Source organism: Callorhinchus milii, unplaced genomic scaffold, assembly GCF_018977255.1.
Source record: "Callorhinchus milii isolate IMCB2004 unplaced genomic scaffold, IMCB_Cmil_1.0 Scaffold2, whole genome shotgun sequence".
NCBI lineage: Eukaryota > Metazoa > Chordata > Chondrichthyes > Chimaeriformes > Callorhinchidae > Callorhinchus > Callorhinchus milii.
Genome location: NW_024704743.1, coordinates 53,546,156 through 53,666,661, shown reverse-complemented (window position 1 = coordinate 53,666,661; position 120,506 = coordinate 53,546,156). Strand labels below are relative to the sequence as shown.

Here is a 120,506-nt window from a genome sequence, read left to right as displayed (position 1 = left end):
CTCCTGTTCCAGAGCCTACATGCTGACCTTTTTTGATTTGTTTTCAAATACTTTACTCACTCAGCTTTCATTGTGGCTCATTTGGTAGCACTCTAAGCTCTGAGTCAGAAGGTTGTGGGTCCAAGCACCACCCTGGGACTGGAACTCCAAGTCCTGGCTCACAACCTTGTACGCTATTGGAAGAGCCCACATTGTCATCCTTGCGGATGAGATATTAAACTAATTACTGTCTATGCCAACTGCCTGCTCGCTGGACTTTCCAACACTTTCCTCCACAAGCTGCAGGTTATTCAGAACTCTGCAGCTCGTGTCCTTTCCCGCACCAAGCTCCACGAACTAATCACCCCCACCCCTGTGGAGTCCTGTAGCTCAGTGGTTAGAGCACTCGCCTTGCAAGCGAGACACCTGGGTTCAATTCCAGGCAGGGTGAAACCTTGGGCAAGTTTCCTTACTCCACACGCCTAATAATAATCCCTCCAAAATAAAAAAAACAATAATAAATTGGTCATTTTCAATCCACGATTGTTTGTGGGACACTGCTGTGCGCAATTGGCTGCCTTGTTTCACCCTGTGAAGCGCTTTGAGATGTCGAGAAGACGTGAAAAGGGCTATATCAAACGCAAGGATTATTATTATTATGATATCCTTGCCCAGCTTCACTGGCTCCCCATCCCTCAGAGAATCGAATTCAAAACCCTTGTTCTCACCTTCAAAGCCCTCCGTGATTTTGTTCCATTCTACGTCCCCGACCTCCTAACCCCATATCAGCCACTCCGCTCCCTCTGCTCAGTGGACTCCAGCCTGCTTCAGGTCCCCCGCACTTCCCATCCCACCATTGGTGGTCGGGCGTTCAGCATCTGTGCCCCCACACTCAGGAACTCTATCCCGCAATCCCTCTGCCTCACCCCCTCCCTTGTTTCCTTCAAGCCCATCAAAAGACTTTCCTCTTCAACCGTGCCTTCAGCCACCTTCCCACCCCCAGCGCCCTGCCCTCCACCCCGCCTGACCCCCACTCCCAGCTCGGGTCCCAAACCCGAGTTCATTGTCCAGTGCACTGGGATGTCTTTCCAACGTGAAGGGCACTATACAAGTATAAGTTGTTGTTGTTGTAAACCAGTGCTTTCAAAAATAGAAGGTATTCCTTTCCAGCAATCCTACAAATTAATTAGTCATCCATGGCAGTTTGTCTATGGGACCTCACTGGTCCAAATTGCTGTCATGTTTTGCCTGTAAAAAAACTCTCCATACTTGACAGTAATCTATCAAACGCTTTGATGCATTTTGCAATAAGATCCCATAAAATGGGCCGGGGGGCTGGTATTGGAGGTAAGCATTGTCTCCTTGAATCAACCCCAGTGGTGGACGTAATCAGTTCCTGAGCCAAGCAGGTCGGCAGTACTCCAGGGTATAGCTGTTGACAGACCAGTCAGCCGGGTTCATCAGCAGGACTTGGTAGGGCTCACCACTGAGTTTGTATTAACTCTTTAAGTCAAAGCTCTTAAGGTTAGAGTGGTCTTGGCTGGACAAGCAGTGGGAAGCTTGCCAGACAGTGCTATCTGTGGCTAGCTATGCACTTTTAGTTGGTTACATTCCACTCCAGCAGTATCCCAGTGCACGCTGGTCTACAGTCCCCAATCCTTGGCTCTTGCCAACCTGTGCCTAATACTCTCTGGAATTAGATAAGTAGAGCCAGTACGCACTTCATTCCAGACACAGGAAATGTTCCATGTGTTGGAGGCATCCATATGTGGAATTCTCAGTCTGGTTTGGATAACTCCCAGTGGGAGCAATAGGCATGGTGCACTTGGAAAGTGCCAGCTGGAATTAGGCTAAGTCCTCACTTGTTCAGCAAGAGGAAATTCAATCTGGGTTCCTGTTCTTGTTCTCTGTCCAGAGACCTCAGTTCATAAGAGCCAGTGTGCATATGTGTGTATGTGTTTGTATGTGTGCAAGGTGAGCCACATCAGGTTGAACTGTGATGCTTCTCATGGACAAATATCCTGCTGAAACTCATTGTATTGGCTCCTATATGAACAATGTTTTGGACAAGGAACCAGGGGCTAACTGGTAAACTGGAAAACAGGGCGAAATCTTGGGCAAGTTTCCTTACCCCATACGCCTAATAATAATCCCTCAAAAACAAAACAATAATAATAAATTGGTCATTTTCAATCCACGACTGTTTGTGGGACACTGCTGTGTGCAATTGGCTGCCGCGTTCGCCCAAAATATACAGTCAATTCACTTTACAGCCTATTCTGTGAAGCGCTTTGACACATCTCAAAGACGTGAAAAGCACTATATCAAATGCAAGGGTTATTATTATTAAAAAAGTCAAAAACATTCAGAAGAGAGGAAGCCGAGAAAATTATCAATGTGCATATGGGCTGGTATTCGCTCCGCTTCTTTCATTTCCCTCTTTCTACACTCCACAGTAATTATGACTGAGGTTACTGTATATGTATATATATATATATACTTGATAGTTGGGGTATTACAATGCAACTGTGATTAATAGTTTGACGTCTATAAGGATGGCAAAATTCCTTTTTGGCCACTGACACATTCTGAAAAACCATCATCATGCTTTATGAGTATGCTGACCTGAGTGGGAGTCATATATATTAATAATAATAATCCTTGCATTTGATATAGCGCTTTTCACGTCGGGAGGACGTCCCAAAGCGCTTCACAGAACACACTGTAAAGTGAATTGACTGTATATTTTTGGGCGAACGCAGCAGCCAATTGAGCACAGCAATGTCCCACAAACAGTCGTAGATTGAAAATGACCAATTTATTATTGTTTTTGGAGGGATTATTATTAGGCGTGTGGAGTAAGGTTTCGCCCTCTGCCTGGAATTGAACTCAGGTCTCTCACTTGCAAAGCGAGTGCTCTAACCACTGAGCTACAGGACTCCACGCATATGGATATATGTTATCCAACCTACACATGAAAATTTCCTAGTTTCTGTAGAAGAATGCATTCTCTCTCCCAGCAAGGAGCCACCCTGCTTAATTAATTGTAGAGAATTGGTGAGAGTCCAGAGGACGATGCCGAAATGGGATTGGAAAATTTGCAATCCAACACAATATATAACTGAAAGTGAGCCTACAAACACCTTCACATTACATGCAGTTGTAAACCGCTCAACATGAGATCTGTACAATGTCAGTACATTTTACAAGGAATTCTTTTTTATCAATTGTCTGGGAGTGGTTGTTGGAGGAGCTGGTGTTTATAATCCTCTGGTCTCTCTTTGTCTGCAGATTTCTGCCAAGTTTTCTTGGTGCTGTTTGGATGTTTTGCTACTTTCCCTGTGAAAGATGTGACACAAAAAGCTGATGTTATGGCCAGAATTTCCCGATCAGCTCCAGGCTTTGGTGATTCTGAGTCACTGGCGCTGCAGATCCGGAGCACAGCGGCAGAGCTGCGGTTCCAACAGGTAAGAGGGACTGACTGACTCTCTGTGGCCTCTCACTGTAGGCTGTCTGTAGGCTCTCACTCACACCGCCAGCAGTTTGGCTGCTCACATGCGCTCATCCCCCACTTTGCCTTATAGTTGTGTGACTACTTCGCCCAGTGTGACGGTGACTGGAGCAAACTGCTGAGCAACCAGCTCCATCTGCCCCAAATACGGGCTGAAGACCGGTGTTCAAGGACCAATTACCACAAGGTAAGTGCCCCTGATAGTTATTGTTTGATTGTTTTAGAATATATTTCTTGTAATGCAATGGTCCAGGCATTGAATGAACCCATTCTTCAACCCTCAGAAAATAACTCTCTGCTGCCCCACTGTGCAATACATAGTGATTGCACTCCTGCCTTCACTACTGAGCTGTGTATTTCTAGCTCCGCCAGCCCTGTTAATAAATGTTGATTAGAACATGGAACAGGAGTAGGCCATTCAGCACTGCAAGCCTGTTCAACCATTCTATTAGATCATGGCTAATCTGTACCTCAACTCCAATTACCTGCCTTTGCCCCATATCCCTGGATACCTTTACCTAACAAAAATCTATCCATCTCAGTCTTGAAAATTTGAATGGATCCAGCATCCACAGCCTTTGGGGAAGAGAGTTCCAGATTTCCACAACCCTTTGCATGATGGCAGACTCACTGGGTCTGTCCCTCTTGTAAGGGATTAAGGCAAGGTCTCCCATTGTCACCCACCTTATTCTTTGTACTCATCAATGATGTACTGGATTACATTGAGGGAAACAGAATTGGTGTGTCTGTTTCAAGCATTCTGATAGAATTGTGATGTTTCTGCTTGCAAATAATTGTGTGCTGTCGGCTGACTCATCTGGGATCTTGTGCGCTGCACTCACCATCTTGAACACTGGCCGCTCAGTGGGACATGATGATGTGCCCCTAAGTGCATGGCTTGAGGGAGGGCCTTTTAGGTATTGATTGGAAGTTACGAGGGTTAGCTGTCCCAATTGTTGATTTTCATCTGGAGGTTGTGGTGGACACTGTCCTGTTGGGCCACACTGAGAAGAAGCTCAAGGCCTTCACGCTGGTCTCATTTTTCTTCAAAGACAACAATGTTTCAATGCAGTTCAAGTTGTGGTGCCCAATAATAATAATAATAATCCTTGCATTTGATGTAGCGCTTTTCACGTCGGGAGGACATCCCAAAGCGCTTCACAGAACACACTGCAAAGTGAATTGACTGTATATTTGTGGGCGAACGCGGCAGCCAATCTGTTCTCCTTCATGGTTCTGAGTTCTTGTTTATTATTATTATTTACCTGTATTAACTATTCCGTTGAAATTATGGTGTTAGTCTTTAAAAAGCTCCCCAAGGATACTGAAAAGTTTTTTTTCTCCTGTTCAGCAAACATGCCTGAGAACGATCGTCACTGGTCTCCTTAAGTACAAGTCGAGTTTGTCCATCGTGGAGAATTCCTTGGGGAGTTCACATAATGAAGTGGTGTGGATGAAATCCAGTGTCCAGCGTCTAGCTGAACTCATCACAAACCAGGTAGGCGCAAATGGAATTTTGCTTCAGAAACTATTGCACGTAGGTTTTCAAGAATGTGCCTTCAGATATCTTGTTATCTGCCCAGGACCATGAAATATGTAAACTTTGCTGAGCTCAAAAAGAAAAGAGGGAAAACAGTAGTTTCTGGCATGACAGCTGCTAGATCTACAGCTGCTCTGGAAGCCTGAGTTACTCATTATCCTGTTTTTTTGTTATTTCAGTTAACAACCGAGGTTGGCAGCACTCAGCTGGCTATGAGTGAGCAGGAGGTTTCCGCCGCAAATCTGACCTCTGGAGTAGAGTGGGATACCCAAGTGAAAGTCCACGTCATCCTTAGAGACTTTACTATATTCATGGAGAAAACATTCAGAGCCATTCGATTCTTCAAATCAGCACCAAAGTTGTGAACTAAGGCAACCAAACCATGTGGTTATGAACGTTTTAGTTCAACTTATGAAAGTAATCTGCTATTAAGGCAGATAATTGTTGTTCTGTAATGAAACCAGAGCTATAGTTTAAGTATAAAGCAGTGCACAAATCTCTGCTTTTACAGTTTGAAGCAATGTGACATTGCTTCCAACAGTAGAGTGAGCAGAGGAGCCAATGTGGATTTACATTTCCTGCTCTCAATTGTTCTTTGCAAGGCTGAGCAGAGGTCAGAGATGTGATGTGGTTAAGTGCATGTGTAGAGCTCTGATAACCAACATTAGTTGTTTAATGATAATGAAGAGCCAGAGTGTAACTGGCTCTTTAATAACGCTAATATTGCCTTTTGAAGGTTCCTAATCCATCGGTGGACTGCCCAAGAATTTTTAATAGACCATTGAGCAGGAACTGATGTACGTACAGTGCAGCAGCCTGAGTCAATGTCCAGCCAAAACCAGTGATCTCATTGCCAGGCTCCAGTGAGAATTGATTTAGAGATGATTTCTCTCACTTTATTTATTCTGAGGGTTTTGTGATTCAGCACTGTTTGGCACATTAAGTGCAATATAACCTTACAATTAAATCCTAGTAATTAAAAAAAATGATGTTGTATTTTTCTATTGCAAAAAGGTTTAAAACATGTTTTTTCAATATTGATTTATATTGTTTATTAGTGAGGCAAAATCACCTTTCGTAAAGTCATTAGAAAAGTGTTTGACTAGGCACAAAATTCCAGCTCATCTCAGCCTGTAAGATCATTTTGTCTTAAAATTCACGGTCATGCATATTATGGAAAATTCAGGAATTCAATCTTATTTTGGAAGCTTTTTTAAAAAAATTGCAGGAAACACACTTGCAAATTAAGCCTGAAATTTCTGAATTTTTCTGCAATTCGATGATATTAAAATGTTTAGACAAATGGTCTCACCAGCTAAAACTGGGTGGAATTTCAGGTCTGCTGTACTGAAACCCCCAAATTTGAATGACATTACCGTCACTAAAATATCACTGGGTAATTTATATCACTGGGTAATTTGTAAGGATTTCACAATGCCAAAACTACATCTCAGCCCTTCTAAAACAAATCTAGGTTTTATCCAAAAAGTAATCATGTCTCTTTAATATTAAGGATATAGTGTATTTATTACGTGTACATTGAAACTTATGGTAATGATAGATTACACTGGTATTTATTAGTGGATTCTACTGAATTAGAATAATAAGTTATATCTATGGAGCATAGTATATTTATTTCCTTTTATCCTGGTGGGTTGATAAAAACATTGTTTTTTTAACATTTTAGCTTGTGGTATTATAATATATGCTGTGACATTTATTTTAAAATCAAAAGTCATGATACTATTTGTATCAAAAACTATATAGCAATTAACAGCAAGAACTCTGTGACATCTGGAACATGGTTGATAGAACACTGTCTTCAAGCTTGTCATACTTGGGTGTGAACATGTTGAATGTTAAGATAATCAAAGTCAATGGCCAAGTTCTTTCTCACATGTACTTTAATAAGTTTTTTGAAGCCCCAACAAACTTCAATGACTCATTAAGATCAAAATGGGTTGGCCAGTGAGGTGCTGGGCTAGACAAGAAAGAGGTCACAACTACAGAAATTGTTTGTTTCGGTACCATGAAGAAAAAGTATTATTTTGTAAAACAGTTTGTTGGTAAAATCTTCTGTTTTATTATTGTAGTTCGTTTTGCATTTGGGATTAAAATCTTACTTTTTAATTGGAAAAAGAACTGGTGATTTAAAAGCAATTCCCGGTGTTTTATTATTGCCCTAGGTTAGTCTGCCCTCTTTCGTTTGCACCTACATAAACAGCAAACACCACAAAACAGAGTCAAAAGGAATGGAGCTGGGTGCAGCTGAAATTGATACTAGTGTCCAAGAAAACAACATTCTCTAAAGACAATCAAAATTTCTGACATGCAATTAATATTTATAAGTTTTTATTATAATGATTATGTTCAAAGTGCAGTGCCATATCAGACAAGTGCTACAACAAGTTCTAACAGATAGTTTTTTAAGGCTATTTAGTTCAATGAACATAAGATATTACTGGATAGTATCTATTACAGTGATGAATTTTGGATCGGCAATTCTTATTTAAAGTGTGGATAGTGCTGTGATGCCCAGCTGGGTTCAGCTTTCCTTCTAATTTATGTATGGAAACTTTAAATGTGTGGATCAGATGTTTCTGAATGTAATTCAAATAAAATGTTACTTTGTTTGCGATGCTTCTAAATAAGGTAATAGATTATTATATCAGTGCTCCCTGAAATATGTACATGAAGATCCAGAGGTTTCATAGACAATCATAAAAGTTATGAGCAATACCTAATCTGTTGTAGATTATTTATTTTACTTTTTAGCTTTGTTATATTGTCTTCAGCAAATATTTCAGCATGTAGGTAAACCCTTTGAAACCACTTGGAGAGATAGTATTGTGTTGGAGGGATGTTGTGGTGGGTTAGACAGGAGCAGACTGGCACAAGATAGTGGCCAATGAGGTAGGGAAGTATGAAATTGCAGAGACTGCTTTCAAACAGTTGATGACTGGCAAATTAAGTTCAATACAGATAAATGCAAGGTTCTACATATAGGAAATAAGAATAGGAAACACATGAATTCCATAGATGGGATAGAACTTGCCAAGGGGGAAGCTGAAAGAGACCTAGGGCTGTTTGTTTGGACTCATTGCTCACTATGTCAAAGCAGTGTGAGGAAGCAATATACAAGGCAAACAGAATTCTAGAATTCATTACCATATCAGTTGATTTCAGATTCCCAGAAATTATACTCAAACTATAAATCACTCTAGTTAGGCTGCAACTAGAATACTGCATTCACTCTGGTCACTGCAGTGTAAGGGTGCTGCCCCAGATCTAAAGTCAGTGCAGAGGAGAGCGACCAAGATGATCCCCAGTGTTAGAGCAATGAGCTAAAATGAGGAACGATTAGACAAGCCAGGGTGCTTCAATCTTGAAAAGAGATATCTCAGGACTATCTAGAAGTATATAAAATATTAAAAGATTGTAAAACTCAACCCAGAATAATACTTTTGGATGTATTAAAATAATAGAATAAGAGGACGTAAGTTTAAAGCTGCAAAGCGCAATTTATGGATACCAAGAAGTTTTTCTTGCGAGAAATAGAAGCTTTGCAAGTTAACAGGAGGAGTGGTTCAGGCCAGGAGACTGGATTTATTTAAAAACAGCTTGATGATGTAATGGGGCAGGAGGATGGGTATTTTGGAAAGAGAAGATCAAATAGGTTGAGAGCTTCCTTTATCCTTTATCTCTTGGGACCTTGAGCACATGTTATGCATTGGGCACTCCAATACTTTCATGGTTTCTGCATCAGAAGGTGTCCTAAGCAGTCTGGAGGAGCACAGTAATCTGATATATGGTGCCATCTCCTAAATGAGTAATGAAATGATGCACTATCTAGGGGACTATGGTCAGCCGTGGTGGATATGCTTAGCAGTGGTAACCTTAATCACGCAGGCTACTAACAGAATAAGATATGGTCAGACCATCTATCATCCATCTAAAAATAGCAATCGTTTTGTTATGTTTTTACAATGGGGATTCCCTTTTTATACACTGTTTCAGCAGGGGGGAGAATCTAGCAGAAATTAATGGGAACTTGCATCAGAACAATTCCCCTATATATTCTGCCGCATTTAAGTTACATGATTTGCAGTCTGAGAAAATTCTCACACCAAATTATTTTTAGAAACGATAATTTTAAAAATAGAAAGAAAAGTTTCACTTTGTTCTTTAACAGGAAGTCCTGTAGCTTAGTAGTTAGAGCAGTCATTTCGCAAGTGAGAGGACCTGGGATCAATTCCCAGGCAAGGTGAAATGTTGGGCAACAACAACAAAATTGCATTTGTATCGCGCCTTTCATGTTGTGAGGATGTCCGAAGGCGCTGGAGAATCAGCTTTTCAGACCCAAGCTGGGAGTCGGGACATAGTGGCTGAAGACCCGCCGGCCAATGGTGGGGCAGACAAAGCGGGGAACATGAAGCAGCCCGGAGCCCGCTAAGAGGAAGGAGCGGGCAAGTTGGTAGGGGATTAGGAGTTCGCAGATGTAGGGGGATCAAGGCCATGGAGAGCGTTGATTGGAAACATAATGCCGTTATTTAAGAAGGGCGGGAGAGATAAAATGGGGAACTATAAACCAATTAGCCTGACATTGGTGGTGGGGAAAATTCTAGAGTCTATAATTAGGAATGTCATCGTGAGACTTAGAAAATCATAATACGATTAGGCAGTGTCAACACTCTGGGTTTTATGAAAGGCTAATCATGTTTAACAAATCTTTTAGAGTCTTTTGAAGATGTAACTAGCAGGTTAGATAGGGGGATCCAGTAGATATAGTGTGCTTGGATTTTCAGAAGGCATTCAAGAAGGTGCCACATAAAAGCTTGTTACATAAGATTACGGCTCATGGAATTAAGGGTAATATATTAGCATGGATCAATGAATGGTTAACAGGCAGAAAACAGGGAGTAGGGATAAACAGGTTCTTCTCAGGTTGGCAGGTTGTAACCAGTGGAGTGTCTCAAGGATCAGTGCTTGGGCCTCAACTGTTTACAGTCTATATCAATAACTTAGATGAGGGAATAGAGCTTAATGTATCTAAATTCACAGATGATAGAAAGTTAGGTGGGAAAGTAAGCTGTGAGGAGAACACAAGGAGGATGCAAAGTGATATAGACAGGTTAAGTGAATGAGCAAAAAGGTGGCAGATGGAGTATAATGTGGGGAAGTGTGAAGTTATTCACCGAGGTAGAAGAAACAGAAAAGCAGATTATTTTCTACAGGGGGCGAGACTAGGTAGTGTTAGTATTCAGAGGGATTTAAGAACATAGAACACAAGAACATAAGAATTAAGAGCAGGAGTAGGCCATTCGGTCCCTCTAGCCTGCCCCGCCATTCAATAAGATCATATCTGATCTATTCTAACTCTACCTACCCGCCTTATCCCCATATCCCTTAATCCTTTTATCAACAAGAAATCTATCAATCTCAGTCTTGAATATGTTCAAGGACTGAGCATCTACAGCCCTTTGGGGTAGAGAATTCCATAAGTTCACTACCCTCTGAGTGAAGAAGTTTTTCCTCAACTCAGTGCGAAAGGGCTTACCCCAAATTTTAAGACTGTGACCCCGGTTATAGTTTCTCCAACCAGGGGAAAAAGGCTCCCACTATCTATTCTGTCGTGCCCCTTAATAATCTTATAGGTTTCTATATTCTTCTATATCCTAGAGAATATAGGCCTATATTGCTCAACCTATCCTCATACCTCATCCCCCTCATCCCTGGTACCAACCTAGTGAATCTACGTTATACCCCCTCCAAAGCGAGTACATCCTTTCTTAAATAAGGAGACCAAAACTGCACACAGTACTCTCGGTGCGGTCTCACCAGGGTCCTATACAGATGCAGCAAGACTTCCCTACTCTTATATTCTAACCCTTTTGTAACAAATGCCAACATACCGTTAGCTTTCCTAATTGCTTGCTGTACCTGCAAACTAACTTTTTGTGACTGGTGTACAAGGACACCCAAGTTCCTTTGAACGCTAACACTATCCAGTCTCTCACTTTCTAAAGAATAATCTGCTCTACTGTTTTTGTCACCTAGGTGGATGATTTCACACTTCCCTGCATTATACTTCATCTGCCACCTACTTGCCCACTCACCTGGCCTATCTATATCTCGTTGCATTTTTTTAAATGTCATCCACGGTGTTTACTCTCCCTCCTAGTTTAGTGTCATCCGCGAATTTGGATATATTAAGTTCAATGTCCTCATCTAGATCGTTGATGTAGATTGTAAATAGTTGAGGCCCAAGCACTGATCCTTGTGGCACTCCACTAGTCACATCCCACCAATCTGAGAAGGACCAGTTCATCCCTACTCTTTGTTTTCTTCCCGTTAGCCATTCTTCAATCCATGCTAATATATTCCCCTTAATTCCATGGGCCCTAATCTTGTGGATCAACCTTTTATGCGGCACTTTATCGAATGCCTTTTGGAAATCGAAATACACTACATCCACTGATTCCCCCCCATCCAATCTACTTGATATGTCCTCAAAAAAATCTAAAAGATTTGTTGAGCATGACTTCCCTTTTGTAAAGCCACGTTGACTCTGTCTGATCATATTGTGATCCTCTAAGTATCTTAATTAAGGATTCTAGAATTTTCCCTACCACCGATGTCAGACTGACTGGTCTACAGTCATTTTTTCTCTCCCACCCTTCTTAAATAGTGGTGTGACGTTTGCGATCTTCCAATCAATGGGAATCATTCCAGAATCCAAAGAATTTTGGAAGATCAGAAACAAGGCCTCCACTATCACATGAGCTACTCTTTTAAAATCCTAGGATGCAGACCATCAGGTCCAGGGGACTTGTCACTTTTTAGTGCCAACAATTTCCCTAGCACCAATTCTTTGTTAATGTAAATTTCCCTAAGTTTCTCCCTATCATTAGCCTCTTGGTTCATCTCTATTTCTGGTAAACTTCTTGTGTCTTCTAACGTGAAGACAGAAGCAAAGTATTTATTTAGGGACTCTGCCATATCCTTATTCCCATTATAATTCCTCCTGTCTCTGCCTGTAATGGACCCACATTTACTTTTGCTAGCCTATTCCTCTTAATGTATTTATAAAAACTCTTACAATCTGTCTTAATGTTCCTAGCTAGCTTGCCCTCATAATCCATTTTCTCACTCTTAATGAGCTTTTTGGTTTTCCTTTGTTGGTCCCTAAAACACTCCCAGTCCTCAGGTTTGCTACTCTTTTTGGCAGTTTTATAGGCCTTTTCTTTTAGTTTTATACTTTCTCTAACTGCTCTAGTTAGCCACGGATGAACTGCTTTCCCTGTGGTACTCTTATTCCTCAAGGGAATATGTGACCACTGAGAATTTTGCACTATATCTTTAAACGTTTTCCATTGTTGATCTATTGTCATATCCATTAATCTAATTCCCCAGTCTATTTCAGCTAATTCTTCCCTCGTACCTGCAAAGTTAGCTTTATTTAAATTTAAGACCCTTGCTTCGGATTTGACTACATGACTCTCCAACGTAATGCTAAATTCTATCATGTTATGATCACTCTGTCCTAGAGGAATCTTAATATCTATATTACCAACTAGCCCTGTTTCATTACACAAAAGAAAGGTCTAGGATGGCCTGTCCCCTAGTTGGTTCCTCAGCGTACTGCTCCAGAAAGCTATCTCTCATACACTCTATAAACTCCTCCTCTACCCTACTTTTGCCGATTTGGTTTTCCCAATCTATGTGAAGATTGAAATCACCCACTATTACCTTTGCTACACGCTCCTCTAATTTCTTGATTAATACCCTGCGCTATGCTGTGATCACTGTTTGGGAGTCTATAAACTACTCCCACTAATGTTTTCTGCCCCTTGTTATTTCGTAATTCTACCCATACCGTCTCTACATCCTGGTTATCTGATTTGAAATCTTTCCTCTCTACTGCTTTTATTCCATCCTTTATTAACAAGGCTACACCCCCACCTTGTTTTCCACATTGTCTATCCTTCCCATAATACAAGCTGAAAACCCTGGAATATTTAACTCCCACCCTTGACCTCCCATAACCATGTCTCAGTAATGGCTAATAGATCCTACCTATTTGTATCTATCTGTGCCTTTAATTCATCTACCTTATTCCAAATGCTTCATGCATTCAGATATAGGGATTTTAATTTCTTACCATTTCCCCTACTCTCTGATGCCCTATCTTCTTTACTGAGCTTCTTACCCCTCTTTGACCTATTCTGTTTATCTCTCTCGCTATTCTGTTCTGCCACCTTTAGTTTTCTTAATACTGCTGGCTTGCAATTATTTCTAATTGTATCCACCCTTTACTAGTTTAAAGCCTTATTTACCTCCCTATCTATTCGGTTTGCTAAGACATTTGTCCCAGCCCGATTTAAGTGGAGCCATTTAGATGTCCTTGTACACCAATCACAGAAAGTTAGTATGCAGGTACAGCAAGCAATTCAAAAGGCTAATAGCTTGTTAGTGTTTATTGCAAAGGGTTTAGAGTACAAGAGTAAGGAAGTCTTACTGTAATTGTATAGGGCCCTGGTGAGACTGTGCCTAGAATATTGTGTACAGTTTTGGTCTCCTTATCTAAGAAAGGATATACTCGCCTTAGGTACGGTCAGAGGCGGGCAATGTGGCAGAGATGGAAGAAAGTGGTCCTGGTCAGGGGGAGGAAGGATAGTTGGTAGTTGAACTGGATGCCTAGGTTGTGCACTCGTTTGGTGAGTCTGAGGGAGAGCCTAGGAAGGTTGACGACTTTAAATCCGCAGGAGTGAAAACATTAACAGGAGCCAAGGAGTATGACTTCCATCTTGTCCATATTCAGCTGCAGGAAGTTTACACTCATCCAGGCCTTGATGTCTGCCAGACAAGATGATAGAACATCAGCAGACCTGGAATTGGTACTGGAGAAGGCAAAGTAAATTTGTGTGTCATCCGCATACATGTGGAAGTTTACCCAATGTCTGCGGATGATATCGCCCAGAGGGAGCATATAGATAAGGAAAAGAAGAGGGACAAGGATAGAGTCCTGGGGTCCCCCGCAAGTGACCGGGAGGCGTGGGTGGAGAAACCATTTGCTGAGATGAACCGGAGACAGTTGGTTAAGCAGGACTCGAACCATGCAAGTGCAGTATAAGGTAGATGAGGGAGGAGAGCTGATGGAGGAGGATGGTGTGGTCGACTGTGTCGAATGCGGCAGAGAGATCCAGGAGGATGAGGAGGCAGAGGGAGCCCTGGTCACAGATAGAGAGAATGTCGTTTGTGACTTTGACAAGTACTGTCTTTGTGCTATGGGCAGAGCGAAAACCAGATTGTAGGGCCTCGAGGATGCAGTAGAGGGAGGGGTTTGACCGAAGTTGACCTGCAATAATGTTTTCCAGGACTTTGGCAAGGAAGGGTAGGTTGGACATGGGATGGCACTGTGAGAGATTAGAGGGATCGAGGGTGGTTTTTTTTAAGGAGGAGTGTGATGACAGCGGTTTTCAGGGGGAGTGGAACAAAGCCTGAGGAGAGAGACTGGTTGACTGTGTCGGCCAGCAGTGGGGAGAAGAGGGGGAGTTGAGTGACCAGCAGCTGGGTGTGGAGGGGGTCAGGGTAGCAGGTAGTGAACTTCATGCGGGCGGCAAAGGAGTGTAAGAAGAGGGGAATGGCAGGAGCCATGGCAGAGGGAGAAGGCGGTGTGGATGGTTTGGGTGGGGTGTAAGAGTCATGGGAGTGCAGGAGCAGTGGTGGATGATGCAGCCAAGCAGATGTAGCACTCAACAGCAGTAGCTGGCAAAGACCTGAGCATATGAAGCTTTGCACAGGTAAGGGTGTGGAAGGACATGTTTTGGATGAGATGGAGTTTGTGGATGGTAAATTCCCATTCCCATTATAAAGACGTAACAAAAAGATTGCTATATTTAGTAATCAGTAAGTTGGAGTGAGTTGGAGCAAGAGAGACCAGGAGAGATGCGAAAAAAGCAATAATTCAGAAGCAAGGAGGCAATGATGGAAGCTCAGGCTTCCACATTTTCCACATTGAGCTGCATAAGGTTAATGATCAATAGGACTTGATGTCTGGCACATTGGCAGTCCAAACATCCTACCCTGGAATTAAGGGTAGAAGTAATAATAGTAATAATCCTTGCATTTGACATAGCCTTATCACGTCATTGAGATGTATCAAAGTGCTTCACAGAACACACTACAAAGTGGATTGACCGCATTTTGTGGGTGAAACAAAATTAAAAATTAAAAAAAGCCACTTAGGAGTGAAATCAGGATGCATTATTTCACACAAAGGGTATTGGAAATCTGGAACTCTCTCACCCAAAAGGCTGTGGAAGCCAGATATCCATTCTCAAATTTTCAAGACTGAGGTAGATAGATTTCTGTTAGGTTAGGGTATCAAGGGACATGGGGCAAAGGCGGGTATGTTCAGCTAATGATCAGCCATGATCTTATAGGAGGGTGGAACAGGCTCAGGGGGCTGAATGACCTAATCCTATGTGCCTATGAAACTGTCTGTTTCAAGCTTCAGTTTTATGCTAAGGGTTGTGTGTGCAAGAGCCTTCATGATTTCTGATAAGGGGGCTATCACAGGGGGGAGGAGTGTGGGGGGAGTTCAATGCATGATTAGAATTCACAATTTGACAAATGACTAAATCTGTATGGTCCCTGACGTATTTAGCAACCAAGAGAAGAGGTTATTTTGGTGCAAGTTACTTTGCCAAAATCCATTGCATTTCTTCCTCACTGGGAGACGTTGTTGCTTGTTTAATCAACTCCTGTAGATTGGGTGACATCCATTCAGGCACTGTGCCATGTTTTATCAATTGTGTCAATGTGTCACACAGTCATTACAAACACTTTATCTCACTACATCCATTCATATCCAGTCATCAAATAATTCCCTTCCTACGCTGGTAGAGAATGAGCTCTGCAAAATAATGCAGAAAATAACTAGGTAAACAATCATGGGTTGACTTTATAGGATATACTATAAAATGTAGTGACTGTTGTGTAGTAACCCAGCGATCTAGAGGAGTTAGTTGACTCATCGCTCACCATGTTAAACCAGTGTGAGGCAGGAATAAACAAGGCAAACAGAATGCTGGACTTTTTTGCCAAATCGGTTCAGTTAAGTTCAGGTCCCCGGAAGTCACGCTCAAGCTAATAATAATAATAGTAATCCTTGCAGTTGATACAGCTTATCACATCTTTGAGACATCTCAAAGCGCTTCATAGAATATATTGTAAAGTGGATTGACTGTATTTTGTGGGTGAAACGCAGCAGCCAATTGCGCACATCAGTGTCTGACAAACAGTCGTGGATTGAAAGACTAAATGTTATTTTTAGGGATTATTACCCCCAGAAAGCGATCTGCCGATCGACTAAAAACTGGGTTCCAACTTACTGCTAGGTAAACAGAGATGTATGGAGTAAGGAAACTTGCCTGACGTTTCACCCCGGCTGGGAATCGATCTGGGTGCTTCTTGCTTGCTAACCATCTCCCTACAGGACACGTTACTGTCTTTAATGCTCTGGTCAGGCCACACCTAGAGTACTTCATACAGTTCTGGTTGTCGCAATATAAGATACCTGCCGACTAGAAGCAGTGTAGAGAAGAGCAACGAGGATGATCCCCAGTGTTGGAGGAAATGAGCCATGAGTATCAATTAAACAAGCAAGGGCTCTTCAGTCTTGAAAGGAAACATCATAATTTTTTAAATGGTATTGAAAAAGTAAACCTAGAACAATACCTTTGAAAGTTTCAAGGCAGTAGAACAAGGGGACACAGGTGTAGATTTGCAAAGGACAATTTCAGGACAGATACTAGGAAGTATTTCGTTATCCAGGATAATTTATGACTGGAACAGGTTGTCAGGAAGAGTGGTGAAGGCCAGAATACTGGACTCATTAAAAAACATTAAGACCCTAATGGGTAGATGGAAGATTAAGGATTCTAGAAGGATGAGATCAAATAGGCCAAAGGGCCTTCTTCCTCCAAACCAATCTTGTGACCAAAATATTTAACTTTGAATAAGAATCAACTGAAGGGAGAGAAATCGAATTGTAGTTGACTCATGTAACTTTACATGATTCCATTCCTTGAACTCAGCTTGTGCTGCAGTCAGTGATTGTCTGCCAATATAATTCACTCACAGTGTTTATTTTGTATTTGTTATGTCTGCTTTAATTCTTCATTGAACAGGGCAGAATCCTCGAACCTAGCTTTGAAGGGATAAAGCAGTTAGCATTTGATCTGCTTCTCCCCTGTGAAGTGAGCTAAGACTCCTCAAGGTGCACTTAACAGCTGGCTCCAGTGTGGTTTATAATAATAATAATAATAATCCTTGCATTTGATCTAGCGCTTTTCACAGAACACACTGTAAAGTGAATTGTGTATATTTGTGGGCGAACGCGACAGCCAATTGTGACAACATCAAGGATAATTAACACATGACGTAGTGCAGTTTTCATTTCAACCCCAATAACTGATTATCAACATCAGATTGAAGATACAAGAGAGATTTAATAATAATATTTCCCTTGTAGCCTAATCCAACTGGGACTTTCCAGCCTCTACTTATTACTATAAGGGACTTCTCTCTAAGATGCCCAGATCAAACAGCATTAAGCCACTGTCCACAGTGATTTGAATATTAAAAGTGCATTCATTGCCACTGATGCAAAATATCACAAATATAGAAGGGAGAAAACCTGCTTAAGACAGCAATGTTGAGACCCACTGTAGTTGTGTTGTTTCACTTAACATTGTCACCACTTTTCCCAGTAGTTACTATTATTATCCTAAATAGGGTGACAGTTGTGTATGTGACATTTTGTTCCTGCTGTTCTCCTCGGTCTCTCTGTAGCCTTTGACACTATCCTTCACCACCTCACCTGTCTGTTCCACCTTCCCGGTTCTGTCCTATACTGTTTCACTCTTACGTAGCCCACTGTCTCCACTTTGTCTCTTTAAAAGGCTTATCCTTCCACCCTGCACAGTCACGTGCAGTTTTCTTCAACGCTCTAGCCCCAGTCCTTTCTTCCACAATCTATATGCTCCCACTCTACAACATCATTCTCAGACATGGTGTTCACTTTCGCATATATGCAAATGACACCCAACTCTACCTCTGCCTCCACCCTTGACTCCAGGACCACTGCTGTCCTGATCGACTGCCTGTCAGAATAGCAGTGTTCCTGGATGAGACTTTCATCATTTGATTGTTGGCAAGACAGAGGGTCCCCTGCTTGGCTCCCATCAGCACCTTCTCACCTCAGGCGCTGACAGCATCAATCTAAGTGGATGCACACTCCATCTCGTGGAGCTGATGCAGAACCTTGGAGTCTTATTTTACTTCCAACTACCTTTCAAACCCGGATCTATGCTGTGACCTTCTCAGCTTTTCCCCATCTCCAAAATACTGCCCACCTCCACCACTACCTCCCCCTTGGACTGCTGAGACCCTCATTGATGCCTTTATCACTTATAAAGTGCGCAATTGGCTGCCGCGTTCGCCCACAAATATACAGTCAATTCACTTTACAGTGTGTTCTGTGAAGCGCTTTGGGACGTCCTCCTGACGTGAAAAGCGCTATATCAAATGCAAGGATTATTATTATTATTATTATTATTATTATTATTATAGGCTTGATTACCCCAACACTCTTGCTTGCCAGACTCCCGAGCTCTTCCTTACACAAGCTGCTGATCATCCAGATTGTGCAGGCCATGTCCTCTCCCCTACCAGGCTCTGTGAGCCGACAACCCCCATCCTCACTCGGCTCCATTGGCTCCCCGTCCCCCAGCAGAACAAATTCAAGATCTTGTTCTCATCTTTAAGCTCCTCCTTGGTCTTGCCACACTCTACTTTTGAGACTTCCTTTGATCTTACCAATCCAGCAGTTCCCTTTGCTCAGTGAACACCAGCCTGTTTCATGTCCCCCGCCCTATCTGTCCCACCTTTGTCAGGCAGCTTTCAATCATTCTGCCCCCGCTCTCTGGAACTCCACTCTATGTGACTCGCTTATGTCCTCCTTTCTTTCAAGACGCATCATCTTCACACAGCATCTTTCCCCTCCGACCTCACTTAGATCCCACCTCCAGTTCGGATGCTTACCCAGCACTCTAAATGTGCTTTGGAGCGATCTCCTGAAATGATGTGAATTGTATTGTATTGCCAATGTCCCAGTTAATGATTGCCGTGAGTGAACACCACTCCTCATCCCCAATCTGAAAGCCCCTTTTTTGCAGCCATTGAGTCAGCCAATAATATCTTTGAACTTATTGCAATCCCCAGCCTTTCAGTACCAGATCAGGGAATCTTGGCTTTGTTTGATTTCAAAATTGTCTCAAGTATTGAGAACTCCTTCAGGAACTTACAGAAAGATATCACCAATTATTAGGGCTGTGTGTGTTAAAAAAAAAAAAATTGCAACCCTTTGACACACACCACAACTTTTATAGTTACCACAACTTTTATTGACTAGTGAATACGTGCTCCCATTGGACCATCCACCGGTCCATCAACCCATCCTGCACTCTCATTCGACCATCCATCTGTCAGTAGGATGGTCCAATGGGAGCCCTCAGTCACTTTAGGTACATGAACTTGAACTGACTGCAACAAAACCACAACTTTAACAACAACAACAAAATTACATTTATAGAGCGCATTTCACATCAGGAGGATGTCCCAAAGCGCTGAACAGTCAGCTATCGGGGCCCGAGCATGGGGGAGGGGTGGTGTAGGGGTGAGGGAAGGCAGAGAGGTGGGAGGGCAACCAAAGGCACGGTCAAAGAGAAGGGTCTTGAGTCCGGCCTTGAAGGAGGCAAGGGAGGAAGCGAGGCGAAGGGACCGTGGGATGAAGTTCCATCAAGCTGTGGTGGCAACCTTTTAAAAAAATCTCAACTTTTTCACAGTCCTGATTGTACATTCATTACATGCTTCTTTGAGAAGAAAGTATACAACAATGAGGAATTGATGGGAGGGTGGGGGAGAGAAATGGTGCAATACTCAATATTAGCTCACTTCAAATCACTTTTAAATGTTTCTAAATGAGAGAGTGAGCATTTCAGCCTTATTCCTGTTCATTGGTTTCATGTTGCAAAACTGCAAAGTGCAGACGTTTTCTTATGTGTCATGCATTTTAGTGTGTGTCATTTAAAAAACAACTTGCATTCATTTGGTACCCTTCATGCAAGGGCAGTGGTCTTGGAAACAGATATTTTTTTTTTTGGTCAGCCAGGTATCTGACACATGTGGAAACCCATCATCATGCTTAAGAGTATCCAAACCAAACTGAGATTTCATGCATCCATGCATGAGTCCTGTAGCTCAGTAGTTAGAGCACTCGCTTTGCAAGCGAGAGACCTGAGTTCAATTCCAGGCAGGGAGAAACCTTGGGCAAGTTTCCTTACTCCACACGCTTAATAATAATCCCTCCAAAACCAAAAACAATAATAAAAAAATTGGTCATTTTCAATCTACGACTGTTTGTGAGACATTGCTGTGCGCAATTGGCTGCCGCGTTCGCCCACAAATATACAGTCAATTCACTTTACAGTGTATTCTGTGAAGCGCTTTGGGACGTCCTCCCGACGTGAAAAGCGCTATATCAAATCCAAGGATTATTATTATTATTATATTATTATCCCACCTACACATGGAAATCCCAGAGATAGATTGTTGGAATGGAATGCGCACTCTCTCCCTGAATGGAACACATCCTGCTTATCTAATTCTGGAAAGTATTAGGCGCAGGTTGGCAAGAGCCAAGGCTTGGGACCCCAGAGTGTGCGGTGAGGTACTGCTGGAGTCTAACCAGCTAAAAACGCGTAGTTTCCATTGATATTGCTGTCTGGCAAGCTTTCCCACTGATTGTCCACCTCGGATCACCCTACCCATTAGGGCTTTGGGTTGCAGGAGTTGAGTGGGATGAAACAGATAGATAGTGTTGGGTGTCCACATATAGGTGGAAGTTAATCCCATGCCTGTGGATAATATTACCGAGTGAAAGCATATATATATTATATTGACTTAACAGTCAATTTGCACACAGCCATGGAGTGAATGACCAATGTTAGTTGGAGGGATTGATGGCCATGATAATGAGAGAAACGCCTTTATCTTTTTGAAAGGTTTGGTGGGATCTTTAATGTTGAATTGAACAGGCAGATGGGACCTCAATTTCACATCTCATCCGAAGGATGGAAACGCCAACAATTTCGCATCTCAGAGTGCTGCACAGTGATAAGATTAGACACCAGACAAGGGAGAAGGAGAAGATGGAGGGGGAGATGACCATAGGCGTGATCAAAGGCGCGATCTGAAGGTGGGATTTAAAGATAGATAAAGAGGGGCGAGGTGGAGAGATTAAGGCAGGGAGTTTCAGAGTTTAAGGGTACAGTGACTGATGGCATGGCCATTGATGCTGGCCCAGATGGGTCGAGGATGCACAGCAGGCTAGTGTCTGCTGAACGATAGAGTAAGTATAGGAGTGAGGTATGAGCAGATCAGAGAGATAGCAGGTGCTAGGCTTGAAGAATATTTATGCATGAGGGTGAGGAACTTGAAATTTATCCTTTCAGAGACAGGGAACCAGTGGAGCCTGGCAAGAATTGGGTTATTGCGAAGTTTTGGTACAGGTGCCACAAATTGGGATTGCACAGTGCGATCCTGATTATAAGAGTACAGTAAGGAAATGTACTCAATATTCAGTACATTGAACCTAATATTTACTTCAAATTGAAGTATTTCCATCCCATAAAATAATCTAATCATCAGAGTTTTTATTAAAATAAATAAATCATTAGAATTTGAGTCTAAAGAAAGCACTGTGCATTGGGAGCGCTCAGCTGTCCTTGATGTTATCACAGATATTCTGTTCATTGTGCCTTTATTTTTATTGGGATTGTTAATCACTATTTTCAGAAACATATTTCTGATAGAGGTCATGGGCAGTTGATATTGATAAAATTGCTAAAATGTGGAGACCTTTGATTTTGAGTAACTGCCGGGATTCCAAGCTGAGATACTTTGGTCGCAGGTTCAAAGCACTGGGGATAAATTAAGATTCTGGCAGAGGAGTTTCTCAATCATGCTACACCTAACAGACACACATGGCCAAATCTTTAACTGATGTCCCATCTGCTTGTTCGGGTGTATGTTAAAGATCCCATTCCTCAAAGATGTATTGGATGACATTGAGGCAGATGGACTTGCTGTACATGTTCCAGGCACAAACTTAATTCAAAGAAGTATTGTTACAACAACAACAACTACAACTTGGATTTATATAGCGCCCTCCATGCCGGACGGCGTCTCAGAGCGCTTTACAGTCACGGATCCCGGGACCGAACCAGGGGGAGGGGGAGGAAGGTGACCAAAGGCGCGGTCGAAAAGAAAGATTCTTCAGCAGAGACCTGAAAATGGGAAGGGAGGGAGCGAGACGAAGGGAGTGAGGAAGGCAGTTCCAGAGCCTCGGGGCATAGTGGCTGAAGGAGGAGGCCAGACCCGGAGGAACGAAGGCAACGGGTACTGTTTTGAGGAGAGAGGAGGTCAGAGAGGTAGGGGGGTGCAGAGGAGTGCAGGGACCTGAATACAAGGGTGAGAATCTTGAAATATTGTTAGCAATATTATTATTGATAGCTTTGCCTTCTTGGGTCTTGACCAATATGGTTTCTTAAAACATCTCTCTCTCTTTGACTGGCGATTTCCCTTCCAATGTCTTTTGGATGAGATGTTAAACAATAGTCCCGTCTGCCTGTTCAGGTGGACATTAGAGACCCCTAGCACTATTCAAAAAGACAAGGGAGTTTCTCCCAGTATCCTAGCCAACAATTCCTCAAATAAAATTGATCATTCATTTCATGGCTGTTTGTGGGATATTGCTGTTCACAACTGTGCTGCCGCATTTGCCAGCAAATGCACAGTGAATTCATTTCACAGTGTATCCAGTGAAGTGCTTTGAGGCATCTTTCCGACTTGATAAGGCGCTATATCAAATGCAAGGATTATTATTATTTTTGTCCTCTTTGTATCTTGGGTATTTCTGCCTGTCAGTGTTCTTTATGGTTTGATGGGTAACTTGACTTTTGGTAACATTCTGTAATGTTTGTTCCGTTGAATAAAGTTTTTCAAAAGTCTTTATTCAGCAACTTCCCAACGTGAAAGGCAATTTGCAAATGTAATTTTGTTGCTGTTTTCTTCCTTTCGTAGCAGGATTGCCATAGAGATTTTGATTGTTGACATCTCTCTTTGTGAAACTCTGACCTCTCACCTTTCGAATCCCAGAATCTGAACTTTGAATATGCCACTCCAAATCTCTTAGCATTTATCCTGAATCAAAGCTTTAACATCCATTTCATATCTACTTTACTGAACCTGTTGGACTTTGCTTTATTATCCTTCCTTTGTGAGCGAAGAATGGCTGAAATGTTAACATTAAATTTCAATCAGTTGCCACCATCAGTTAATTCATGTCTTTATCTATTTTACTTCTCAATCAGACTGAGTCGTCCATCCTTGGGATGGGTGACTCCTTATGCAAGGACAAATTTAGACATATTCTCCCTGCTTGCTCCAAGTATCTGGGTGAGAAGTCCTACTTCAGTCACAAGACACTTTTTCCCACCTGCTATGTTGTTGCAAGAGCCAGCTATTGCCTTGGTATGGGTATCTCATGTTATTAGTTATTTCTATTTGGTTAGTTATGGTGGAGTCCTGCAGCTCAGTGGTTAGAGCACTCGCTTTGCAAGCGAGAGACCTGAGTTCAATTCCAGGCAGGGCGAAACCTTGGGCAAGTTTCCTTACTCCACACACCTAATAATAATCCCTCTAAAACCAAAAACAATAATAAATTGGTCATTTTCAATCTGCAGCCGTTTGTGGGACATTGCTGTGCGCAATTCGCTGCTGCGTTCACCCACAAATATAGTCAATTCACTTTACAGTGTGTTCTGTGAAGCGCTTTGGGACGTCCTCCTGACGTGAAAAGTGCTATATCAAATGCAAGGATTATTATTATTATTCTATTGGTAAAACAAAAGCTTAATATCCAACAACCCTTTTGTACAGCTTGAATTGAGCTCCTTTGGCCACATATTTAAGTGACATTTCCTACTTTAGCCTTTTATTTAAAGTGAAAAGGACAATTTCACTGTATTTCACTGCACTTGTAGCTCTGTACGTTTACTTACAATAAATGATTTGGAAATCGCACTTCCACTCTGTGGGGGATCTCGTCAGTTTCGATTGTGCAGTGGTTTGGGATTTTTCCTCTCTTGACACAATGCATGTCTCACACTTGGGGTTTCCACCGGGAAAGCCAGAGAGCAATGCTCGACAAAATAAATAGCCAGGATGCCCTGTGGAGACCAAACTCTTTCTTGGACACCATCAGAGACGGTCCTGAGACAGACAGACAGACAGACTACTTGCTAATTCTCAGCCATGCCCTCTTTACCATGTTAGTATTAACCACCAATGTCTAATCTTTACAGCCCAGCCTCTCTTTACATAAATTTGCCACTGACTGACTCTCCTTGTGTTTCTTTCCAGCCCTTTGCCAGATTGCCCTGGTGTTGATGCTGAGCCTGGGAACCTTCCTGCCTGGAGCCGCTGCTTCCCCCCTGCCTGACTCCTCAGAAGCAGCTGAAGACTATTCCGGATCCAACCCCTATATCACCAATTTGAATTTGGAGCCTTTAGTTCGGTTTCTCCGAAGTGCTGCCGTGGAACAGCTCAAACAGCAGGTAAAGCCAACACAGCTGAGTGGGGTGTGGGTCAGTGAGGCATTCACCTGCAGTGGCCGAGGGCTGAGACAAACTGTGTTATTTACACTTTACAATTTAATATTCATCCTTCATTTTGTAACTGGCTTTTCACACCGTCCAAAACGCCCCAGCACACTTCATAGGGATTCACTGTGCAGTATAGTGACTGGAAGGACTCCAGTGTGTGTAAGAGCAGTTTACCTATTACAATGCGTTTATAAGGTTGTGTTGTCCTTGTGATACGATTATTAACTGTTATTGGCCTCTGTCTTGTCTCTCTTGCCCTCCATTCCACCATCGGCGGCTGCGCTTTCAGCCACTACGCTCCCAAACTCTTCTTCTATCCCACCACCTTGCCCCCACCTTCCCCATCTTCAGGTCAGAACCAGAAGACCCTCCTCTTCAACCGTGCCTACGGTCACCTCCCCCCGGCTCAGCATCGTGCTCTGCCACTGTCAAGTGCTCTGAGGCACTATCCTGTGTGAGGGACACTATATAAATCCAAGTTGCTGTTGTCATTGTTGTGTCTTCAGCTCCTCTCTCGACTCTCTGCCCCCTCCTCGCTCCCTCCCTTCCCTCCCCTCACCCTGACCATTTCCCCCCTGCTCGGGTCCCAACCCAACTGTCCAGCGCCTTGGAATGTCCTCCCGACGTGAAAGCTGCTCTATAAATGTAATCTTGTTGTTGTTGTTGTTAATAGTGATATATTCGTTTGATTTCTTTCAGTTGTGTGAATACTTCTCCATGTGTGACGGGGATATGAGTTCGCTGCAAACATATACCATGGAGCTGCCTCAGATCAGAAAGGAAGATGGATGTTTCAGAAGGGGATTCCGAAAGGTAATTTTTTAAAAAATTCTTTCTTAAAGATTACAATTTTAATTACAATTCCATTGCAATTTTAAATTCTCTCCATTAATGTAATACGGATCAAGTGATTTCCATAGAATGAAGGATACCTGGGACTGATGTGATTTCAAAGTAGTACTGACAGTGCACTTTACAATCTATGGGTTAAGAGCAAACTTTAATTTTATATGAATACTACACCCCTAATCTTGGAAGTCCACGCCTCAATCCCTCCACCTCTCCCACTCTTTATTTAGCTTTAAATCCCATTTGAAGACTTAGCTCTTCAACTGCACCTATTGTCACTCCCCGTCCTCCTTCTCGCTCGGTGTCCAACCCAACCATGCTGAAGTGATCCTAGACTTTATCCTGTGTGAAGGGCGCGATATAAATAAGTTGTTTTTGTTGTGCTCAAATTAGACTGCTGTCTTGAAATCAGTTTAGTGCATTTTGAAAAATATACTATTATTTCTTAGGGTAATGTTATTAATGTTGATCCATCTTGGGAGAAGTCTACATTGTTAGTGGCACCTTCTGTGTACACTGAAAGATATGGCAACTGTGACATCAATTCTATAATAATCATTATATTTGACTCGACACCTTTCACATCAGGTTAATATGCCTCATAGGATTTCTTGTAAAATGTAGTGACTGCGTGTCTTAAAGGCAAACGCAGCAACCAATCTTGCGTATAGCAATATCCCACAAACATTAGGATAGTCCTAAAAGTTGATTGATAAATAATTTGTAACTAATTACAACACCAGGAAAAGAAAATATTCTTATTCAGTTTTAAATCTCTGGGTGTCTTGTTGACTAATCTCTTGTCAGTGGTTTTCATGCAGAAGTTTTCATACAAAAAATGCTATTTACGTTTTGAGGTAGTTTTTCCAAGCATCAAGGCACCAGAAATGTTACCATGTACCTGAGGGGCATTTTATAGACCTTGCTGAAGGTTTAGGAAGGTTCAAAGATGAGCTACTCTGGGACTGAGAACTCCAAGATATGAAGAGAGACTAACAAAGCTGAAATTATTCTCATTAGAAAAAAAGGTTGTAGGGAAACACAATTCAGGTCTTCAAAATTATAAGAAGCATATATGGTGTAGAATGATGCAACTAGGATAATTGGACCAGGAGGATAGAAGAAAAAATTAAAAGCCTAAAGGATTACAGTCAGAATAATTTCTCCATAGAGTCGTGGAATATGTAGAACAGACTCCCAGCAAAAGCAATTGATATCTTCAGAACACTATTCAATAGGATCTGCTTGAAATACAGTACGGAGGAGATAGATATAACTGCAGACTGAGATGAACAACAACAACATTGCATTTATAGAGCGCCTTTCACGTCGGGAGGACGTCCCAAGGCGCTGGACAGTTAGGTCGGGACCTGAGCAGGGGGGAAATGGTCAGGGGGAGGGAAGGGAGGGAGCGAGGAGGGGTTAGAGAGTCGAGAGGGGAGCTGAAGGCACGGTTGAAGAGAACAAAATGCCTAGTGGGATACAGTGATTTGTTGTTCTGGTGTGTGGAGGGAGTGGGCCTTATGTCCCAAATGATCGTTTCTTACTCTCTGCTTTCGAATTCATGTGCCAGTCTCAATAATCATATTTTTTATTGATTCTTGTAGGAAAAATGTTTGACAAGTATTGTCAGAGGTCTGAAAGGATACAGACGGCACCTGTTATTTGTGAATCAATTGATCGGGAATGGAAACCAGCAAGTGGGCGCAATATTGGGCAGCATTAGCAATTTGGTGGATTTACTGCTGCTCCAGGTAATAACCGCACACAGCATGCACTGACTGTGTGAACAAGTCACAATATTAATTAAGTGGTAAATGGTGGAGCAGTGGATTAAGCTAAAGCAATGAGCCCTCAGTCAATGAATGTGGAGTCCTGTAGCTCAGTGGTTAGAGCACTCGCCTTGCAAGCGAGAGACCTGGGCTCGATTCCCGGCAGTAAAAAACCATGGGCAAATTTCCTTACTCCACACGCCTGATAATAATCCCTCAACGAAAAAAAAATTGGTTGCTTCAAACCACGACTGTTTGTGGAACAATTGGCTGCCGCGATTCGCCCACAAAATATACAGTCAATTCACTTTACAGTGTATTCTGTGAAGCGCTTTGAGACATCTAGAAGACATGAAAAGCGCTATATCAAATGCAAGGATTATTATTATGAATGCAATTGCTGTACAGAGTAACATTTCCTGAGTCAGCATTTTGGCAACTGTAGTTAAGTTTTTTTCTTCTTCTTTGATCTCCTTATAACTGTAAATAAACTGATAGGTCAAAGGGCTGTTTGGTTTGGCTAATCCAGGCCTTTGTCATTCGGTACATTAACCAAGTTTATACATTGTATTGAGTTGTTCAAAACCATTAAAGAGAGTGGGATTTTTCCTACGTTTCTAAACATTAGATTTTTCTTTGTTACCTGATGTGCAATATAGCTGTAGACCATAAACTGCAGTCAATATTTTGTTACACCTTCGAATTGACATTTAGTTTAAAAATGAGTTGGTTTGTTAGTCTAAGACATACTGGAAAAAGATGTGACAAATTCAGTCGAGAAAAGAGAAGTCCTTCTAAACTATTATACAATTCAGGAAATGGGCGTGACAGAAAGTCTAAGTTCTGGTTGCATAAACTTTACAATTGGAAGAACCTTTGTTACTTAAGTCATTTTTTTTTGCTCTTGCAAAGTCGTTGAGCCTGTTCTGGACAAGTAGTCCTATGTATAAACTGGTGAAGCAATTGCTGGAGAGAAATGACAACTAGCAGTTAATCCAGAATCCTTGTAAACACAAGAAAGTGGGTGTCATGATAGGCAGTATCAGAAATCTGTCTAATTTGCTGCTGATCTTGTCTAGATGATATCACACCCTCTCTCACTCTAAGTTATTCCTTACCAGGAGCTCAAGACTGTGGAACTTCTTACTTCCATGCCTTGCCTTCCTCCTACTATTTACAGGTTTTAAACCCCAAATCGTACATCAACAAAGCACTTTGTTTTCTCTGTTATTTTTTTAAACCTAAATGATGAGCCTTCACGATTTCTCTTCAATTCTTCAATAAACAATCATCCTCAAATAACCTCTTGTCATTGCCAGTCTCAGAGGGTAATCATCCTAGTTACAAAGTCATCCTATTTTGTTATTCTAATGTATTCTTGGACTAGGAAATGAACCTAAATTCCTAAACTCAGTTTGTTTCCTCTTTTCTAGAGAAATGTAAAAGGGGACATTACACAACAGGATGAAAGTAACCAGGAGGCTTTGAACCCAGACATGTCTTCGCAAACAGAATGGGATAGGCAAGTGAGAGTTCACGTGATTCTCAGAAAATTTGCTTTCTTTATGGAGAGCACGGTCCGAGCCATTCGATTCATGAAATCGGTCCCTGGAGCTGTGTAATAATAACAGCAACAACTTCATTGTATGAACGTTTTAGTTCAAACATGTTCCTGGATAAAATCTGCTTCTGTGGTGGATGACAAAGTTGTTCTGTATTCAGAACCAAGAAAATTAGTTTTGGTTCAGTTTTGTGAGACTGGAAATAATAATGTGAAGATGGCTATTTATAATATGTTAAATTAATATTTATTTACTGGAACGACGAATCTGTACTTGTTGAGCTAAATACCGTTTTATAATTTTCTGCTAAGTATGCTGTGAATTACTTTGGTTTGTACTGAGATCAAAGTGGCTATTGGTACTGGCTGCAACAAAAGTCTCTAAACCTGAATGTCCACAGTGTGTGACATTTCTAGTGAAATAGCTATGCAACTTTTATTATTTATTGATAATAAATTATTAACTAGTATTTAATAAAATAATATGAAACTATTTTTATGTATAACAATATATATTTATTTATATACATACTATGAAGAAGATTTTTTTGCAATAAAAAGGAAAAATAAGAGATACTTGACTGAGCTCTGCAATTATCTGTCTTTTATTTTGCCCATGTCCGTGTTGCTCATGTAACATATAAAAGTAGAATTGGGGAACAAAAGGAGTTGCGCAACTAAATGTATCCAATTAGGTGTCAGCCTGGTACAGTTGACGGCACTTTTGCCAGCAGAAAGGCCAGAGGGAGCAGAGCAGATCCTCTCATGGGAAAGTGGACAGAGGAGCTTGACTCCAGTCCCCAACTCGGGTGCAAACCCTTCACTGTCCAGCGCTTTGGGACATCCTCCCGATGTGAAAGGCACTTGATAAATGCAATTTGTTCTTGTTGTTGGGCAGAGGTCATACATTTTATTTGGATGTTTGGGTTTTGTCAGGCGAGAGAGAGAATTGGTGAAGAAAGGAACTTTCAAGTTAATCTGACGTTTCACATCTTGATGAGCAAGAAATTCCACCCACAATAAAATATAATTTCATGGTTACTGGCAGTACAGTCCCTGTGATTGATACTGATGGTGTGGTACACTAATATTCCCACTTCATACTGTCCTCATTGATAATTTGGCTCCAGGCTAGAATGAACAGTGCCATCCTGATTTACTCTCACTTAAACCAACTTATTTATTGTATTTCTAACCACAGCCTCAGTTCTACCAGCTTTCTGTGACCTTCTGTTGACTTCCAGTCTTACAATCTGAAGAAATATGAAATAATAATATTAATCCTTGTGTTTGATGTAGTGCCTTTCACAACAGGAGGACATCTCAAAACGCTTCACAGGATTTACTGTGAAGTGTAGTAACCTTGCATTTTGTAGATGAATCCAATTTGTGCACAATAATGTCCCACAAGTTGCCATGAAGTGAATGCCCAATTTTAATTGGAGGATTGTTGCCGAACACACTGAGAGAAACTCCCTTCTCTTTTCGAAAAAAAGTTCAATGGGATCTTTAATGTTCGCTTGAACAGGCAAATAAGACCTCAGTTTAACATCTCATTCAAAGGACAGCACACTCACCTTTCCATTGCTCCCAGAGTATTGTGCTGGAGCGTCAGTCCAGACTATACAAGTTGAATGTCTCGAATTGGAGCTTAAAGTTGTGACAAAAGGAAATTATGCAATGCAACAATATGCAATTCGACAGATCTCACTTTCATTTATCAAACCTGGGTCCATCAAATGTAGATTGCAGGAAATAAAAAAAACATTAACACCTTTTTCAGCTGACCTGAAGCACAAGGGCCCAGTTTACACAGATCAGCTACGTTCCCTCAGGTGCGCGATATTCTCCCCACTTTCAAGCTGCAGTGACTATGTTTATTGATGCTCAAATATACATACAAATAGCAAACATACAACATTTATTTTTCTTAACTAAATGACTGTCCAACACTTTGGGAAGTCCTACCAACGCGAAAGGTACTATATTCAATGCAATTTGTTGTGGTTGTCTGAGTTTGTGAGATGTCTGTCAGAACTAGTAAATCATCACTATGCTGGGGATTCATGGCCAAATAAACCATTCTAGCTTCAGATGAGTTTCTCCCTCCACTCAGTGGGCTCCGTCCTGCTTCACGTCCCCCGCATCGCTTGCCCCACTATTGCTGGGTGGCCTTCTGCCACTCTGCCCCCACACTGTGAACAGGCAAATTCTCCATCCCGCAGACCCTCCATTTCACCCCCTCCCTTGCCTCCGTCAAAACCCATCTCAAGAACCTGCCTTCCACCCTCCCCGATTCCGCCCCCCAGCTTGGGTCTGAAACTCTGTTTGTCCAGCACCTTGGGACCCTAAGGTGACATGCTTGACAGCAGAATGTCAGAATTGAATCATTCTTCTGTGGCAGTCTAAGTACTCTGGTTCTTAAGCCAGGAAGGTCTGTTGTACTCCAGAGCACTGTTGATGATAGACCAGTTAGTCTGACTCATTAGCAGAACTTGGAGGAGCAGATTGGTTACTGGGAGCAGAATTCTTCCCATTCAGCTCTACAAGCCAAAGGCCAAACAGGAGGGGTGGTTGTAGCTGGACAAGCAACAGGAAGCTTGCCAGGCAATGCCCTCAATGACAAGCTTTAGCTGGTGAGACTTCAGCAGTACCCCAATTCCACAATGGGGCCTCCAAGACTTGGCTCTTACCAATACACAACAATAACAAATTACATTTGTAAAGCGACTTTCACATTGGGAGGAAGTTCCAAGGCGCTGGATAGTCAGGGATTTGGACTCTAGCAGGGGGTTGGGATCAGGGAGGGTGGAAGGCAAAGAAAGTAGGGGTAGGAGGTGTCCGAAGATGCCGTCGAAGCAGTGGGTCTTGAGACGTATCTTGGAGGAGGCAATGGAGGGAGCAAGGCAAAGTGACTGTGGGATGGAATGCACTCAAGAATAAGGCAAACAGGGTGTGTCCCTCCAGGGAAACAGTATGCATTCCATACACAGAATTGGCATACATACATGGAACTTTGTGTTTGGATGTTTGGATCCTGTGTTTGCATGGTGATGGGTTTCCCCCTGTATCCGCCAATCTGCAGATCAAATAAAAATCTTATTTAGAATAAATTATTGCATTTGATACAAGATCTTATCACTGAATTCTCTCAAAATGCATCAAACAATGAGTTATTGAGAAGCGTAGTGACTTATTATGTAGAAAACATAGTAGTTAGTCTATAGCAGCAATGTCCCACAAATAGCATTCAATAACTTTTCCAGCAATGACAAGTTAGTCTATTTTTTTGGTGAAGTTTCCAAGGAAAGTTTATTAGCAAGGATCTTGGGGACATTAAATATTATTTTACAATAACGCTATAGGAGCATTTACATCTACCTGAAACACCAGAACAAATGGATATAAACTTGCTTTAAAGTATCATCAAAAGGTTGAAACTTCCAATAGTGTTCTCTCAGGACTGCATTGTATACATCATGAGGTTAAACCTTCAACCTTCTAACTTGGATAGCTACCAACTTACCCCAAATTACATGGCCTCAGCAGAAACAGAAGATTTCTGCTTCATTAGACTAAGCTAAGGAGGGAGGGAGGAAGTTAATGAGAAACAAAATGTGTGTCAATCTTCTTGTTTAACGACAAGTTACAGGCCTGCATAAGAATGGAGAAAAGACAAAATAATAAATAAAATGTGATTTGGGTTTCAGCCTGTTAAAAGAGTGTACGATATCTTTAATGAAAAACATTCCTGATTGCCAAAAGCAATTGCTCTGTGTCAGAATTATATGCTGCGGGTTGCTCAGCGAAACTGGCACAGACTAGCAAAACTTGACAAATTGTTCCGGCCAGAGGAATGAATGAGTCAGAGTATTTTATTGGGTTCTAACAATATCTAAATAAAGGCGGGTTGTTGATGTAAGTTATTTTTTCTGCGCAGAACAAAGAACATTCTTTGAATTGTCCCATATCTATGCACTTCAGACAGTGGTTATCAATTAATAAATACTGAATTTCCTTCCAGTAACTGACTCACGACTGGGATAAATCTTCAGTCACAGGGAAAATGACCAGTAACCAAAACACAAGTGTGCTTTTGTCAGGAATAATCACAATTACTGTGACAAATGTCTTGTTGCAGCTTTCAACTAATGTTACGTTTCTATGCTTATAGTAGTAAATTTAGCCAACCATTTAAAGCCAATAAGCACCTAGAGAACTGCTTCATAGTCTGTTCAAGCTCCAGCATTGCATATGTATGTCACATGCACATGGGAATTTCCCTGTGTTTGGAATGTAATGCGCACCCCTAGAGAAATGCACTGGATTTCCTAATTCCGGAGAGAATTAGGCACATAGTTTAATTGGCAAGATTCGAGGTTGGCGTCCCTACAGTGTGTGTTGGGATACTGCGAAAGTTCTGGAGTTCAAACAAGTAAAACTATAAGTCTGCCATTGAAAGCACAGTCTAGCAAGCTCCGCTTGTTTGTCCAGCTGGAACCACCCTATTAGAACTTTGATATACAGAAGCCTCGGGGAAAGAATCAACATTAACAACAACTTGGATGCAACTTCACGCAGGGTAACGTCCTGGAACGCATATCCCTGCCCCCAGTAACCGGTCTGTCCCTCAAAGTCCTGGCAACTTCCTGGTCTGTCACCAGAAGTGCCTTGGTGTACTGCAGACCCAGCCCGCTGAGTGGAGGGAGCGGGCAGGATGGTAGGGGGTTAGGAGGTCTCAGAGGTAGGGGGGAGCAAGACCATGGAGGGCTTTGAAGGTGAGGACCAGGATCCTGAACTGTATCCTCTGTGTGATGGGAAGCTAGTGGAGTCGGGCAAGGACGGGGGTGATAGGTCACGGAGTCTGGTGCGGGAGAGGACATGGGCTGCAGAGTTCTGGATGATCTACAGCCTGTGGAGGGAGGAGTTGGGGAGGCCGACAAGCAGGGAGTTTGCATAGTCAAGCCTCGATGTAATGAAAGCGTATGAGGGTTTCGGCGGCCTGCGGTGTGAGGCAGTGGCAGAGCCGGGCGATGTTGCGGAGGTGAGGGAAGGCAGAGCGGGTCATGGCGCAGATGTAGGGTAGAAAGGATAGTTGAGGGTCAAACAAGATGCCAAGGTTCTGGACTGGCTTAGCAAGATGGAGTGTGTAACCATGGATGGTGATGCTGTCAGTGCATGAGGTGCGGAGGCGCTGGCGGGAGCCAATCAGGAGAGCCTCGGTCTTGTCGACGTTCAACTGAAGAAAGTGAGCTCTGATCCAGGACGATGTCTGACAGACATTCTGTCAGCACAGCAGTGGTCCTGGTGTCAAGGGTGGAGATAGAGAGGGAGAATTGGGTGTCATCCTCATACATGTGGAAGTTAACCCCATGTTTGTGGAGTATGTCACCAAGAGGGAGCATATAGATAATGAAGAGGTGGGGACCAAGAACAGAGCCCGGAGGAACGCACCACGAGCTAGAGGAGAGACCGTTTGTAGAGATGAAGTGGAGGTGGCGTGAGAGGTACGATCTGAAACAGATCCATGGAGGTTGAGGTGAGACGAAAGGTGTTGGATGAGGATAGAGTGGTCGACGGTGTGGAAAAGCAGCAGAGGTCAAGGAGGATGAGGAGGCAGAGGGATCCCTGGTCGCAGATGGACAGAATGTCATTTGTCACTTTGACCAGCACTGTTTCTGTCCTGTGGGTGGCATGAAAGCCCGAATGGAGGAGTTCAAGACAGGAGTGGCGGGAGAAGAAACAGTGAAGCTGAGAAGCAACAGTTCTTTCCAGGATCTTGGAGAGGAAGGGGAGGTTAGAGATGGGGAGGTAGTTAGGGAGTAGAGAAGGGTCCAGGGAGTGTTTTTTAAGGATAGGAGTAATGACAGCAGTTTTCAATGGGGCGGGAACAGTACCAGTGGACAGGGGGAGGTTTATGATGTCTGTGAGTAGAGGGGCAAGGAGGTGGAGCTGGGAGGTAATCAGAGGGGTAGTGATGGGGTCGAGGGAGTAGGTGGTTGGTTTCATGCCGGTTATAGTAGTGATGAGAGAGGAGTGTAAGACAGGTTCGAAGGTGTGGAAGGAGAGATGGGTAGGGGCCGAGAGGGAGATGGGGAGGGGGTAGTAGATGGAATGGCAGAGGCAGCTGAGCGGATTCCCTCAACTTTGGATTCAAGGTTGTCCTTAGCCTCCCAAGATTGTCTTAATAATAATACATTGTTCAATCAATCCACAACTGTTTGTGGGATGCTGCTGGCACAATTGACTTCCGCGTTTCACCCATAAAATATGCAGTCAATTCAATTTACAGTATAGTCTGTGATGCGCTTTGAGACGTCTAGGAGACGTGATAAGGCGCTATATCAAACGCAAGGATTATTATTATTATCTTTTCCAGTGTTAATACAGCAGATATGTCAAAATTAACCAAAACGTGGAACAGCAATAATTGAAAATACAGTGTGGTACTGTGTGTCAAACCATAAACAAGTGTTAAAAATTTCACACAAGATTTGTTTTACTTTTAAAACCTGGTTATTTTAAGTACTTTCCTGTTTTGACAAGAGATTTTAGCATAACAGCTCATAATACACGAGGAAGCAGAATACAGCTTGTGCTGATACAGTGGTATAGGATGGGGTGGTCCAACCTTTTGGCTACTCAGGGCTGGATGCCCCATTTGAGAAACCTCCATGGACCACATAAGCAATATTTTTGTGTTTCCCTTCCAGAAACATAACATTGATGGGTTATGGAGCGAGCAGGTTGGCCAGATGAAATAGAGGGGGCGCGGGGGCCATGATTTCATCGGACTACTCTGGTCAAGGATATTGGAAAATGGGATCAATCTACGCAACCTGATGTACAAAGTACTACAATTTAATGAGTAGCAGAGAAACATACACATGGATTGAGGTTGCAATGTAAACTATTAAACTGATTGATTTCCATTTTATACTTTCATCATAACCTTTGTCAAATCAAAGTTTGAAACATAACAATTTCCTAAAACCACATTCAGGTCTTAGAACAGTAATCTGTCAAAATGACACGTGCCTTTTTTTTAAACAAAAGGTTGTAATCTATTTAAATAACGTTAGAATCTTCAGAGGACGCGAGAATATAAAATGTGGTCCATAGTTTAAGGGTGTGTGTAAAATTTCTAAATCATAAGTCACAAATGTGCATGTGGTAAATCGCAACAGTAATTTTTAGACAGATACAGTTGTAAGAACGTTTCTTTGTTTTTGATTTCTTTTGAAACAGTTTGGTGTCCTCCCAGAAATAATGAATTTACATAACTTTGACAGGTTTACAGTTCAGTACAAGAGGCTCAGTAGGATTTCCCCTGAAACAGCTCGTGTTGAACAAGAGTAACATGGTGAACCTAGGCGTTTGATTTATCAATCAATTCCATTGATCTGTTCTTCCCAAATGGTGTTGCCAATCAGCAAGGGGTTTAGGTGTAGATTCTCTGCTGCATCTTGGGTTGATCCACCTTTCATCCCCACAACAAACTGTAAACAATAGAAAATAAACACAGTTAATCTGCATCGACCCCCACTACTCCATTTATTTCACTGTTTTCTACATGCTACAAGAACAGCCATCTTTACGGATTTCCATTTTCAAAAAAACTATGTAGAAATATAACTGAACAGTTTTTGAAGGCAAAGTCACTGTATAAAGCTTCCTTTAACTAATTTCTTTTTATACACTCTTATGATACGTGAAGTAGGGTTACATCTAGAAGACTGGCTCCTAAAAAGAGAATTTGTTTGATTGGTACCTCAGAATTGGTTTGATATTAATAGATAGGTATGAGAGGGGGGGGTGGGGGAGAGGAATGGACAAGTATTAAATTATCTACTTCATTATACTAAATAATTAATCCTCATCAAGTCAAAGCATCTCAAAGCACGTCACACAGGTTTTTCTGTAAAGTATAATGACTGTGTATTTGTAAGTTAATGCAGCAGTCAATTTGTGCAGAGCAATGTCCCACAAACAACTATGAAGTGAATGATCAATATTTTATCTGAGAAATTGTTACCCAGGGTTCTGAACTGTGTCATAGGATTTTTAATGTCCACCTCAACAGGCCAAGTAGACCCAAGTTTCATGTTTCATCTGAAGGATCGCACCTCAACAATGCAGCAGAGCGTCAGCCTAGACCTTAAGCTCAAAGTCCTGACGTGAGGATTCAAACCACAACCTTTGAATTCAAAGGCACAATTGCTACCAACTGAGCCAGGATGATACTTAATCAAAACAATTCATGAGTAAAACTAACATTGATAACACATGAAAGTCACATTGAATCAGTATTCAAGACTGACGATTAATCATTTTAATCATTAATCATTGTTGGTTTTCAGACCCTTCTCATCCTGCCTACCTCCCTACCTCTCTGACCTCAACCCGCAATCTATCACCCAGCGCCTCCGCTCAATTGGACCAGTCTTCTACATGTCGATTGCACCCTCTGCTCCACTATTGGAGATCGCGTATTCAGCCACTACCCCCCCAAAACTCTGGAACACTCTCCCTCAATCCATCTGCCTTGCCCCCTTTCTCCCCTTTTTCAAGTCCCGCCTGAAAACCTTCCTTTGCGACAGTGCTTACGGCCACCTCCCTGCTCCCCTCGGCTCGGAGTCAGGCAAGGTGGTCATCAGTCATCACAGATCTATGTTTTGATTGAATTTCATCACAGAAAATGTTTCCTCGCATATGTATGTTGATCCAAACAGCACAAGCTTCCTTCAGGCATGAGCCTTTATTTTTGGAAAGGTACATTCATTAAGAGAGGCGTAAAAACTGGGAAGTGGCACTGATTTGAATTGCTCTGTAAGCAATGGATCACCTTGCAGGTCAATAAGCTCGAGTTGGAGGTCAAATGGAGATTTGTCAACATCAAATGAGAAAGGTGAAGAGACAAAGACAGTTCATTTTCGATCAAATTGAAATCTTGGAATCAGCAAGAAAATTCGGCATGTAGGTCAAGTAGTGACGAAGTATACTTTTTAAGGCTTTGATCGCAAACAGTAATCTGCTGCAAAGTTGGAAAGTGGCCAAAGGCCTGTTTCCTATCTGACGCGATAAAATAAATAATTTCGTCATAAATGACTGCACACTGCAATACAAATCGTGCACAAAGGCCCCCTTCCTTTGCAATTTTGAATTCAGTTCATTCATGTGGCCCATGATATCAACGGCAAATGCGAAATCAGAGAGCCAATTCCCATCATTCAGCTGTGGGAAATCTGAATCTTTTTGTTTCATGTCCAAAAATAAATCAATTTCTATTCTCAGTTCCCACACTCGTTTCAAGACCTTTCCTAAACTAAGCAATTTTACATTCGTGCGATACAGAACATCCATGTGCTCAGATTCCAATTCCTCAAGCAGAGTTACAATTTGCCTGTGGTTTAATCCTCTTGCTCAAATGTAGTTGACCACTTTCGTAACTGTGTCCACGACAGAGACACTAGATAATGCAGTGTAGAAAAACAATATTCTGTTCTGCATTTGTTTCGTTGACTTGATCTTGAATTCTTTTCAGTAACCCAACATTTTTGCCTGTCAGATTTGGGCTTCCATCGGTGGTCACTTCCACCAATTTTTTCCACTCCACTCCTAATTTTAAGATACACTTATTTACTGGCTCCAAAAAGTCTTCTCCTGTTGTTGTATCTTTCATTGACTGCATTGATGCCAATTCTTCTGTGAACTCAAAATGTTTGGTGTGTCTTTGACATCACAACTCTCATCAAGTGCCAGTAAAAAACATGCAAAATTGCTTACTTTGTTTTGTAACTGCACACTGTTTTTATTTTCTTTATTCATTTTATTTTTTAATTTATTTTTATTTTATTTTCCACCCACACTGCTAAAAAAATCTCCAGAAGTCAATTCTTTGTTGAATATTCAGCTTTCAGCATCCAATTTCCGCTTCTTTGATAAACTCATTTCGAATTAACGTTCTCTTCAGTGAAAAGTATTGCCGCGGTTGCCGCACACTCGCGTTTGAAAATTTCGCGATCCGTACACTTCTGACGTCAGCCTGATTCAACACTTGCGCACAACTAAGCAGTGTGATTGGCTGATTTTCCCGGTCAGATTCAAATACGACTTTCTGGCACTGAACGAACTATAATTTTTTCTATTGCTAGACGCAATGACGGGCCAGATAGAATCATTTGGCGGGCTGGATATGGCCCGCGGGCCACCTTTTGCCCTCCCCTGTGCTAGGTGCACAGCAGTTTGTGGAGTAAGGAAATTTGCCCAACATTTCGCCCTGCCGGGAATCAAACCCAGTTCTCTTGCTTACGAGGCAAGTGCACTAACCATTGAGCTGCTGGACTCCATAATCTCTGGCTTTACTTTCCTATTTCTGAACACTGTCAGAGAAATGGTTTTCTTTATATTCACTAAGCTATTTGAACGGAATTGATGTGGATGCATTTATACAAACTGTCTAAATGTTATTGTTGTTTAGTTTCAGTGAATCTCACTGCATTTGGATCTCTGCCAGAACTAATGTCCATTGCTGTGTACTTCTGTAATAATTTCATCCCAGCAAATATTCAACTAATGTACAAGTAATGAGTTTAAAATCCAGGACTGTGGCAACAATTCAATTATACAAGTTTCAACAGGTTCCACGTGGAACCAACTGAAACACCCTAAATGTTAGCAAACAAAGAACTTGTATTTTTATAACACGTCCCACGTTGAAAAGTCTCAAACTACTTTAGAGTAATTATTATTGAATGTAGTGCCCATTTTGCTAGGGAAATGAAACATTCCACTTTAGGAAAAAGCAAATCTCATGACGTCGCTTCTGCTCTGTTTGACTGTACATTTTGATGAACCATCACACAGAAAATTAAGCAATGGTTAGAAAGTTTCATTGTAATTCAAATAAATTGCACTTGAACCTCTTTATTTTGTTGTGCAAAATTCAACACAGTAAAGTGCTGCAATATTGCCCAGCATTATTACTGTACCTGCAACTAGCATAATTTACAACGCAGCATTGATGTCATCTCAGATGGTACTGTTTCTTATTTGAAGTGGCACAATGTACAAATTCCACTTTATTGAATTCCTAGTAACACTGCAGAACTGACACTAACTTTACAGCTTCAAAGTGAAACACAACTGGTGTGACATTCAAAACAACTGTTCACACACTGAGTCATGTTTAATTAGTTGTCGCAAAAGAAATGCTGAACAACTTTCATATTTCTCTGCTCCAATTCCTCCCTGGCTCTGCTGAAGGTGCTGACTCATGATGCCATATGGCTCTGTGGAGGTTAAGCACCATCTGGCAGTGTACCTAGTGCCATTCTTCATGTGTGAAGCTAGACAGTGAAATGTAGGAAGACTGCACCACCAAAGCATATCACAGTCAGGTCAGTGCAATCTTTGCCCGACAGCCACAATACATATAACAAGAGTGCATACTGGATAGTAATCAGCATTGGAAATTCAGGCTAATATTCCTCATCCTAGCCAAGGGTCATTTGCTGCACACTTGCCATCATCCCTGATGATATCGGCTAATAGAAGTGGTATCTACCCTTATTTCTTTGCAATGGTCAGTGATTTCAATCTCACTATGTGCTATGGATATGATTTGCCTCCACTGGAACCAAGTCTCAGATGGGAGAGTTAGCAGAAGAGTCAGCTAATAATAATAATAATCCTTGCATTTGGGAAAGGAAATAACAAATAATTAAGAATAATAAATAAAAAGGGAAACAAAGCAAATAAATGGCAAACAAGAAAATGTTTCCCATGTCAGGCACTGGTGCTGTTCCCATTCTGCTTTTCTAGTAACAAACCCATAACATTCTATAGGATTATTTTATTCAGCGTGATCATCAAGAATTCTGTAAACTACAACTGAGGATATCATGGTCTTAATTCTTAAAACTAGTATTTTATGATTAAGATCATGTAGAATTTTGGAAGAATCTTAATTTCAGCCTTAACTGGGAAGTTGATTTTTTGGATAAGTATTGAAAAATCCCGGTTTTAAAAATTATGGTTGAACCTACGATTTCACAAATGTTACCCAATCTTAGATTTTAAGACAATGGTGTTAAGGTTGAAACTATGAGAATTTTGAGCCTAAAATATAACTGACTGGAGGGAAGTGTACAGTGGCGTCCCCCAGGGATCGGTATTAGGACCACTGATCTTCTTAATATATATAAATGATCTGGACTTGGGTATAGCAAGTACCATTTCCAAGTTTGCAGACGACACAAAGTTAGGTAGGGTAGTAGACAGTGAGAAGGATAGTAGCTAACTGCAGGAAGACATAGACAGAATGGTAAAATGGGCAGACACATAGCAGATGAATTTCAATGTGAGAAATGCGAGGTAATGCATTTTGGAAGAAAGAATGAGGGGAGGCAATATAGGCTAAATAATACGATCTTAAGGGGGGTGAAGGAACAGAGAGACCTGGGGGTTCAGGTAAATGAATCATTGAAGGTGGCAGGACAGGTAGATAAAGCTGTAAAAAGGGCATATGGGATACCAGGCTTTATAAATAGGGGCATAGAGTACAAGAGTCAGGAGGTTATGATTAACCTATATAAACACTGGTTAGAACACTGCGCCCAGTTCTGGGCACCACACTATAGGAAGGATGTTAAGGCATTGGAACGGGTGCAGAGGAGATTTACGAGGATGGTACCAGGAATGAGGGACCTTGATTATGAGGAAAGGCTAGAGAGGCCAGGATTATTCTCACTGGAGCAGAGAAGGTTACGAGGAGACCTAATAGAGGTCTTCAAAATCATGAGGGGATTTGATAGGTTAGAAAGGGAAAAACTGTTTCCACTGGTGGGTGTGTCAGTGAATCGAGGTCACGGATTTAAAATAGTTTCTAAAAGAAGCAGAGGGAAGGTGAGAAGAAATTTTTTCACGCAGCGAGTTGTTCAAATCTGGAATGCATTGCCTGAAAGGGTGGTGGAGGCCGATTCAATAACAACTTTTAAAAATGGGGTGGATGGGTCTTTGAGGAGGACGGGTTTGCAGGGTTATGGGGAAAGGGCTGCGGAGTGGGATTGACATTAATTGCTCTATTCAAAGAGCCGGCACAGACTCGATGGGCCGAATGGCCTCTTTTTGTGCTGTATGATTCTATGATTCTATGATAATAACGATTTGAAGCATTTATGAATAAAATTAGGGTATTTTCATCATTTTTAATACAATTTAATACAAGTGTGTTCATTGCATGTGAAGCATTTTGAAGATGCAATGATGTTTAACAATCGTATCTATGTTAAAAGATTGGTCGACAGTCTTCAGTAAAAATAAAAGGGAATACTAAAATTATATTAAAAATAATTATAATATGCCATCATATGAGATGTGCTGCATATTATCCGTTATAACTGATAGTAACTGCATCTATAACTTTGTTGATACAGTAAATAAGGGTAACTTGCTTAACACCTTCCCCAAACACAATTCAGTGATACAATTAATTGTAGAAACTTCTAAGAAACAGCTTGATGCTTAACTGGAAGATGGTTAGGTGGGGTTTTCTGAAGGATTCGATCAGATAAAGAGCAGAAGGACATTTCTTATTTGAAAAGTGTAGCTTTAAAACTGCACCCAAAGTGCAGTATTATGGAACCTCAAAGTTATTTTACTACATATCATTTGCAAAGTTCACTCGACTAATATATGAATTCTGCATTCTGCACATGTCATTAAATTAAGCAATTCTTGGCAATTTCAAGCATTTACCTCAGAAGACTGGGTTCTGGCATGCCTGGGTCCCCACCTCTTTTGAAACCTGCAAAAAAGTACAACAAAACTAAATAAGTAACATCAAACTACCCAAAAGGTTTTCAACGTCCAAGAAACTTGACAGTTCAGACTCATTTACTCGGAAGACGAGTGAACCGACTGTACCAATTTGCTCTCACATGAACACCTTGATCAGACTGCTGAATGGCAAGGACCGGGTTAAACAGCGGACTGTCCCTTCACCTCTCGGCTTCAATAGACATCCCCTTGTTATTATTGACATTATTATTCCAAACAGTGAGATTGCAGACAGAATCCAATGCTGGTTCAATAAATGCTCACAAAGTATATTCTGGGATCATCCTATGTAATCTGACCTCTAAGAGGTCAGATTACATAGGATGGTCATTTTCATTCTCATTCTCAGATTACATAGAGGTCATTTTCTGACCTCTAAGAGGTCAGAAAATGCTCTCTTGACTACAATGTACATAAGGAAGAGGAGCATGAGCGGATAAAGTCCAAGAATGGTAATAATATTACAACTACAGGATAAGGATTGTATATTGATTCCGTTAACATAACACTGAGTGAATCTGGTGAACACTCAGGGAGTACTTCTGAAATGCAATACTTTTGAAATAAATGCAGTAGTTATGAACATACAAGTTTAATACAGGACTAAATCGACATCTGCAAAGAAAACTGAAATTATATTATAAATGATACATCTGGTACTGTATTGAACTAGTTATTTATAAACACACTGGGACAAATTTGATTCTATTACTCTCGGCAGCTGGTACTGAGGTCACCATCCTCGCCAACAGATTCAGTTAGTGCAGTAATGTCCGCACCCTTGTCAACAAACAGTGTCCATTCACACACTGACAAAACCAACAATATAATACCAATAAAATAGAATTACATCACGGTTTCTTCCAGGATCAGCAACTTCAAATTACAATCTCCTTCATTTTCTCTTGTTTTCTAAACAAAAGCTGCAAGCTCTTGATTAATTTAATTAATTTAATTAATTTAATTAATTTAATTAATTTAATTAATTTAATTAATTTAATTAAACTCGCACATTAACAGCCTAACACTGCAGAAACGCCCTGAACATGATTTATGTGATTTAACTGGCATGTGAAACAATGGCTGGATAATAAGTGGCAATCTACGTATTAAGTTCCAACAGTTGAACAAACAAATGCACAACACTATTTTTAAGTACATTTGGCAAAAATTTTGGTAGCAAAGCATGCAATTTTAGCTAAAAAGTGAGTCACCATTAATGCAGTGATTTCCAGTTTACATTTGCCACAACTTAACACCTGGCCATTAGTTGATCTCAATGCCTGGACAAGGAAGGAGAGAAACTCAGCTCGTGTTCGTAATCCTGCTCACGATCCAGTGACCCCTTCTGGAACAGCGCCACCTTACGGAGATTGATAACCCAGCACACAGGAAGATCAATAAACCTACAACCTTCCAGACTTGCAACACTCCAGTTTCACTCCAGGGAGGGAGTGACATAACCAAATGAATCATCAGCTGAACAAACGTAGAATATGAAATCAAACTCACGTGTGGTGGTGAGCATGACCGCACACCCCACAAGATCAATGTGTTTCTTTTCCTAAACTTACATTCTCAGCATACAACAACAAAGTTACATTTGTCTAGTTCCTTTCACGCCAGGAGGACGTCCCAAGGTGCTGGACAGAGAGTTTCAGTATAACCTGAAAGACATTCAGCATCAAATCTCTGTTCTCTTTATAATAATCCTTGTATTTGAATATAGCTCCTTATGTCATCAGGATGTCTCAAAGTCCTATATCGCATATACTGTAAAGTGTTGCGACTGCTTGAACCCACAACTGTCTGCCTCAGAGGCGGGAGTGCTAACAACCGAGCCAGGTTGCCACTAAGCTTTCCTAAACTGTTGGAGGTTGCACCCAATCTCAAGGAGCGTTTACGCTCTGCTCTGTCTGTCATTGACCCAAGTTGTAAACTCCAGTAATTTGCATGAGTTATGGCCACAATTGGGCCACTGAAGGGCAACTATTTCTAAAACCAAGACGTCCATATTTTGACCGGAAATCAGACCTATGGAGGATCCCACAGCACTTTTTGAAAAGAAATTGGAGTTTCTCCTGGTGTCCTGGCCAACAATCCACCAAATAAAATTGGTTATTCGCTTGATGGCTGTTTGTGACAATGCTGTGTGCAAATTGGCTCCAATTTTACTAAAATATACAGTCATTACACTTTAAGGTGAATCTTGTGAAATGCTTTGTGACATCCTTGTGATGTGAAATGCCATAATTATTATATCTCCAGAGAAATTAAGTGCCAAAAACTTAATTTCAAATTAAGGCTGTATTTAAGAATTTTCCAAAAACCCAATCTAAATTGTCTAACAGATGCACAAAAAGTGCCCCTAATCCACGCTGCTGCTACTTAATGGAGATGGGGGAGGAATCTAAAATTACTTGATGGGGAAAAATATAGTGCAAGGTCAGCCGGTAGCTTCCACTTTTAAAACCCTCAAACCTAAACTTAGTTCCTTTTTAAATTTAGCAGTCCTCGGTATATACAGTCTAGCCTTTAATGGCCTCTCACATTTTATTAATAGCTGCCACCTTTCCCTTATTATTCCCTAAAATGAAGTTCCCCAATTATACTCTAAACCACTATCACAAGATAGTGTGGTGTTTATAACGCACAAGCGGGAATTATAGAGGATGTTGCACAAGGGGCTGCGTAAAATCTCATACTGGAGTCACAAAATGACACCGCTAACGAGGTCTGAATTTCCTACGAGTCTAAACCGATAACGCTCAAACGTAAAAATAGTAATTACCTTGCACAATAGATGGATTTTTCACTAAAATATTTTTAAACCCATGAAGAAAAAACTGAACTAAAATATTCACGATAAAAAGTTATTTCAATATGGCCGACAACCTTTGAGATGTCTCGAAGACGTGATAAGGTGCTATATCAAATGCAAGGATTATTATTATTCTGTTCTTCTCCACCGTCCCTCATCTTGTCCACCTTCTCAGTGCCATATTTTCTTGGGTCCTTACCTACCTGTCCAATGTCTTCACTATATCTCCTCTTATGGCTTCACCACGTTTACCCAGTTGCTCTATTCCAGAGTCCTCTCTTTTTCTTTATCTATAAACATTAGCCTTGCTCAGTTGGTAGTACTCTCACCTCCTGGTCAGAAGGCTTCAAGCCCAGAAAGAGACTTAAGATTCATACTTCATAATCTAGTTTGACATTCTAGTCCAATGCTGGGTACTACATTCTTGGAGGTACCGTCTTCCTATTCAGGAAGACATCAAGATCCCTTGACAAAATTATAGTACCTATCCTCTTCTCCTATCCAAAAGGAATATCCTCCTGGGACGGGAGAGGTGAGAGGGTCTCCTTGGAGCTGACATATTTGGTGACAAATGGGACAATGGAATGTCAAAATCAACTCAAACCTCTGTGGAGGTCTTGGGTCATCCACTTGCTGAGCCAGGTGGGTTTGTAGTACTCTGAAGCACTGCAGACAACAGACCAGTAAACGTGGTTTGTTGGCAGGACTAAAGAGAAGCAGAATTGGTCATTGGGGGCAGGGGGCCATTCTTTGCACTTAGCTGCTGTTAACCCGGCAAGCCAAAGCCTTAACGGGAGGGGTAGTCCTGGCTAGACTAGCAGTGGGAAAGCTTCAAAGACAGTGCTCGCAATGGCAAGCTGTATGTTTTTAAATGGTTAAACTCCAGCAGTACCCCAATGCACACATCGTGGTCCCCAAGCCTTGGCTATTTCCGACCTGCTCCCTCCAGGGAAACAGTGTGCATTTTGTTTCAGATGCAAGGAAATTTCCATGGGTGGGTGGCATACAATGTGAAAATTTGTCTGGTTTGGATATTCGCAAACATTGGTGTGGATACTCCCTTCAGCTGAACAACAACCAAACTGAAACCATCCTGTTTGGGAGTCCCCAGTGCCAACTGCATTCAACTTCAGTTGCTCACTCTGGAAATCCAAGCCAGTGTACGTGCACACGTTTGTGCTTGGAGATAAAATTTCCGAAATGCTTCCCTGGTCGTCCTCGCTAGCTCCAGCTCAACCAGAACTCTGCAGCCTGTATCCTTTCCCTCAACCCTCGATCTCATCCTGGCTCAGTTGATTGCGCTTTCACCTTTTAGTCATGTGGCCGCAGTCTCCACTTCAATAACACAATGTGCATTTATAAAGTGCCCTTCACACAGGGTACCATCTTGGAGCGCTTAATGGAAGCGGAACTCGATTTAAAATTCACTGATGTTCTGTCTGCTTGGCAATAGGACATCAAAACCTGAATGAGCCTCAATTTGATTCAGCTAAATATGGACCAGACGGAAGCCAACCACCTCGACTTCAAGCGAAGACTCCCCACTTCTAGCTCTGATCTCAACTTCCTGGCCTCTCTCTCAATCACTGAACTACTGTGCAACCTTAGTGTTCAATTTGGTACTCAGCTCTCTTTTCTTTCTCACAATCGCTCCCTGACCAAGACCACTTTTCATCACCTTCACCACTTTGTTCGCCTACACCCCCATCTTACACCAAATGCCACTGAACCGTCATTCACTCTTTTGTTACCTCTTGACTAAACTTTTCCAAAGCACTTTTTGCCAGTCTCCACTGTTCCATAATCTAGAGGTTTCAGCCGATCTCATCTAGAATCCTATTTGTTTGATTGAATTTACGGTCACCTCCTCTTCCCCCTCGCCCTAGCCTGATCCTGACCTGGAGAAGCATTCCAAGACAATGTCCTGCTTGAAGGGCACTATATAAATGCATATTATTGCTGTTGTAGTTTAGACAGTGCTGCATTGTCAAAGGTAGCTCTAATTTGGGAGACTTTGAAACATCAAATCTCATAGTGCTATGCTACTACCATGACTTATCAGTCTATAAATACAGTCTCTATACTTCTACATAAATCTTGTGCAGTGCTTTGAGATGCAAGGATTATTATTCTCTCTAAGATCCACGTGCCCCACCCACTTTAAAATCCTCTCCCTGACCTTGAAAAATCTCTTCATGCTCTTGTTCCATCCCCATCTCTGAAACCGTCTCCAGCTTCATTGTTCCAATCACACCCTTCACTCACAAGTTCATATCAGGCCTCTTCCTGCCTTCAAAGTCCATCTGGTGACCTTCACCAGTGATATCTGGCAACACTGTCTCTCTTTTCCTCTCCGTCTCTCCCAACGTGAAAGCTGGCTCAAAAAGTTGGGAGATGGAGATTACGGAAAGTTACCAGATTGCATTGAAAGTTGCAGTTTTGCATCTTGTTGCAGGAGAGCTTAAAAAATCTCCAACAGACTCAAGGGTAACTTTCAAAAGGGTATGTACTTGAAAAGGAAAGATTTTCAGGGCTCAGGGATAAGAGCGAGGAGACAAAATAGTCAATTCACTTTACAGTATATTCCGTGAAGCGCTTTGAGACGTCTCGAAGACGTGATAAGGCGCTGTATCAAATGCAAGGATTATTATTATTGATTGGTAGCTCTTTCAAAAAGCCGGCACAGGCGCGATGGGCCGAACGGCCTCCTTCTGCGCTGTAAGATCAATGATTCTAGACTTAAAAATTTGCGAGGTCCAACGACAAAACGGCTAAAATGGCCACAAGTAGTCTTGCAGCAATTTCCCGGCCCCCTTCTGGCATTTGAAATACATTTTTTCGCAATCCCGGCGTTGTAAATGACACTGAGCTGGAAAATCGCCGGACCGGATTTTCCCATCGGTCGAGCTCGCCGGGGGTTTATCTGCATTTCCTTTTTTTTCGTACGACAAACTAAGCGTTTTATCAGCGAACACGAGCCCTGCGGCTGCCGGTAACCGGGGCAACACGGTGAGGCCACACAAAATAACAGGTCTGTGCACCACTGGGTCAGCGGCTAAACTCGGGACATGGGCATCCCAGCAGATCCCAACCACACCACGTGCTGCTGCTCCCAGCAAACCCCCAGCAGCTCCCCCCCCAACACAGGCCCCGCCAACCCAGGCCCCGCCAACCCCCAACCCAGGCCCACGTCGGGGGGTGTACCCCGGGAGCGGCCCCGGTGGGGGGGGGGGGTGGGGGGGGCACTGACCCAGGTACAGGACGGTCGGGATGAATCCCCAGCGAATGGCCGTCTGTCCGCAGCGGAACAGCTGCTGCAGCCGCTGTTTGGTCTCCTTGGTCAGCGCCAGCATCGTCTGCAAACCCCGACACCGGCACAGGCCCGACACCGGCTCCACACCGCACCGACACCGACACCACCGGCTCCACACCGACACCGACACCACCGGCTCCACACCGCACCGACACCACCGGCTCCACACCAGCACCAGCAGCTCCTGCACCGACACCAGCAGCTCCTGCACCGACACCAGCAGCTCCTGCACCGACACCAGCAGCTCCTGCACCGACACCAGCAGCTCCTGCACCGACACCAGCAGCTCCTGCACCAGGCCCGGCACAGAGAGAGAGAGAGAGAGAGAGAGGCCCCGACTCCACCACCACCACCAGGTCCCGCACAGAGAGACTCTCACACACACACACAGCGCCCTCTACACCTCACACACACACACTGCACCTCACACACACAGCGCCCTCTACACCTCACACACACACACAGCGCCCTCTACACCTCACACACACACACTCACACACACACACACACAGCGCCCTCTACACCTCACACACACACACTCACACACACACACACACAGCGCCCTCTACACCTCACACACACACACTCACACACACACACACACAGCGCCCTCTACACCTCACACACACACACTCACACACACACACACACAGCGCCCTCTACACCTCACACACACACACAGCGCCCTCTACACCTCACACACACACACTGCACCTCACACACACAGCGCCCTCTACACCTCTCACACACACACACACTCACACACACACACACAGCGCCCTCTACACCTCTCACACACACACACAGCGCCCTCTACACCTCTCACTCACACACACACACACACAGCGCCCTCTACACCACACACACACACACACTCACACACACACACAGCGCCCTCTACACACAGCGCCCTCTACACCTCACACACACACACACAGCGCCCTCTACACAGTGCACCACACACACACACAGCGCCCTCTACACAGTGCACCACACACACACAGCGCCCTCTACACAGTGCACCTCACACACACACACGGCGCCCTCTACACCACACACACACACACACAGCGCCCTCTACACAGTGCACCTCACACACACACACAGCGCCCTCTACACCACACACACACACACACACAGCGCCCTCTACACAGTGCACCTCACACATACACACACAGCGCCCTCTACACAGTGCATCTCACGCACACACAGCGACCTCTAAACAGTGCACCACACACACAGCGCCCTCTACACACTGCACCTCACACACACACACAGTGCCCTCTACACATAACCTCACACACACACACACACACAGCGCCCTCTACACCTCTCACACACACACACACACAGCACCCTCTACACAGTGCACCACACACACACACAGCGACCTCTACACACTGCACCTCACACACACACACAGCGCCCTCTACACCACACACACACACACACAGCGCCCTCTACACAGTGCACCTCACACACACACACAGCGCCCTCTACACCACACACACACACACACAGCGCCCTCTACACAGTGCACCTCACACATACACACACAGCGCCCTCTACACAGTGCATCTCACGCACACACAGCGACCTCTAAACAGTGCACCACACACACAGCGCCCTCTACACACTGCACCTCACACACACACACAGCGCCCTCTACACCTCACACACACACACACACACAGCGCCCTCTACACCTCTCACACACACACACACACAGCGCCCTCTACACAGTGCACCACACACACACACAGCGACCTCTACAACAACAACAACAACAAGATTCCATTTATAAAGCGCCTTGCACCTCACACACACACACAGCGCCCTCTACACCTCACACACACACACACACACAGCGCCCTCTACACCTCACACACACACACACACAGCGCCCTCTACACCTCTCACACACACACACACACAGCGACCTCTACACAGTGCACCTCACACACACACACACAGCGCCCTCTACAGTGCACCTCACGCACACACACAGCGCCCTCTACACAGTGCACCACACACACACACAGCGCCCTCTACACACTACCTCACACACACACAGCGACCTCTACACCTCTCACACACACACACACACAGCACCTCACACACTGCACCTCACACACACACAGCGCCCTCTACACACTGCACCTCACACACCCTTTTTAAAAATAGGTATTGCATTAGACAGCCTCCAGGACTCTGCCAAAGCTCCTTACTGTAGAGTTATATATATATATAAACACACACACACACACACTAGAGCTTCAGCGTTCTCCTCCCTGGGTTCCCTAAGCATCCCTGGGTGCAGTCTGAGTCTGACATATGCCTCGTCTCTGTCGTGGGCCATTTCAGAAGATACTGGGAAGTTTATCTTTACTCAGAGAGTAATTAATGACTGGTACAGGTAGCCAGGAAGGGTGGTTGAGGCCAGGACACTGGACTCTTTTAAAAAGCTTTATGCTGTGATGGGAGGATGGTAGTGTGCGTAATCTTCAGAATGAGATCATCCAAACTAATCTTGTGTGATCTTTCAGCCATTCTGCCCCCACTCTCTGGAACTCCATCATAGAAACCCTCCAACTCCCTCCCTTCATTCAACAGCATGTTCCAAAACGTCCTTTATGACCACACTTTCAGACATCTTTATCCTCCCCATCTCCTTGTATCCCACCCCCAGCTCAGGTACCCTCCCAGCATTGAGACATCTTTGAGACATCCTCCCAACATGAAATGCACTATATAATGTAACTTGTATTGTGTCTTATAAAGAAATATATGGGTTTGGTAGGCAGTTTAAGGATGCAAACCTGATGGTATCTGGGTTGCTGCCTGTATTATCTGGGAATACAGAAAGAATGAGCAGGATAATTAACTTCAATGACTGGTTACGAAAATTGTGTGCGCTGAAGGAAAATGAGTTTGTCGACAATTGGGAATTTTTTCAAGAAGACAAATTGTTCATAGGCAGAATGCTCTTTTGCAATGCTGCTTCTCTTTTTGAATAGTTCCATGAGATATTTAACATTCACTTAACTAAATGATGAGCTAAACTGCTGGCACAAAACGTAAGAGAAGTAATTGGGTTTTATTTAAACTAGATTTAGAGGGAGAGGGGAATGCAATAGTAGATAATAAGGAATTCAGGCCCACTGATCATCACGAAGAGATGCGAAGGGTTGAACTTAAAATGAAAAAGAAAACAAAAAGAAACAAGGGTAAATATCTAAATCAGGAGCAATAAAATCACATAAAGCCCTAGATAGCAAGACCAGGCAGCCAGACAGGACGGTTAAGGGGTAATAAGTATAATTAGATACATACCCGTAAGTGCAAGGAGCATTTGAAATAAAAAGGTGGAACTTGAGGCATGGCTAATTGGTAATTATGATGTGGTAGGAATCACACATGCTTCCTTCTTTTTTCAAAGAGTGCCATGGGATCTTTAACATCCACCTGAACAAACAGACGGGACCTCAGTTTGATGTCTCATCCGATGGACGGCATTCCTCATCTCATGGAATGCAGCACAGACCCAGCACTGTATTGGACTGTTAGTCTGGACTGTGTGTTAAAAGGCCTAAAATGGGGCTTGAACTAGAGTCCCATGTTTTTCGCAAATGCAAAATAACCCCAAATAAAACAAAAAGCAATGGATAAACCCAAAATACAACAACCTCAACAACAACAAAATTACATTTGTATAGCGCCTTTCATGTTGGGAGGACGTCCCAAGGTACTGGACAGTCAGTGTTTTGGACCCGAGCTGGGGGTCAGGATTGGGGAGGGTGGAGGGTGGTGGGGTAAGCAGGAGATCGAAAGCGCAGGCAAAGAGGAGGGTCTCGAGATGGGTCTTGAAGGAGGCAAGGGAGGGGAAAAGGCAAAGGGATTGCGTAATGGGGTTCTAAAGGACAGGGATAGAGTGGCAGAAAGCCCGCCCACCAATCAATGGTGGGGTGGGCGAGGCGGGGGAAGTGAAGCAGAATGGACCCGCTAAGTGGAAGGAGTGGGTAGGATGGTAGGGGGTTAGGTGATCACAGAGGTAAAGGAGATCAAGACCATGGAGGGCTTTGAAGGTGAGGACCCGTATCTTGAACCGTATCCTGTGTGATGGGAAGCCAGTGGAGTTGGGCGAGGATGGAGGTTTTAGGGTCGTGGAGTCTGGTGTGGGAGAGCACACAGGCTGCAGAGTTCTGGATGATCTGCAACCTACAGAGGGTGGAGTTGGGGAGGCCGTCAAGCAGGGAGTTTGCATATTCAAGCCTCGATGTAATGAAAGCGTTGAAGGGTTTCGGCGACCTGTGATGTGAGACAGTGGCGGAGCAGGGTGATGTTGGGGAGGTGGGGAAAGGCAGAGAGGATGATGACAGAATTCAGATAGTTTGTGATTAGGAAATATTGGGGCTATATTTACTGAGTGCATCAATATGTTGTGCTGCATAAAAATGTGTGACTATAGGTTGGCGTTGATACAGATTTTAAGAATGTTCACACAAGTAACCTCGAAAACTAAACAACAACAACAACAAGATTTCATTTATAGAGCGCCTTTCACATCGGGAGGATGTCCCAAGGCGCTGGACAGTTGGGTCAGGACCCGAGCAAGGGGGAAATGGTCAGGGTGAGGGGAGGGAAGGGAGGGAGCGAGGATGGGTTAGAGAGTCGAGAGGGGAGCTGAAGGCACGGTTGAAGAGAAAGGTTTTGAGACCGGCCTTGAAGGAGGAAAGGGAGGAAGCGGCGAAGGCACTGGGGATAGAGTTCCAGAGCCTAGGGGCTGAGAGGCTGGAAGCCCGGCCACCGATGGTAGGGCGTTAGTGCGGGGGATGTGGAGCAGACCAGAGCCAGAGGAATGGAGGGTACGGGCAGGTAGGTAGGGGGATAGTAGGTCAGAGAGGTAGGAGGGAGCGAGGCCGTGAATGGCCTTGTAGATGAGGGTGAGGATCTTGAATTCGATCCTCTGGGGGATGGGGAGCCAGTGGAGGCGAGCGAGGGTGGGAGTGATGTGGTCGCGGTGTCTGGTGCGGGACAGTACACGAGCTGCAGAGTTCTGAATGACCTGCAGCTTGTGGAGGGAGGTGGCGGGAAGGCCGGCGAGGAGAGAGTTCCCATAGTCCAGCCTTGAGGTGATAAAGGCGTGGACCAGGGTTTCAGCAGCGTGAGGGGTGAGGTAGTGCCGTAGTCTGGCGATGTTCCGGAGGTGATGGAAGGCGGTATCAGTTGTGTCGCGGATATGAGGAAGAAAGGACAGCTCAGGATCGAACAGAACGCCGAGGTTCCTGACCGGCTTTGAGAGGTGGAGAGTGCAGCCTTGGATGCTAAAGCTTCAACTGTAATATTTTAATATACTGTATATAGTTTTTTTAAAGTGCATTTGCAAATTTTAGTCTCAGAAGGAAAACAGAGCCTCCACACAGAAGAGATACTAGGTTTTCTTTTAGACTTCTGTCCACATTAATTGAGAATCAGTTAATTGGAAATGTTTTGCGCTTTAACCACTTGATCAGTCAGTCACCAGTTGTGCCATGGAGTACTGTGGACCCACCTGGCACAGGAACCAGACTACCAAGGCTGCCAAAATCAACTCCAACATTTCAATGCCAGGCACATCACCTTGGAGCCAGCTATGTTTAGAAAAATAGCTTGTTAGAAGTAATTTCCTTGGAGCAGAGAATTCTCCTTGGAGCAGAGAAGGTTAAGAGGAGACTTAATAGAAGTTTTCAAAATTGTGAGGTGATTCGATAGGATGAACAAGGAGAAACTATTTCCACTGGCGGGTGGGACGGTAACCCAAGGGTACCGATTTAAATAGTTATTAAAAGAAACAGAGTGGAGGTGAGGAGAAATGTTTTCATACATCGAGTTGTTCGGATCGGGAATACATTGCTTGAAAGGGTGGTGGAAGCCGATTCGATAACAGCTTTTAAGAGAGAAGTAGATAATTTTTGGGAGGACAAGCTTGCAGGGCTATGGGGAGAGAACGGGGGAGTGGGATTGAATTGGATAGCTCTTTTCAAACAACCGGCACAGACACGATGGGCCAACTGTTATACTGAGAGAATACTGACAGAAAGTGATCCAGTCAAGAACCCAAGTAATGGAAGAGGTTTGACATTTAGTCACCATAAATTATTAGCTCCGTTATATTATTGGTAATTGATACATTTCTAAATTGGCTCATGCTGGTTTAGTTAAACATAACATATGTTTTAGTCATTTTACAAAAATCCATCAGGACTAACTTAACTGCAGAAAATCACAAATTGACAGTGTCAGAGCAAAAAGCAGTCAATTAATTCCTTTCAAAGAAGAGCTCCGACTGTGAGACTTTCTATTTAAAATTAACCTATAAATTATGCAGACAAAAATTGTAGCATTCAAGTGTCCTCTGTACAAAATATTTTGAAATAAAGGTCAATATACCAATGTTTTTTTTTAATGTGAAAACTACGAACCTTAGGATCTAAATTATACCAATTATAAACAATTGCATATCAGAAGAGCTTTCAAGTGGTTTCATTTCACAATGTGATAAAATCAGTCCACCAATTGAATATTTTTATGTTGTCCATTAATTGTGTGGATGATAATTGGTAACTAAATTTGGAGTCCTGTAGCTCAGTGGTTAGAGCACTCGCCTTTCAAGCGAAACACCTGTGTTCAATTCCAGGCAGAGCGAAACCTTGGGCAAGTTTCCTTACTCCACACACCTAATAATAATCCCTCCAAAAAACAAAACAATAATAAATTGGTCAATTTCAATCCACGACTGTTTGTGTGACACTGCTGTGCGCAATTGGCTGCTGCGTTTCACCCACAAATATACAGTTAATTCACTTTACAGCATATTCTGTGAAGCGTTTTGAGTCTTCTAGAAGATGTGAAAAGAGCTATATCAAATGCAAGGATTATTATTATTAATATAATTTAAAGTGCATGGTTGGAACGTATAACAAAAAAGTTGGGAGTTTTTTGGAAGCAGCATAGCTCAACTTCAGCGATTGACTTTTTAGATCTCCTTACAATTTATAAAACTTGTGCATACAGTAAATAGGTGTAATTAAATTATATTTCAAAATTTCAACCCTTTCACATGTCTTATCAAATGTAAACTGGTCAACAGCTTATTCCGAAGTTGGTAGGAAATAAGCAGAATAATGATGCATGTCTTGATTTTAAAAAATAGTTTTAAGCTTTCTGTAATAAAGTTATTACTTTGTATTACTCCCAAATCATCCATGGTTTTAAAAGGACAAAACTAGTTCACAATAATCGAATTAGTTAAATCATGAACAATAAATGCAAATTAAGTTACAGTACAATCAAGATGAAGATTATGCTTCTAATTCAATAAATCTTATTTAATTTCTCCATAAAGTTTGTTACTCTTAAACCAATATTGTACATAAGTTTGCTTTTTCTCTTTTATTTCTAGTCAAGATACGTATAACCAAATATAGAATTGGCAGTCAGAGCAGCAGACGGGTATCCATGTATTTGAAAAAAAACACAAAAAAAGTACCCATTAGTTATCTCAAATTAAAATGTCCTATGTACTTAAAGAATGCATATATGAAAAGCAATGTGGCCCTTCACAGATTACAATAAAAAACTTGCAGGGTTGTGGAATATTAAAGTTACATCATATTTTATCCAGAGTTGTTCAATTTATTTGTTGACTGCACATTATTCTCTTTATCTGGCTTTCTAGAACTTTTGTATCAACCTCTAAGGAATGAGTCTGAGTTAATAAAAGTGCATGTGAGACATCTTCACCTAAAAGATCAGAAGCATGAAACACATAGAATGTTTGGATAACTATCAAAACTGTTTAAATTAGTATATTAATATGTAAAATACATACAGATCAGAACTGTATAAATTGATTATTAAACAGGAATGTCATTCTTTTTTCAAATCTGTTCAAATGTTATCAAACAAATTATATGCACATTAGAAACATTGTTTAACCACTAGTGAGTAGTGGTGTGGAACAAGAAAATCCCACTTATATTTCCTGTTCTGCATCCCATTGGGGCAGTACTGATTTTGGAGTTTTGTACATGCATGCCTAAAACATCAACATTTTGTGTCTATCTTTTATTATTGTAAAGCCAGTTGCATGATCAAATGAACCACACATTTTTCAAGAGCACAGAAGATTGAACCCAATTTGATTCAAACCTGTCTCAATTACTTTGCAGTGGGTACAACTCACAATGCTGCTGCAACCTTTTTGATGAAGTAACGGAGAGGGTGGATGAAGTAGCGCAGTTGATGTAGTTTATATGGATTTTCAAAAGACGTGATAAAGTGCACATAAGAGGCTTGTAAGCAAAATAGAAGCCCACGGTATTAAAAGGAGTGGCAGCATAGATACAGAACTGGCTGGGAGACAGAAAGCAGAGTGGTGGTAAACAGTTGTTTTTCTGACTGGAGGGAAGTGTGTAGAAGTGTCCCTCAGGGATCAGTATTGGAACCACTGCTGTTTTTGATCTATATAAATGAACTGAACTTGTACAATGGGAGTACAATTTCCAAGTTTGCAGATGATACTAAGCTAGGAAAAGTAGTAAACAGTGAGGAGAATAGTAGCAGACTGCAAATGGACATAGACAGACTGGTAAAAAGGCAGACATGTGGCAGATGAAGTTAAATGTGGAGAAATGCAACTTGATGCATTTTGGGAGGAAGAATGAGGAGAGGCAATATAAACTAAATGGTACAATCTTAATGGGGGTGAAGGAACAGAGACCTGGGGGTTCATATAAGTAAATCTTTGAAGGTGGCGGGATCGGTAGATAAAGCTGTTAAAAAAGCACACGAGATACTAGGCTTTATAAATAGGGGCATAGAATACAAAGTCAGGAAGTTATGATGAACCTTTATAAAACACTGGGTAGACCTCAGCTAGAGACTGTGTTCAGTTCTGAGCATCACACTTTAGGAAGGATGTCAAGGCATTGGAGAGGGTGCAAAGGAGAAATACTAGGGTAGTACCAGGAATGAGGGACTTCAGTTATCAGGAGAGGCTAGAGAAGCTTGGATTAGTCTCCTTGGAGCAGAGAAGGTTAAGAGGAGACTTAATGGAAGTTTTCAAAATTGTGAGGTGATTCGATAGGATGAACAAGGAGAAACTATTTCCACTGGCGGGTGGGACGGTAACCCAAGGAAACTGATTTAAAATAGTTATTGAAAGAAACAGAGGGGAGGTGAGGAGACATTTTTTCATACAGCGAGTTGCTCGGATCTGGAATACATTGCCTGAAAGGGTGGTGGAAGCCAATTCAATAACAGCTTTTGAGAGAGTAGATAATTATTTGGGGAGAACAAGTTTGCATGGCTATGGGGAGAGAACGGGGGAGTGGGATTGAATTGGATAGCTCTTTTCAAAGAGCCGCTACAGACACGATGGGTCGAATGGTCTCCTGTGCTGTATGATTCTATCCTTCAGAAGCAAGACCACTACAATTCACAATGGCTTAACCCACATTTATACTGCATATTTGGTGTCAATTCACTGCCAAGATTGTGGCACAAATGTGTGTCGCTGCAATTTTGTGTGGATGTGCTTGTGGCTGGGAAACTAACACCGGTAGTTTAAAACAGAATTGAGAATTATATTACAATGTACAAATGCAACTTGCTATGTCAGAATGCTTCACACAATTTAAATTACATCACTTTAATGGGTGGCTACCTTTGCCCTTCCAATAACTATTGTGTTCCTTGCAGAATTTATCACTGAGAAAGAGGGATTTTAAAAATCCAGCTCTTTTTTCCTTTTACATAAAACGGACATGGGGGAGAAGGGCATAGACGAGTATAGGAGGAGACTAAGGCATGGGATTTGTTACGAGAATATAAAAAACACACAAGTAATTGGCCGAATGACCTGTTTCAGTACTGTAGCCTATGTGAAACAATACGCATAAAGGAAATTAATGAGTACACAAGTTTTATGTACTAAAATATTGTATTCTAATTAGACTTCTTCCAACAACATAATATGAACACATCTTAGCCATGCAATAGTTTCTAAACTCTAAATCAGGAACACAGTAATTTAGTACAAATAAGTTTAACATTCTATAAATGGCAGAAAAAACAAGTATTTCTGTACAAAGTGCTGAAGTGAAAGCTCAAACGGAAACTGATCTTTGTAATAACCGTACCAGTTACACTTACTTAGAATGGTTGTAGCTAGTATGTTAACATTACATGTGATCTACCTCTCACATTAGCCATTGCATAAAAACTGTTAGATACAAATTTGTATTTACATCTGTGTTGAAAAATGACTAGAGAAGTGACCATTAAGATATATATCCAACAGGATGAGTGATTCTAAACTACAAGATGCTTAGTCAAGTAGAGTTCCAATGATTATAGCTATATTGGCATAATTGCCTTGAGCTTACAGATTTTACACTGTTCACAAAATGATTTTTTTGCTTGAAACCGTTGAATAAAATTCGCCTATTTTGAATGTGGCAGAAATAATCAACACAATGCATACAAGTTCTCAATCAAACAAGTTACAGATCACACAACTTATAGAAAAGGAATTATACAAGGCTGTTTCTTTAGGTAAGAAACTAGGTGAGTTATTGGAGTATAGCAATTCATATTTTTAAAGACAGGAAAATGTATACATTTAAAAACTTAAGGAATTATGAAACAGTGAAGATGCATATTAATGTTTTTTTCCCCTAATAGTTTACTGTATAGAGGGCATTAAATCCATATATTGTTGGTAGTAAACATAGTCAGGCTTTGGATGAATATGGTTTACGATTAGCAAATAGGTTACATTTATCTCCTTCCCAACCTATGGTTGGTGCAAATCTAGCAATACTTTACTCCGTTAATGTTTGTTCAACCAACATGAGTTTTTGTAAATATAGGCATGGGACTAAATTCTAAAACTAGAAGCATGTTCACAATGCAATCTTGTTTGACAAAATACATCAAAATTATACAAAAAATACTGCAAACAGTTCGTTATAGATCATGTTTGAATGTTACATATCAGTGGAGAGATGAATATTACAGCTGGGTGAGCGTTGTTGCTTATGCTGTTGTACGGTGGAAATGTGAGAGTCTGCTCGATCAGACACAAGTGCAAGTTTGTCGTCTTGAAGGCTGCAAGCTGAGAATCTGTTCGAGTCACCAATATTCCCACTTATGGCACTAGCTGGACTATTTGCAGCAAGAACACCACCAACCTGTTCAAAGGATTTACTAAATACAGTTGTAACAGTGTTAGCCAAACTCTGGTTTCCTGGTTTAGGCAGTGACTGGCTACTAGTTAGGGTTAGCCTTTTGATAGACAGCAGCTCCAGATTCTCACTTGTAGCCCTCGGAGTTTGTTTACGCACAAGGTGTTCTCGACAGATCTCGGTTGTCATTTCTTTCTCCCTGCCAGATCTGCCACCTAGTGATTTCCTTTGACTTTTGCCAGCAGGTGTCTTATTACCACCACTACTAATTGCAATGTTTGTATTTGAAGCCCTTGAACAAAATCCTTCATCCACTTCAGAGATGTCCATTAGCTCCTCCTGGGGTTTTAATTCCGTTGCTTCTGGAAAAGAGACAAGGTAAATAGGTATTTATCAAACTTCATAGTTTCACAATATACATCAGGTTAGGTACCAAGATTTTTTTTACACCCACCATGTAGCATATTTGTTGCTGTTGGCTTCTTTATGTAAATTTGGCAAATTTATACTTGCGTGCTTATGTATATTTTCAGGCAGGAGAAACACTTCATTCACCCATTTCAAAATTTCCCACAGGATTCCTTCTACAGTACATAATCTATCTCGAAACCTAATAAACATGAATAGTTGTAGTTGACAGGAACGTTTCTGGTTGCTTGTTGAATTCTATAAACAAATGTTTCTTGTTTTATACCTGTGCTAGTATTGTAGTCTGTTCATCAGAAACTTGTTAAAAATAATCTGCACTTCCTATTTTGTTGTCCTTATTTTGAAGCTGTATCCCCTAGTTTTTGATTTTTGTTGACAACAGAAAAAAAATCCAAACACTTCGTATTCTCAAACGTTCTAACAAGTAACAAGTCTTTACTGTTTTAGAGCGAGAAATCCCAGGGCACTCAATCTTTTCTCATCGTGGTCCTATGAATTTTTTTTGAAATACAGAAACAAAAACTGCACAAGTAGATCAGATGTGGCCTTAAAAATGCCACATACATTTTTATAAATCTTTCGACTTCTACATTACACACGACATATCTGAACATTTTGGTCATTAACTTCCTGCAAAAACTATAGCATTATTTTTGTGATATCACCAAAATGTATCTCCAATTCTGATACCTTAAACATATTTCTGTTCAATACATATTCCATACAATCCTTTCTTCTGCAAAATCTTATTTAGATTATTTCACATTAAAGTGCACCCTACAACCTTCTGCCTAGTTTCTGCAGATATACAACACAATTTATATTTTTATAGCACTTTCATGTCAGGAGGATGTCTCAAAGCACAGAATTGTGTACATATATCTGACAGGCCAATGTGACAAGCATTGCAAGCACGTGTCTGAAGAAGTCTGCTCAAATGTGACAAAGTTGGTCTCTTAGGGCTGAGTAACCCTCCATGACAGATTCAAGTATTTATATTGTAAACTATGTATATTTAAAATGTCATTAAATATATCAAGTGCACAGGAAATAAGGTAATCAAATTTAACTGATGAGCATAACAGCACTGCAACAAGTTTGCTACACAGAGCACTCACAGCAGAATAAATTCACAGAACTACATTGTTCACTTTCTACTCCTGGATTATAGCAATGAGATGTGTTAAATGTTCTAGTGATAAAAAACAAATATTTTCTATTGAACTATAATTTCCTATCTAGGATTTAAAAAGCAGGTGCTCAGTTTTTGACCAATAGAATTTGTAATTGTTTCAAGCAAGCTAAATGAACTAGCATCCTCATTCATTTGACTTTGTATATTATTATTTCTCTGAAGGCATACAACTTAAACATAAAAACTATTGCAGAAGTTAAAGGGAAAAGTCATATTGGGTAAAGAACTACTGTAAAATAAAGTAAAATTACTCCATGCAATATATTCTTTCAGTGGGATCTATGTGGAATGGGTGGGTTGCTGGAGATTTAGTTCTAGAAATACTTTCTTTTAAAATCCTCCGCGCCCCCCCACCTCTCCGGGATTGAAGCACAATTAATTATTCATGAGAAAGCAGCTGTGTAGACCTCTTAGTAGCAGCGGACAAACCCTTCCGATATGTTTTCTTGCTCCCTTGTGTTCTGTGGCAGAGTGAAATGGGGCTTTACATCCCATCCAATACTTTGCGAGCTCCACTTGGCTTGTCTTCTTAAAGAGGCACAATATAGCTATTGAGAACAATTGGACAAATAAGAATTTCTCTCTGGAGTTGAGATAATTAAGAGGGAACCTGATAGAGGGGTTAAATATATGAATATGGATGGTAACAATTTCCACTTGTTGAATCCAAAATGAGGGGCACATGATAACTAGTTGCAGATCCAAAAGGAGGTTTAGGAGGAATATCTTTACTAGAGGATGGCGAGAATATGGAACTCACCGCTGCAAACTATGGTTGATGCAATAGCATCAACATATTTAAGAGGTAACTTGATGCCATAGGAAGGGTGGAGGCTAACAACAGCATGTGCTAGTTGGGCTGAATGGCCTACTTTCGTACCTTCTCATTCTTTGTAAAGCATAATTTTACTAACAAATGCGGTTACATGAACGTTTAATATATATACCATTGATCATATATAAGTTTTATGATGAAGTACCTTTGGCCATACTAAAAGTTGATATTGAAGAGAAACAAATTAGGTATATAGTTGCAGAGAGGATTAAGCATTGTACTTTATATAACAGTATTTCCTTTAACTTGAACAAGAGTGATTACAGATCTTGTTGTCAGTGATATTTCTCAGTCTTTACATAGTATAAATTGATTATGATCCACCAAAGCATATGAATAGTCTACAGCACAGCTGATTCAGCCAGTAATAATCATCCTATCATTTGATATTCAGGTGAACTATGTTCGTTACATTCACTTTGAACACTTCAGTACAATTTTCAAATGAAGCTGAAGCAAAACAATGTTTTATTCATCTAAAAAGTTTCTAAAAAAGTTAGTTTTACACTAGCTCAGATCATACTCAGTGGAGACATCTTCAGCCATATGTAAATACAGTTCATGTAAACACAGGCAAACATCAAAAGGTTTGGCATTTTATAATGTTTTCTATGACAGATGTGAAGCATGCAACAAACCAAAACGTGACAGAAATACAGAAAAAAAATCACTGAACCCAATATAATTGATAAATACGAAGTGCTCTTCTCAGAAGGTTCTCATCCTTAATTTGTTTGACCAAGTGCTGTGTCGCCATTTGTGTGAAAATAGCCAGCAAGTGTGGTGAGCACAGAAAGAGCAAAGCCATCACTAGACATAGGTGCTGCAAAATTCACTTGCAGTGTAAAGGTTAAGACAATATTATATCTATTTTAATTACTCCTTCCCCAAGTTAGCTTTCATCACTACACATCATAAGCCAAGCCCGCTAGGTTTTAGGATTGGTGTACTTTATTACTTAATACTATTAAATTTTACATGCACATGACCTAGGTTTCAAATCATTATAGAAATTAACAATTTCTGTGAAACTTCCAAAGACAATAATTATAATAACTTACATCATTTTATTTGATGATCTACTTTTTCTTAACTGAATGTTTCCTGATATCCCAAGACTTACTTTTATAATGCCTAATTTGCAGAATCTCTTAATAATGAATCCTTTTAGAATTCCCATTGACCCACAGGAATCTTGCTCCGGAAATAAATAATTTCTGAATAGATTTCCTGCAGTTCTGCGTGATATTTCTGGTTATCGTAAGGAGACCCCTGTTGGACAATTTGCATTTCTTGAGGAATCCAGTTAAGAAATAGCACTAATTAGATCCCATTATTGGGATCCCATTATCCTATTATAGGCAAACAATTATATTCCACCAATAATCAGTTTTTTAATTTCTAATACTGGAAATAAAATTGACCTTCACTTTGAATCCTACTTTAGATAAATACTCACATTTCTGTTTCTAATACTCCACTGAAAGATTTAATAATTTGATATCATATAATTCTGTAATGCCAAACATATTTACTCTAACAGATTGTATGGAAGAGGAATATTACACTAGACTGTACATTTTATGAGAAGACCTGTAAGGACTTCAAACTAATCTTTGTAATTTGAATCTTTGTAAGTTTATGAGTCAAAGCATAATGTCTGAAAATGTCTGAATAGACATTATCACCCAATCAGCATTCTTTAAGTAGCTACTGTATTTATATAGAAGACTAAGTAAGACTAAGTATACCACTACACATAGACAAAATGTGTGGTTATTGGTGCAGATGTCATATACATACATGCTTTATACCAGTAATTCAGAATTATAAATCATGCACAGCAGGCATAACACTGGTAGGGTGACTTTGTATTTTAGTTTGTTTTCAGTGTGGTAACATGCAGTTCTTAGCCTTGAGCTTCCAGATACCTTTGGGTGCCAATATACAGCACTCAGCTAGTATTGGATTCGGCTGGAGAAATTTACTCCATCCTCCAACTTTTTCCTGAGAGATTTCTGCCTCTTGATTTCTTTGCCACCTGCCTTAGGATCTGAAGTGGATTCCTGCACACCCTGAAAATGCTCAGCATCATTCTCTGTTTGTGTTTTGCTTCGCTCCCCAATACCACGTTTGTCTTCAGTCACATTTGTCAGGCTAGACTCGGGTAAGGGAAGGTTGCATGAATCGCCTGAGTCAGTTTGGTTGGTATCTAAATCTGGGATTGAAGATGACAACATGTATGACAGCTGAAACACAAAGGCAAAAACAAAACAAAACACAGCAGAACAATATAAAAAAAATGCATGACTGATAAATGATATTGTTTCAAGCCAGATTTTTTTTAAAGTCTAGTTTTAAACAAAGTACATTTCCACCAATGGAGAAAGAAAGTTGTACTTTTAAAGAAAAGTGTTCCATTCTTGAATAAAAGGTGTGACCCAATAACCGAGACTGAAAGGTGGCAAATATTCATTTTCCTTTCTTACCTCTGCAAAGAAGTAAGTTTATATAAAATATTAACATTTGACAATCGGATATTGAGTAACTGCAAAAGTTACTACAATGCTGGCTTACTAGCATATCCAAGACTAATGTCTTTAGAAATGCAGAAAAATGTTATTCCAAAATCAATGTATTTTTTTTTCACACACCGAATTGCATACGCATTGCTGTGCTTAAACGTATCCAAACCAAACTTCTGCAATGTCCACATATGAATGGAAATTTTCATTTGTCTGGAATGAAGCACTCAGAATTCCCAGAGGAATGCATTCTGCTCACCTAATTTCACAAAGACAAAAACCAAGGCGAGGGAAACCAAGATGCATTGGGATAATGCTGGAGTTTAACCAGATAATACCACACAGCTTGCCATTTATGAACATAAGTCACTTTGACCATACACATGGGAATTTCTGTTATAGTTGCTGAGACAGGTCAAAGTGTGTGCTATCATAATGCTTGATAAATACTTTGGACAAAATGTCTACAATAATAATCCTTCCATTTGATATAGCCTTATCATATCATTGAGACGTCTCAAAGCGCTTCACAGAATATACTGTAAAGTGTAGTGACTGTGTATTTTGTGGGGGAAACGCGGTAGCCAATTGCACACAGCAGTGTCCCACAAACAGTCGTTGATTGAACGACCAAATTATTATTATTATTATTTATATTTTGAAGGGATTATTACCCCTGCAAAGCGATCCACCAAACAACTAAGAAGCTTGTTTATACTTATTGCTACGTAAACAGAGACATGTGTGTCGAGTACAGAAATTTGCATAACGCTTCATTCCAATCGGGAATCAATCCCAGGTCCTCTCGCTTGAGAGGTGAGTGCTCTAACCACTACGATGTGGACTACACATGGAGGGGAAAGAATGGAGAGGAAGATTTAAGGCATGGATACGTGGAAAAGGCTTCCCAGGATGTGACTACCTCCCACTTGACCACCAGGATTTAATTGCCTTTCTCCCTGAGGAGGTAGGAGACATTGTAGAGCTTGCTCTCCAGGTGTTTGACCACCAACTCGTCACAGAGGATGGAGGGTCTTTACCCATTAGCATGTTTTCTGCAATCCACAGTGAAGGAATTTCATGGCCTATGAAAGCCTTTGTTAGGCCGAGTCCTTTGGCTGTCATTTTGCTGGGGAAAAGCGATCCGTCAATCAACTAACAACCGGGTTCCCACTTACTGCTAGGTAAACAGAGGTACATGGGAGTAAGGAAACTTGCCCAACACTTCGCCTTGCCTGGGAATCGACCCCAGGTCCTCTCGCTTGTGAGTCGAGTGCTCTAACCACTAAGCTACAGGACTCCTCCGTGTGTGTTAAATACTCGTTGACAAAAAAAATTGATAGGTTATTGACATTTTTGTTTTCCTAAGAAAGACATGATAAATTGAATACTAGTTTCTGAATTGTCTGTTCTGGGCTAGTTTGTTCTTTGTACCCAATGTTGTGCAGATTTGAGAGGAGCTGAAAGTAATAGTCCTCTTTGAAAGTAAGCAGGCTACGGTGGGCACTTGATAAAACCAAAATCAGACATATATACAAACCTGTGACAGCATGTATAGTGTCAATGAGCCCTTTTAACCGTTGGAAGAAATGAACGCAAGACTGAGATCTGCCAGCAAACAAAGAGATGATGATGTTCGTCAATGACCTAGACAATAATGCCTACCAAATAAATTAATAATAAATAATAATAATAGATGTAATGATTTTCAATCCGCAACACTGGTGTATTAACTAATTCCTTTATTCTCTCGCAACAATCCAATAATCCAACTGTGAACCCACGCCCTGGTTCCCTTCCCAGGATTCTTTTATACTTCTTACTTCTATTTCATTGTCTCTTTCCTAATTGCTTTTTACGTCATTTTCTTCTCTAGTCTTATTCCATGATTCTTTCTGGTTCTTTCTTCTATCTTTTTCTGCATTTTCCTTCTGATAACTTGCCCATTTTTCAAACTTTGCTCTTAAGTTCTTTACTCAACTTGTTTCAGTTTTATCCATTCATCATACACTGAAATCAAAACTTAAGGACTCTCATTGACTTTATCCTCTCCCATTTTTGTTCAAATTCTTTTGAACAAGATCCGTTTCATCCCTAGGAAATTTAGCATCTGTGAGGGTGAGATTCTTTTTATACTCTTCTATATCCTTTTTTACTATGGTAATCTCCTTTTTAAAATCTTCGTGCTTTTCTTCAACATTTTTCTGTTTCCTCAGTGTGGTTGCTTTGTCTTTCGATGTCTAAATCTTCCTTTTTGAGTTGCTTTTCCTGCTGTTTTTTTGTCTCCTTTAGCTCTTTTTTCCACTCTTCGTCATGTTTTTTCCAGTCATTGATCTTTTCTCCATTGCTGTCACTGCTCGAGATTGAAGGTAACCTCTCTGGCTTCGGTCTGCACTACCAAGGCTTTGTAGTCTCCCTCTCGATCACTGACTTCCTGCTTCTGCTTCACAGAGCCCAAATCTGATTCTTCCTCATCCTCATCCTCATCTTCTTCCTCTTCTATATTCTCTCTCTTTCCGAGTACCATCGCATCAATAAGGTACTAATCTTCCTGACCATTACTAGTTGATTCTGCCTCTGAGCTGCTCATTCCATATTGAATCTCCCCAGCACTTCCTCTTGCCTTGTTCTCACCTTGTCTATCCTAATTATCTGAGACTTGCTTGTCCTTTTGTAATCATTTTGTCTCATCATCCTTCTCCCTAGTGTTCTTTCTGGTGTTCCTCTACCATAGTTCCACTCAGCTTTTTGTTGTCTATTCTGGCAAACATAGAATTCCTTCCATTCTGCTGGACATCAACTTAAAGGGTGTACTAATTCACATTTCACATAAGTGTCTCCGTATCGGCCTGTAGCTTCATTGCACCACATATTCCTTTGCCAAGTCATTCCAGCTTCTTCCTGGAGTAGTTTATCTATTTCAATATCTATTTCTATATCTTCCTCAATTTCTCTCATGTACCTTCTTGACATTTCTTCTACACTTATAATCTGTAAAGCTGTTTGTAGCATTGACTTATTCTGTTTTAAGAGCTTGCTGCATAGTTTATTATCTTTTATTCCAAACACAATTTGGCCCTGATCATTTCTTCTCTTAAGGCACCTTAGTTAAAGGTTTTGCTTAATGATCATATCACAAAATATTGATGAAACTATTCTGTAGGTTCTTGCTTTCTTGTTCCAAACTTCCATCTATCTATGGTGATGTTATTTTGTCCACAATATTGCTCCCAAATAGTCATTTTATCATCCAATGGCATATCCAATTCACTTTCCAGAGTTGCAAAGTACTCTCTTGCTTCCTCATTTGTTATACTCAGGAACACAGCATAATTCTGTATTTGTGGTAATTCGTTCAAATTTGAGACTATCAAAGATTTGAAAATCCAGCTCAAATTGTGTCTCAAGTTGCCCACCAACTTCAATGGACACTGCATCTGCACATACCTTGGTATGACACCCAGTTCTCCTGTTCACAAATTCATTTTCTGTTGTTATTCAATCTAGTAGTAGTTTCCAGTCCAAGTTCAATTTTACTCCTGGCACCATGTGATGATTCTCAATACACAACACTGGTGTATCCAGTTACTGCTTTGTTCTCTGCTTCCAACACTCCAATCATAAACCCAAACTTGGTTCCCTTTCCAGGATCCTTTTATAATTCCTGCTTCTATATCATTGGCTCTTTCTTAATTGTCTTTTACTTCTTAAAAGGATATCCTACAATAGCCATTTGTGACTGAACAACAGGAATTTTCAAACCCCTCTCATCTCTATCTTTAAGATTAAAAGACTCAGAACAGCTGTTTTTATTCCAATTTTGCTCCAGACGTAAACTTTCCTCTGGAGGCAACTCATAATAAAAAACAGAAGGCTTTTTCATCACCGAACTTGGAAGATCTTTTTTTGGAGTGGGTTCTCCTATAGTCTCTGCATAAAGGAAATCTAACTCCATAAATCAAAAAGGTCTGTGCAGACGTATAAAGTTGTTGTGCTTGCCCAGACTTCTGATATCATTATAGTAAGTAAGAACACTGACTTCAGACATCTCATGCATGCTCGATATCATTAGATGTTCATTTGCACGATTCCTGCTACCCAAATAAGATAATTCACATTTACATAGCACCTTTCGTGTTTCGTGTCGGTAGGACGTCCCAAAGCACTTAGGACGTGTGGTAAATAATAGTGGTAGAAGCAGAAAAAACAAAAAACCTTTGAGACTCTTCAGCCCTTTTCAGAAGAGAAGATTGTGAAAATAAATTTCCAATGGTTTGTCATTTACCCAAGGCATCATTTATGCAATGATGTTAGACTTTCACCATGTACTGCTATCCTGCTGCAAGATACCCTGAACTATGAATACCATGCAATGTAAAAATAGCAGATGTTTGAAATGCTGTTGTTTTGCCCTGCATTACGAACCTCCAGAACCACAATACATAAGTTGATGATAAGAAGCATATACAAACTTTATGCTGCCCATTATTATGGAGACAATTCTGGGCAACAACTTTATGCAGGATCAAATAGGATTTAAATGATACAAAAAATATGTATTCGGAATAACATACTAAATTAAGAATTTTTACTGCTTTATATAAATATTTTCTTTTTTTATAACTGATATCTAATAATTTTACATGCAGTAAGCTGTTAGTCAACAGATGTTACTCAAACAGATTAGCTAATATCTACAATGAAACTAAATTTACCAGTAATCCTTGCTCTCCCAGATGGAACTTCTCCATCGAGACATACTCTTTATAATGTTAGTTGCCCACGGACAGCAAGTTTGTGTTCCATATGCAACACCCCTGCCCGAACACATGGTATCACTCGATATAAACTTTACAAAGCAGAAGTCGTGCAGTTCCTTTTCAACGACAAATTAAGGCTATCCTCAGTCCCTCAACCCAGCAGGATCATTCCTATATGTCTGAAGAACATTATCTGTAGGACAACAAAGATTATTGGTAAGTAATTAACTACTGATCTGCAGCTTTTCCATCTAAACATGATGTTATTTCCCACCTATTGGTAAATCACCAACCTTGGCGCCACATGCTTCTAATGGTGAAAACGGGAATGCTCCAATTATTGTAAAGGTTCTCACATTTAAAATGTTGTTCCCACTTAATTCAGGACAAGTTGGACAGGATTCAGTCACATAAAGCCTTGGCATTCTCCAAAACAAATATTGACTTGAACTCTGCTGATACAATACACATCTGATTTTTCAGTTACACCAATATGACAGGAGAGCAGGCCAGCACCCAAACCATGTACTTTTGGTGGTGTTTTTTCATGTGAACTGTACCGCTAGAGCTATTTGTAACCTCAGAGAATAGATACGTCCTTCAGCCTCCAGTTTGTCACTTGAGAAATGTGGATTGACAGAGGGGTCAATTTTATGAACACCATTGATGCAATTCCCACAGAATTTCCTTGAAACCAAGTAAAACAAAAACATAATATTCAAATCAGTTAGCTCCTGATAAAATTTAATTTTAAAAGCAAACATGCAAGAGACTCAACAACAATAAATCGTATTTATATAGCGCCTGTCAAGTAGGGATGACTTCACAAGGAGCTGGACACTCAAGGATTTGCATCCAAACTAGAGATTGGAATCAAGAAGGGTGGGAGGATCACCAAGGCACGGACAAAGAGGAAAGCCACAGTTAAAGAGGAAATGATCCACTGTAATTAAATATACAATACATAATATAACTACTAAATTAAATTAATATTGCTCAATTTAAAGTACATGAAATGTCTCAAAATGCTTCAAACTACTTTAAAAAGTACTTTGAACTGTAGTAAGTGTTGCGTATTCAAATGAGGAAGTTATTCTGCACCACCATTATTTCACAAACACCGAGATGAATGAATAATAGTTTGTTGAATTTGGATGAGAATGGAATATTATTTGGTTATATGGAATTCGTATCTTTTTCTTTTTGATCTTAGCCAACTGATAATACTCAGTTGGTAATACAATAGATTGAAGATGTCTCAATCTTCAAATACAAGAATCTGTCACCTGATCAAAATTCTGACTCACCACAGTGTGTTGAGAAGGTCAAATGGAGTAAGCATCGTTACAGATTTTGAACCAAACACACACATCATTAATCCAGAGAAATTGAAGACCAAATACACACCATTTTTTTGTGAATGCAAAAATATCAGAATATAATCTGTACTGATTCAAACAGATGGTTGATGACAAAAATGAAATATTGAGGATTGCAATCCCTAGATTCACTACACAGAGCTAATCGGACAAAAAGCTAAAATATTTTAATGTTTCCTTAAGATAGTGATGTCTCTCTTTAAGCCCACCAACTCCACCCCCACACATTAGCAATGACTAATTTCCAGGACAAGGCCTTTGTGTGTCTGTGAGACGAGCAGTCAAGGTTGACTCATCTTTCAATTTTACATCCCCTTTGTAATGAACAAATTAGACTAGACATTAAAATCAGTCCACCATGAATTTGAAATAGCACTCCTTGTGAAGGGACAAAATGATCAGGGTAAAGAAAGTGCATAGAGATTTTTTCTAATAAAGTGTTATAAATATTTTACTATTTTCTGTGAAGCCTCATTTCATACAGATTATATCTATGCAAATTGAATCACTCTGTTCCCATTCTCATTTTTCTTACCATTCCTCTTCCATCGATGTCCTCGTATTGATAGACTGGTGACTGCATTCCTTGATATTCTGGAGGAGGTTGGAGTTATCTCTACCTGTATACATCTCGGTGCTTCTTTAGAATACTTGACAGCATCAAAACATACAGAATTTTTGATTGCATTGCCAACCTGAATAAAAACATTAAATGCAGAACTATGAAACAAAATGAAATTAAGCCAAAATATATTATTTTATAGTTCGTAGAAAGATTTTTATTGAAAGGGTTTCATAAATACTACATGACACATCTCTCATACCATTTGCATCAGGTTGTATAGGTTTCATGGTTCAATATACTACAATATCATGTCAGTAAGAGGAGCCCAGATTGACTCATCTTTCAGTTTTACATGGGATTTCAGGGGACTAATATAAAATAAGAAAGCACATTACCTAGATGATTATTTCTTTGCAAATGGCAGCTGATGAGAACAAAGAACTAGGTGAACTATCTGGGTTTTATTAAAAATAAAAGGTGACCACTGATTAAAATAGAGACTACATGACACATTGTTACTGTTACTGTTTGTGCCTTCTCCGATTATCGCCATTGATCATTTACATGGTTTACATTTTATATTTAGATTTTAAAATGTACTGCACAATAATTTTCAATAAAAGACTGTTTTGCCATAAGTCACTTCTAAGCACCAAAAAACCCATAAATTTGGTGAATGGAGCCTAGTACCAAAATGGCTTGAGTGGTTAAAAAAAAATCCCTGTAGAGAGATATTTTAAGGTACAGTAAGCTATAGTTCTTTCATACAACATTCTACCAGAAGAGATATTTTTTCAAAATAACCATATTTTATCAATCTTTCTGTAATTTGATCATTTTGGCTCATCTTGGTCAAGAAGCTGGAACCCAAAATTATTTCCAAGATGATAGTTTTAACCATTTAATAAAGCATCACCCAGTAATTTTGAAATACTATGTTTATCTAAAAAAATGGTAAAATTAGAAACCTGCTTAATTACCCAAGTAAAGAGGACCAGATACCCACCAGTAAAGGTTCAGGAAACATTTCCAGCTGTGCTCTGTACAGTACGTCATCCAATGTTTTGCAGGCCAGGTCCCATTCTCCATTGTACCTAAGTAAGGTATAACGTTTAATTATAAAAATTGAATTCTGAGCACGATATCAAAGTAGCAAGCTGTTTAACCTTACTTCAACAGATATCACGAGGCACATAGTTCAGATAGTGAAGAAAATATGGATAGTTATCCATGTACTAGTTTCTGAAGTTCTATTGCTATATAGCTAAGCCAACAGAAATATTAGCACTACTGAAGCCAGTAGCTGTGAAGCTGAAAAGAAAAAAAGAAACCTAACTTAATAATGGGTAACAGCTTAGCTAAGTGCTCAAATTGGCTCAGATACTTATTTCTTCAGTTGTGTCTATTCAAAGAACTGACAATAGTATCCATCAATTTAAGTACATTTTAATTACTGCCCAAATTAAACCCTGCCTTCCTTTTGCTTCTTGGAACTCCAAGTTATGTATCAGAGTATTTTCAATATGCAATGGTAGTCCACTGTCTACAATACAATATACACACATTATCAAACATGCATTGTTTGCAGAGGGCCATGATTGCAGTTAAAATCCATCTGTTCAGTCTATTCAAATCTCTAATCTTTGAGATTAGAGTCCTGTAGCTCAGTGGTTATAGCACTCACTTTGCAAGTGAGAGACCTGAGTTCAATTCCAGGCAGGGCGAAACCTTGGGCAAGTTTCCTTACTCCACATGCCTAATAATAATAATCCCTCCAAAACAAAAAACAATAATAAATTGGTTATTTTCAATCTACGACTATTTGTGGGCAACTGACTGCCGCATTCGCCCACAAATATACAGTCAATTCACTTTAAAGTATATTCTGTGAAGTGCTTTGAGAAATCTAGAAGACATGAAAAGCACTATATCAAATGCAAGGATTGTTATATTATTATTAATCTTGTATTCTTGTATTTGGCGGCTTCAAGGAAACCTTTTGTGTGTCAGCCTGGCTCAGTTGGCAGCTTTCTCGCCTCAGAGTAGGAAGGTTGTGAATTCAAGCCCCACGTGAGGACTTTGAACTCCCATAATTTAGGCTGACACTCCAATGCAGTGCTGGGTGTGCACTGCAATGTTGAATGACGCATAAACCAAGATGCAGGGTCAGATGAAGGCATAGTACATAAGGAGATTAACTAAGATAGTTATACTTACATGGCGTAATAAACGGCTGTTAATATTTGTACCATACACTCTGGAGACACAGGTATTCTGCTACTGAAATCTTTGTAATTTTTCTGAAACTGTCTTGGATATCCACTGACACATACTCTGTGAAAGAAAAAAAAATAAAGGATGTTCTTCGTTTTTATTTATAATGGATGATATAAAGTTTTGTCAAATGATCAAAATATATCAGTGGTTTGTTGGTAATTTCATTTTAGCTCCTCCAATGTTTCAAAACTAGTCAAACCACTGTAGGATTATATTCAACTCGGGCACTGGGACTATGAAATACTTTTACTGAAAGTCCATCAACATCAGGAGCACCTTTATTCGCCAAGAATTCTATTTAATAAATAACCAACCAACTCAGATCAAATACATATTCTGCATTTAGCATAGTAATTAAACTAAACGATATACACTGTAGTATTTGATAGCATGATAAATGAGCAGTCTGCTCTATAAAAGTATACATCAACAATTTATGTATCAATCAGCCCATTATATATGATAATCTATCCATGCAAATAGAGCTTAAGTATTATGCACTTCGTACTAGTATTTCTAGTGCATTTCATGTCAAAAATATACAGATAAGTAATTAAGATGCTTTAGCTCGATGCTACATATACAACCGTTATTTAAATGGGGTTCAACAATTGTATGGGATTTTTGTAGCTTTAAGGAATGAAAGCTTATTTTGAACTGGATCACAGATGAAATACTAACCGATGCCCACACATTTTAGGAATAATCAGATTAGCAACTAACATAAAATTGACAAACAATTATGCAACATATGATGGATATTATTTTTACAATAAAACCAAGTGAATCCAAGCCAATACAAACTCACATAAGGAAAGACCAAGTGAATAGGGCATCGGGAGCAGCCAGTGTTTGTGGAACTCCAAGAAGAGAGAGGAAATTGGCTCAGAAAGGTTTATATACAAAATTACCCAGTCCAACACCATCAAATGCGATGGTATGGTAGGAATCTTGCATTTAACAGGATTAGGTTTAAAAAAGGACAAGAATATACTTAGCTATCATTTGTAGATAATAAAACTATACAAGTCTGAAAGTAATTTCAGGTGACTCGGGTTTCATCTCCTGACTGGACCAGATGTGCCCAAAGTCACAGCACCACCAGCGACTGCTATTAAACACTAGAATCTATACATTTCCCTCCAGCCTCATTTTATTAGATGGTTGCATACACATCACAGTACAGACACATTAAACAGTTTAATAGCATGGAAAAAGCTGCATAATTATAAATCAGACCATCTGTAACAATCTCCTCTGCATGCACTTTTCCCAAGTCTGTGTGACACTGATTTTCTCTTACAGAACTGACTACATTTGGTAAGTGAAAATCTATTATTAGTAAGCAACTTTAAAAATAAATCACTGATATCAATTTATCTGCACAGGACTGTGAGATACCAGCAACGATTAAACACACCTGTAATTTATTTGGGGTAAGGGGGGGTGGGAGGGGGAAGGGACACCGTGATGGACTGTCAGCCTAGATCGCAAGCTCAAAATCCCCAATGTGGGGCATGAACCTACAGTTTTCTGACCCAATGACAGCAACTGAGCCATATTCTTGTCCGTGCACTATGAATGACTCTGAAGTGGCAATAAGGAGATGGAAAACAAAGATATTAAGAAATAGGGAGAAAGAGTAGTGAAATGGGATTCAAAATATAAACTGCAACAATCTAATAAAATGGTGGAGCAGGTTTAATGGGCTGAATGGCCTACTTACGTTCCTATGCTCCTAGTGGAATCTACACGTTTTCATTTGAAACCACTGCAGTTGCAATCACTGTGATACATAGCAATTTACGATTCATTTCTGACTGACAGTACTACTTTATCTCTTTTGTGCTCCTTAAATAAACTCTGTGTTATTACTTAAAGCCTGTATTAGGGGCATTATCATCTTGTGTTCAGTCTTTCTAATCACCACTATATTTTGGAACTGCACCATCCCTACAACAAAAAAATCTTGTATGTATAAAGAGAAAGCATCTACTGAGAATCAATTGCAATACAAGTATTATAATTATCCATGCTCAAGCTGCGAAGAAATGCATCACCATTCAGAATAAAAGTATTTAATACGACAATATTTTACTTAGAAATAAGATTTAATAAGATTTAAAATCATAAACCTTTGGATGGAAGTTCATTACTCTACTGATAGAGCACTAGCAGTAATTTTATTCATTTAGTAATTCTGAATGCATAATTAATGTAGTTGTAATTTATGTATGACTCTTATTGAGATGCTCTAATTTCTTGATTTTATTTTGTAATATAATTGCCTTATTAATTAATTAAAATGGGGCTGTTCTCTACTAAAATCCTAAACTGATATTAACATGTTGCTTTAACCATACCACCATGCCTCATTATTTTAATTAAAAAAGACTTGCATTTGATATGGCAGCTCATTACGTTGTCAAAATATCTTCAGGTGCTTCACAGAATTTTACTTTAAATGTAGTTAGAGACTATGTATTATTCTTTTAAGTGCATTTAACTATTTCATAACAGTAAGAGAAACCTGGCATGTTCTCAACCAAAACCTCATATGTACACTTCTTTCACTTTTTGATGAAACTTCTCAGCTCATAAGATTGGTTTGGATTAAGAAAGTGCTTCAGCCCGTCTGACCTTATCATTCTTTAAACCCCACCTTATCATTCTTTAAACCCCACCTTATCATTCTTTAAACTCAGCATCAAGCTTTTCTAAAAAAAAGAGTCCAGTGCCTTAGCCTCATCCAGCCTTCCTATTTCAGAAGTTTGCCTTTAACAAGCTAAAGTGGCTTTTTGGCTAAGTATTTTACATCTTTGAATCGTACTAAACATTTCATTTATGCACATTTTCACTTGAGAGGAATTTTGGCTCCTATGTCACGGCATTCTTATTCAAATTTCCAACCCATCTATTTTAGAATTGGAAGAATGAAACAAACTGCTGTGCATAATTGGCTGCTGTGTTTCACTCACAAAATACACAGTCAATTTACTTTACAGTATATTCTATGAAGCATTTTGAGACGTCTCAACAATGTGATAAGGTGCTATATCAAATGAAGGATTATTATTAATAACTAAGATATTACAAGCAATAGAAAGCAGTAACATAATATTCTTCAAAAAATCTCAGCAAATCAATCATTAGTTTGAAATGTTGCATCTCACCTGGAGCTCATATGGCACAGAGACTGTAGAGATAGACGAGGCATGCAGTTTAAATTTGAATTGTAGCAGAGAAACAGGAATGTCAAAACTTCAAACCTGTCAAGAAATAGATTTTAAAAAATCAAACTTGATAAGACTATCAAGCAAAAATATACAAAATGGCCAGCGAACATTAATAATTTTGCATAATTTTCGCATAAAACTGAGGTTTCACACCTCAATAAATCGAAAAACTGAAAATGAAGTCAATCATCAAAATTAAATTGGAAGATTACTTGTATAAAAATAATCCAATAAATGAAAGCCAACATGGGTTCAGAAAGGGTAGATCTTGCATGACCAACCTCAGTCTATCTTGAGGAAGTAACCAGTATCAAACTACCAAGCTACAACAAAGAAGGATAATCACTACCTGTAGTAGTTGGTAATTAAATGGATTCTATAGTAATAATATAACTTCAATAAAGAGCAGCCCTCCAATGTCTTTACTATTACTCCATTGTTAAGAGACAGCACCTTTTGCTTTTCAAATTTATATATAATATATTATATATATATAACTATAGGGCTATACACAATGGTCTATTGTAAGATCAGAACATTTGGCAATATTCTTCTTAAGCAAATAATATTTGTCTCAAGATATAAAATTATTTTGTTATATAGGAACGTACAGGATCAAAAAAGACTATTAAAAGTCCTTTTTGGTCCCGGTTGAATTCAAAAGCTATTATTTAATACATTATTGATGCATTAAGCAGCAGTCTTCCAGTCTGAGGAAATAGTTATTTGATAAGTGTTTTTCACTTTCAGAAAGAGCAGCTGAAATGTCAGCTGGGAATTAGCTATTCCACAACCTCCGCAACATCACCCAGCTCCATCACTGTCTCACACGACAGGCTGCCAAGACCATCGGACACTCATTCATAACATCCAGGCTCGACTATGCAGACTCCCTACTTGTTGACCTCCCCAAATCCTCCCTCCATAGGCTGCATCTCATCCAGAACTCTGCAGTCTGTGTCCTCTTCCACACCAGGCTCCGTGACCCTATCACCCACATCATCGCCCAACTCCACTGGCTTCCCATCACATAGTGGATATAGTTCCCTACACTGGTCCTCACTTTCAATGGCCTCCATGGCCTTGCTCCCCCCTACCTCTGCAATATCCTAACCGCCTACCAACCTGCCCGCTCACTCCGCTCAGTGGGCGTCGGCTTGCTTCACCCTCCTCTTTAACCGTATCTTTGATCACCCTCCTTCCCCCCCTGCCCTCCGCCCTCCCCGATCCCGACCCCCAGCTCGGGTCCGAAACACTGATTGTCTAGCGACTTAGGACGTCCTCCCAACATGAAAGGCGCTATACAAATGTAATTTTGTTGTTGTTGTATCATGGTAATATGATGAGAAATTGATCCAAATCTAGCTCCAATGGAAACTTTACAGACAGGAGCTTCAGATCAAAAGCTTCATCGGCTCTTAAAGCCTCAAAGTCTATTCTATTCTATTCCCAGAATCTTCATTGCAAAAGATTCTTGTTAAGTTTCAAAGTTCTGTAAATCCAAAATATTAATAAATACCTTACCTGTTCTGTGCTGTAAAGGTTTCCCTTTGATCGTGAGGTCCACTATGTACAACTTTAGACAAACCATGCTGAGATAAGGCACTTTCTGTAAGTGCCATAGAACCAATACTGGAAGGCTAAAACATCAATTAACACCAGATAAACATCAAGAAATCATGAGGACACAAGTCTACTACATTTAAAATACAAAAACTTTGCATGATAACATTAGTATTAGTGTGGTAACTGTAAACAAACCTGTTGCAGAACCAATGCACTTTACTACATAGTGATGAGAATGGGATCCATACTATGACTCCACTCAGTTCCAAACAGTTCTATTCCATGTGTAATGACATTATGCTCTTTGACTGCACTTTTGGCCACCTCAGCCCTTCTCCCCATTAATATCTTTATAATGAGCTCTTTACTCAGTAGTTGATGTAAAATGGTTAAAATCGTGTCACAATCCCCAAGCTGCTAATCTCAAGGCTCATATGTCTTTAAGTGTGATACTTGATGGCCACCATTTTGCTAAGGTTCCTTGCGCTTCTAGATGGGAGGGCAATGGTGGGGTTATTGTTGCAAACTTACTGATCACCTAAACCTTTAAAGAAATGAAAAGGCATTTGATTTAGTTTAAAATCAGAAAAAAAGCAATAAAATGAAACTTACCTCATGGTATATAGAAGGTTTTGAAAGAGATGGGATTGTAAAAGACAGCACTTTATTGTGTCCATCCTTATCCACAATCTCCTGAAAAAAGGAACATCAACATGCACCTTTGCTTTCAATAGTAATATACAGCATTTACTATGTTTGCACAGATCAAGCACATTATACACTTTTTTAGGATTGTAATTGCTTTCTTTTCAAGTGATCTACAGGGATAGTTTATTTTTACCCTAATTATGCTAACAAATTAAGTTATGGTTTATTTAACAGTTAAATGCTACTGTATTTGAGTTACTTAAATTAGTGCAATATCAGCAATGATAGGGGAGGGATAGATAGAAAAAGAAACTGATTCATAGATTTTCATTTGACTTTCTTTCAAGGCTACCTTCTCATGCACTGCTGTCAAATACTTTTGAAAGCTACTTTGTTGTTGAAATAAATGGCAAAATAATGCAAAAGAATATCACAAATGTGGTGTAAATTGGTGGAACAAGTTAAATTTGTTGAGTTGACATACTTTCAGAAAAATTGGATATTTCTAAGTGTATCGCTTTAGGAATTCAAAAATCCACATCTAAAAAATTATGATCATTAATCAGCAACTACATTTGTGGAGGACATAAATGGATTTTTTGCAATATCATTGGAAAGTTTCAGAAAAATTATGATGTCATCATCAATAATAATTAAGCAAACATTCTCAATACAGGTAAATATCGGACCGAAAGCTGCTAAATAAATGCAATTTGTTGTTGATAATATGTGTTGCAACACTCTAATTTCAAAAGTCTCCAGTTTAAAATGTACAGCTTTATTAATTATAATAAATCGGGATTAATTTTGATGGGGTGGTAGTGGGAGGGAAGGGGTTAACACAAGCAGACTCTTTATGATAATCTACAAGTTGAAGAACCAGTTATTCTACATCCTTTTATATGAAAGTTTTATAATTATTGAAGGAGGAGGAAAATAAAAACTGTCCCACCTTAATAAAAAAAGTTCAGAAAGATAAACAAGAGTTGCATGGATTTGTTTTGTAAGGAGCAATTAGTCAGCATCCAGTTTGTATTAAGACAAGTAAGCATCCTGTTTGCGATACTCAATCGAGTTGAAAAATGCTTAGACTGTAGAAACCTTTCCTGTTACTGCTCTGCTGTATTTCACATTAGTTAATTGAACATTTCTTTTGGCGAAAAATGAAAGCTAATTTAATGGAGAACTCATTCAGAAATATTTTAAGATTTTCACATAAAAACCCATCCACTTTTTGAATTTACCATACTTCACTAAATACAAAATAGGGAAATAGAGAATGCCAATGTCATACAACTCATCCAATGCTAGAAACTGAATTTCCAATTACAAGGTCCAATGACAAGGATGTGAAAACACTAATTATTTACACCTACTGCAGCTAAACAGTCTCTCAAACACCTGAATGATATGAGGCAATGTGACCATCTTGAACCTTTCTTATTTAAGAACTTTTCAAAAATATTTTAGGAACCTGATTTGAACCTCTTCCCTGATCTTACACCATGTGTTAGGCTGCCTCAATAGGTAGCACTCTCGCCTCTAAGTAAGAAGGTTGTGGGTTCAAGCCCCATGTAAGGACTTGGAACTCAAATAGTCTAAACTAGGGTGCTCCAATGAGTCGAATGCCACCAGGTGGCGGTCTCGCACATGATCAAAAGACGAGAGGAAAGAGCGATAGAAATGTGTATTTATTCAGTCCAATTGAAAATGAAGCCAGATGCACTAACTATTTCATGTACAATAAAATGCATCAAAATAAAAATATAAACGTTATTGTTTAAATTGTGGTATATATCGCTTCTTCTTGTTTGTATTAAGCATGTGCAAGATGACGCCTAGCGGCGATTGACTGGTTGCAGACCCCTGAACTAGGCTGACACTCTAATTATTGTTGGAGTGCCATTGTTCGGATGAGACATTAAACCAAGGTCCTGTCTGCCTGTTCAAGCAGACGTTAAAGTTAATAACAATCTTCACATTTGATGAGACGTCTCAAAGAACTTGACTGTGTATTTGTGGGCAAATACGGCAGCCAATTGCACACAGCAGTGTCCCACAACCAGTGGATTGAGTGACCCAATTATGTTTTATTTATTTTTGTTGAAGGGGTTATTACCCCAGGAAAACTGATCGCCCAATCGACTATCAACCGGTTCCTACTTACTGTTAGGTAAACAGAGGCGTGTGGAATAAGGAAACTTGCCCAACATTTCGCCCTTACCAGAAATCAAACCGAGGTCCTCTCGCTTTGTGAGGCGAATACTCCAACCATTAAGCTCTAACCATTACTTTTCTTTGAAGGGATTAATACCCCCGGAAAGCAATCCGCCAATCGACTAACAACTGGGTCCTTCCTTACTGCTAGATAAACAGAGGCGTGTGGAGTAAATCGCCTAAGGTTTAGCCCTGCCCCCTCTTGAGTCCACCCTCAGGGGAAGACTGAAATGGAGTTCAGAATGTCATTTGGCCTTGGGGAAATAACAAATTGAAATAGGCAAGGATGTTATTTATAGTACTGCAGTGCGAAAGGTCACATGAGCAGCTTCCCAAACTCAAAATGTCTTAAAATTCTAATGTGACATTTACTCCAGCAAAGGAAAAACTTTGAATTCCCCAAATAAAGAATGATTTGTTTTAAGCCTTTAAAGTCATTTAGATTACTGAATCACAACTTTATGGGACCATTTAAAATTACATACCAAGTTGTAGATCCCCAAAAGGAGCGCTTCAATACAGCCACTGCTGTGCACATCTCTTGTAGCTGTGACTGAAAGATAGCACCAGACAAGTTCTGGAAGAAACTGTAATGTAAATCTCCGAAGAAGGACATCACCATTGCGATAAAATTCAAACAGCTGATGACAAACTGGTTCCAGCAACTGTAATTAAATTAAAAGATGAAATATTCATCAGGAAACTTCCAAGTTGTTTTACAAACTACCTTTTTTCCCTTCGCCAAACCACAGATAGACAAACAATATACACACATACACACACAGTACAATCTTTCTCAGTTCTCAATGAAGAATAATATAACAGAATTGACATTAAAACGCAATCCTCCTCCAGTGACTGGTTTGCCCTTCCAAGCCCTATCAACAGCACCATGGAGATGATGCATGCATGTGGGAGAAAGCAATACCGGAATATAAGAAAAGGTAATAGGAGGAGTAAGGGCTTCTCTGGAGTATAAACACCAGCACACATTACGCTGGTTGAATCGCCCATTTTTGTGCTAAATCACTTTGTACGAGTTCTATGGACCACCTGCCTTAGGAATTAAACTACAGAGAAGGCCACAGATTCAACTTAATTCCAATATTCCATTGCTAGGTAGCTCAGCCTCCCTTGGAGGCAGCTCAGCCCTCATGAGACTCCACTTACGTCTTCTCCCCCTCCCCAATTGATAGTCACAATTTAGTCATTCAACATTCTATAAGCACAGATTTGAACCCTCACTCGAGGATAACAGATGCCAGAAACTCTTTACAAACTCCTTGGTAAGCAGTACAGCTCAGCGTGAAATGGTTGAGAATATTGCCACCATCCTCCTGCCCACAGGCCTACCCATTAAGTAGTTGCATCTGATGCACCAATTGTAAGTATAAAACTTCAGCTTACTTTTCTCCATACCAGATACCAAGATACCAAGTCAAGGATATAATAATCCTTGCATTTAATCCAGTGCTTTATGTCATCTAAAGGTCGCAAACTGCTTCACAAGATTTTTGCTGTAAAGTGAAGTCACTGTTTATTCTGTAGACCACAACTTCCCATTTGTGCTAACAATTCAGAAATGATGCCTGCAAACAGCCATGAAGTGAATAACCAATTTTATCTGGATTATTGATGACCTGGGAGAAATTCCCTTCTTTATTCAAATAGTGCTGACAATGCAGCACTGCCCTTGAACTGCACTGAAGCATCATCATAGACTGCAAGCTCAAGTCCCGATATGGGGCTTGAAACCACAATCTTCTAAGTCAGAGGCAAGATTTCTACAAACCGAGCAACACTGACAACTAGAAGGGTAACATCCTGTACTAACGACTCATCCAAAAATGAAACATATCCATTTTAAGGATATTGCAATCTTCGCTTTTAAAAAAAAGCGACAATTTTATTCAATCTCTTTAAGTTGTCATACCACACACTATTCTCCAGCCCACAAGACGAGCACCTCTTTCTCTTTGCTTGCATTGTAACTGATCTCTGAAGATGTATAAGTATAGCCTATGTGGGGTACAATTAACCATCAACTTTACAAATTACTCCTGGAAGCACATGTTCTATTTGTGCTATGCTTACTCCTTAAAAATTGATAAGACAATGTCAAATCATTGTTAGTACTGAAATACACAGCATTACCCAGGCAACTGGCGTTAGCTAGCCCAATTGGTAGCACTCCCACCTCAGAGTTGGAAGGTTATGGTTCCAGCCCCACTTGAATACTTGGAGCTCATTCAGGCTAGGCTCTGCATTGTTGGAGGTGCTATCATTCAAATGAAACATTAAACCAAGGTCCCATCTGCCTCTTTAGGTGTATGTTAAAGACACGATACACTATTCTAAAAGAAAAGTGTCATGGCCAACAACCCCCCAGATAGAATTGATCATCCATTACATGGCTGTTTGTGGAGCATTGCTGTGTGCAAATTGCTGCTGCATTTGCCTACAAAATACAGTCACTACACTTTATACGCTTCAAGTCCTCCCAAAATTAAAAATACTATATCAAATGCAACGATTATTTGTATTTTAGCCTTACTATTTCTAAACTGCCACCCAACACTGATAAAGATGCAAAACTACATGTGGAACCGCTTTCTTGAAAAAGGCACTACTGGTATCACCATTGTGCAATATTCATGAACCCCATTTCTTGTATAAATTTCTGTTTATAAAATTAGCGAGTGTCAAGTTGGTAAAGTCCATAATGCCAGCAAACAAAACTCTGGTGGGAAAAGGCAGCTTTGCTCATGGGTCTTTTTATTAGAGTTTACCAACTTAAGATTCGCAAACTGGAAGTTGAAATTAATGCAAAATGTTAGTTTTGTGAATGTCTTAAGAAGTCTTAAGAAGCTACAGAAATTTTAAAAAATCACAAGAAACAGGGAAAACCAGGAAAACAGTACATTGTATTGAAAATATTACTCCCAGAATAAACAGTTCTAATATTAAATAAGGACAGTAAGATTGTGAAATTATATGCTAATATTTAGTAATTTAATTAGGATGTTAAAAAAGCATTACATTAATAAGCATATTCTAATGGCAGTATACAAATGTGATTTACATTAAGCATAGTCAGTCTTCAGTGAGCACCATCGCATTGTTTTGTTCCTACCTCACTATGAGGCTCACAAATGACTTGGTATAATGCTGAAACCAAAGAATGGTTGTCGTTTAAACTTGCAGCATAGCTGGAAACAGAGCTCTCAGGCAGTGTCTGAAATCAAAATAAAAAGTGAATAAGAATTTCAAATATAGCTATTAAGAATAGCTTTTAAGAACAAACCCACTATGAGGAGAAACTCATTACATCACTTCATTACAGCACTAAACTCGCTGACCACATTACAAATGAAGAAATTAAGAAATAGCCAATGTCCAGATCATCAAGTTGTCACTGATGTCGCTTCCTGTGAAGTGATGTCAACTGGACATGAACCGGTTGATGAAGCAGAACTCAGCTTTCATTATGCGTGCGAATCTAGGTCTCCCCCTTCTTCTAACTAATGTGGGTACGCACGAGACCCATGCTCTAAGCGAGGAAACAAAAGGGACAAGAATAGGATTCCCCTATATTATGCTCATTAAGGAATTATATAGTCTGAATGCCCATATCTCATCTGACAATATCATTTTGAACTGAGCATTTTAAGGTTGTTAAATCTCACTGTATTACAAGAACAACAAGATTCCATTTATTGAGCGCCTTTCACGTCGGGAGGACGTCCCAAGGCGCTGTACAGTTGGGTCAGGACCCGAGCAGGGGGGAAATGGTCAGGGTGAGGGGAGGGAAGGGAGGGAGCGAGGAGGGGGTAGAGAGTTGAGAGGGGAGCTGAAGGCACGGTCAAAGAGAAAGGTCTTGAGACCGGCCTTGAAGGAGGAAAGGGAGGAAGCGGCGAAGGCACTGGGGGATGGAGAAGCAGAAAGAAAGTAAATGGAATACAAAGGGTTATAAAATTCTCAGTGGCATTTGAAAATTGCCTCAGAGCTCAGTTCTCACAGAGTGCTGGGACATACTTGTGAGGCTCCATGGTAGAGACTTTGTATCCTGAGGCTTATTTCCTCTTGACACAAAATGCCATTTGTTTCACTTTTCCCATTGAATGTATTTTCAAATCTAATATCTCCCAAAAAAGTCTAGAATTGACAGACGTTAGATTTGGGCATCTCTTCTCAGTTGGCAATGCCAATCAATGATCACTTTGGGAATGTTCTGTGGTCTCTGATATTAGTTGAGAAGATACCTTGGTATTCACTAATGCCAAGGTTGACCTCCTTTTTCTCTTATGAACTTTATTCGTCATCTGAACTCCTTCCCCTCTGGGCGTCCTCCCGCAATGACCTCTCCACCTCGGTCACCCTTCTCCACAGCTCCCTCTCTTCCACTCTTGATTCCCTCACTCCCCTCTATTCCCAAACCGTCTACTACTCACGCAAATCACCTTGGTACACCAGCCACCTCCGCTCCCTTAAAGTCCAGGCGTGTTCCGCTGAGCGCACCTGGTTTAAATCAAACCTATCAGTCCATCGGCCCTCGCCTCCGCTAAATCATCATTCTACTCCAAGACAATCTTGGAGGCTAAGGACAACCTCAGGCTCCTCTTCTCCATCATGAACTGGCTCCTCCGCCCACCCTCTCACGCCTCACCCATCCTCACCTGAAATGCCAACTGCGAAGCGATGTTGAACTTCCTCAAATCCAAAGTCGAGGGAATTCGCTCAGCTGCCTCTTCCATTGCAACTGCTACCCCCTCCCCATCTCCTCCTCCCACCCCAGCCCCTACGCACCCCTCACTCCACATTTTTGAACCTGTCTCCCACTCCGCTCTCATCACCAACATAACCCGTATGAAACCCACCACCTGCTCCCTCGACCCCATCCCTACCGCACTCCTTACCTCCCAGCTCCACCTCCTTGTCCCTCTACTCACTGACATTGTTAACCTCTCACTATCCTCTAGTACTGTTCCCACCACTTTAAAAACCACTGTCACTCCTATCCTTAAAAAACCCTCCTTGGACTCTTCTCTACTCCCTAACTACTGCCCCATCTCCAACCTCCCCTTCCTTTCCAAGGTCCTGGAATGAGTTGTTGCTTCTCAGCTTTGCTCCTTCCTCTCCTGCCACTCCCTTCTCGAACCCCTCCAATTGGGCTTCCGTGCCTCCCACAGCACAGAAACCGTCCTGGTCAAAGTGACAAATGACATTCTGTCCATCTGCGACCAGGGCTCCATCTGCCTCCTCGTCCTCCTTGACCTCTGCTGCTTTCGACACCGTCGACCACTCTATCTTCATCCATCACCTCTTCTTTTACCTCAACCTCCAAAGCGCTGTCCTTGACTGGTTCAGATCATACCTCTCACACCGCCTGCACTTCATCTCCTCAAACGGCTTCTCCTCTAGCACCCGGACTGTCTCATGCGGCGTTCCTCAGGGCTCTGTCCTTGGTTCCCTCCTCTTCAATATCTATATGCTCCCTCTTGCTGACATCATCCACAGACATGGGGTCAACATCCACATGTATGCAGATGACACCCAACTCTACCTCGCTGGCTCCACCCTTGACTCCAGGACCACTGCTGTCCTGACTGAATGACAGTCAGACATTAAGTCCTGGATGAGAGCTAACGTTTTACAGTTGAACTTCAACAAGACCGAGGCTCTCCTGATTGGCTCTCGTCAGCACCTCCTCACCTCAGGAGCTGACAGCATCACCATCCATGGTTGCACACTCCATCTTACTAAGTCAGTCCGGGGTCTTGTTTGACCCTCAACTATCCTTTCTACCCCACATCTGCGCTATGACCCGCTCTGCTTTCCCCCACCTCCGAAACATCGCCCGGCTCCGACACTGTCTCACACCGCAGGCCGCCGAAATCCTCATACACGCCTTCATTACATCGAGGCCCGACTATGCAAACTCACTGCTTGTCGTCTCCCCAACTCCTCCCTCCACAGGCTGCAGATCATCCAGAGGATACAGTTCAAGCTTTCTGTGGTAGATCAATCAAAATTGATTATCCATCATAGATGAAAGCGTGAAGTATGATAAATATAAAAAGGATATTGCAGCGATTGAAAGGATACAGAGGAGGGCAACCAAAATGATTGAGTAGATGGAGGGACTGGACTACAAGGAGCGATTAGGTAAACTGGGCATGTTCACACTGGAGAAGAGAAGGTTGATGGGTGATATGATTATGGTATTTAAGACTCTGAAGGGAATAGGTAATGTAGACCATGATAAGTGTTTTATCTGGTACTGCAATTGAAGCGGGGTAAATTCAGAACAAATCTGCAGAAACACTACTTCAATGAGCGAGTAGTAAACTTATGAAACAGGCTCCCTTGGGAGAAGGTGGAAGCAGAAAATGTTGTTTGTTTCAAGAACAAATTAAGATTTCTGTCAGAAAATAATATCTTGGGATATAATATATAGTTTGGGTCACAAGATGTTAAGCAACTGGTGGAAGGTGAACTAGATGGACCTTGGTGTTCTTTTGCCTAGCAAATTCTTATGTTCTTTGAGAGTAATCAAAGGCAATGTAAAATATTTATGTAATTCGTTTTACATAATGTCTTCAATCATACAATCATGTATTGGGCTTTAAAAAATGGGGTCAAGCAACGCTTTATAGGGCTCTTCCTTTATCTGTTCTGAAAGGAATCGTTGGAAAATGCTGCAAAATCTTATACTTAATGACAACGCTCTTACGCCTAAAACTATGAGCATTTTCAAGTCTCACAATTCTGCCCATATATACCCTCTACTTCCTAAAAGAACACATTAATGATATTTCTGTAAGAGTTGAGGGGGTGAGGAAGCGTATTAGAGTTGAGGGGGAGTGGAGGGAAAAGATGAAAGGTGGAAGGGATAGATGACCGAAAGTGTAGACAAATAGGTACGTCTTGAGGCGTACGTTGAAAGGGGAGGACCGAAGGAACTGGGAATAGAGTTCCAGAGATTGTGGCTGAAAGCATACCTATTGATGGTGTGGAGGATAGAGTGGGGGTTGTGAAGTTAGCCAATGTCAGCCAACGAAGAGAATGACGAGATTAGCCAGGTGAATGAGGTGCGAAGGTAGGGTGGGGATACATGACAGATTTTGCCAATTACTAAATACAGGAGAATCCCATTATAACTCCCTCCAGTAGAGTCCTGTCTGTCTTATTAGGTCTTCTATGGACCCAAACTAAGCAAAAATGGTGTAGTCCTGGCTTCCGTTTGCTAAAAACAGCTGACTGCCAGGTGGCTAGAGTCACAAACACCAATTCCTGCACGTTGTGTGTCTGTGTACTATTGTGTGTCTATACGCAAGATGCACCACTGATGTCACTTCCTGTGTACATAACACAAGAATGACAGTGGCAACCCAATGACCCAGAAGTTTCCTTTTCTAAAAAAAATTGTTTTGCTTATAATGCAGTCAATGAGACATTGGATCTAGCCAACCACATTATAATAAGGTTATTCTATATTTGGAAGAGATGTGTGAATTAATAATAATCTAATGTAAAAATTTAAAAATATTTCAAATGTTTAGCATATTCAGATGAGGCATCCTGAAATATGCATGCAAAAAAAATCCAAATCTGACACGAGAGTGAAACACTGTATGGTGCAATTTGCCATAGATACTACAGTCACCATATGGTATAGGAAGCTTTAAAAAAATGCTTATGTCAAAAGTGTTCTGCTGCAATCAAAGTAATAGATACCTTAAATTCTGATAGCCACTCCTCCACAACTAGCATCTTTCTACATCTGTTGAGGTGCTTGATTCAACCTTGTAAACAGGAAATAAGAAAAATATTAAAATTCACATGATTTGCAATTCAGATAAATTCCATCAACCTTTAGTTCTAATTTTAACTTAATTTTAAATTGATCTTTAATTTTAAAAATAATGGTTTGGGATAAAAAAAATTCTATGCTCTCGGAATATAAATGAACAAACTGTAAAAAATAGAAATCTATGAAATAACAATAACACCATGCTTGCTTTGAAAACCAGAAGGATTCCCAAGAACAAAGTAAGCTACTAGATATAAGAAACCATTCCAGGAATTCATTTATCAGACCTTAAAGGTGGAAATGTGAATACTGCTTCAGCGGACAAGTCATCCATCTCACAGAGAAAAAATATCCAACAGTTTTTTATCATTCCCACAATACTTTCAAAATCAATAATCATACCTAATGCCTTGTTTTTTAAACTAAGCAATTCTGAAAATTAAGGGAATTATTTGTTTACAAGTCCATGGAAAATACCTTAAACCCCCAAATGAAATAATGTAGAACTCAAATCTTATCTACAATTACTGTCCATGAGCACATGAAAATACACTATTGTCAAGACTGAGATAGATAAGATTTCTTATTGCAAAAGGGATTAAGGGATATGGGGATAAGGCAGGGTCAGGTTATTAGCTGGAGTTAAATTAGAAGATCAGCCATGATTGAATGGCAGGGCAGGCTCGAAGGGCCGAATGGCCTACTCCTGCTCCTACATGTTAAGTTATGTTATGTCAAACCCCTTCATGGACACATTGGTATACTAAAGGTCTACTGGAAGAGTGGTACACATCCAGCTTTCAACACATAGCAAACAGGGAGCCCGATTTCCAGCATCCACTGGAAACATCTTGTGAGAGCAGTTGCTGGCTTCCTACATAAACACAGTGTGGATTGGTGGGGCCATTGGTTAAGTCTTTTACGACCTACTGATCTGGAATGCTGACCCATGGTCATTCTTACAGCTTTGCCCTTTAGAACATTGCATCTCTTTTTATTGACTCAAACTGTTATAAACATGGTCAAACTGTATTAACCTAGAAGCAAATATTGAATATGATGTTCCTAAATGTGGCAATTTACTTATAATTCTCTTGGCATATTAATGTAATCTTGTTGCAGCTGAGGGAAGAAAAGAGATGATTTGCATTTATATAGCTCCTTCACATAAAAGAAAGTCTGAAACTATTTAGGAACTAAGAAATGTTAGCAAATGTTAACACTAAGGGAAATAAGAGATGCAAAATGTTGATTTACGCATTGTCAAAGAGCAGTTTTGAAACAGGCTCCCAGAAAGAAAGGTGTGGTCAATGAAGACTAGCCACTAATGGTCGACAGATGGGAGTGGGGAGCAAGCAATAGATCAGGGTACGATTGACTGGACATCAATGGAGCTTAGCGCAGATGCAGTCATGGCAGTCTGAAGCCATGGAGGAAAGACTTCAGGCTGGTTGCTCTGTGAACCTGCAGTATACTGGAAGAGCGGTACACTTCCGTTTTTTTGCGAGTTGCATGCAAGGGAATGCAGGGCACATGCTAACAATTAATACTGCTACTACAGACAACTAATAGTACACAAAGCACCCAACAATCAGGGTTGGTTGACGTTTGTGTAAAATAGAGCTAGGGAGGCTAGTGAAAACAATTGAAAGGGAAAAAAAGATCGACACTTCAGGTGATTGAGGCACGGATTGAGGTTCTTACAGCAATGGAGATCCTAGACTTGTTTAGGACTTGATGCTGTGATGCAAGTACAATAGGGAGGATATTTTTGAGAGATGAGAAAAGATAAGCCGAAGGGCCTTTTTCATCCAAAACAACCTTGTGATTGTGTCAGATGAAGTAAAAGCAACATTTCGGAAATGTAGTTTGAAACTCATCTCAGGGTCAAACAGAATGTTATGGTTACGCACCACTTGGTTCAGTCTGATTGAGCAATCAGGGATAGAATCAGTGCCAAAGATGAATAGATACTGGCAAGAACCAAACAAGATGGGTCAGGCTTGATGTTCAGCTGCAGTAAAGTTATGGCTCATCCAGGACTTGGCTTCAGATAGGCAGTCTGTCAGAACAGCAGCAGCTCTGAAATCAAAGACAATAGCAAAATTGGACGTAACCAGCATACATAAAATATAGAGTCCATCACTTTATAGTATATTCTATGAAGCACTTTGACACATCTCAACGACGTGATAAGGAGCTATCAAATGCAAGGATTATTATTATTAAGTAATCCCAAAATAGACCGTGATTGGTATAAAGAAAAAAAATAGGAAAAGACTAACAAGAGAGCCAGAGATCACTGTGTAGACATGGATCGAGAAGTCACTGGAGTCTGAGTGAAGGAGTTGGAACAAGTAGAAATAGAATCACAAATTGCAGTAATGGTGCTTTGGTAATGGACTGGGGAGGAGAATGAAGTGGTCATCAATATTAAACTGAGGATCTAATTTAAGAAAAACAGTACTGGTTAATCTTTTGGCTTCATTAATTTAAAAACTATATATAATTTTGAAGCATTGCCCTAACAACCCAACCACTCCTTTCGTCCAGCAAGTGCAGTCTGCTTCAAGTTCCCCGCCCTATCCCCACCCACCATGGACTGATGGTTTTTCAGCCATTCTGCCCCTGCTCTCTGGAAACTCATCTTGGGAATCCCTCCTGACTTTTCCACTTCCTCACCTAATTCAAGTTTCAAGACATACCTGTTTGACTTCGCCTTCAGTCATCTTTCCCCTTCCTACCCGCCTAGGCTCCCACCCACAGCCATCAGTGTCAAGTGCTTTGAGAAGACTACTAGTGTGAAAGTTGCTATAAAACTGTAAATTTATATTATGTTCCCATCCCCAACATAATCAATTCTGTAAATTAGAATTTCCAAAAATCTATTGTGGTGCTGTCTAAAATCACTGATTTTTTTTCTTGCACTTTTTTCCTGTTAGCTTTAATTCCATAAAAGAATACATAATCCTTTTTATGCTCAAGTGAATGGAGGATTGAGCAAATATCAAAGAGCTTAATGAGACAATCATGAAGCTTCAAAGGCATTCCTAATACAGATCTGCAGTGGATCAAAATTAACAATGAAAACTTCACATTTTCCAACTTTATAAAAATAAATCATCTGTAAAAAAAAAGCTTCACAAAATTACCGAATCGAAACTTTTCAATCAAATCAATAATTCAGAGCTACTGGTAAGATGAGCATGAAGTCACAATATATTTTTCAACTATGGAGATATTTAATGTATGCATAATATTTCCTTGTGTATACTGCAGCTTTTTAATCTTAAAACATGGATTACCTGCTACGTAAAATAAATCCTATAACTGCTCTTCACAACCATTAACCTGTGACATCTTACTCTGCTGGTTTGGCATATCTGAAAATATTGTCCTGGATTTACACACCTTATCCATTTAGCCTTTTATAGACCTCTGTAAAGAAGTCTATTAGGAATCTNCCCCCACCCCAACTACACCACCACCGATTGCTTCAATCTATTATGTACCCATGGAAATACTTTTTATGTTGGTCATTACCAAGTAGATTACCAACCATGATTCCTTATCCTCACCCCTCAAGGGACCCAAATCATTCAGCTTCATTGAAGTGAGCCTTCTGCCAACCATCTCAGCTCTTGGCTCATCGAGGGATTTGTAGAATACAATTTGCTCAAAGGAATAACACAGAGTGGTATACTCCCCCTTGAGTTCAGATGTTTTATTAATATCTGATAAAAGAGCTTTCTGGTATCTGCATAATTGCAGAATAAATTAAATAACTGACCCATAGGTAAGATCTCTAACACAGATGGTTTATTGTTAAGACCTCCAATGTGAATAGTTGTATCCGACCAAAATAAAGTGCAAATTTTAGTTGTATAAAACACTATTGAAAGTCACATTACCAACCAAGAGGCCCTCTACATATTGCATTTCCCTTTCCACTCCAAATTTAAGATGTTAGATGAACTAGATTATATTGCTGCTTTACCACATTATTCTGCGAGACAAACAATAGATCGATTACCTTGGAATGTTGAGAATATTTTCTTGTTCTTAGCAAAATCCCTTTGCTGATTGCGCACAACAATTCCGAAGATTTCATTTTGCAAAGGCAGGTATAATCAGTTTGATCCATTTGTTGCAGATACTTTGTGTCACTATGTATAGAACATGCATTTTTACCTGTAAAACAATGGTAAATGGTATTAAATATTTGTTGCTATAAACATGAAATTGTTTTTGAAATTAATATTTTGTATATTAGAATATCATCCTTCCCACTTTTAGCAAGTAAAAGTACAGTCTCCTCATTTTGCAAAAGGAAGCACCACTATATCAATGGAATTCTGGGCTTCCTTAGTTTTACCAACTGAAAAGGTACACTACAGGATAGTACCCAATTCTAGATTTTTCTTAGAATTTAATAAAATACTTTAACTTATAGATACAATTCATTCTCCAATGTCATATTAAATATGCACATAGAATGCAGGCAGCCATCATAATTGAGAAAGAAAACTAAAAACACCAGAGAAATGTCCTTTAAGAAACAAGAAAACGAGCAAAAAGGAAAATTAGTTAATTTAATTCTTTGCATCCAACTTTAGTAATGGGAAAATTGCTGACAAATTCCTGTTTCAGTCATGATACTAAAGCTCAGGAATCTACAATACACTATAGAAAACAATAAAGCACAAAAAAATGAGGAATTTAGTTTATTCAAACCTGGACCTTATATCCTATTACCAGGATCATTTAGTATTCTGGTATCAATACACTATTGGGGCAGGGGAAGAAATCACGACTAAGAAAAAAATAAATTCCAATCCTGTTGTCAAATATCAGGAAATGTGAGGAAAACATTTAATAGTATTAACCTAGATGTTCTCCATAAATCACTTTTTGGGATTTGTACTTTCCAAATTTCTTCTCTTCTTTCCTGAAAACAACGATTCACATATTGGCAGTGTGCCACAGAAGCCAGCCATGAATCAGTCAGTAACTTGCACAAATGGCAATTTTTCATGAGAGAAGTGAAACAGTAATCACTGAAAGACTATTGAAACCATGGGGCATCATTGTTTAGCCTGATCCTATCCTCATCAAACACCCACACACATTCAGTTTGCAGCAGAGGTCTCTGGATATCAATCAGAAGTCAGAATTCTGTTTTTTTCCTTTCTAGCAGAAGGTATTTTAGCGTATCTAGTATAAGATGTTTCGAAATGCACAACAGACCTGTTAAACCATTGAAAATGGCCAAACCTTTGGGGATCTCAGACTGGGAAAAAGTAAATATGGTTCCAATGTTCAAGAAAGGTGACAAGAGACTGATGGTGGGCAAATAGGGCTTGGGACATGAAGCGGGCTGAGCGAAGGCAGCACAGGGGTAAATGGAGCTTGAGGAGGTCGCAGAGGTAGGATAGGATAAGACTGTGGAGGGAGTTAAATTGTGGAGAGAACAGAGAATCTTGAACTCGATCTGCTGAGTATGGTGAGCCAATGAAGCCAAGCTAGGATACAATTGATAGGCTCTTGGAGTAGGAGAGGACACACGGTGCAGAATTCCAGATAGTCCGCAGTTCGTGTAGGGAAGATCTGGAGAGTCCAGTGAGCAGAGTATCGGCTTAGTCAAGCTGGACATGATAAATGCATGCCTGTGGGTCTCGGCAGCTCGACGGGAGAGATAGTAGTGAAGATGGACAATGTTTTGGAGTGGCAGAAAGCTGAGCAGGTCAGAGTACGGATGTGGGAATTAAAGAACATTTGGGAGTCCAGCAAGACTCCGAAGTTCCACAACGTTTCCACAAGATGGAGTGTGCATCCACACAGATGGACGCTGTCAGCATCTGAGGTTAGGTGCTGAGCAGGGGAGCATGTCTTGTCGACATATGGAGTTTCATCTGGAAGGGGATAAATCTGAACTGATCAACCTCCAACTTATTTTGAGGAAGTAACATCCCAATCAAGAAATCATGGGACAAAATGTACCTAATCTTACAAAATGGCTTTGTCAAGCATGAGAAATTTCTCTACAACAGATGCCATTGGATGCCATGGATGTGGATTAGTAACGGACTAAAGGGAGCGAGGTCAAAATGTTCTGAATATGGTAACTCAGAAATAATTCAATGATGATAAATTATTCCATTAAATTATTCAGTGGGCACCTCAGTTTTAAGAATACATCTGACGAACATCTGTGACCAAGGCTTCTAAATATTGAATGTTTAATATTATCTTGCAAAATAAAAACTATTCAGACCAAAGAAAGCTGGTGGTGATGAATAGTGGTTAAGTACAACAACTTGCATTTATATACCGCCCTTCGAGTAAGGTAATGTCTAGGAGAGGTGTGAAGTAACCCAATGTTTAATCAAAATGCATCAAAATAATTCATATTCACCTACTTAAATTCTAACTATATAGTGTGCCATAATCAAGCACACCATTTCTAGGTTTACATACTATATACTAAATCCAAGACATTGACATGGTCATAAAGAAACTGAATTGTTAATCTCTAACTCAATAATAGCCAGAAATGGCAGGAACAAAGGCACTAATTAATTGTACTCCTTGCTTTAAGGTCCACACACTGGGGATAGACTGATAAATTAATCAACCACTGAATGCTGTATATTTATTCATTTAAATACTCCAGAGTGCATGCTCCAGAGTGCCTGCTACTTGATCAAATAGAATTGAATAATCGCACAAAACATGTAGAACAAAAGAATGTGATTCAACAACAGATTGTGTAACAACTTTTTATTATTGATGCAAAGTTGACTGAGAATATTTGCATTTCTAAACTACGCAGAAGTATACCCAAATAATTTTTTAAATCATGGCCGCATTTGTGGAGTCCTGTAGCTCAGTGGTTGGAGGACTTGTCTGGCAAGCGAGTGGACCTGGGTTTAATTCCCGGGCAGGGTGAAACATTGGGTAAGTTTCCTTACTCCACACGCCTCTGTTCACCTGGCAGTATGTAGGAACCCGGATGTTAGTCGATTGGCGGATCGCTTTCCCGGGAGTAACAACCTCTTCAAAAGAACCAAAATAATAATAATTTGGTTACTCAATCCACGATTGTTTGTGGGATATTACTGTGTGCAATTGGCAGCTGCGTTTCGCCCACAAAATATACAGTCAATTCACTTTACAGTATATTCTGTGAAGCATTTTGAGACGTCTTGAAGATGTGATAAGGCGCTATATCAAATGCAAGGATTATTATTATTATACATTACTAATATTCTACAGGAAAGTAAGGCTAATTAGATGTCATACTGCCTTACCTTAAAAAGGATTATTCATAATTTATTCTTTTACACAAACAGCTATGTGATTTCAATTGATTTTGGTATTAAAATTCCAAGACTAGCTGAGTTAGAGGTGCTCTAAAATAAAACTCGGAAGATAATAGGATCTTAGTTACTAAGATATTAGAATATGCAATTTAAAGATTATACATGAGATCAATCAAATTAAACAATATTACTTAAAGCCAAAACAATATGTATTTGAAAAGGGATTACTATAGTTTGAGCTATTTGACCCATCAAGCATGTTCCACCTTTTTATTAGATTGATCTTTTAATTCCATTTTTTTCCCCCAGATCCATTGATGCCCTTAATTCCTAATTTATCTCAATTTTAAACATCATAATCCATTACCCATCTACTGCTTTTGGGGTAATGCAGAGGTAAGCGCTCTAAGAGGCCGCCCGGCATGGAAGGTGCTATATAAATGCAAGTTGTTGATGTAATGCAATAATATTCTCACAATCTTCCATGTAAATAAATGTTTTTTTGATTTTACTTCTAACCATTTTAGCTCTAATCTAACCTCTAATTTTAAAATGATGTCCCCATGTTTTGAACTTTTTTACTAGGAGGAAACATTGTCCCTATCCAGCTTGTCAATTTATTACCAGCAAATTTGTTCCTATATCAAGGTCATACATTTATAGACAGTTCAGTTCCTGAGGTGTTAGCAATAATTGTAAATGGCTGTTTGCCTATAAAAAGGTCACGTCATGCATTGTTTTGGGTCAATAGTGTGTCTGACACATGCGGAAACCCAACCCTTCCTTCAAAGTATCTGAACCAAAGCAGAGTTCCCTGCAATATGTGGAAATTCCAGGAATATTAATTGTAATGAAATGCACACTCTCCCTAGATGGTCAATCTTACTTAATTCAGGAATATATTATACACAGGTTGGGAAGAGCCAAGGTTTGGGGATCCCAGAGTGTACGTTGGGGGTATTTCTGGAGTCCAACCAGCTAAAAACTGCATGTCAATGAAAGCACAATCTGGCAAACTTTCCTGCTGCTGGTCCAGCTCGGACCACCCTAATCTCTCGGGCTTTGGCTAGCAGGGTTAACATGTGCTGAGTGGGAAGAATCACTGCCCCCAGTGACTGGTCTGCCCTTTCATGGTCCTACTGATGACTTAGCCTGGCTGGGCTATCATCAGCAGTGCCCTAGAGTACTGTGGATCAGCCTGGTTCAGGAACTGGATTACCAAGACCGCCACAGAGGGTTGGCTTGATACTGACCTTGGAACCACTGCATGCATAAATAATTATACAGTGCTTTGAGATGTTTCATTGTAATAGAAGATATAACAATTTGAATTCTGCCTGGATAAAACATTTGAAGCTACTTTAAAACAGGCCCCTGTAGTTGAATACCTGATGCATGTGATTATACAAGAAGGAAAAATGTAACCATTAAACCCCACTTAAAAAAATCAAAGAATGATAAATCAAAATCACCTTGAGAAAGAATTACAAATCATATCAATAAGACCAAATCTTGACTACTGCATTTGGTTTTGGTATCCCCATTGCAAAAAATAAATCAGTTAAAAGAATTCCAATGGTTACGAGATCAATTCCAGAAATTAGGGGTGAGAAGTATGAGGACAGGTTAGTCACCCTAGGTCTTTTCTCATTTGAAAAGAAAAGAGGGATGGAGAACATAATAGAAGCAGTTAAAATTAGGATGTGTTTGGAAAACTTAAATACAGATTTTTTCTGCCATGTCTAAAATTCGAAAACATGGGGTAATATCTTCAAATAAAGATAACAAAAGCAATAGGAAGTGTAAGAGCATTACATTTAATAAAATGATGTGGATACTCTGGCAGCACAGGTACCGGAACAAGGAGCTAGAAAAAGTTTCAAAACTAAATTAATCAAGTTCTAGGAGATTAAAAGGACTTAAGTTATTAGATGAGATAGATGTGCTAAAGGAAGAAATCTTTTACAAAATTGGATGGGTAAGTTAAGTGGGCCAGTGCTCAACAACTGCCTCGACCTTCACTGTTACTAATAATGATTTTAAATATATTGTTTAAACAGTGACTGCAAGCTATCATCATCGGCAAACTGAATGAAGAGAATTATTGACAAGACTGAAGCAGCTGAATTAAACAATAGCAGAAATAGTCATAAACTCAGGAATGATTCAGCACCAACTGTGTATTCTAATTCAGCTCCCTCACATTAGCCACATTCAGTAATACATCCAAGTCAGTAAATCAAACATTCAAAATAAAAGAAAATACTGCAGGTGCTGGAAATCTGAAATAAAAACATAAATCGCTAGGAACACTGAGCAGGTCACTCAATTTAATTCAAAATAAAAGGATGAATGTCAAACTATTATGTTTTTTTTAAAAATCCCCAAAGAAACAAAATGTTCCTCCGTCAATCTGCATCCATTTCACAGATGCACTAAATCTTGGTACAGTAGCATCTGATGTTTATAGAAAGGCGTTTGTCTCAGTGTCTTGACCAACAATACTCCAGTTAAAAATGGGCAATTCACTACATAATGATCTGTGGACAATTACTCTGTATAAGTTTCCCTATATTGTATATATACACAGTTATTACATGTCATAGAAAAAAATCCTGTGAAGCCCTTTGAGACGTTTTGACAATGTAACAATGCGATAGGGCAAAAATACAATTCATTATTTATTTATTCACAATTATTTATTCACATTTCACTGCTTTATCAATTTGAATTACATGGGCCTGTCTGACAGTGTTCTGCTGGTAAATCTGGTAGCTTGTGTTTGCATTGGATATTTGGAGTCCTGTAGCTTAGTGTTTAGGGCAGTCTCCTCGCAAGCGAGAGAACCTGGGTTTGATTCCCAGGCATTGCAAAACATTGGGCAAGTTAACTTACTCCACACACTGTTTACCTAGCAATAAGTAGAAACCCGATTGTTAGCTGATTGGCAGATCACTTTTCCAAGGGTAATAATCCCTTCAAAAATAATAATTTGATCACTCAATCCACGACACTGCTATGCATAGTTAGCTGTTGTGTTTCGCTTCTGTGAAGCGCTTTGAGACGTCTTAAAGATGTGATAAAATGCTATATCAAATGCAAGAATTATTTTTACTATTGTTTGCTGTGCACACGCATATTGGACTAACTGAGTCCTAAATGATTTCTTTAACTTGATTGGAATGTTTATCTTATTCTTGTGTGAAAGCTTTAATACATGCTGATCATTCAATTTCAGATCATAACTATGAGACAGATTTCCCATCCATCTCTGTTTTAATGAAATACTTGCCAAATTGTATAGGGAGAGACCCCAGAATTTTCTTTGTGTGGATTTAATGGAGAATATAATACAATTTACATATCTATAGTGCCTTTCATGTCAGGAGAATGTCCCAAAGTGCTTCACAGCGCTGGATGGGTATCCGAGTTGGGGGTGGAAAAATCCCAAGGAGGTAGCCAATTGTGTCCAGTTTGATGAAAAGCTAGGCAATGTAAAACACATAAGTAAGTTTGGAAATGTTTTCATGTAATGAAGAGATATATAGGAATGTGCCCTCTACCATCAGCATTTGTTGTCAAGAGTATTTATTTTGGAACTTGTGCTTGACTCTTTGCCTGGTGATGAGAAACATTTTTTTTTAAATGAGCAACCACTATCCAGAAAGAACATGATGTTATAGTTTGTGAATAGTTTAATACCCACCAAATTTGGGGAAAATCTGCAAGATAGGGTTACCAACAAATCACAATATACTCAGCATTTTAATTGCAAGTAGTGCAGCTATACAGCAAGTATTTTTACCCAAGCTGCTTTCCTTTTTGAGAAATAAAGTATTAAATATTCTTCAAAGTAAAAAATTCCTTATATAGTAATGATTTGAAGAACATTACCCATGATGGCTAGAAAGTTAGTTGCGGCATGTGCTGTACTTATTCAATAAATCGACAGAAAAATAATCCTGCCCACAGACTCTAAGATCAATATTTACTATCCTTATCAAAAAAGTGGATTTCATTCCATAGTTTGATGAAGTGTACAAATTATATTGNAAAAAAATTTACATTAATCAAACTAATATCTTCTAGCTCTAACAATAAATACTGGCAGACCAATCACTGAGAATCAGGATTTTTCCTATTAATGTCCTATTAACTCTGCAAGACAAAGTCATGAGTAGGGTGATCCAACATGGACAAGCAACAGGAAGCTTGCCAGACTGAGCTATCAATGGCAAGCAAAGTAGTTTTAGCTAGTTAAACTCCGGTAGTACCCCAATGCACATCTGGAGTCCGCAAGCTTGGTTCACGCCAAGCTACACCCAATACTCTCCGTAATTAATCATCCCTTCATGGAGGGTGCATTCCAGACACAGAAAATTAGCCATATGTAGGTAGTATACACAACAACAAAATTACATTTGTATAGCGCCTTTCACGTCGGGAGGGCATCCCAAGGGGCTAAGAGTTATGGACCCAAGCCTGGGGCTCGGGGGAGGGGTTGGGGAGAGGGCAGGGTGCGGGGGGTGTGCAACAGGGGGATCGAAAGCACGGTGGAAGAGAAGGGTCTTGAAGGTGGCGAGGGAGGGGCCGAGACGGACGGACTGTGGAATGGAGTTCCAGAAGTGGGTGCAGAGTGGTGGAAGGCCCACCCGCTAATGGTGGACATGGGCTGCAGCGTTCTGGATGATCTGCAGCCTGTGGAGGGATGAGTTGCGGAGGCCGAAAAGCAGTGAGTTTGCATAGTTGAGCCTTGATGTAATGAAGGCATGTATGAAGTTTTGGCGGCCTGGGGTGTGAAAATACACATGTGGAAACTTCAGTCTGGTTTGGATATTCCTGAGCAATAAATATTGTAATTTGTAGGTTGTTCCCTTTTGTTTTGACTCTCCAGGCAATTGTTCAAATCCTCACTAATTCTTTTAAAAAAAGACACCATATCTTAAACCATTCACATATGGATATTCCTGAGGGTGGTGATGGGTTTCCTGCACATGTCAGACATTCAGCTGACAAAATAAAAAAATTAATTTAAAAAATCTGATATATCCTAACTTTCTACTGCTGAATGATCTGCTAAGTATTTCCAGAATTTCCTGGTATATCAATGACTGTTTTGTACTCTTCCCTGTGCTTCATTTACCCATTAATCAGTTATTGCTGTTGATAATGACAATTCGATACAAGATGAAGCATGTAAAGTAACCAATAAAAAAGGAACCTGGATCAGATGATCATCATATATCAAAATACAATAACATGGCATCAATATCCAACGTGCACACGTTTCTGTAATTTGATTACTTGTAAACGCTACAATATTAAATCAATTTAAAAATGTTTTCATACATTGAAATATTAGCTTACGTTTGTAAACACCATAATTTCCACTTNAAAAAACCTTTTGAACAATATTTTACCATGCAGCATTTAAGAAATTAACATGAGCATAGCATGAGACACAACCACTAGAATTGACCTTGTAATTTTAAAAAATCTCTGGTTCTTTTCTGTAAAGACATATAGTGTATGTTGAGACCACAATTTAATTTTGTAGAACGTTCTTTTTAATCAATACAATTATAATAATCCTTGCATTTAATATGCACGTGGCAGCTTGGCTCAGTTGGAAGCACTCTCGCCTCAGGAGTCAATGCTGTGGATTCAAGCCTGTGAAGCATTTTGAGACATCTTGATGACATAAGGCACAATATTAAATACAAGGATTATTATAACAGAATTAGGTTTTATATACCATATAGTTTACACACAAACATATCAATGAGCTCACAAGCAATAAATACTGTATTTTTTGGGTTGTTCCCTTTTGTTTTGACTCTCCAGCCAATTGTTCAAACCCTCACTAATTCTTTTAAAAAGAGACACCATATTTTAGACCATCCAACACCCCAATATACAAACCTCTCAATGGCTCAATCATTGTGGCAGTTGTCATCCATTGAAGTAGAAGTTTGAACCGACACCTTTTCCTCTTCTATTTCCCCCCTTTATTAGCGCCTCTTTCCCCGTTTTGTTGCAATCCCTCCCCCTTTGTTCTGTATCATTAACACCTCCTTAATCCATCATCCCCTGTCCTCTTTTTCTCCTTTGTCTTCCTTGCCTCTGTCTGTTAGTCCTAAAAGCCTCTCCCTCCCAACATGTCCCAGTGCTGACGAAGGGTCGTGGACCTGAAACATTGACTCACTTTCCTTTCTCCATAGATGCTGCCTGACCTGCTGAGTGTTCCCAGCGACTTCTATTTTTGTTTCCTCCATCTTTTCATGTCTAAATAGTTTGGACATTCACCCCTCCCCTCGATATCTGAAAATCTTTCATAACAGCATTAATGTCAACAAGCATTCCGTTGAAATGATTTGCAGGTAATCAATCAATTAAGATGTGTTCAACAAACACCCAAGCCTGCAGATCCCAAATACTTTTTTTTGGTCAGCCAGGTGTCTGATACATGCAGAAACCCATCACCATGCTTACAAGTATAGAAAACCAGCTGAGATATCCTTGCATCCCACCTACACATGGAAATCCCAGAGATAGATTGTTTGAATGGAATAATATCAATAAGGCTTTTAATAATTCAAGAACAGCTTTTACTGATTCAAAACTATTCTAAATGCACCATAATTAATTTTGTACATATAAAGTAATCTTTTGCAATCAATTTTGGATAACGGCTACAATGAGAATCATCGTGTCATTTCCATCGCTCAAATTGTTTTTCCCAAGGTGGCAATCAGGTAATGTGGCATTTCTTTCCAATTGTCTCCCAATCGATCAAAAGTAGTAATTGAAAAATGCTGGTAAATTTGTAACAAAATACAGGACTAATCACATCTTTACTGAAACTTCAAGCAGTCCTCTACGGATTTAGTATTTTGTTTAATAACTTATGCAGCAAGCAAATATTCAGGTCAAAGATGGCAGAGATCCAATAAACTAAATACATTTTTCAAAATACAAATTGTTATATTTATTGCCTTACAAGATATAATTTACAAACTACAAGAACTTTGAATTAATCTATAATTAAATTCTATAATAATAATCCTTGCATTTGGTATAGTGCTTTTCACATCTTCTAGACATCTCAAAGCGCTTCACAGAATACACTGTAAAGTTAATTGACTGTACAGGGAGACAGGGAGCGGCGCCAGGACAGCGCGGGGAGGTGCCTGGTCCTACCTCTCAGGTATTTAAGCTCGATGCGGCAGGGAGTGCAGCACAGGGCTGTTGAGGAGGGAACAGGTGGGGGCGGAGCGGGGGAACCGCTGACGTCATAGTTGTAGTTTTCAGAAGTGTGCGCGCGCAAAAAAAAAAAATCCTCTGCGCCCCCCCCCGCCCCCAGGGCTCACATCAGAGCCCACCATGGTCCTGTTAGGTTGGCTGCCCCAGCCCATGGGATAATGTGTCCATCCACCTGACCGCTCGCTCCTGGTCCCCGCGTGCGCAATATGGCTGCCGCTATGACCCTCACCCCCTCACCCCCTCCCTCCCTCCCTCCTCTCTACCCCCAAACCCTCCCCCCTCTGCATCTCCCGCTCTCTCCTCCTCTCTCTCCGTCCCTCTCGCCTTCTATCCCCACTTGACCCTCCCACAACCTCCCTCTGCTCCAGCCTGGGAATCCTCCGCCGGGCTCACCGTGGCACTCGGCGTTGGCTGTCCAGCAGCAGCCACACCGACTGCCCCATTCCCCACCACACTCGCCAGCCACCCCGGACACAGACCCGGGGAGTCAACCTCTCCTCCCTCATCCCCATTCCCCCACCCCTGCCTCACAACCTGGACCCCCCCTCCCTCCCACACACCCTTCTGTCAACCGCTCCATCCACATCGGACTACAAAATGTCCGCTCCCTCTGTAACAAGGCCCTGGTCATCAACGATCTCATCCTTGATGAGAGTTGACATCATGGCCTTAACGGAAACCTGGCTCACCCCAGGCGACACCTTCCCCCTCACGGAGGCCACACCACCCGGCTACACCTCCCACCACATCCCCCGCCCCAACCGCCGTGGCGGTGGTGTTGCCCTTATCTCAAGGACACCACTTGCCCTATCCCCCTACTCCTCTGGCTCTTTCCCCTCTTTTGAGCACCTCACCCTCTCCCACCCCTTCTTCCTCTCACTTAAAATCCTCCTCCTCTACCGGCCCCCTAAAACCTCTCCCACCTTTATCTCTGATATCTCAACACTTCTCACATCTCTCTGCCTCTGCTCTGATCGCCTCATCATCCTGGGCGACTTTAACCTGCACTTCACCCCCTCCTGCTCCATCTCCTCAGATTTCTCTTCCCTGCTCTCCTCGCTCAACCTCTCCCTCCACATCAACTCCCCCACTCACGGGCACCCACTCGACTTGGTGATCACCCGGGGCCTCAGTGTCTCGGATGTCACTATCACCGACAAGGCCGTATCCGACCACCACTTCATCTCCTTCACCACCTCCACCCCCCTCCCCACCTCCACCAGACCCACCACCATCTTCTACCGCCCTGGAAGAAGTTACCCCCCAATCCCTAACCGCTGCCTTGGAGTCCTCTGAACTCCTCTCCCTCTGGCCTTCAACCCTCACTGACCCCTCTTCTGCTCTCACCCTCCTCCACAACACCCTCTCCTCCACACTTGACACTCTTGCCCCCATCACCTCCCGTACTGTCTCCTACTCTCGCTCCTCCCCCTGGTTCACCACCCACCTCCGCTCACTGAAGAGCCAGGTGCGGGCCGCTGAACGCACCTGGTCAAATCTGGCCTAACGGTCCACCGACAAATCTGGCTGGACCTCCTCAAAATCTACCGCTCCACTCTAGCCTCGGCCAAATCGTCCTTCTACTCCAGGATAATCCTGGAGGCGAAGAACAACCCCAGGCTACTGTTCTCTACCACATCCCAACTCCTCCGTCCCCCCGCCACCCCGCGCAGGTCATCTCCTCCAACCTTCACTGCGAGGAGATGCTGGATTTCCTTGAATCCAAAATCAAGGGAATTCGCTCCGCGGTCACTTCCCCTCCAACATCCACCCACACCCCACCCCCTCCCTCCCACACTCCGACTCCTACCCATCCTCCCCTACACACTTTCGTACCCGTTTCCCCACCCTCTGTCACCAAACTCATCCTATCCCTGAAACCCACCACCTGCTCCCTTGACCCCATCCCCACTCCACTCCTTATCTCCCAGCTCCACCTCCTTGCCCCACATATCACAGACATCGTCAACCTGTCCCTCTCCTCTGGCTCTGTTCCCATTCCCTTAAAAACTGCCACCATCACTCCCACCTTAAAAAAACCCTCCCTTGATGCGTCGCAGCTATCAAGCTACCGGCCCATCTCCAACCTCCCCTTCCTGTCCAAGGTCCTGGAACGAGTTGTCGCCTCCCAACTGCGCTCTTTCCTCTCCAACCATTCATTATTCGAACCCCTTCAGTCGGGTTTCCGTGCTGCCCATAGCACAGAAACTGCCCTGGTCAAGGTCACCAATGATATCCTGACCATCTGTGACCAGGGCTCCCTCTGCCTCCTCGTCCTATCGGCAGCATTCGATACGGTCGACCACGCTATCCTCCTCCACCGCTTGTCCTCCCACCTAAACCTTCAAGGCCCTGTCCTTGAGTGGTTTAGGTCGTACCTCTCCCACCGTCTTCACTTTGTCTCCACGAATGGTTTTTCCTCCACCCCCCGCACTGTCTCGTGCGGTGTCCCTCAGGGCTCTGTCCTCGGTCCCCTCCTCTTCACCCTCTATATGCTCCCCCTTGGTGACATCATCCGCAGACATGGGGTTAACTTCCACATGTATGCGGATGACACCCAACTCTACCTTTCCTCCTCTACCCTCAACTCCACGACCACCGATGTCCTGACAGCTGCCTGTCCGACATCGAGTCCTGGACGAGAGACAACTTTCTTCAGCTCAACGTGCGCAAAACTGAGGCCCTCCTGATTGGCTCACGTCAGCGCCTCCGCACCTCAGGCGCTGACAGCATCAGCATCCAAGGCTGCACTCTCCACCTCTCAAAGCCAGTCAGGAACCTCGGGTTCTGTTCGACCCTGAGCTGTCCTTTCTCCCTCATATCCGCGCCACAACTGGCACCGCCTTCCATCACCTCCGGAACATCGCCAGACTACGGCACTACCTCACCCCTCACGCTGCTGAAACTCTGGTCCACGCCTTTGTCACCTCAAGGCTGGACTATGGGAACTCTCTCCTCGCCGGCCTTCCCGCCACCTCCCTCCACAAGCTGCAGGTCATTCAGAACTCTGCAGCTCGTGTACTGTCCCGCACCAGGCTTCGGACCACATCACTCCCACCCTCGCTCGCCTCCACTGGCTCCCCATCCCCCAGAGGATCGAATTCAAGATCCTCATCCTCACCTACAAGGCCATTCACGGCCTTGCTCCCTCCTACCTCTCCGACCTACTATCCCCCTACCTACCTGCCCGTACCCTCCGTTCCTCTGGCTCCGGTCTGCTCCACATCCCCCGCCCCAACCGCCCTACCATCGGTGGCCGGGCCTTCAGCCTCTCAGCCCCGAGGCTCTGGAACTCCATCCCCCAGTGCCTTCGCCGCCTCCTCCCTTTCCTCCTTCAAGGCCGGTCTCAAGACCTTTCTCTTTGACCGTGCCTTCAGCTCCCCTCTCGACTCTCTACCCCCTCCTCGCTCCCTCCCTTCCCTCCCCTCACCCTGACCATTTCCCCCTGCTCGGGTCATGACCCAACTGTACAGCGCCTTCGGACGTCCTCCCGACGTGAAAGGCGCTCAATAAATGGAATCTTGTTGTTGTTGTTGTATATTTTATGGGCATAACTCAGCAGCCAATTGTGCACAGCAGTGCCTCACAAACAGTGGTGGACTGAAGTGAACAAGATTTATTATTTTTTTCTTGAGGGATTATTATTAGGCGAGTGGAATAAAGAAAATTGCCCAAGGTTTTGCCCTGCTGGGAATCGAACCCAGGTCTCTCACTTGAGGAGAGTGCTCTAACCACTGAGCTACAGGACTCTGTTGCCATACTTCAAATAGTTTATGCTTTGGTGAGGCAGTTCTTGGAAAGACAAACAAAAACAGAATGAAATGTCAAGTCCTACACACCATGTACAAATTTTAAATATTTGAATCCATCAAAGGATTCTCTGCCCACTTACAGCCAGCAATATATGGCACATAACATCCACAAAATAAGCTTTTCTTAACAGATCAGTAATGCAAAAAGCCAACAAAATCTTACTCACAAAAATGGATGCTATTATGCCGAGACTTAAGCAACATGCACCTCTTAAGTGTTGGAGAATGGATCTTTACAATCTTAAATCTTACCCCAATCTTAAAATTGTGGACACTTATTCAATAATCTAAAATATACCACTTAAAGCTGCAAATTTAATTACCACAGTCACAAATTAACATCCCTGCATCTTTCAGCTCGACAAGTTTTATCCCATCCATGAAGCACATTTCTTTCATTTTATATATGTAGTACTTTGTATTTATCAGTGTATCAGTCTTCAGCCAATGTTCACACCCCATCAATAATAATAATCCTTGCGTTTGATATAGCGCTTTTCACATCTTCTAGACGTCTCAAAGCGCTTCACAGAATATACCGTAAAGAATTGACTGTATATTTATGGGCGAACGCAGCAGCCAATTGTGCACAGCAGTGTCCCACAAACAGTCGTGGATTGAGTGACCAAAATTTTTTTTTTTTTAAATTTATTTTTCTTTTAAGGGTAACCTCACTAAGTACATTTATTTCCCAGAATTTGTGAAGCTGCATACAATTATGTATAAACTATTCAAGTCCATTCTATAATGATGATAATAAGAACAAGAAAAAAGTCCATATGGAGTTGAGACCAAAAATAACCCACACCTCTGGAGAAAGAAAATCACCTGTGTCTCTGGGGAAGAAAAATGTTGAATAGCACAAAACATAATCTGCTAGTTAGTAACTGAACAAAACCAATGGCATGCCTTACCTGTTGTCATCAAGCAAAAGTTCATTTCACTTTTTAATCACAAGTGATGGATATATTCTGTGCCCAGAAGATTATACTGTTACATATGGCTCTCAGATAACCTTGCAGTAAAGGCTCTGCCTGATATTGTAGAAAAACAAAAAGACCAGAAGGTTTCAGGTTGGATTCTGCTCTGTGCCATATTAACTAGGCAATAGAATTAGCTTTCAAGCTGCTGGAAGACAAGGGAGAAAGAACAGCTAAGGTGCCTGATCATTATCCATTCCCCTCTCTTGCAAAAAGTGAATGCAGAGATGTTAGGGAAGGAAACATTATGTTTAGTTATCAAGCTTTCTTTGTAGAACTTCTTCTGCCTCCTCTGATTCCACTTCACCCAACCTGGTGTCATCTGAAATTTTAACAATCTTACTCTGCGTCTGCGAATCCAGGTCATTAATGTATTCAATGGATGAGGTTCCAGTACAAACTGCTAATACACCCTATTTAATACCTCAACCGATTTTATAGGAACATAGAAATTAGAAGCAGGAGTAGGCCATTCAGCCTCTCGAGCCTACCCCGCCATTCAATAAGATCATGGCTGATCTTCTAACCTACTCCATCTGCCCATCTTATCCCCATATCCCTTAATCCCTCTATCCTTTAGAAATGTATCAATCTCAGTCTTGAATATGTTCAAGGACTGAGCGTCTACAGCCCTTTGGGGTAGACGGTGAATGGGGTGAATTCCACAAATTCACTACCCTCTGAGTGAAAAAGTGTTTCCTCAACTCTGCTCGAAAGGGCTGTCTCTTAATCTTAAAACTGTAATCCCTAGTTCTAGATTCTCCTACCAGGGGAAACAGTCTCACACTGTCTACTCTGTCAAGTCCCATAAGAATCTTATGTTTCTATAAGATCACCCCTAATTATTCTATACTCTGAAGAATATAGGCCTAGTTTACTCAACCTATCCTCATAGTTCAACCCTTCATCCCTGGAACTAACCTAGTGAATCTACGCTGCACCCCCTCTAAGGCAAGTATATCCTAATAATAAATTGGTCATTTTCAATCTACGACAGTTTGTGGGACATTGCTGTGCGCAAATGGCTGCCGCGTTCGTCCACAAATATACAGTCAATTCACTTTACAGTATATTCTGTGAAGCGCTTTGGGATGTCTTCCCAACGTGAAAAGCGCTATATCAAATGCAAGGATTATTATTATTATCCTTTCTTAAATAAAGACACCTAAACTGCATACAATATTCTAGGTGTGGTCTCAACAAGGCCCTATACAGTTGCAGCAAGACTTCTTTACTCTTGTAATCTAACCCTTTTAATAATAATAATCCTTGTATTTGATATAGTGCCTTATCATATCATCAAGCACTTCAAAGCACTTCACAGGATATATTGACTCTTTATTTAATCGCAAAATGCAGCAGCCAATTTGCGCACAGCTATGTCTCACAAACAGCCATGGAGTGAATGACCAGTTTTATTTGGAGGATTGTTGGCCAGGGCACCAGGAGAAACACCCTTCTCTTTTCAAACAGTACCACGAACTGGCAGACTAGACCTCAGTTTACAGTTCATCTGAAAGACTGCACCTCTGACAATACAACATACCTCTAGCAATGCATTGGAATATCCTCTTAGGCTATGCTATTCCAAGTCCTGATGTGGCTCTTGAACCCATAACCTTCTGCCTCAGCGGCAAGAATGCTATCACTGACCACACTGACACAAAATTTGGAACAACAACCCTCTACTTGATTTCTTTCAACTAATTTTTAAATGTGCTCCAACTGAGAGGATGACTGCTGCTACAACCTCAGTGATTTTCTTTGAGTTTGCACTTCTGTTGGAGAGAGTTCTGAAGAAAATGATAAATGTGGGATTATAGGATCTTACATTTTGAGAAGACATTCACAGAGCTCAATTTGTTTTCAATGAAGAGAAAATTACAGGAAGATAAAGCACAATCAAGCTGTTTAAAATAGATACATAACAGACGAAGCAGACTAGTTAACTTGGATTACGAGCAAAAATTAAATGTTCAAAATCAACACCTCAGGTCAGTATAATGGTTAGGAAAATTCTTTCTCTCCTCTCACAGAGCAGTAGATATGTCGAACAAACTCCAAGCAAAACATTTGATGCTGCGATTAGAAAGTATTTCAGAAAAAAGTTACTAATGGAATTGAAGGGCCTAGGGATAAGCATTAACTGGGATCAACTATTCAACAGGGTATTACAAAGTACAATGAATCATGTGCTTGGTGGTGGATAATACAATACACATTTATATGGCACCTTTCACATTGGAAAGGCATCTCATAGCGCTCCATAGTGCTAGATAGGCACCCAAGCTGGTGGTGGAGCCAAAAGGGGGTCGGCGGCCGGGTAAGATGACCAAAATCAGGAGCAGTCAAAGAGGTACACTTTGAGTAATGTTCCTTGAAAGAAGGGAGTGAGTCGGAGGGACACAGGATGGAGTTCCAGAGACCAGGGACAGAATGGCTAAAAGTCCACCCAGTAATGGTGGGACAGATAGATAGAGGGACATGAAGCAGGCCAGTGTAAATTATCCAAAAAAACAAACAATAATAAATTGATCATTTTCAATCCACGACTGTTTGTGGGACACTGCTGTTGGCTGCCGCGTTCGCCCACAAATTTACAGTCAATTCACTTTACAGTATATTCTGTGAAGCGCTTTGGGATGTCTAGAAGACGTGAAAAGTGCTATATCAAATGCAAGGATTATTATTATTATTATCTTCTGTGAAGAGCAGCTGCTAGTATTGAATCAGCAAAATACAGAGATGAATGGAATGATATTCTGCAAGTTTTACTTAAATAAATCAGCAAGAATGTATACAGAACCTGTGCTCACCTATAAATAGTCACTACACAATAGCAGCAGCAAGCATTTATATACACCCTTCACGCAAGTAGAATCTGAGAGCTTAGCAGTGCCTTTATTTAACCCCTAAACCCTACAGTCTATTTTTTCATCCATTTGTATTTGTACACTGCATATTTAAATTGTAGTTGCAGAGCTGCATTTTTTAAGAATATAACTGGACAACTCCCTTTTCTTTTCCATCCACCTCCATTTATTCAATTGCTGAGCCCCAATTACATAACCTTCAACAACTGTATACACATTGTATTTCATAATTGTAACCAGGATGTCAACAGACGAGTCAGACTGACTGGTGTCAGTGCTGGACTGTGCTCAATTCTTGCTTTTCCAGAATATTTGCTGTTCGCAAATTTACTATTATTATTACCAATTAATCAGCAGCTTATCTCCAAGATCTACTCCCTATCGATAGGGGAAAACGTACATCTGCAGCGATGCACAATATTGAGTGTTTAAATGAAAGGAAAGAGAGGGGGAGGGGGGGAGGGAGAGTCTTGTTTTGCATTTCAAACACTGACAGCTGCACCATTAAACCTTTTGCGCGATGAATCTCGCTGCTTTTTGGGGATCTAACCTATCCGAGATGATGATGATGGTAATAATAATAATAATAATATGGGTGTATCACAGTTACCCCATTCACTGCACAAACGTGGACATCCCAAACAATAAGATAACTTAACATTTCTGCATTTTAACAACACTCGCGGTGGAGGGGGGAGAGAGGTCTGAGAACTCAGGGACTGACAACCAAACGCGATGATAATCCTTGAATTATAATGCATCAGTGAATTATAAATGGATTATCTCTGACTGGAATCGGGCAGTGAATTAATAATAATAATATAATCCTCACACTGGATATAGAACCCCACAATAATAATAATAATAATAATATAATAATATAATCCTTACACTGGATATAGAGCCCCACAATAATAATAATAATAATATAATAATATAATCCTCACACTGGATATAGAGCCCCACAATAATAATAATAATAATAATATAATAATATAATCCTCACACTGGATATAGAGCCCCACAATAGTAATAATAATAATAATATAATAATATAATCCTCACACTGGATATAGAGCCCCACAATAATAATAATAATAATAATAATAATAATAATAATATAATCCTCACACTGGATATAGAGCCCCACAATAATAATAATAATAATATAATCCTTACACTGGATATAGAACCCCACAATAATAATAATAATAATAATAATATAATCCTCACACTGGATATAGAGCCCCACAATAATAATAATAATAATAATAATATAATATAATCCTCACACTGGATATAGAGCCCCACAATAGTAATAATAATAATAATATAATCCTCACACTGGATATAGAGCCCCACAATAATAATAATAATATAATAATATAATCCTCACACTGGATATAGAGCCCCACAATAATAATAATAATAATATAATCCTCACACTGGATATAGAGCCCCACAATAATAATAATAATAATATAATCCTTACACTGGATATAGAACCCCACAATAATAATAATAATAATAATATAATCCTTACACTGGATATAGAGCCCCACAATAATAATAATAATAATAATATAATCCTTACACTGGATATAGAGCCCCACAATAATAATAATAATAATATAATCCTTACACTGGATATAGAGCCCCACAATAATAATAATAATAATCCTTACACTGGATGTTAAAGATCCTATGATACCATTTGAAACGAGAAGGGAGTTTCTCCGGGGCGTCCGGTCAACAATCACCCCAATAAAAGTGAAGTCCTGTAGCTTCGTGGTTGTGGAGTCATTTTGCTTTGAGCCATTATGCCCCGAAATTCTGGAACACTTTTCCTCTATCCCTCCGCATTGCCCATTCCTTCCCCATCTTCAGATCACGCCTGAAGACTTTCCTCTTCAATCGTGCCTACGGTTACCTCCCCCCTTTGCCAGGCTTTGCGTTGTGCTCCACCACTGTCAAGCGATCTGGTACGTAATCCTGCGTGAGAGGCGCTATATAAATGCAACAAGTTGTTGTAGAGCGCTCGACACACAAGCGAGAGAATATGGGTTCGATTCCCAGCAGGGCGAAACCTTAGGCAAGTTTCCTTATTACACGCCTCTGTTTACATTAGCAATAAGTATGAACTTATGGGAAGATTGCTTTTTCAGGGGTAATAATCCATTTTAAAAAAAATTGGGGCACTCATTCCACGGCACTCATTTGTGGGACATTGCTGTGTCCAATTGACTGCTGCGTCGCCCACATAATTTACAGTCAATTCACTTGACAGTATATTCTGTGAAGCACTTTGAGATGTCTCGAAGACCTGATAAGGCTCTATATCAAATGCAAGGATTATTATTATTAATATTGATTACCAGGTCTCTGGCAAAGAACTACAGATCCTTTCTTTGATTTCCAGTCATTCTAGGTCCTGCTGTACATGCTTAACCCATACCGTCTACGTTAACCCAAGCTGTTAAGTCAAGGGGGATTGCAAGTGTATTCGGTACTGTGCAGATCCAACAACAACAACAACAAGATTCCATTTATAAAGCGCTATCCAGTGTTATCAGTACATGAGTTAAACAAACAAAAACAGAGAGAGCTGGGAAAACCTGAAAAGTCGACTCACTTTCCTTTCTCCATAGATGCTGCCTGACCTGCTGAGTTTTCCCAGCTCTCTCTGTTTTTGTTTCAGATTTCCAGCATCTGCAGTATTGTGTGTTTTGTTCATGAGTTAAACTGCTCTGGCACAGTGTTTACAAACCTTAAGATATTGCTTTCTTCTGTCTCGAAAGATGACACCAATTAACACATAAATCTCCTATTTAGACCAAATTCATTTTTTTGCTAGTTTTCATGTTTTAAAATGCTGATATTTAGAGTATGATCCTGTGAACTTTGATTCATGAACAGGCAGGATTAGCGTATCAACAAACTGTGCAGGCAGACGGTAATCCTGGATTCTCTTAAACCTGCACAGACCGGCAAGATTAGAATCACCATTGGATAAAACTACTACAGAATGAAGGCTTCAAAGACCTGGGGAGCGAGAATTCTTCCTAGAACTCATGAAGGCAGTGATTATTGGAAAAAGCAGATTTTCTTCCCTGAAGGAATCTCAAATTGATCCTTTTTTTCCGCTACCTATCCAAATCTTCTCCGTCCTAAATTTATTTCCTCGATCACTGTTGCGGCTTTTAGTAAGGTACTGCATCAGCTTCTGGATAGATCTGTAACCATTGACAGCGTAAGCAAATCTTATAGAAATCATTTTGTAAATTCTAAACAAAGCGTTTGCAGGTGCTCATCATAATTTTAGCTCAGTGCTGACCATAGGATAGCACTGAGAATACATGATGTTTAAAATGGTCCATTTAGCTGGCTTGCATTTTTGTGGAGCTGGGAATATACTGTATATCAAGACTCCAATCCTTCCTGATGCTCCACTATAAGTGGTCCCCAAGATGCAATCCTGAAACCACTTACATAGTTCATGGTGCTGTTATGCTAGAAAGGGTGGTGAAAATGTTGAACTGATTGCCAGAAGCTGTAATTGAAGCAGAAAACTTGAGCTACATTAATTACATGAGAGAGAACAGAATAGTAGGGTACAGTGGGAGGCTAGGAGAGGTTATTAAGATTGGATAGAGGGTAAACACCATCACTTACTATTTTAATGCTGTAGAAACAATGCAACTCTCAGTTAACTGTTTCACCATGACCCAATTTACAACAACAAGGTTACATTTCTATAGCGCCTTTCACGTCGGGAGGACGTCCCAAGAGTACAGCATTTCAGACCCGAGCTGGGATTGGGGGGGAGAAGGGAGGGGAGGGAAAGGGGGTTGCCGATGGTATGCTCAAAGAGGAGGGTCTTGAGGAGGGCCTTGAAGGAGGCTAAGGAGGGGCGAGGCGGCGTGACTGGGCGATGGAATTCCAGAGGTTGGGGGCAGAGTGGCTGAAGGCTCTCCCGCCAACGGTGGGGCGGGTGGGTCAGGGGACGTGGAGCAGGCCAGAGCCGGCTGAGCGGAGGGAGCGGGCGGGTTGGAGGTCACAGAGATAAGGTGGGGCCGAGGCCATGAAGGGCTTTGTATGTGAGGACCAGGATCTTGAACTGGATCCTCTGAAGGATCGGGAGCTAATGGAGTCGGGTGAGAATGGGGGAGATGGGGTCACGGAGTTTGGTGCGGGAGAGGACATGGGTTGCAGAGTTCTGGATTATCTGCAGCCTGTGGAGGAGGAGTTGGGAAGGCCGACAAGCAGGGCGTTTGCATAGTCGGGCCTGGAGGTGATGAAACAAGAGTTTCAGCGGCCTGAGGGGTGAGGTAGTGGCGGATTCGGGCGATGTTACGGAGGTGAGCGAAGGCAGAGCGGGTCATGGCTTGAATGTGGGGGAGAAAAGATAGTTGAGGGGCTTTTTTCAAATTTAAATTTGAAACTAAATCCTAATGCCTTGATTGTTGGCAATTACTGCAAATGAGATTAAAAAGCAGATAAAATCTGAAGCAAAAAGGCAGGCTTAGGTTTTCTTTTGTTGTAAAAATAAACATGAACAACAACACTTGCACTTATATAGCACCCTCCATGCAGGGTAGCGTCTCTGAGTGCTTAAAATGTATATATTGCATAAATTATTTTGAACACTTCATGTGGTGGCTGCAAAATAAATACAGAGAGGAGGCAGTTGTAGATGTTATTGATAATATGGCCTATATATGCTGTACGTGTGCAGGGAACAATGAGGTAAGATGACTTATAAACAAGTAGATTTGGAGGATGATTGTTAACTATGAAAAATTATCAAGAACATCAAAATTACTTAAATGTTTGTTAGAAAAACTATCATAATTTGAAAACAAAATTGGATCAGGATGAAAAGTGTACAATGTGACATGGCTAAATGAAGCAACTCGCCATCAAACTACAGATTACCATTAGCACCACATACTGTAGGGTGACCAAAAAGTTGTGATAACTACACTATTTAAATATATATATATCATCATTTCTTTAAGATTTATTAGACATTATGATGGTATCACAACCTTTTGGTCACCCTGTATAAATACTTAAATCACGTGTCCATTTTGTTTTTTTTAGATACCACGACACAGGAATTCACAGGTTTTGTGTGGTATCTTCAGGCCCAATGCTGCTGACATGCTGCTGTCAAATTTCAGGGTGATAATGCTACAGAACTTGTCTCGTTTGCAGGTTGAAGCACAATGTGCCTCTATTACTAGTATTTCAGACAACTTTCGACTGATCAAATACATTTTCAGTCACCATGCACCATGAACCTGTATCACTGTGCTGGGCTCAAGACATTGGACATTATAAGGTAATGGCTAATTAAACACCACCAAGATAATAATATCACACTTGGGCTTTGCAAAAATACAGTCAATCAACATTACAAATATTGATTGTAAACTGAACATTGTAATACTACTTCTGACAAAAGAGATTTATAGCTTTGACCAATGCAATTGCTACCCAATGCATATCTTTCTCCATAATGCATTGCTGCCCATACATTATATGAGAAACAAAAAGGGGAGGACATTCAGTCCATCAAGGTTGTTGCACTCTGGGACACTGTCCGGCGTGAAGAGCGCTATATAAATGCAAGTTGTGACAAATCTTTTACTCTTATTTCCCTGACTTTTCGCCACATTCTTTAATACCCTTATTTTCCAAGTACTGTATCTATATTACTCCCTTTTAAACATACCAATTGATCTTGCTGCTATGGCAGTGCATTCCATATTTTCACAACTCACTGGGAAGAAACCAAGTGTCAGGAGAAAGAAACAAATTTATAATAAATCAGCCTATCGGTGTGTTATCCTGGCTCAGTTGGTAGTACACTCACCTCTGAATCTAAAGGACTTGGAATTTGTATAGTCTGTTTAAGTTGGCAGTGCTGGATGTGTGCTGCACTGTTGAAGGTGCCATACTTCGGATGAGATGTTAAGCCGAGGCCCATTCTGACTGTTTAGTGGACGTTAAAGATCCCATGGCACTACAGTGCTCGAAAAGAGAAGGGGTTTCTTCCGATGTCCTGACCAACAATCTCCTAAATAAAAGTGGTCATTCACTTCATGGCTGTTTGGGACGTTGCTGTGCACAAATTGGCTGCCGCATTTGCCTACAAAGCATCAGTTGCTACACTTTACATTATATCCTGTGAAGCTCTGACGCATTCCCCAACCTGAAAGGTGCTACCAAACGTAAGGATTATTATTAATATCATTAATAAAGAAGATGAATCTTTTTCGATCAAAGTCTCTTCATCCAGTTTCAGAATTTGAAACCATCAGAATCAAATGTTCTTGGATTTTACATAAGTATGTTACATGTTAGAAAATTTTAGTAGAATATTTTAAAATGTTGCAATGTGTTCTATATATTCCTTTTCTAGGATTCTGAATCTGTCAATGCAGTAACTTTGGTAGTGTTAAATTTGATTGAATGACTCCAGGCAACTCCAACTGTTTTGCAAGCAATAGGACTATTAAAAAAAAAGGCCTTTGAGTCAGAAGGTTGTGGGTTCCAGCCCAAAGTTGGGACTTTGTCCTCATAGTCTTCTAGCCTGAGACTCCAATGCAGCACTAGGGGACTGTCTCATTGTCTGATGTGCTGTATTTCGTATGACAGGTTAAACCAAGGTCTTCTCAGAGGAAGTTAAATATCCCGTAGTGCTGTTTGAAGAGAGAAGGAAGTTTCTCGCAATGTCCTTGCCATCAGATTTTTTTTAATTGTTCATTCACTTTTGGCTATTTATGGAACATTGCTACGTGCAAATTTGCTGCTGCATTCACCAACAAATACACAGACATGTCACTTAAAAAAAACTTCTAAGTACTTTGAAGACATTTTGATGTGGTAAGGCGTTATAACAAATACAAGTATTATTTATAAACTCAAAATCTTGACACTCAAGATAGTGGCTAAGAAAAGCTTTTTTTAATAGAAATCAAATAAGTGTTTTATTTCTGAAAACAAAGTTAGTTGGCACACATTACAATTAACTTTTTACTACATATTGACTAGCTGACTTGCCAATATATTGTATGCATGCACACCTTCATATCTGCAAGTATGTACTTGCATTGCAATATAGATTGTTTGCTTAAGTACACATGCATGAGAATATAATAATTCTTGCATTTGCATAATATTTCCATAAATGCACATCAAAATTGTTTTGTAGAGCAATAAGTTGAAAGGTTCTTTTCCACAGAAAGTAAATAAAATCATTGGAAACCTATCTTGCTCACTTTCATTATACAGCAACAATATAAATGCTTGATTTCTATCTTGTCCTTTCATTAATACATCACAGCATCCACATACTTCATGCTGATGGTTTACACATTTATTCACAATAACTTTTGTGCAACTGTTCAATTTAATACGTACATCTGCTTTTGTTTCAGTACCATTGACAGGGAGATGCAGGATGAATGAGTGGATGAAGAGTAAATACAGTAGAGCCCTTTATTATCTGATAGTTGGGGGGGTCTATAAAATCTCAACCATCATTATAAAAGAACACAATTCCCTGGTCAGCACATCTGCACTCATTGTGAATGCTCACAAAAAGCTAGCTGCGTGCTGGTCAACTTCCTGTGCTAAAACCGTCTGGTTTTATGGGTTGTCACCACATCAGGAAATTACATTAGAATACATTAGAATATACAGCACAGAAACAGGCCATTCGGCTTCACGTGAGCCGCCTCCTGCCCTTCCTCAACTAAGCTTTCAAACATTACATTGGTGACAACTTAACCTAGAAGTTTGTGCTTTTTTTTAGCACGTAGGAAGCAGGTTGGTGTTTTGAAGCAAGACAGCTAGCTTTCTGTGCAGATTTTAGAATTTTTGGCATGTAAATATCGAGGTCCACATCCCAAAAAGCAAACCCACCTTATAACAAAGCAGGTTATAACAGGGTTCCACTGTAATATGTCTCATTTGCAACTGATATATAATTTAGATTAGGAATTTTCTCTATGTTCTTCATACAATTTCTGCTTACTGCTTTCCCCGATCCTTGTCTCTAATAAGTCTGTTTGGTGCTGGTTTAGAAAGAACTTGAGTTTAAGAGCAGGCGTTCAAAGTAAAGGAACGATAATATATAATAATAATCCTCGCATTTGATATAGCGCCTTATCACATCTTCGAGGCGTCTCAGTGCTTCACAGAATATACTGTAATGATGATCAGGAATGAATACAGTACAATAATATTTATAACTGACAAGATTACTTCATATTTGAAAGTAAACAGGACAAAAATGGATTGTTCTTTCTCTGAGAAGTGATAGTGATCAGGTTAATTATCCTGCATGAATTTGAATTAACACATCACATGAACTGGTGTCAGTGTGACTCAGTTGGTAGCATTCTCACCTCTGAGTCAGACGGTTTGTGAGTTCAAACCCCACGTCAGGCTTTAAGCTCACAGACGAGGCTGACACTCCTGTGTGCTGTAATAATACATTATGATAATAATCCTTCAATTTGGCATAGCACCTTTCATGTTGGGAGAATGTCTCAAAATGCTTCACAGGATATATACGGTAGTGTTTTGTGAGCAA

General features: G+C 40.7%; 2 protein-coding genes across 7 annotated transcripts; both read right to left on the bottom strand.

Annotated features, from left to right (window-relative positions):
- Positions 1-35,502: 35,502 nt before the first annotated feature.
- tomm7 (translocase of outer mitochondrial membrane 7 homolog (yeast)) lies at positions 35,503-49,091 on the bottom strand. The gene is made up of 3 exons (XM_007903306.2): positions 48,916-49,091; positions 42,764-42,812; positions 35,503-36,504 (listed from the first exon to the last, which is right to left on the bottom strand). Exons 1-3 carry the CDS (start codon positions 49,016-49,018, stop codon positions 36,489-36,491), a joined length of 168 nt encoding a protein of 55 aa, XP_007901497.1. The 5' UTR covers positions 49,019-49,091; the 3' UTR covers positions 35,503-36,488.
- Positions 49,092-58,948: 9,857 nt separating this feature from the next.
- fam126a (family with sequence similarity 126 member A) lies at positions 58,949-109,515 on the bottom strand. Of its 6 annotated transcripts, none has more exons than XM_007903292.2 (14): positions 108,963-109,515; positions 93,685-93,842; positions 91,565-91,733; positions 89,576-89,643; positions 84,972-85,073; positions 82,324-82,503; positions 79,586-79,666; positions 78,932-79,047; positions 77,345-77,440; positions 74,112-74,228; positions 72,901-72,988; positions 71,865-72,024; positions 64,711-64,883; positions 60,497-60,568 (listed from the first exon to the last, which is right to left on the bottom strand). In XM_007903292.2, exons 4-14 carry the CDS (start codon positions 89,609-89,611, stop codon positions 60,554-60,556), a joined length of 1,164 nt encoding a protein of 387 aa, XP_007901483.1. In that variant the 5' UTR covers positions 89,612-89,643; positions 91,565-91,733; positions 93,685-93,842; positions 108,963-109,515; the 3' UTR covers positions 60,497-60,553. The 6 variants fall into 6 exon arrangements, with proteins under 6 accessions (XP_007901444.1, XP_007901449.1, XP_007901458.1 ...); XM_007903275.2 differs by having other exon boundaries at positions 60,509-60,568; positions 64,597-64,883; XM_007903283.2 differs by having other exon boundaries at positions 60,531-60,565; positions 64,597-64,883.
- Positions 109,516-120,506: the final 10,991 nt, after the last annotated feature.

Coding starts and splice junctions, on each gene's coding strand:
- tomm7 (XM_007903306.2), bottom strand. CDS start 49,018: ATGCTGGCGCTGACCAAGGAGACCAAACAGCGGCTGCAGCAGCTGTTC. Junction 42,813..48,915: donor CCCGACCGTCCTGTACCTGG/GTCAGTGCCCCC, acceptor ACTTTTTTGCAG/GTTTCAAAAGAGGTGGGGAC.
- fam126a (XM_007903253.2), bottom strand. CDS start 89,611: ATGCTAGTTGTGGAGGAGTGGCTATCAGAATTTAAG. Junction 85,074..89,575: donor AGTGGCTATCAGAATTTAAG/GTATCTATTACT, acceptor TTTTGATTTCAG/ACACTGCCTGAGAGCTCTGT. Junction 79,667..82,323: donor TTTTGGGGATCTACAACTTG/GTATGTAATTTT, acceptor TCCTTTTTTCAG/GAGATTGTGGATAAGGATGG.